Here is a 115,897-nt window from a genome sequence, read left to right on the forward strand (position 1 = left end):
TGTTAGACAGGTGACATTAATAGACCCTATTATTGAAGTGAACGAGTGTTTTTCAGGGTGATCGTAGATATCTATAAAAACCTAATAAAATCCAGCAGTTTAATCAAATGTAACAACAAAGGTATTTCCTGAGACAAAATAGTCAGCATGAAAAAAGTATTTACACTATTGCGAAATAAGTTCAAGATCAGTCGGAAAGGTCTTTCTCCAATCATGAAGTAGAGAGCAATCTGAATGAATGCCAGAGTAGTACCGATATAAGTCTTAGGTTCTATTTAATAATGGTCAAAATCCAATACAAAATCCAATATTAGCACACATAAGACGAGCAGGAATTATTCAGCATAAGGTATGAAACCATGGAGTGGTTTTCCGCAGTACTCATTTGAGCTTAATCGTGGAAAAGTAAATAAATCGTTCTAGGGTCCTCCCTGCCAGTTTGTTTGAAGAGGCGTCTGCCAAATACATGTGAAAACTAAAGTACAATTTCATCGTCTACAGCCCTTGCCGACTAGAATGCTTTTAGAAAGTAGTTCGTGCTATTAGCCAAGGAAGGATAACATTAATCGTCTAAATTGCATGTCTCGATTAAAATGCAACTTTGTAGTATGATTCAAGTGTAGGATAGATGAAGAATACTATTGTTTGGTAACATTTAATCTGTTAAACCATTACATTTCAGATATCAATGAATGTTTAAATTCTCCCTGTGAACATGGAGGCGTCTGTATAAATTCCAATGGCAACTACTCATGCAATTGTTCATCAGGCTGGCAAGGAAAGAACTGTTCTGAAGGTAAAGGCGAAAGACATTGGTGATATCTAACAATGCAAATTTCTACAGAGTATTTTATCAAGATTCATTTTGCTGGATTTGCCATTATTCTGAATAAATCTGCTGTTTTCCTCTAAAATTCATTGAAATGGATATCGAAAGATAATAGGTTTATTCCTTCTAAGGGTACAATACAAATATCGCCATCCAAAACAAACGATTCTAATAGTTAATGACGCTTTCCCGGTAACATTCATTGGATTAATAGTCCATGAAGAGACAAACTATTAATCTACATCGTCACACAAAGATAGAATGCAAGTAATGTTTAGAAAATTGATAGTTTAACGGAGAAAACAAAACATCAACGAGGAGCTTGAACTCGCTGAATAAAATCGGGTGATCACAAATTTATTTTTTGTTACGAGTACGGCGCAATACACAAGCACAGAGATGTACCGAATCAGACACCTGCACAAGTGGCTGATTTGACCTCAAGAACCATGCCCATTTTACAATTAATAATTGTCATTAATGCTCAAAGGTGTAAAAGAGGATACGGACGACGAAGCTTTCTTCATTTCGTATACCTTAGCCTTTCAGATATGTTTCTAAGATATTGTGAAGGCCTCAAAGAATGATTATCCTTTTTAAAAGCCACGAGCCATTTGACCAAAACAAATGCTAGAAATCATCTTTGAACCTAGTATATAATACTTCAAAAGTTAAGCATTTCAACTTAATCACCAAAATCAATACAAAAGTCTTGATCCCTTTCGTAAATCTTAATTACTGTTTGCGATTGTAATACTCTATTTTCTCATTTTCACTAATTTAACATCCGATGCTAATATGGATGGTGTTTGTTTGTATCCAAAGAAAGTGTTTGACGATTTATGTCCACTACGCCAAACATCTGGTTATAAGAAAGACCTATTAACCTTCCAAAGAGGGATTATTTACTAGATTTAAATTAAACATAATCCATGAAACAGCTGTGAGGGATAGGTGTTGAAAATCACCTCGAACAAAGAATGTTTTTTCTAATAAAATATTACAGAATATTGATGTTTATATATCAAAGAATGATCGACATCTCTGTGATAATCAGGAGGTAACTCTACACAAACTAACGTTGCTTACACTTGCAGTTATCTGGCCGATTGGTAATGAAACAATTATTTCTACGTGTAACATTCATGGCTCTTATTCTTGGAATTGCCGATTGTTTTGAAACATGATTTAAATTGAGTAATAGAAAAGAGCAGAAACCATCTCTTTTAGTGAAAACTAACAATAATTTAATTCCTTTGAACTCAGCGGGAATATTAATCAAAAAGACTTACACTTCTGTGAACTATGTCCAAGATTTCCTATAAAAAGAAATCATAGGTCCAAATTTATTGAGTATTCTGGACATATTACGGTTGTGTTCCCAATAAATTCCAATCATCCACTTTATGATGGACAAAATCCTGGGCTGAATATAAATTAAATATGCATAACAATATCAGGTATTATTCAGAATACTTTCTGAACTGATGAAATATTTACTTATAGAAGGCATTTAAGCTGATCAGAGAAGACACTTAATACATCCTTACACTTTCATCCTTGCAATTTATTTTAAAACTGCATTTCAAATCAGTGTCAAGATTCCAGTCCTATTGCATTGTACATAGTCCTATTCGATGGGACTCACGTGATGATGCAGTGTGCTAATTATATTTAAAAGAATAATTTTTATCATCTAAACTGCAGGTCTCGATTAGAGCACGTCTGCCAGTAATATATGAAATACTATGATGATGAAGGATAATACTTTGTTTCGAAAGTTTAATTTGTTGGAGTAAAAAGTTTCAGATATCAATGAATGTTTAAATTTCCCGTGTGAACATGGTGGCACCTGTACAAATTACAATGGAAGCTACTCATGCAACTGTACAACAGGCTGGCAAGGGAAGAACTGTTCTGACGATAAATGTTATGACTTGTATTGGTATCGATATTGCACAATATTTCAATTCAATATCAAGTGAAGATATGATTCTCTAGAATTATTATTAATGTGACAAAGTGTACCTTCGATCGTCTAAATTTGACTGAAGTATAGTGCAATGAATGATTTCATTTTCTCTCCTTTTAACTTGTGATACAGCTTTTGTCATCCAACACAAACTATTCCAATATGTAATAAAGCCACCCACCTATGTATTCGAATAATAGCTGACGACGAAACAAGCTTTGAATCACTATGATGTTATGATAATAACTTTCAACAATGATTTTACAAATAGGTCGCATTTAGTCGAGAAACATGATACTTTGAAATCACTGCTGATGATAAAGAATGCGGTTTTCATTCAGGCAATGGAGCAATGTACAGTCGCAGTGATAGCCTGTCACGAAAGAATGAACACGTGGCTAACTTTATTTGAATAATAAAAGTCACTTTACCGATGATACTTCAAAAAAAAAAATAATCATCGTGGATTCTCAAACGTGTTAAAAACGGAACGGATGACGAAGCTTTCTTCAATTATTCTACCTTTCATGAATATCTTCCTAAGAGAATGTGTAGGCCTTATACAGTTATTATCCTAATGCAAAAAAGATACATGTGAGCAAATAAATGTTTCCATGCATTTTTGAACCTTGTGTATGACACATTATAATTTAAACATTGCACTATAAGGCCTAAATGCTAAAGGAAAGTCAAGATTCCTTTCGTATTCTTAAAGGTGTTTTCCTTTTGTAATGCTTAACATTGTGACATGTGAAATCAATTCCAAATACGGTCTACAACGCAATGTGTATACGATGAACACGGATCGCGATGTCTTACAACTGCGTCAAACATCTGCCTACTGTAAAGACATGTTATCCTCACAGGGATGAATTATTTACTTGACTTGCAGATGATACTAATCAAGCGAAGCAACTGTGATCGATAGGCGAAAGCTATCTTTTGGAACAAAGAATATGGATTCTCCTCAAAGATCTTGGTGTATTAAATGTTTGAAAGTAAATAAATGATCGAGGTCTCTGTGATCACATGGAAGAAAGTGTTCAAACACCAAAAGTACTTACTCATGCAAATGTCCGATCGAATGACAATGAAAAATTGTTAGACAGGTGACATTAATAGACCCTATTATTGAAGTGAACGAGTGTTTTTCAGGGTGATCGTAGATATCTATAAAAACCTAATAAAATCCAGCAGTTTAATCAAATGTAACAACAAAGGTATTTCCTGAGACAAAATAGTCAGCATGAAAAAAGTATTTACACTATTGCGAAATAAGTTCAAGATCAGTTGGAAAGGTCTTTCTCAAATCATGAAGTAGAGAGCAATCTGAATGAATGCCAGAGTAGTGCCGATATAAGTCTTAGCTTCTATTTAATAATGGTCAAAATCCAATAGAAATTCGAATATTAACACATATAAGACGAGCAGGAATTATTCAGCATAAGGTATGAAACCATGGAGTTGATTTCCACAGTACCCATTTAAGCTTAATCGTGGAAAAGTAAATAAATCTTTCTACTGTCATCCATGCCAGTTTGTTTGAAGAAGCGTCTTCCAAATACATGTGAAAACTAAAGTACAATTTCATCGTCTATAGCCCTTGCCGACTAGAATGCTTTTAGAAAGTAGTTCGTGCTATTAGCCAAGGACGGAAAACAATAATCGTCTAAATTGCATGTCTCGATTAAAATGCAACTTTGTAGTATGATTCAAGTGTATGATAGATGAAGAATAGTATGTGTTGGAAAATATAATCTGTTAAACCATTACATTTCAGATATCAATGAATGTTTAAATTCTCCCTGTGAACATGGAGGCGTCTGTATAAATTCCAATGGCAACTACTCATGCAATTGTTCATCAGGCTGGCAAGGAAAGAACTGTTCTGAAGGTAAACGCCAAAGACATTGGTGATATCTAACAATGCAAATTTCTACAAAGTATTTCATCAAGATACATTTTGCTGGATTTGCCATTATTGAGTACAAATCTGCTGTTTTCCTCTAAATTCATGGAAATGGAATTCAAAAGATAAGATATGTCTTCCTTCAAAGATACAATGCAAATATCGCCATCCAAAACAAACGATTATAATATTTATTGACTCTTTCCCTAAGACCTTGATTGTACTCCATGAAGAGACAAACTATTAATCTACACGGTCACACAAAGATAGAATGCAACTAATGTTTAGAAAATAGATCGTTTAACGGACGAAATGAAACATCAACGAAGAGGTTGAACTCGCTGAATAAAATAAAATCGGATGATAACACATTTAGTTTTTTTTATACTAATACGGCGCATTACGCAAGCACAGAGATGGACCGGATCAGACACCTGTACAAGTGGCTGATTTGACCTCAAGAACCATGCACATTTTACAATTAATAATAGTCATTCATCCTCAAAGGTGTAAAAGAGGATACGGAATACGAACCTTTCTTCATTTCGTATACCTTAGCCTTTATGATATGTTTCTAAGATATCGTGAAGGCCTCAAAGAATGATTATCCTTTTTAAATCCACGAGTCATTTGACCAAACAAATGCTAGAAATCATCTTCGTACCAAGTATATAATACTTCAAAAGTTAAGCATTTCAACTTAGCGTCCAAAATCAATACAAAAGTCTTGATCCCTTTCATAAATCTGAAATACTGTCTGCGATTGTAATACTCTATTTTCTCATTTTTACTAATTTATCATCCGCTTCTAATATGGATGGTATTTTGTTTGTATCCAAAGAAAGTGTTTGACGATTTATGTCCACTACGCCAAACATCTGGTTATAAGAAGGACCTGATAACCTCGCGAAGAGGAATTATTTACTATATTTTTTATTAAACATTTTCCATGAAACAGCTGTGAGGGATAGGTGTTGAAAATCGCCTCGAACAAAGAATGTTGTTTCTCCTTAAATATTACAGAATATTGATGTTTATATATCAAAGAATGATCTACATCTCTGTGGTTCCCCGGAAGTAACTGTACACAAACTAACGTTGCTCCCTTTTGCTGGATTTGCCATTAACAAATTTAGTTTTTGTCACGAATATGGCCCAGTATTTCACAGTATTTGATAAAGATTCATTTTGCTGGATTTGCCATTAACAAATTTAGTTCAAGTGGCTGATTTGACCTCAAGAACCATGTACATGTTACTATTAATCATTGTCATTCATGCTCAATAAAACGGTTGCGTTCCCAATAAATTCCAATCATCCGCCTTATGATGGACAAAATCTTCCGCTGAATAAAAATTGAAACATGATTTAAATTAAGTTATAGAAAAGAGTTGAATCTATCTCTTTTTGTGGTCATAGTGCTATTCGAATGGACTCACGTGATGATGCACTCTGCTAATTATCTGGGAAAGAATACTTTTTAGCATCTAAATTGCAAGTCTCGATTAATAGATGAAATATTATGATGATGAAGGATAATACTTTGTTTCGAAAGCTTAATTTGTGGGCATATTAAATTTCAGATATCAATGCATGTTTCCTTCTACTTGTGATGCAACTGTCTTCATCCAACACAAACTATTCCTATATGCAATGAAGCCGCTCACAAATGTATGCGGATAATAGGTGACGAAGAACCACGGTATGAATCACTATGTTGCTATAATGATACAATTCAACAAGATGTTAAACATATGTCGCTTTTTGTCAAGTTACCTGATACTTTTGAATCACTGATGATGCTAGAGAATGTGGTTTTTAATCTGACAACTGCTCAACGTACAAACACAGTGATAGCTTGTCACGAATGGCTAAACAAGTGGCTAATATGACCTGAAGAACCACAACCACTTTACCAATGATACTTCAAGCAAGAAACGATTGTCGTGAATTGCCAATCGTGTTAAAATGGGAACGGATAACGAATCTTTCTTCAATTAATCTACCTTTCATGAATATGTTCCTAAGAGACTGTATAGGCCTCATAAAGTGTGTATCGTTATTCAAACAAGATGCACGTGAGCAAATACATTCTTGCATGCATTTTCGAACATTTTGCATGACACTTTAGAATAAAACACTGCAATATAAGGCCTAAATGCTAAACAAAAGTACAGATTCCTTTCGTATGTATACGGCTGTAATTCTTTCCATAACCTTGTCACCTATGTGAGATCAATTCCATATACGGTTTACATTTGGACCTATCTATTCTTATGGCGACTTCCTTTTGCTGCATCAAAGAGATGTCAACTGAAAGAACCTATTATCCTCGCAAGGATAAATTATTTATTTGACTTGCAGTTGATACTAATCTTGCGAAGCAACTGTGCTCGATAGTCGATATTTTGGAATAAAGAATATGGTTTCTCCTCAAAGATCTAGGAGTGTTAAAAATTTGAACGTAAATAAACGATGTTATAATATGGAAGCAATTATTGAAACACCAAAGGTACTTATTCATTCAGATGTCAAGGAGACTGACATGTACTATTAATAGACTGTAATGTTGACTTGAGCGAGTGTTTTTCACAATGATCAAGTGATCCATAACAGACGTGTAAGTTATTCCATAAAAGTATATTGAATTGCATATGTGAATGAATGCTAAAATCTGCGAATACTAATCAACTTTCAATCGCCATAGGTATTTATTCATCCCAATGTCCGATCGGTAGGGTGCGATAGAATCGCTTAGTATGTAAAATTGATATATTTTGTAATGATTGTTTCGAGTAATGTTAATCAATTATTCACGTATAAACCGTGCGTAATTTCTCAGTATTTTTTGTAATTTTCTACCTTCTATATGTTCGCCTACTTAATATATTGGGTGATACATTTGTACAAATTGACGAAGCAGACAATGAATGGTTCTTTGAAAGATTTACAGGAAAACTACCTGGTTCACATTGTCATGGCGACAAAGTTTTATTAGATTTAACTTCTGTCATATTTTGAAAATAAATTGTTTGTCAACGGCAAGTTTCATAAATACGAAACGTATATATTATGTAATGATAAATTATATTCCACGTTGTAAAAACTCTGTATCTGCAACGAGTAACCAGTTCGTTTGGCAAACGTACATTGAAGACATTAAACAATGTTATATTTAAGTATTCTTTTACCTCTTCATCTATTTGAAATAATAATTATGTGTCCTCAAATGACTCTAAAATTCACTTTCCAATGAGATGTGTTTTCCATCTATTTTCAGTTATCTTGCAAGAAGGTATTATTATTTATGCCCATCGAAATGTCTAGTTATTAGAAGAAACGTCTTTAAACCAAAAGTAAAAATAAATTTCTTTCTCCTTGATTCCAGCCAGCGCTATTTGATTGGTATCCGCTGCTAATGGACCTCTCTGTTTCTTTTACATGCGCAAAGTAATTTGTATTCTATATAAAGTATGTCTTATTCAAATGCATCTGCATAAATATTCCTTAGATGAAGGAAGATGTTTTATTTCAGAGTTTAGTTTCTTGAAGCGATACATTCTCGATACCCATGGATACTTTAATTATCCATTCAAACATCGAGGAAACTGTAAAAATACGCTAAAGTTTATGGATATTGATCTTAGAATATATTTGTGCAAAGATGCTACTCTCTTTGACATAAACATGATCTTTCTGTATGGATCTTGTTGTTCCTCGAGTTTTCTCCTATTGTCCACTAACATGCATAAACATTTTATAGGAATAATACTAATATATTTATTCTTTCTGAAGACGATATTTAAAGTATAGTGTGCATCGTAGCTGTTTCTAATATTTAAAGATAAAAATTGAACCAATTTTTTTGGTGCCCTTTTCTAATTCTTATAGAATTGTATTTATTATAGGCGCTATTATCAAGAATTTGATGTCGTTCTATGGTTTAGATAGGTCTCAGTCTGATCTGTCAAAATACGCATGATAATAAAATGTACCGGCAATAGTGTAAATATTCTCTATAAAAGATAAAAGGCTTATTTGGAAGAAGAGTTAGTTGAAACGTTTTATTTCAGATGTTATCGGCTGTTTGAGTTTTCCGTGCGAACATGATGGCAGCTGTACAGTAAGCAATGGCACATACATGTGTAACTGTCCAATTGGTTGGCAAGGGAGAAACTGTTCTGAAGGTAAACTTTAAATATGCTTCTCCATCATATCGAAATTAATGTTCTACTGTAAGGTCACAATATTTCATAAGTACTCTAGACGCGGATACCGATGACGAAAAACAGGAAAGGTTGGATAAACTTAAAGAAACGGTCTTTTATCTACCGGAATACCCCAGCTAGGTAACCCGAACCAACTAAATTGGTAGGGAGTGAAAACAAAGAAGGAAGCGGAGAAATACAGTTGACTATTGAAGATATCTATCTAAGCATCTTAATATTATACCATGCATAATGCATCCAATACACCGATAAACCTTTATACCCGTGTATTATAGATTGCATATGATGTTAAATTGTGTCGTGAGGATGATGGAAAAGACGATACTGAGTTGGTGCCATGGTGCTGAGTTCGAACTGATTCAGTTATAACATTCAAGTAGTCAGCGGGTACGGATATTATCTTAGCATACTGACTCCTTGTTTAGCTTAAACGACCCCAATGCTTGCAAGTTTTTCGCTTAGCTTAGGTACTCCAATTGGGTAAATGCGACCATTAAAGTTGTGTTTTAACGGGATGTAAATGACTTATTGGATGAAGAAAGTATAGAGCATTTGTCAGATCTTTATGATTCAAGTGCATCTGTTGTGGAAAGATTTAGCCAGACTTAGAATATTAGAGTGTAGAAATATTCCAACCCAAATGATATTAGACAATCAGTGGATATATTACCTATATTATTGAATGGATTTGTCAACTGACTATTGTTATACCTCTCTCATCATGGCTGGCAGGTGAGCAAGAAGAGAGAAGAAAAACAGCAGACGCATGGTTATGTCAACTAAACATTTATTTGACAATCAAATTTAAATTATGTCCAAGTGTCCAAATATTAAAATCAATTTGTCTTTGCTAAAGCGTTTTGATATGAATTAATGTCGATCGTAAATATATTGTATGCTTGCAGCGATATTAAAATTGATATTCTGCCAAGGAAACATATAGATAGGGCTATACCACTGAAAGGTATAAGCTGCAAACACAGAAGATTACACTTTGGTACCAAAGATTATATGCAATATTTCAACTGCTTACAATTGTGCGTTGACTCGAGCCGCTTTAGCATACAGTTTCCATGTTTTGATATTAATGACTGCATATAGTACAACTGTCCAATAAAGCTCATACCTACATGTGCACGTACAATATTGCGTATAAAAAAACTTTGCTTCACACATATCTGGTTCATATATATTATCTCGTTTATCCAAATCGTAATCTTAGATAAATTACGAAATTATTAGGTTGTAGTTTTTCTGTTTAAAGTTGAAATTGCTTCTGAAGTGAGCGATTCAATTTGTAAGAAAATAAGTTGTTCCTTAAGTACGCATTCAAAACAAATGTTCATCTGCAAAGAAATTGTTTCAATCCAAGAAGTCTTTTAATTTCATACTTGATTTGAAATAATTATGTACACACATAGCAACGGTTGTAACGCAATGGAACGGTTACCATGCAAAGGCCTGCAAAGTTTGTATCTAATGGTTGTAATTTTTCACAGGGCCGCCACGTTACAATCATCGTCACATTATCTTAATTGTAATGCAACGCAATTCTAACGCAACCATTTGCACGTTCAAATAACGGAGACTATTGTATGTGTATTTAGCATTTAGTATACATAAATCGTTGCAAAATGTAATGACCATTTACTATAAAATATTCAGGCATCATGTACTTGATCCTTTACAAGTATTTTCATTTCCTTTCTCTGCTATAATTAGCAACAAGGTATTATCACGTGAATACTGCTAGTGGTGAACGTTGTTATTTTACTACCACTTCAATTACAACTGTAATTACTTCTGATCACGTGTTTAGTGATAATGCACAAGCATCATTATATAACAGCGGCATAAAAAGTTTTAATTTCATTCATTACTCTGCTCCAACAGTTCCAACTCCCCTAAAGCTGCCCTCGTGAATAAATCAGAATGATATACCTATATTACATATTTTGCAAAATATTTTTTTTCGTATTCAACTTTCAGTCATCCATTCTTCATGTAAGTACACATAATTGCAAGTAAACATAATCATATACTCATAGACAGTTATTATCTGATAAACCCACCCTCTGTTGATGATGATTATAACGATGTTGATCGTTGTGGGTGTGATGGCCATAATAGTGTGATGGTCATAATAGTGATGACGACAAAGAAAATAGTGATGATATGGATAATGTTCATAATAAATACAGTCTTCATACCGGAGCGATTAAAGACTAAAGCCGTGAAGAGTCAACTATTAGTTGTAAAGAAAGATTTGCATCACCTTTTATTACGTAACAGATCAGCAACGTTTCTATTATACCCAGAGAGACTGTGGATGAATTTGGTTGAATATGGTTGAATATGGAAGCGTGGCGGTCACATTGGGGGTAGTACAAATGTTTAATTTGGGATGTGGGGGTGGGTTATAATGGAGTGCCGGTCACGGACGTGGGTAGCCAACCAATACTAACCCAGTTTGAGACGGTGTGTGATTACAGGACACCATCGTAAACCATGAGCTCTAGCAGTTTGTATAGATTGGATTGGGGTTAAAGCGCAATTTGGAGGAGGAGAGATGGATGATGATGAATGTATGACATTTCACTGCGATGTAACAGATGAAGAGATCGATGATTGCGTCAGTCCTTAAAAGTCTTTCGAATCTATGTTTCCGGTCGCCGTCAACATCTATCTGGCTTGCCTAGTCCAAACGGATCTCACCAATTAAAACTGGACTCGAGGTCCTTACCCAACGCGACGAAGATTTTCCTCCTCCCCATTAGTGTCAGACATCTTCGTGAATAATTGTTGAGCGTTAAAGAAGATAACTTTATGAAGCGTGTTGATGTGCTCGAAGACAATCATGAAACTGAACAGGTTAAGATGCCACATACGTCTCTTATTACAAGTGCAGCGTCACGCAGATAATAACAAAACCCATCCTTTTATACGAGAGCGTCGCTGCTCGTTCGCCGCTATCCGCTGAAGTTCGGTATCATCAATCTTTTTTCTGGTGGTAGTCATAAGGGTTCTTCTAGAGGGTTACAACCAGAGGAAAAGGAGAAATTGGTAAATTATGACTTGAAATTGGGTAAACTTTTAAATCGTCAAGGCGCCAACTTCGATAAGCTGTTAGCTTATATTGATTCAATATTGTTGTCGTACTAAAGTAGATTGTATGACTGTTGCTCTCTTTGCGCTGCATAAAGGAGATGTCAAAATGATTACCAGGAGATCCCTGATCCTGAATAAAAGGCACACACGACCTCAGCCCAACTTTCTACACGCGAAATAAAACATCAAGTTAACAATACCAGTTGCCGTATTGACGTTTCGCCATGAGTAATTAATATTAGGTCTAATACTTTCTGACGTCAATGGAAATCTAGCAACGGATGTTATAAAGACGGCGAAGTTGGCAGAGAGCACAAACGAATCGAAGTAATCCCCTATAATCACGATTAATGTTTCGTTCATGTTCATGGATTCAGCAGGGTATGGCAAGTTTTGTCATACTAAAATGTGCCAGTTTGTAGGCAAAGGGTCTTACACAAAACATTTATATCCCTCGCTGATCACAACGTCTTGAGGATGAGTAGGCCTTCCAATACCTCAACTTTATTTTGTTTTCATGTTAAAGGGACCCCATATGGTGCACTTAATTCAACGCTGCTTTTATTAGAAGAATAGTCATCGTATGATATGGTAGTCCCATCTTGTAAGCAAGGAAGCCTGCGTGGATTTAATTTGATTTTCACCCATGTCCATGGGTCTATTCATGTAACCGTGGGACTTATTGTTAATGGTTGGATTACATCATCTGCGTGCTGATTTCTCACCCCGTCATGGTCTATAGGTGACCAAGCATTTGTCTCATTTTGCCGTCATGATTAGCTGAATGGTCATCATTGTCCACCAGGAGAGCGACTTGCTAGTCAAAACAATATTGTTTCTGGCGTTTAGTTCAATGAAGCGATTGTGGCCTCGATATATTGCTTTATTATCACGACCGTGTCTTTAGCGTATCAGTGTGCAGTCGCATTCTGATTGTCCATATGCATTTCACCACTGAAACATTATCATCGGCTTATTTCCTTTCATCCAAGTCTTGGCGGTAGGCGTATAGTTTTATCGACCACTCACGGACTCGTCGGCCTGAGTCCTGTCCAACGATTTTCCGCCGTCGCGTGGCCTGACACGGGATGGGACAGTTGCCTGACGTCCACAACGGAGACCTTACAATGTTTGATGTCAAAGCAAATACAACTAGATTTTATGGGGTGGAATTGTAGGCGGAGTTATTCTAGGCTTCACGAATGGCATGCACAACCAGTACAGTTCAGACGTGGATCTGGTACACAGCCTAAGAGCCATTAAAGGATCAGTCCTCGGCAATGTGTTTGATGTCATACTCGGCGGGATAAAGGCCAAGCTTGCAGATGAGGGGCGCCTTGCCATGGGAAATTCGGGAGTCAGAGATGGCTTAAAGTATGGCGGCGGCTGCGATAGCCCAGTAAGACACTGCCAAGGTAGCTACACACAGCCTCTGTGACACGTTTACGTACAAAGTCGTCCATCCAAAAAGTAGCCTCTAGACCCTCAGCAAGATGCACCAGGCAAACGTCTTGTTCCTGCCACAAAATAAGATTGGACGATGTGTGTACAAGCACTCGACGACCATGGCAGACATGATCAGCCACTTCAAGAGCGGTCAAGCCCTAAACCGGAAAAAAGGATATCGAGGTTGCAGAAGCACTTACTCGGATTTACAAGCTGGGTAACACCGTTAGTAAAGCTGCTGCAGATCGACATAGGTTGATCTGGAAGAGGCTTTTAGTCCACATGCGGAGTTGCGAGGTTGGAATCCATAGTGGTAAGAGCTTTGTGTAGCTGTTCAACAGAATTATGGTTGAGCGGCTATTGGGGCACCACTATGACTATAAACTGATGTTATGCGAATGCGATAGTAGCACGTAATGTTGAGCGGGTGCGGAGACTGCCGGCCGAGGTGTCTACCCTGAATGAAGAGTTGACCAAGCTTACTGAAGCTATGCCGGTGGATGCCAGCCACGCGCCGACCGTAGGATATTTGGTCTTTGAACTTTACTTGCGATCTGTAGCGTAGAACCTCCCCCCGTGGCACCTATCTGGTTTAATCGCTGACAATGGACTTAATACTTGCGACATCTCCGCCCAACCCTTCATATATTAAGTTGACATGCCCACCCCACGGGGTGGGTGATTGACCGACTTTCATTGAGTTCGTGCGAGATGAATCACATGGTCGCACAAATAACCTCCGAATGTCTTCGGACATCAAGCAGATAAGGTAGATGAGTCAAATGGAAGTAGCTTGTTCCCAAGCTATAATTCAATTCTTCCGAGTGTCTGTCGAACAAGCAGTTACCGGAAGAAGTGGCTTCGACCATAGGCTCATATTGCTCATATGTCTGTGGATCTCACTTCCCTCGATCACTGTGACTCTGTGGTATCTGCTCACATGATATAGTATATCTTCAGACGAAGACCCAAGCACTCAGCATTTGAGGGCTCCGTTATATAGGTCTTTAAACTTTCCTACGACTATTTTACTCATTGTGTGACCTTCCAGAACGTTGTTCGTGTCGTAGAGGGGGCGATCGTTGACCATATAGGAGTAGATGTCCTCTATTTTCGCCTCCAACAGCACACTGCTCTATTGTTGAAAGGTAGATTGGCCTTGCACCATAACGCGCCTTTTATATGCTTGTAATAAAAGCTGTATATCAAAATGTTTAAGTGGACAAGAACAACTTGATCGGCATATACGAGCCGGTTGATACTGACTCTAGATTTTGCAGATTTACCACGGTGAAGACAAAGATGGGATTATTTAACAACATAAATTACCCTTTGTCGAATCCCTTTGTGATCTTAGACCGTATGTTCGTATTCTTTTGGATATGTTTGGATATAGGGCGACATCTAAGGGCTCTGGTCACACTCTATTGCTCGATGTAGTTTGGTAATGCGCATCCCAAGGGCGGTGTCGAGATGTTGATTCCAACAATGAACGAAGTATCGCTCCATCTTTAGCAAAATGATTCACATAATTGTATGTACTTAAAATCATTGCATAATGTATGAACAAAAATGTACACAGGTTTCGTTACCGTATGCAGCCTTACTTCGTTGCCCAGTGATGGTTGCTGCCTTTAGTAGTGTTTTTTTCAGTTCACTAACTGCCTTTAGTGATAAAAACAAAAACAATCACTTCAATTTTCTGGCAGTTAATTTGACCCTAACCAGGGTACATAAAGAGTCAATTATCAATATCTTATCACAATGCTGACGAGCCTTGTCAGAAAGCTGCCAAATTAACGGAAGCAACCTCCAGCTCTAGAATCTGTCGTGGAGAGATGTAAGACTTTGGGGTTTGCATATCTGGGAGCTGTTGTTCGTGAACACTCTGGCTCAGAAGACAGTTTTGGCATACTCAGAGTGATTGGCAGGACATGGCCCTGCCAGGTAGCTGTTTGACTATTTGACGAACGCTTTGGTATTGTTCGATGATGTGGCTCCTTGGTATTGCTCGTGATGTGGCAAGCAGCTCTAGCCAAGACGATTAAAACTGCTTCTCATACGCAAGCGTTTCTAACCACCCTGGTGCTTGCTTGCGTAATAAGAAGGGGACGTGGGTTGGCCTATTCCTCGCGGATGTCTACTTGTTTCTAGACTTTTGATAAACTTGAGCATAACATCATTTCCTATGTATATAAAGGTTTGCAGTTACATGGTTTGACTATGTGGTAGACGTCGCATGGAGGTTGACTGGCAGTTATATAGGTGTCGCGGTAAGTAGGATCAAAATCATCCCTTTTCATGGGCACGTTAAGTGCCTCGAGGACAGTATAGATGATGTAGCATACGACCATTTCGATAAAGGGATGCTTAAAGTATTGGTTTATTTCCGGGTTCTGGTAGGATGATTTTTTGTGCTTCTGAAGCTCAAACTAGCCAGTCTCTTGCGTGGTCCTTGAGAAGTTCAGATCCAGATAAAGAATGGGTGCATCAAAAGATGAAAACGGTACTCGCATTTGCTAATGCTACACCATCATTCGGGAAAAAGTCATTGATCCATACGTCGTTCTGCCTTTTGACTTCGGTAAGTAGCAATAGTGTCACGGTCTGATCCAATCCATCCAAGGAGAGGCATACAGATTAAAGCGCGTGGTACTGTCCGTAATGTGGATAGTGTGATTAAGGTTCTCAAAATTTAGGATTTCTGACACTTTCATCGAAAACTTTAGCTTGTCGAAACGTATTGTTCCCTGATGATGAATACAGTACTTGTGCGCATTCCTAGAAATGGGCATTACAGAAAAATGTATAGCTTAATCTCTTCAAAACTTACAATCAGATCAGACAGTTTGAGCCTTTGTTCATAAACGACTACAATCACTCCCCCTTTACGCCTTTGAAGACTACATCATCGTGGTCATCGGCCAACAGTGCTACTCTTGTTTATCTAGCAGATAAGGAGGTGGGCATGGAAATAAGTCCTTCCTTTGTGATATTTTCTATCATGAATTTTACTCTAAGTTTAATTTTGAAACCATTCTTTCAGATCACCTTTTTAGGATGTTTATCACGCTCGCTGGGGTCGTAGCTTGAGAAGCTTATATAGATGTTCTGGAGGAATAATCGCTTTTTAGTCGACCATTAACTTGTCCTTTCCGTTATGACTCTCTTTTTGCACGTGAGTGGGTGGCATGGCTGTATTCACAAGGATCGTCTTCCTGGAAATTGTGAAAGGATGACTCCTCTGTTCTGGCATCATTCCGACTGGCTCTTGCTGTTTTAATTGGTAGAGCATGCTACTGTAGGACCAGCATGGGTAGTTGGGTAGTTGCCTTGGAGCAGTGGTGAGTGTTTTATTCCTGGGGACCGGTGTTGGCACCCAAGTAGATATAGTTGTCTTCTTTACTCGGGCGATCAGTACTGCCTGCAGCATATCATCGAATTCTCATCACTGAGATATGTACAATCCTTAGTAGGGCGATCATTCTCTGCATGCAATGCATGTTGATCGCTAGCATGTACGTGGGCATTGCTATCTATGATACAAAGCTTTTGTCTAAATGGAAAATTGTACCTCGTTGTTGTTGATAGTCAGACCGCTATAACGCTCCTGTTGCCATGGTGTGTTGCTGTGTATGATGGGGTTCATAGTCTTTCTCTAATTGTAAGTTTACTATCGTCACTGGAATATAATCTTGCTCGAGCGTTACTTTAACAGTGACATTCGACACTGTGCATGACCTGGGGCTAGGATGAGTTTTAATGTGCAGCTGGGTAAGAACATTCCTTCCTAAGGTGTAGTCTAAGCTTCAGTTCGATCCGTCAGAGCTATTACATTTGATTCATTTGCAGACAGTGTCGATGGTATATGTCTATCATTTCCACCATATCGGTACCCTTATCACATCTCTTTATCGCTGGGAGTGTGTAAGCATTTTCATGTACACGGTGCTCCTGTCTATAATGTATGCCCGACTACTGATGGTACATTATAAAAACACCGCGTTTCTAATTGGATGTTTTGGTGTTGGTCGTTTAATACTTACTTCGCTAAGCACCCCGCTATGGTCACTCCCATGGTTCTTTATGGAATCTAGTTGGGTTGGTATTGATGACTCACCTCTGTCTTTGTAAATGATAATGCAATGTGGAGAAAACTGCTACTTTTAAACTTCTGACCTTGTTGCAAATGAAATGCAAAAAATATTCCATTTCATAAATGAATTTACACTAAGATCCATGGTCAGGAAACTCCATTTTCAGCTATTTTATTTATTACAAAGTTATTTCCAATAGTTAATCTAAGAAACGTCTCGGGTTAAATTTAGCACAAATGTTGCCTCTGCTTTGGGTTATGTATCCTTTTACTGAAAGTATAATACAAGCAAAGTTATCTAAATGGAGGTCGAGATAAATTTGCCAAAATGGATTTATGATGCATTGAAAAAAGGTCACTTAAAGGGAACAATGTTGGTGCAATGAGAATGAACTTAGATCAACAAGCGATTTACGAGTGTGAAGTTCTGTAAAATTGTAAATCAGTAATCCCTCACAGATCACAAGTACTCCCAATTCTCTTTTAAACATCTCACATATATTAAGAAATTCATTTTACGGAGTTGCATCGTATTGATACATGATCTACCTTGTGGCATGTTGTAAGCTAACAAATATCATATTCTGTCAAATCTATTACACAGTGACATTTGTCTATTTTGTAATTAGCTGTTTTCATTTCTCTCATCATTAGTGAAAGTTATAATTGCAGTGACAATCATCATCATTTCTCCAACGTCAGACTTAACAACTATAAAATGATCAAATGTTTCATGCAAAAGTGAACTTCACAGGAGCTTTGGGGGAAATCTCTTCATGACGTTGCAGGTATCCATGGCAAGTGTAGCCATGTCGCTGTTTTGCACTGTATACTGTTTGCATCATCTGAAGGAATAAAATAACAAGATAAACGATACATTAAACTTCCTAGCACGACGCAGTTTACACTTCTGCTGCGTTCTAACTATACAAGCATTGGCACAGAATATTCATTTTGCATTGACCGACACACGAGTCTACACAACAAAATCAAACATATTCTGGCGCATTATATTCATTCTTTTAACTTACCCACTGTCGTAGGATACAACAAAGCAAAACGAACTGTATGGAACTTTATATGCTTTGGTACAATCCATCGCTTGTACGGGCACGTAACAATTAAAGCAAAGCATAAGTTATTTAGCTCAACGAACTTGCTTCGCATCGAATTAAATATCTTGAACAGAGGTGATATAACATTTTGATGACTTTAGCATGATGGCATCAATCTTTGTATCAAGACATAATGCAAATTTATGAATGTAAATATACTCAAAGCGAGTTGTTATACATGCACGTTCATTATATAATAGCATATATGGTCTTTAATGGCAGATAAACATTCATTATTGTAATTTGTGGATTTGAAGTTATATTAAAAACAGCAGATTAAAATTGCGACAAAATAATAAGAAACGGAACACCTTAAAATAAACATTAACGTATGCTTTTATACTTTTGTTTATAAACCTTACATACTTTAAAATTCTAAGAAATGTATAAAAATAAAATATAGAAGGAGATATGTATAAAATCGTTAAAATATAAACCGCATTCTTTAAAAAGGTTCAAATTTTTTTCTCCCCAGATATATCATCAAAATTATTCTTACTTAAATTTACACCGACATCTTTTGTCTGATTGATTCTAAGTTGATCCATTGAACAAGAAGGTATTACTCAGTCTGTGGACACTAGCAACGTGAGCACTCTGGTCAATGTTCGTCTATTATTAGATATACCTGGGCCAGGTGTGTGTGTGTGTGTGTGTGTGTGTGTGTGTGTGTTCACTACATGGGTGGCAAACGTCAAAGTCATCTTGGCGATATGGTTTGCATATCAGGGATAATAATCACCGACGATGTATTTAATGTTCCGAAACATTTTTGTGGCGATTCCAATTAACATGTTTTCCCAAGGAATACAAAACATAATGATTTTAATAATATCTGAAGTCATTATTCGGAATTTTAAGTTTTCAATAAGAGTTACTGCATTACAGCTATCGATGCTTCTTCTCTTACATCGTTGTAACTAATGAACTAACCGGCATCAACATTGCTCCACAATGTATGAGAAAAGTATGCATTTATATGATCTAAGATACAAGCATGTTGTAAAATGTAAGTATTTTGAATGCGTTTCACTTGGAAAAATGACCCGAAAGTTTGTTTTGATTGATTTCAAAAGAACTCACAGATTTGGATGCGGTTGTAATTTCTGCTATATAAATGAATGCCTTACTCAACGTTCAAGAGTTTCAGTTTATTGCCACCTTTTACAAGGACCTCAAGGAATATCATGTACAAATACAGCAACTGTTTATTACATTTTGCGTCTTAATTCTTAGCGCGTGTGTGAATATTCATGTGGGGTTATAGAGAATAATAGCCTTCCAAAATTAATTATATTTTGGTGATATAACGACGTAGACTAGGCTATACACCTGCATGGGAACTATAGAAACATAAATACTATGTACTTTTAGTGAATATACAAATTATTGCAAACAATTATTAAAGCTTATTTTGATGATCATCTAGTGAGACGCAATTCAAAGAGGATCTAATTTCATCTTCCTTTTTTGCTTAATACATCACAAGGAAATGCTTTAACACACCTCTTGCTGCATTCTTCAGGTTACATATTTTCTTATGGAGAAGATGTTGGCGATAAAGTTCTATTGGCCAAAGATGACGCCTGCGGGGAACCACTTACCATTTTACCAATGCCAATATTTGGAAGAAAATATGACACACTTTACGTAAATATTTATATATATAAAGCTGATAATATTAATGATACAGACATTGTTTCCACGGTATTGAAACAATAATATATCAACATCTGGAATAAACGTTTCTACTTGTGCCGACTAGCAGAATCTTTTTTACTAGATGGTTTCCTTTACTCCCATTTATATGCCATAAAGGAAATCATAAATACATCTCTTAAATTATCCTTAACATGTGTTATTCCCATTTAACTATCATTTTGTCAATAGAGAACATTTTGTAATTTGAACATAATCAATCAAAAGATTTATTCGATTTTCCTTTTGTTTCTCGAACATAGTTTTGTATATTTTCGTATCTATTAATACTTTATAAGTGTGATGTAATTAACTGTTCCCAATATCTTTATATTTTACAGGTTTGTTCAAATGGTTTGGTTTCGTTCCAAAGCGAATATGCAAACCCAAATCCGTCTTATGATAAAAAATCATATTTGGGATACTCTTTCCTGGCTCCTTACTACACAGATCTTGATACCAGCAAGATCGATGCTAAAGGGAACGTCTTTTACCAGCTATATGATGTTATAAGAGACAAGCGTTTAGTGAACAACTCAAACGTACGTTACGTACAAAGGATCCTTGACGAGTTAGAAGGGGAAAAAGAATTTAATGCAACCTTGGTTTTTATTGTAACCTGGTACAGCATTTCTCCATATCCAGCTGATAAAAGAGGAGATGAGGTAATGTATGGATAATCTCGACTTATTTAAACTCTTAATAATTGATGTATCCGTCGACGCTGGAACAAATCTGATGTTATTTGATACAACATTATTTACATGTATTCATGAGCCTTCACGGGTCATAGAAGGTAAGCAGGTGTACTTTTGTGATTGTAAAAGTCTTATGCGATTTTAACCTTTGCATTTCATAATGTTAGAATTAAAACATTATTATTGTTATTATTATTATTATTATTATTATTATTATTATTATTATTATTTAAATATATTCGATAAATAAAGAAACAGGGTTGATAATTTGTGCAAGACATTGTCAACTCTTCATTTTCATGCAAATTACATCATATTTCAATGGACAGCATACAAGAATGTGCCATTATATTGTTCAATGTTACATTACGATTGTGTGCTAATTACTAAATGTTTAACTAACTATGATATACAAATATTTGACAAAAGTATCAAAACTCCTTGACTCAATAATTAGAAGCATATCTAATAGTGTCGCAGATATCATGTTATGTTTGTTTTAAAATTGAAAATATTTTAAAGCAGTTTAAATGGTTAAAATGTCTTTTATTTATACGAAGTTGTCAACAAACAGACTTTTTAAGTTTTATTTTTTTTAAAGAGAATAAGCGAATATGATGACCACGATCACGAAATGATTTTGTACGGAATTAAGTTTATTCGTACTTCGTGAATATCATGAAAGCAGTTACAGTTATCAGTTTTCTTTCATATTGAAGGCATCCAACCGGATTATGACACTAATAATAATAATAATAATAATAATAATAATAATAATAATAATAATAATTTGTAATAATAACAATAATATAATATTAATAAAAATAAATAATGATAATGATGATGATGATAATAATAACAATAATAATAATAATAATAATAATAATAATAATAATAATAATAACAATAAAACTAGTTAATAGTAGTAGTAGTTGAAGAAGAAGGAATTATAGTTTTACCTAAAAGAAATCCATGAAAAACTAATGCTAACCTTCTTTTGGCCCAAGCATACCCAAAGTATGGTGGTTACTCTATGAATATTCTTTATCCCTAGGACTTGGATGTGCATCCATATATATATATATATATATATATATATATATATATATATATATATATATATATATATATATATATATATATATATATATATATATATATATATATATATATATATATATATAATTTGGAGGTTGATACCGTATTGGTTAATTAGACCACAACCGAATACCAGCTGCTCTGCCTTTTACTTAAATCACATAATAACTGTCTCTATTCCTTTTAAAGTCAAATGTATCTAGCTTAAATTAATTCCTACTTGTCAAGTTAAAGACACTGGTTGCTCAAAAATAGTATGTACGGAGTCAACACTGTGGTCACTGCAGAAGACGAATCTGATAACAAAAATCGGGCGACATCAACACTGAGATTTCAGGAATTACGTTGTTTTAATTTGGTTTTCTTTTTAACATCAAAACGGCGATACTAAACAAAGCTTTATTTCAAGTAATGAATATTGTGAAGTGCAATTTTTTAAACTAGTTCATACCCTTCTTTATCACTTAATTCAATGGGTTAAATGTACACGGATGAGAAAATGTGCTCTCATGCTCGATTGATCTATCTTGAGCTAATTGTATTTGAATCAATCTGTGTATCTATCATATCATTATACACATTCATTAGCGATATAACATAATGTTATCTTTTGCAGAGTGTTTCTTTCCAATTGGTTTTAACATCTGATGGAACTAACACCTTTGTGATATACAGATACTTTCCTGGTGAAATGAAATTACGACATAACGAAGTGTTTATTGGCTACCATTTTAGCACTGGGGAGTTTAAAGTTCACTTGACTTCATTTAAATTGGAAGCGTTAGGCATAGACCAGAACACGGATACAAACGGTAACTGAGACCTTTTGTTTTAATTAATAATATCATATGAACATTAAGATGCATGTTTCTTTATTCATGTGTTACGAATCCCAATACAAAAAATTAGAAAGAAGCATAAACCTAGGGTGGAATGTAAAAGTCTGCACAATGTTATCTCGTTTTAAGTAGAAAGTATAACAAAGTTTAACTATCTTTCTGTATCTCCACGCGTAAGTTGTTTTCCTCTTAGAATAATGATAACGTTATAGCCTTCAACACGTGAATGAGTATACACGTTATATGCCACTTTCCGATAAAGCAAAATAACATTTTCCAAATTTAATGAATGAGACTGACACTGAATAACTCAAACCATTCTGTATTGCAAAGCGTAAATACTGTATATAGACGAATATATGTTCACTACAAGATAAATGTGTAAGTAGAAACATATTTAAAAACTGATTAAGAAATAAACTAATAGTTGAATATATCAAACGGCATCCTTTACCACTAAGGTATTTGTAGTGTTGCGAATCGTGTCACATCCAAATATGCAGACATCAATTAAATGGTATATGACATGTATGATATTAGTATATCTTCATCGAGAACAAAATAATTATTTAAAATTATAAGCATTATACCAAACTCTTTCTTCATTTCATGCTTGTTGATGTATTTTCTATGTGTTGTTAGGTGTCGTGGGATTACTTCTGTATCGCCTTACACCCTTTGGGTCATCTTTATCAAACTTTGATCTGCAGTGTTTGAAATGGCATGAATCAAATCAGCCCTACCAACTAGAATATGAAAGAAAATCCAATGAAATGCCAAAATGTCCATGCAGCAGCAGATGGATCGCATTTGACCCATGGCTTAGAGCTTCACAACAGCTTGCAGTCAGTACAGTCAACACTAGTTGTACAATTGTTGCACCATGCTCTAAATTTCGCCCTCATGGAAAGGTTAGTGGATCTAGGCATAACCACGTATCAGTTCACATAAATTCGGTGTAACTTTAAACAAATGCATGTATGAAGTTATTCATAAAATTGATAAGTATAAGTCAACAGTGTTCTTTTGTATTTCTTTCTTTGATTTATCTGTAGGTTAATAGCAGGTTTAATAATACTGCTGCCGTAAGTATCTGAACAGTATATTGTGTAAGATACAGTTTGAAGTTTGGCAACGCAGCATTCATAAATCTCCCTGACAGATTACGAATTTCTTTACTTACGTCGGTCTAATAGGAGCAACTGATAATTCATTTTAATGTCATCACATTGAAAATCGAAAGTGGTTCTTAATCATCTTCGTTCTTTTTTGTTTTAACTTTCAGCAAATTGTTTGAAAACTTTGATTCAGCACTACGACCTATATTTTCCAAAAGCTAAAGCATTCTTTACTTTTTCTTTCCCTTTTATCTGTTCTCTTTAAATTGTTAAATCGAGATTGAAGATGAAGTCGTTAACGTATATGAAGCACCTCATTCAAGGAGTTGATGCAACGACCTTTATGTACCTTGTTTTCTGTAAAATATTTTTTCTGATTTTATCGTGCAGATAAACTTGTATGATGAGGCAATCCATCAATGTAAAAGACTGTGTGTCAAAGGCAAAAATGTTTAATGAAGTATAGTTTATAATCCGCTTTTTTGTTACTTAAATATGTGAAAGAAATTAAAATTTATATTATACGGTCAATCGGTAAACCTATTATTTATCACCTCAATAAATTCCAAACCATGTTCAAAAGTTGTGCACATACTATGGACGCAAAATATGCTATGTAATTGCACTTGTCCGCAAGTTTAAAACCATAAACATAAAAGCAACGAAAAACCCTATGGATAAAATAATCATTGTGCTTAGATATGTTCACACGGTAAGTCCAAATATAGTTCAAAAGATTATATTTGCAGCTTGCAAGTATTTAGGCTAGATGTTCTATTGGATACGTTCGAGTTTGGTATTCTCTGCAGATACTTTTCATCAGAATGTTAGAGTAATACTGCTAAGATTCATCTCGACCCGTTTCCTAATAAAACAATATTTCATATATCGTATGATGCATTGACTAGGCAACGTTATATCTGAAAATATCAAAGCCTCAAATCTTAATCTTCAAGTTGATCGATCACTCATCAAATCGACAATAATTAAAGGTCAGTGACATACCATATATCAGGGACCAATTATTACGGCGAGAAAATTCTAATTCTAAGAGTATTAATTATTCTATTTCAGATCTGCTGTTTTGACACATCCACAGGAGAATGGTTGTCTTACGCACCAAGGGCTGGGGGTTTCCTAAAGTTCCATCCGATTACACGGAAGAAAGATTTTGAATCTGAAGACGTACAAATGAAAAAAATATGTTGTGAGCTAAGCGACTATTGTCATCTGTATTATGCTCTCAGGCCAGTTGGAGAGTGTTATTCAAAGTTTCCTTACAATTCAGGTACATGTTTACTTTATATTTAAATTTATACTTAGATTGTATATAGTCTATCCGGACTTGAATTATCATGTATTTGTGTGCAGTCTATTAGATAGCAAAGCTTTTTGTTCTGTCCAATTTTTGGAAACTAATTTTACCACCAACTAATGTTAAGTTTTCAAATTTCACGTATCGTAATTTTGTATTCGCTAACTCATACAAAACAATCTTAATTGTTCTCTGCACAATTTAAACACCTGCGCAAACAATTGATAAGTGCAATCGTTTTCGTATATATCATTCATTCTTATTTAAATTTTCCTAAACCAACCATCGTTATGATTATCTTTTATACAGCTGGAAGATTTCCATTGATTTTCCTTCTTCACGTACAAAATGATAAACATGCGTTTGACAAATTCTGTGATCTGTAAGTTAGTATATTGCTTATTTGCAAATGCAGATGAAAACATTCGAATATAAAGAAACTATTGTACAGAAAAATCAACACAACGAATGATTTCGCAATTTTGTATTATCTATCGTTAGTTGATTGTTTCAGCTTTGTCATGGGGTGATCCTCACATTGAGACACTGGATGTAAAGCAGTACACCTTTAATGGATGGGGTGAATTCACGTTGCTTTCGCTTGCAACAGAAAATATTTCTTTTGTTCTCCAAGGGCGAACAGATAAGGCAACATCCAGTGAAGGAGTGGCTGTGGAAGCCACAAGTTTTACAGCTTTTGCAGCAAGATACAATAATGAATCCAGCATCCATGTTGAAATGAATGCTGAACGAAATGGTAAAATAAAAAAAACATTGTGCTCATTCGATTTCTGCGTTGTTATACTAGTGTAAATATAAATGCAATGTCAATGTACTCCAATACAATAGCTTGTTCGTATATACACACACACACATACACACACACACACACACACACACACATATATATATATATATATATATATATATATATATATATATATATATATATATATATATATATATATATATATATATATATATATATATATATATATATCCCACATACACTATTTTTGTCACCCTAAATATCAGCAATGGAGTTTGAAACATTTTATTTAACTCTATTCGTAGAATAAGAATTGACAGAACGAGGTCATTATTGAACACAATCATGTATTACACCAACTATGTAGAGTACTGAATTATTAATTTTCATAATTCCATAATTTATTGTCTAATTGTAATCATTATATATGTTCACACATATTATTATTAAATAGTCCAATACCTATTACGAAAACCCTAATTTATTGCAGGAACCTATGTCTACGGAAATGGTATTGACTATTCACTGGACTTTGCAAATTTGAACAAGGACTTTAACGTTTCTACAGATACATTGATACTAAGTCGATCAAAAGATGCGAACGCCATACAGATTATATTTACTTCAACAGGTATGCGCACACAAGGTTTGCGAAATATTTTGCTAGCAATTAGAGATGTAAAGTCAGATGTAAGGCGCACTGTTTCTTTTCTCGCCGTGATTATGGGATTGCAAAATAACGACTTTTCATAGTGAAGACACCAGCGTATAAATCATTTCTTGAACAATTACGCACTCTTTAGCCACCATTCATCCACAGGTATATGTTTCTGTTTTTGCTGTGTTTAGTATGGGTTAATCCTCGAGAGCAACTTGATATTTTTGCTTAGGTATGGCTGATTTCAACAGTCAATTACTCTTTATCAAGTCTGTGCAGGCACATTATAATGATCAATACATACATTGTGCAATTGTGCATGTAATGACTGTCTTCTCTTTCATTTTATTTTCTATGACATATCTTTTAATATTTAAAATTAGATACAGTAACGTATATGATTCATGCATACACAGCAGTTAGGGGGATTCGCAATATGAAATGAAAGTAAATGGAATGAAAGAGATATACAATAGATACTTATGAAATGAACAAAAATAAACTTTTTATTGTGCACATCGATGAAGCATTTTTGGTATAAGCTTCTTATTTATATTAATAAAAGCACTTGCAAACCTTACAAACTAATAAATATTCTGAACCCGTTAATTATAATGCTGATTTAATGCATTATACAAGGACAGTTTTGAAAACAACAATTGCAAAATGTTACATTTTCAGGAGAAATTGTAATCCATTGACGTCCAAAATGGTATATGATTTTGGAGCTCACTCGTGCTTAATAGCATATACTAATATATATTGATCTCGAACATTGATATTATGTTATTGATTAAATAATACAGCTTGGCGTAATGTATTGTGAAATCGTTTTAATCATATCGAGACAATCGCTGCAAAAACAAGATGTACTCTTATGGATCATTTTTATTGGAAATGTTTCGAAAACTCTTGTATCTCTCTCTCTCGTCTGTCTAATATATATTTCGTTCTATCTCTCTATTTATCATGTGTGTTTACATGACAATTTATACGAAAGTAGCCTGTGGTTTGCTCTAATAACATATATTTTTAAAGTTTATACCGAAGAAGAACCTCAAAACATTCTATCAGAGATTCTAATGTATTTCCTGCTAATTTTTATGACGTATTTGGGAATGAAACATCTATTGTTCATAGTTCGTGATAAATATCACCTACTTTTACTTTATGGGTTTTGTCTACAAGACTGCGAATCGAAAACTCAATAAATGTATTTCAAATTCTTGCATTAGATGTGTTATTTCCAGATTCTGGTTACCGTTATTTTGTTTTCGCAGGAGAACCCATAGCATTAAACATATCAATTGGAGCTGAAATGCTTGCTCTAGGAATAACTTTGCCGGCAATATTCAAAAATAAAACTAAAGGTCTCCTTGGCAATTACGATGGTATTCCGAGCAACGACTTTGTTTATCCCAATGGAACAAGACTTGCGGAAAATGCAACAGAAAGAGAAATATTTTACTACGGATTAAGTTGTAAGTTGGATAGTTCTTTCACTTGAGGAAGATATGAAAAGAATAAGTTTACCTATTTCAGCTGTCGTGATATATGGACCTTGAAATGAACGCTAGTATATATTTTCCGGCAATATAATAGTCTGTATGAAAATAATAATAATAATAATAATAATAATAATAATAATAATAATAATAATAATAAAAATAATAATAATGATATAATAATATAAAATAATAATGATTTTTAAAATAAAACCTGACAATACTAATAATGTATTTTGAAACGTAACTTGTTTATCATCTCTTTGTTGAATAGATTAGATTTAGAATCTGATAGCTCCCGCTACAAAAAAGACCCAACATTTATTGGATATTTTGTAATTTTACTTTAGTATTCATCCTTTAATTTAGTGTTCTTCCATTAAGGATATATTAATTTCCAGATATGCGAAAACATAGCTTGTTTTATAATACCTGCATTTTTATACCTTGGTAACTCATGGGTATCGTATTTTATATGATATTAACGTCATGATAGCAAATCGATAGACAGAGAGAATAATTTGATTAGATCCCATGTGTAGCACGGAGATAAAGGGCTACAGAAGTCCACATCATAAGCCTACCTCTCGAAGTCACAACTGAAGAAGTAGTGAGGAAATTAGAGGAAATATTCCACGCCAAGGTTATCACCCATAAAATGGCTACCATATGGGGTTTCTCACCAATAAAGTCTGGAATCAGGGTGATCTATGTAGATAGATAAGTTGCAAAGAAAATTCCCATGTGTTTCCTGCATAAATACTATGTCATAATTTAAGTCTTTTCTGAATTTTGAGAGTTTCTCCTTGTTTACTCCGTTTACATTTATTGACAATACTTGGAAGTTTTTTCCTTCCATTTTTGTCTCCACCAGGTTGTCGCATTAATGGTTCTTAATAAGCTCTTTTAGATACTAGTTTCCCTTAAGTGGGTTTAGGATTTATTTAGAATTTTCTTTTCTTCAATGGGGGCACTGGTCTCAAACCCCTTCCCCCAGTGGTGTTGTTGGCAGAGGTCTCTTCCCCTGTGGTAGTATTTTCTGTCTTATTTGTTTGGTCAGGTGTGATTTCCGTTGTGTCGTTATTTGTTTCCATGTCTTGTGTGTCTTGTGTGTCGCTATCGTATTCGTTTCCTGTTTCACAATGTTCATCATCTTCTTCTTCGCCAGTTTTGTCATCATTTTCCTGTTCACTTCCTGTTTCGTTATCTATTTCTCCTTCCTCATTTCCTTCCGCTCTTGTCTTTTTGGGTTTTGTGTTTATCTTCATGGTCACGCTTTTTCTCTTGATCTGCATTTGGTGTATTATTTCTGGCCCACTCCTCCTCTTTCTCTTGGGGAGATTCAAGGCCTGTGTCCGCTTTCCTCTTACTCCTAATCCTTTTGGGCATTGGAGTAGACGCTAATGGTTTAATCCCTATCAGGGCATTTTCTGTTTGTTTGTTTTTTTCTGTTGGGTTCTCCTCTTGTATTTCTTCCTCTCTTAAACCTTCGAATCTGTTTCGTAGTGTCACAGTCTCTTCCTTGCCTGGAGTCGTTAACTTTCCCGTTTTATTTGGGCTCAGATAGTTTCCCCATTCTGGTGTTTTTTGTTCATCTCCGTGTATCTCCGTCAAGTCAATGCTTGGTAAGGAGTTAACTATGTCAGTTTCATCATTTTTGTTGAGTTCTCCATTATTTTCTTCCTTTTCTTCTCTGCTCTGATATTTTGTATCAAGGTTAGTATCTATTCTTGTGCGTCTATCATCTGCCAATTTGCCGATGCAGAAGCTTTACTCGCATACGTGGCTGTATTGGATGTTACAGGCTGTGACTCTGGGCCGGCGCAGGGGCACTCTCTAGCTCCATGCCCTGTTTGGAAACATCGTAAGCATTTCCGGTCGTGCTCTGACCCCTTATACCAACTCTTAAGTCTAAATCCAAAAACATAGAAGAACATAATGGGTTTACAAATGATTTAAAAGCTTATTTTGAGGACCACCTAAATGGTATACTAATAACAAACGATTATGAAGGAGAAGATACAAGATAGGGGGTGGCAACCATTAAAAAAATAACGGGGGATTAACAGAGAAAGGATAGAAGAGGGAAAAGATTTTAAAGGTAGACTAATTCATAGTGTAACTGGAAAAATACATTTTATAAACCTGCATATGACTGCAAATAAGTACCACAGGCACGAATTCCTGAGGAAACTATCAAAATACTTAGAAAATGTTATACTAGGAGGGGACTTGAACTGGGTATGGGACAATGGGGATTTAACAACCAACGATATGAGGTTCAAACTAGAAATGGAGGATTTTATAGAAAAACATAAATTTACTGACGTTTATAGACGATTAAATATGTCTCGGAAGGAATACACATTTGACTATAAACTTAACAAAGGCAGTAGACTAGACAAGTTTGTAGGTACTAACTATGATGTAAAAACACATAGAGCAGCAGATTAGAATGGTTGTGCAAAATATACTACTTAGAGATGATACCATGACATAAAGTATGAGGGAAGGGGTTATAACTTTAATTTGTAAACGGAATGAAGATAATAATAATAATAATAATAATAATAATAATAATAATAATAATAATAATAATAATAATAATGAGGTTTTTGTATAGCGCCTAATCTTTAGAAGCTCTAAGCGCTTTACAACATTAAGCAACACATATAAGATAAAAAACATGGGTGAGGTCGGATAGGTATGTTTGACTAGAGTCCGACAGTGAAACGTAGCACAGAGAACACATTTTTTATTTGATTCTGGATCGAATGGATAGCAAGTGTAGGGTACAGAGCAGCGGGGAAGTGTGCTCTGATCGTGGTACTCTAAGTATGATCCGAGGAGCTGTGTTTTGAACTTTTTCTGGAGTAGAGATGAACCAGACATCATTGAGTTACAATAGTCCAGTCTTGAAAGTACTAATGAACACACAAGTGTTTTAGTGGCATCAACTGAAAGATATTTGCGAACTGAGCTGATGCGTCTCAGCTCAAGTTATGCAGCCATGCATATGTTCATGACATGTTGGTGCAATGTGAGAGTACTGCCCAGAGTAACACCTAGGTTTCGTACTGATTGTGTGAATTTAATGTTGGCATTGCCGATAGTTATTGTTTGAGGTAAAGGATGTGAATGAGAAAGTCTTTGTGTTGTGATCAGAATGGCCTCAGTTTTATCATCATTCATCTGCAGCTTGTTACATGCCATCCATGATTTCACATCAGAAATGCACCTATCTATACCTTGGATGGTAGCATCAACTTCAGTTGGGTGGCTAGATTTGTATATTTGGGTGTCATCAGCGTACAAATGGTTAGACACTGGATGATGATCTGTTACACTTGAGAGCGACTGAATGTACAGAATAAAGAGAACAGGTCCAAGAACAGACCCCTGTAGAACACCACAACATAGGTCAACTGGGCTGGAGTGTATTCAATTTGCAGATACAGTTTGTGTCATGTTGACCAAGTAGGACTTGAACCACAGTAAGGCTGTATCATGAATGCCAAATACATGCTGGAGACGGTGAAGTAATATATCATGGTCTATTGTGTCAAATGCTGCAGACAAATCAAGGAGGGTGCGGACTGTAATCTTTCCGCTATCCAACGCAGAGAGAATGTCATTAACTACTTTTAGAAGAGTAGTTTCAGTAATGTGGCAAGGGCGATATGCAGATTGTACATTGCTAAAAAGACTGTTCGAATTTAGATTAGATAAAAGCTGGGATACAACAAACATTTCTGAGCATTTTGATATGAATGGGAGATTCGAAACTGGGCGGTAGTTCTTTAAATCGTTATGGTTTAGTGTTGGTTTCTTCAGCAGAGGCTTTACAATGGCAGTTTTGAAAATGATGGGAATTTCCCAGATGAGAGAGAGGTATTAATGACATCAGTTAGAGAAGGCAATAATGGATCTAAGCATTCAAGCAGCAGTGATGTTGGAATTGGAGCAAGTTCACATGACTTTGGTGCACTCTTCATCAGGATTGTACGTACGAAATCCATAGAGACCGGTTCAAATGCTGCTAATGGTTGCCACTCAAATTCTGTATCCCAACTGTATGATGAGGACGAGTCAATTGAAATTGTGGTATCAAGCTTATCTCTAATGGTTTGTACTTTGTCATGGAAGAATTTGCAAACATGTCCGGAAGGTCGACTGGAGAGAAGGTAGTTGGAAGTGGTGTTGATTTGTTCCTTGATATTAGCTTGTTAGTAATCTCGAAGAGCTCTTTGCAGCTGCAACTTTCCATGATCTTAGTAGTGTAGTGGGCTGATTTCGCTGCATGGACTATATTTGTGACATTCTTCTTAGCGACTTCATAGATTTGCTTATGAATAATGAGTCTGGTGGAAAGCCAAAGCCTCTCAGCTTTAGGGCGGTCTCTTTTAGCAGTGCGAAGCTGGTCCCTAACACTGCTATATATAGATAGCAACGCTCTTAAAAACTGGAGGCCCATCTCCCTCCTAAATAAGGATTATAAAATATTAAGTGAAGTACTAGCGGTGAGAATAGAGAACGGAATGTGAAAAATTATAAAACAAAACCCAGACATGTTGACCGAAGAGCAGAGACATCCAAAACAATATTTTAAGCATTAAAACAATTATAGAATATATAAATGAAAGCGGACAAAAAGCTGCTATGGTACTTTTTTGGAACACAACTATATACAGAAAGTGCTAGAAAAATTTGGTTTTGGAAACAATTTCCTGAAATAGACTAAAATCCTGTACAATAAAATAACCTCAAGAGTGCAGGTAAATGGAGCAAAGACAGGTAAATTTGATATTAAAAGATCAGTGAGGCAACGCTGCCCTCTATCTATGCTATTATACGTAATAGCAAGTGTAGTTTTAACTAAACAAAGACATTGAAGGTATAAACGTTCCCAATGTAATAGAAGAAGTAAAAATGCTGCAACGTGCTGTTGATCGCACTAACTTTATAAAGGATCAAAATTCCTTTAAACACCTAATCAAGGAATTTGAAAACTGTGGAAAAGCATCAGGATTCCAAATCAATGATGACAAAACTGAGGTCCTAAAAATAGGAAACTGGAGTGGAAATCAGTCAGGATTACCCCACACCTAATCAGAGATAAGGTGTAGGCATTAGGAATCTATATTTGGAGCAGGCGATGAGAAGGAAAACTGTAAAGAATGAAAGAGGCAATTGATAAAAATTTGAAAATCTGGGAACAAACACCATTATCTCTTATGGAACGGGCCCTAGTGGCAAAATCATATATGTACGCTAATACTAACTTTCTCGTAAAATTTACAGATATAAGCAACGCGACACTAAATACAATCGACAATAAAATAATCGACTTTATTTGGGATTTTAAAATGCATTATATAAATAAAGAAACATTATATAGGGACCAGAGAAAGGCGGGGGGGGGGGGGTCTAGCATTGCCTAGCCTCATAGTACTGAAAGTTATGAATATTTTAAACAGATTTAAAAGGATAAAAGTAGAACCCCAGTCGCTAAGGGATGAAATTTACATATACTGGTATGGATTTACATTAAGAAACAGAATGGATGTATATAAAGAAACAGAATGGATGTATATAAAAATAATAAACATACCAAGAACTAGAAATACCCAGAAAATTTAGAAATATCAAAGAGCTATTTCTTTAATATAGGGTCAAAAAGAGATCTTTGGGAAATAGAGGAGAAATTAACGTACAATTGGGTAAGAGAAGACATTACAAAGAATCTAAAAAGTACTAAATACTACATTCTCCAGGCCTTTAACCCCTTCTATAGGATTTTATTATCTTCCTCACAAATCTCACTTATATATATATATATATATATATATATATATATATATATATATATATATATATATATATATATATATATATATATGAAGCAGAAAAAATTTGGCAACTAAATAAATTAATGATAAAAAATCGAGAGCGAACACATAATAGCACACATATAAACCACTAGGTTTTTAATTGATATAATAGTACATCACTGACTCGCCAAAATTGCCACAAATCTCCTATTGAGATCATTACTCATAGGAAAAGATAGGATAGCTGGGTACTGTAATTTGATCAATAATTTGCTGTCCCAACATAAACACATATGTAGCAATCATACCATATAACATACACATATAGCACACATGGGACATAGGGCGACTCCTAGCAAAGGTCAACTTGTAAGAAGTATTGAAGGAACTCCGAGGAGGTGATAGAAACCATTCTCGGATGAACTTCCCTATAGATACACTACGGACTTTTTAGAAATACCCCAACAAATTTCAAAATTTAACAAATATTTAATTTCAACATTCTTTTTATAAAAATAATACATACAACACACCTCTCGGGGAAACAACACCACATAAACAATTTCCACTTCTTTGGCTAGGTGAGTGCGGAGGCATCTGTCTGGTGCCCGCCCCCCCCCCCCCAAAAAAAAAAGGAGATAAAGGGTAAGATATTGGATCAAATACTTTAATACATTGGAATATATTTGATTTTTAATATTTTTTACATTTTCGTTAGGGGGCATACAAGACTCTGAATCTGTGTTCAGGTACCCAAAAGAAAAAAGTCATGCAGATTTTCATCATGGAAATTTCACCCCAAAATATCTAGTCGAGGCTAATGAGACTGAGCTTCGTGAGGCATCAATAAAGTGTGGGAACAGCACTGCATGTGTATTTGATTTCATACTGACAAAAAATCAGCGAGTGGCAGAAACTACAAAAGAGGCTGGAGAGCAAGCACTCAAGGAAAAAGAAGTGACGTGTATGTTCAATTGAAAAGATTACTTATGCATGTTTAGAATCAGCTCCAAGGTCCATCTTGATATGATCTTTATATTTAGATAAAAAATTAGATTGTGTGGTTATGTCTATCGTAACCACAGTTTTCGGACCATTAAGTATTTTTCCTTTCATAATCCCATAATGATTTAATTTAGTACGAATATGTTGTATTTATTCTGAATAATATTTATACAACAAGGTGCATACATTTAACATTAAATGGAAACGGTTCACCAGGTTTTCTTTAAATATAAATTTATACAAGGAGTGGTGTATCAAAGATGGAATGGGCATACTAAACACATTTTATTAATATCACATGCAAATACAAATACGTGCATTTCCAGCAGATTTTGGATCGACTACCGGAATCTGTGTATCCTACATAGTATGTCTTCTACGAAATCTAGCTCTCTACATAATATTACTATGCATACTCATATTGCAAATTGATGAGATGCTTATTGTCGTTATTTTGAGACTCAAATTTCATTTATTTTGATTACATAACTGTAAGACAGACCCAAGAGATGTGTGGGGGATGTGATACTTTGTTATCGTCCATCTCTATGTTTATCTGCTGATCGATTATTATCGTACCTGACCAATCAACAGTTTGAGAGAGAACGAGAGAGTGAACAGCAGCAGCCTTTGGACATTAGAAGACGTTTAATTTGTTAGAAAATACAATAAGAACATCACAAACAAAGGAATTAAGTAAATGACACAATGTGATTGCCTTCTAGCCAAGAAAGTGACCGTACAATCTTTGTATCGTTGCTGTTAAAAACGCTGCAGATAAATCACACGTAAAGTGTACATATATCACTACTACCACTCGTGTACTTCCAATTTTAAGAATAATATCCCTCTCATATTGTTTACTCTCTTTTAACTCCAGGTATTTCTACAGAGTTGGCCACATATGTATGAGAGCGAAATAAATGGATAATTCGACTGGACTTTTATGAAAGTGAAGAACACCTTTCATTAGCTAAGAACATAGGGATTATTAAACTTGTCCTCATTATTTGTTTGTTTGAATAACCTATTTTGTTTTTGTATATACATAGGCACTGAAACATTTTTCAAAGAGTGTGGAAATAATTTAAATATAATATTAAAATTACATTTGAGAATGCATGCATCTCTTACTCATAAAATCAGAGAGAGTACCTCTCCAACTTGCAGCTTAAGCAATCTTGTTGTATTCTTCTCCTGTATTCGAAGTCGGCCTTATTCAATTATTCTGCATGAAGTAATTAAGCCCTGCATCATATCACATATATTTAATTTCTTTACTTGTACGTATTTGTCTTCTTTACCCATTTGTTGACCATGATTGTCTTTTACTGACATAAAGCATTTTTCTCTTTAGTCCTTCAGATCGATAAGTCTTGCATGCAAGACCTTTCAATAATGACAGTTTCTGCCGAAAAAAGTTTTGTTTAATTTTTTTCTGCGTGAGTTTTTTGCTTGTTTAATTGTTTGTTTCCTTCTCTCTTCCATTCATTCTGAAGTTATCATTTATTTCTTAGTTTGCGGCGTTCAAACCGTAATAATTTCGGAACATATTTCACTCATAGGCTGTCTTTCTTGAAGACCAACTCGTTTTTTATTTCAACATACATAGTTAAGTGTTTATGAAAAGATCTTTTCTCCAATTATTATATACGCATTAGGTCGCAAATGCATTGTACCAATAGTTGATATTTCTTGTGTCTGTATTATTACCATTTCAGACATTTTTGTGATTAATTGTAATATTGATGACAACGACGATTTAAATCATCGTGGAAATCTGGCTTGCTATTCATTTAATCCTCATATTGGACTATTTCCGAAATTCTCAGCATCGTCGTTTGCTTGTTATCTGCTCTTTTGAATATTGCCTTTCTTGGTACGTTAGGCATCATTAAATTGCCTATTTTGTTTACAGCGTTTTCTTGTGTCTGTAATGCCTATATACACACTACGGTCGAAATATTTGCGTCCATTTGAAGACCAACCAGTGGTCTCTGATTACGTAAATCATCTCAAACAGAAGTTGCCATCCTTTAGTTTCCTCTCAAGGTTGATTTCTGTCTGCGCACAAAAATGTCCACTGCTTGCTCTCTCTCTCTCTCTTTCTAAGGATATACTTCATAAGGTCTACGCCTTAAATAGCTTATTTGTATTTGAGCTTCTACTACTGCTTATTCTAGTGTTGCTAGAAATTATTTATTGTTTTTTTAATATTTTGTTAGGTTTCGTTTCAATGCATCATTATAGTCTTCCACATTATTCCTAATACATTTCACCAAACAATACAGTTTGTCCATATTTTAGTTGTCATTAATAAGTCAGTCGATAACGACGATGACATTTTACTAGAGACCCAGCTTTCAATCGTAAATTAATTGTCTTAAAGGAAAGCAGTTAGTCTGTTGCAAAAGATTGTATATCTGTGTTCTTCAATGTTTGCTATTGGCTTGCTACAGAAAAATATGTTTACGGCTGCAATTGCTGTTGATACTGGGTCCAGGTATGTTTTAAAGGTGAATATCTACCATAATACATTTCTGAATGCAAATAATTCAATGTGTATACGTCTTTATTTGTATGTTCAGCCTTGTAAATATGTTGACGTTATTCAAAATAATACCCGCGGACTTAAGATTTTCTGGGGACATTCCAGCTTGGTTTGTTGATGCTAGGTTAAACTTGATTACGTTCTTAACTCAATTTACTATATTTTAAACGTCCTATGGTCTCATAGCTTGCACGGCAATTTATAATGACGTTTAAATGACAGGTATGATACAAACACTTTATTGTATCCGTCGTTATAAGAAATAGTAGCAGCAGGAAAATGTAGTGGTTGTAGTTATTTTTTAGCAGAAATACATGTAATGGTATAAACAGTACAGGTAGTTGGAGTAACATAAATATATTAGTAGTAGAAGTAGTAGTAGGAGTAATAACACCCGAAGTAGTAATGCTAATAAGAGTACCAATAGTAGCAATAATACATATGCTAGTAATTCTTAAACAGATCTTATTTGTCTAACTAGCCACTTCGATAAACTATGCTATTAATGTCCTGATTTATCTCATTATTCCTATACTATGAATATATTGCATTGCCATATTATATTTCAGCAAATACGATTCCATCTATAGAATCCAATGCTACAAGCACATTATATGTTACGATGAATAGTACGATCAACTTGAAATTTCACGCCAGAGACGACGGACCCGTAACCTTTCTATTCGAGAGAACCACGGTAGATGCTGAGTTCACGTACAGAGATACAAAATCAGCGGAGGCGAATGTTACAATTTATAGGGATGATCAGTGTGATTTGAGGTAATATTCAAATTTTACGAGTTTTCATAAAGTAATGTTCTTTTGTTAATGAGACAAGGAGAGAGGGACTTGACGAAATGTCACTGCATCTCTCCATCAATACATGTATTAATATATGTTCCTGCATTCTAAAACACTTATTGGGCTGATAAACATAGAACGATTGAACAAATTTAGAAAATGAGGAACAAATCGATACTCTTGTACACATTTGGAAGGCATTCCAGGAAAGAGAACTTGAAGCAATAAACATTCCGGTCCATCACTTATATGTAGATAATGAAATATTTTCTTGTCAGTGTCTTTGAGTATTTCTTAATCGTAAGGCGAGATACGAATAACGTAGTAGATGGTTGCAGGGCATATCTGGTGTTTTTTTTTTATTTTATCGTGCCGTTAGTTTTCTTGTCACAGATTTGCATAAATTTAAATAACTTTGAAGACGGAAAGATTCATTACAATATTGATTTTATATTATCCTCAGAATTTCTTTTTCTTTTTCTTGGTAATTCATTTGTAATCAGACTATTATAGCACTTTTCAGTTCGTTGCATCATAGTGGCGATGCAGATGATAACTGCACAGTTCCTATTTGCTTTGTACTTGTTTTTTGCTTTTTTTATTTTTCTTATTTTCTGTGGCTTTATTGTTTATAAATTTCACATACAATTATAGAGGGATTTAACTTGCTTTTCATACAGCAATATATAAACAATACATATTGCATATCAGACTAAATTTGTTGAAACATTTCTATACTTGCAGTGTTACAGCACAGGATAAACAAGGTTATTTTGCACCAGCCATCAAATTTGATTTCGTTCTATGCGATGGGTGTAGTGGCCATGGAAGCTGTGATTACGATTCTTTTCAAACAAATAACAAGCCGTGCTCTCTTAAGAAAGCCAAATGTATATGCGAACAATACTGGGAGGGTAATATCTCTTTCATTTCCATTTCATGTCACCAGTATCATCCTCTCTCTCTCTCTCTCTCTCTCTCTCTCTCTCTCTCTCTCTCTCTCACGTCAAACACACACATACACATACACAGACACACGTACACACATTACGAACATTGATATGGTCGCTCCATTTAACCACCTAATTTGCTTTATTTCTGTATGGATATGCCTCACCAATATGCCTCACCAATATTCTTAAGATAAGATGCAAAATCTACGGCTCTGTCTACGTTGCCAACTTTACAATGAAAGATAACATATGTAAGGAGGCAAAAATGCAGCAAGTCATAAAGATGAGAAAGCAGTTTTCTGAATCTGAGCTCAGTGCTTCTACTGGGCAGAATAATGCTCAATAATAATAATAATAATAATAATAATAATAATAATAATAATAATAATAATAATAATAATAATTTAAAATTAGGCCAGAGAGAAAGGAAAGGAGCAGTGATAGCGTGGATTGTTCGAAGAATATCCTTCTGATTAAGAATTCTTGAAGTAAAATATATTAATCATGCACTCCCATTTTACAATTGTTTTCTGCAGTCAGTTATATATCTCACACACTGAACATCAACCTGTACCATCTGTCACAAAACCTAATTTATTGTTTTACAGGAACGAGTTGCCAATTAGATTTCGATGGATGCAAAGGAAGACCGTGTTCATTAAATCGTAATTGTTCTGACGTCGAGGCATCCATCCACAAGCAAAGTGGTGTAGCATTTCGATGTTCTTCATGTCCTGATGGCTATTTAGAAAATGGCGACAAGTGTTTGGGTATTTCGAATTTTCAATAGTAATGCTATCTTTTCTTCTCTAGTGAATATTATATTACTTGGAACTTCCTTGTTGTTGCTTGTCATCGAGTTCAATTGAATGAATATTTTAATAACATGGAAGCAATATTTTGCACCAACATAAAAAAGATTAAAATAAATAAACAAATAAATAAATAACGCCATCATGCATGAATTTGCCCTGCACCTGTGGTACAGGTCGATATATACAAAATTAATTGTATTTTGAAATATGACAACAATGCATTATAAATCTTGCAAAAGTATCATAGGTGTCATCTGTACTCTTTATTATTTAATTTATAGTCCTTTAATCATCCAGTTTTGATTTGTGCATTTCCACTGAAAATAATGTGGATAAATACATTTTATATATGATTACAAACCTTACTGAAAATATATGTGGACTCGCACAGTGCTCTTACAACAGCTATTTTCAGAATATGTTATACCTTTATATTTACACGGGTCGCATTGTTACAATACATCGAGATTGCCTGATAATGTTAAAAAAATATTACTAATCGTTTAAAAATAGATTCACTAACCTACACCACCATGTAGAAAACCTAATAATTAGAACGACAATTACAGTTCACAAACACACAAGGGAACATACAATCAAATAAGGATTTATATACGATTATCATCTAATGATTTAAACTGATATTTGCATGTCTTCAATTTGGAATACATGCTTCGTTTCAGATATTGACGAATGCAATTCATCGTCAAAGATGTGTAACCATATATGCATGAATACAGATGGAAGTTTCTTGTGCAAATGTCAGAATGGCTACCGACTCGGCATAGATCAGCGAACTTGCGAAGGTAATGTCTAAAATCGTTTCATTTCATTTAGCGGAATAATACACAAATGATATAAAATAAATTTAACAATAAATATGTAAGAAAAATGTTACAAAGTCATCATAAATAAATAACGGTGGCTAAGATACAATTAGTAGTTGGTTCGTTTGTCCCACACTAGAGGCGTTCCACGCAAAAGTATTCAGGATTAACCGGCAATGTATTCTGCAATATTATTGTTTGTGACATGTGGAGTGTGAAAATACGCTGAGTTCCTAGCAGTTATCCAACATTGAATTAATTTATCTAATAGTAAGAAACTCGATCGCAACCATACGACGACAACCTCTTATTTAAATGAGAAGACATCTTAATGCAAAATAAAACCAAAGATAGAATATAGCATCTGATCAAATCATGTGTTCTACAATTTTTGTATAATCTAATTCAAGTAATATACTCTTATGTACAAAATCATTGGATGTATTTTGTATATGCAAAATGATCGGATGTAGTATACATATACAAACGCATAGGGTGTATTGTACTAGGTGAGTATGAACATATTTTCTTATTTAGACATTGACGAATGCGAGGAAGGTGAGAACAATTGTGATCAAAATTGCACGAATGATTTCGGCAATTATACTTGCGGATGTTTTGATGGTTTTGAATACAATGCCACGCTGAAAACCTGCATACAGACAGGTAAACATCTAAACTTAATCTTATTATCAGCATTATTTTATTGTTGCTATTATTATTGTTCTTAGTTGTGATGTTCTTGTTGTTTTCGTCTACTTGCTGCCAATGCTATTTATTGTAAATGTTCTAGTCCAATACATTTGTTAAGAAATATAAGTTGGTAACAATAATGAATAGATCTCAGCTCTTACTACATACACATATTCGTCTCAAGATTTTTTCAATGAAAATATTTGTTTTAACCATACGTAGTGCACAATAGTTTCTTATCATGTGAGATTTTCAATGTGATGGCCAATATCGGTACAAAAAGCTGAAGAAAATATGCACCAGGTCCTTCCTTTCCAAAGGTACTTGGACCGTTAAAGAAAAATATATCTTTATCCAAAAGAGATTTTAAAAATAGTGCAATGATTCATTATTCCTCTTCAGAAAAGCTGGATGTTTGCGAGAAATCGTCAATAAATTGTAGTCAAACTGCGGGATGCTCATCCTTTAATAGAACAGCTAAATGTTTCTGTGAAAAGGGTTTCCAACTTATATCGGAAGGTACTAAATGTGAAGGTACGTCCAAAGGATCAACGGTTAATACTTAAATGAATAAAACGCCAATAAAAGCGTAAAGTTATCCAGGCCCTTAAGCAAGACATTTACAGTTCACGAATGTGCCATTATAACTCATTGTAAATCAGTTTTCAATTCGTGAACGCTCTAATTGACTTTCATAGTTTTATACAATTATGCGTACATAAGTTCAGAATAAAAATCTAAGATGGAACATAACAGTCATCGTTTGAACATAGTAGACGTCGTTTCATGAACTTGACATATAAGAGAAGGCAGCTTGAAATTATGATATTTTCTATTTGTTCCCATTCTACTATTTTACTTCCTTAAATCTTACAGATATCAACGAATGCATCTCGAATCAGTGCTCACAGCAATGTAGCAATTTTAACGGAGGATTCAGCTGTCATTGTTATCAAGGATATGCATTAGAAAAGGATAAGCGCACTTGTGTAGGTCCGTATATAAACATTCTGTCGTAGTTTCCTATGCTGACAAGCTCTTGAAGAACATATTATATTGCACAAATACATGGCATTGATGTTAATATCCATACAGTTTTCGCAATAGCTACAACTCATTAAATGCACACTGCAGGTAAATATTTTCATCTAAGCGATAATGTAAGAAAACTGTTTTCCGTTTGCACACTGTTGTTATTAAATACCTTATAAGCCTATAACCGTACGTTTGAAATAATATTAACTACTAGGGGTTAATTCTCTTGCAAATTATGAATGGAAAAATATATAGTTTGTCAAGGGCACTTACGGACTAAAATGTAAGCTTAACTGACTTAGCTCGCAGAAGATGCTTCCTAACATGAGTCCTTGAAAATTTACTTTAGTATGGCAAATCTAAAGCATTGAAAGCGTCACACTTATCGTACTTAATCGTCACTGCTGGATTCTGTCGAACAATTTCACCAAACACCATTTACAAAATGTGGTTATAAAGTTTCACCTAAATGAGTGTATGTACAATGTGTAACAAAAATGTACAAAGGAAGCAGTACGAGTCGTCAGGTTTCAGTTGATGTTTCCAAAAGCTTCACTAATCAGAGAAACAAACCATACAAATATTAATAATCCGTTCCCTGTATATGTTCATAATAAAAACAAGCAATACGCAAGCACAATAAGTGTATATGTTTTTAAAACATACAAGTAACTACTATCAGGCAAAACTAATACAACAATTCAGTTGAAGCTAGTGATACTTCAGTTGAAGCTAGTGACCTGTGCACAGATTACAAGGCTACTTACCTCATTTTTTCTCCTGAATATTCTGCACAATGACCACAATTCTTGAATGTGTTCAATTTGTTTCTATTTAGATAAACGAGCTGGCCATCTAATGCGAAACCATATTAACCCTTTGTTTCAGTATTTTGTTAAGTCTTGTATAGAGTGTCAACATTAAGTGTTTTTATATATGTATTGATGTGTACGAGATCTTTTTTAATGTGATCCCAGTCTTTGGCGACGACTGAAAATCTATTTCAGTAACTGATGATAACGGCTGTGATATTACTATAGTTCCTGTTTTGGATGCATAACGCCCTTTTTCATCACATGATATGCTATAGATGGCCGCCAATATATCTGGCGGAGGAAAAAAATGCTGAAAAAAGAACCAATGGCCACGGGAAGCTACTGGCAAAAGTTTCCATACCCTTCCGGCATAACCGAAGTCTCAGACCCACGCGAACAGTAGCGAGATGCCATTGATCTTTAAAGGCAAGCCCCATAAACCACTCGGCCCCCCCCCCCTCGGGACAACTGGATATGATATTTGCATCTACATGTATTATCTTCTTTCACCTTAAGATATGCTACACATCATTACATCATGCATTATCTTAAAAATCATTTAAGATCTTTGAATCTTCCATACTAAAGTCCGTTGTTTTAATTCTTTCTGTTAGATGGTTCAATACATTTTGCTTTCGTAAGGTTGTCATACGTTATGTAGAGAGATTGCCCTTGTACCATTCCTAATTCCATATGTACGCTCTTTGGACTCGCCCTCACAAAAACATCTGTCATCTAGATTAAAAAGTGTATTGAAGAATCTTTTCGTCCAAAGGTTTTATAACGTGGCAACAATGGGGGCTTATCTGTATACGGTTACTCGTGGTCGGAATTTTGCCCTATGCAAAATCAATGTTGTTGGAAGCATTTGGCTAATACGAGCAACAGTGGTTATTCTCTACACCATGTGTTACGATGCTTGGTCTTAAACTGTGTTACTAAAAGGACGATAACTCAATATATTAAATAAAATTCAACAAAATATGTTTGTACTAAGTTTCAAAGGGAACATTTAATAGATACAATATTGTAAATTAAATCCTAAATAATCCTAAATGTCCTATCACAAGTCGAAAAGGTTAGAATGTTTTAAATTAATTACAATAATCTTGGCAATCTTGATGTTAAACGATTACGCAATCCAGATTGTTTTTGAATGAATTCTCAAAAATCCAATGTTGTCTTTTAGTCCAACAGGTCAATGAGCACATTGTGATGCCAATGAATAATTTAAATTAATAATTTATATTGATCTAAATCTTAAAAAGATATAAATATAGATTTATAACGATTGATATGAAACGAGAATGGATAACGTGTTTATCAGGTTCCCAATATGTGCAAATACCCCATGATGTACAACGCAATAAATTGTTCTGGAAAATAAACATTTTCGATGTTAAATTCCGCTAACGCTTTAATTCAAATTCTAGAAAACATCTTGTTAAGACTTTAACACGACAAAACGTCCGATAGGCAAAACTGTTTTCATAACTTTCAATCATGATCATGACAAACGGCAAATTCACTTCATTAAAAATATACATGACAAAATACACTATGGATGTTCCATGAATGTTCAACTACATTACCCAACACACCATAACTTTACAATTAGCATGTATTTCTATGTCTCATATTATCAAACAAAGATCGAAATATTATAGAATAAACATACGTTAGAACTTGTTTATTATGACTATATGTTAATAACAACCACTGACAAGAACTGATGTTTCACTGCAAGTTACTTTCTTTTTCCGAATTTGTTCACGCCCCTCTTGACTTACTTGCGACACTTAGTGGCCTAATACTAGTGACATATCATTTATAATTTACGTACGTTTTATTTTTACTGGCATAGTTTGAACTTATTCATTTATGAGTTAAAACATATTTATTTATTTATTTAATCCTATGCACTGTGCACATCGTTGGAATTTCAGAATGCAAATATCCACAATACGGCAAGAACTGTACACAAACCTGTCAATGTGGTAAACATGGTCTAGAATGCAATCATATAAAGGGTTGTATTTGTGATTATGGCTGGAGAGGAATAAATTGCGACACAGATATCGATGAATGTTCTGAAAATCCTGACCGTTGTGGCAACCCGTACGAAGTTTGTGAAAATTTCCCGGGATCGTTCACTTGCCAATGCAAGGCTGGTTTTGGAAGGAGTGATGACGGAAAATGTCACGGTTGGTTTTAGACTGATACGTAAAAACAAGAAATTGAAAACACTACAAACAAAAGATCATCTATTATTTTTGCTATCACCCTTAGCAGTATGAATTTAACAAATCTCAGGATAAGTATAGTAGTAGCAGTAGGAATGTTGTTGCATTAGCTTTCTGCTGCATTTCTTGATACTGGTGTGACCGTAAAATGTTTTCAAACTGGTATATTTGTGTAATATAAGCTGCCATAGCATATAGCATCAGTTAAAAATGTTTAATAGTTCTCATAACATTTCAATAAATGACTTTACTCTATCATATTTTACCGTTATGTAATAAGATGAACTATCTTTCAAGTAACTGGATTACGCTTATTTTCGATTTCTCACTTTGGTTCTTTTCAGATCAAGTTTCTAGTTTTTTTAGTTTTTAAAAAAATAACAATTTGCTCAATACTATCTAGAACAACTTACAAGCTGTCTATGCATTTAAAAAAAAACAAAGAGAAAAATAACTAGGCGTTAATACCTCTACATTTGTAAAGATATGCGTTACATATAGCAAACATTCCTGAGTGAGAATTCGTGTTTTATTGTTAGAGATATACATAATTTCATACATTCCAGATATCGACGAGTGTTCCAGCCCACAGCTTAATAAATGTTCACAACTTTGTGTCAACAATCCAGGTGGTTTCACGTGCAACTGTCAGGGAGGATACATAATAAATCCCAACAATGCGTACGAATGCATTGGTAATGTTTGTTTCGGTTTTTAAACTTTACATACTCTGTAAGACGCTTTACAAATACCATTTATGTCATGCTAACCTGACTAAAAAATTGTTATGTTACGTGTTCAGGCTCGAATAAACAGTAACAGAGAAAGAGTGGAAACAACACGATTTTTAAAATTTAACAAATACTTATTTTTCCTGGACAATTCTGTAAGAATGAAAAAAGGAGAAGAACTTACGGTTTCATGAATCAAATCGAAAGATAATCTAAGCAATATCCACGAATTAAATTAAAAATGTCCTAGTAATACATGTTCCAATAATTTCAAGTTAAAATCCTGATGGAAAATCCAGGATGGATGACGATGACGTATGCTGTAGTCAGAACTGTGCTTTTCTTAAGTTCCTTGTAGAAATACAAACAATGGCACTCCGTTATTGGAAATCCAAATTAAACTTGTTAACAATGTCTTACTAAAATATGTGTGAATACTCTTCAAATATTTCCAGCGACTAAAGAATTAATCCTTTCGAAATCCAAATGATCTGAAGATAATTAACTCAAAATCTAGCAACAACAAAGAAACACAACTTGATACCAAGTGTAAAAGCAACAAAACTGAGATCCTCTCTCGAGAAAACAAAGGTTATATTGTATCATATGACGCAGTTTCGAAATTTCCCCTTGTTGCGAAATCAGAATGGGGTCGTCAAGTGATCGTGTTTATATAACGTACACATAATATGGCCTAGATTATAAAAATTGATTGTATTTCCAGAATTAAAAAAAGTGTTTACATTTTAACCCACGTAGTCCCATCATACTTTGACAACAACCAAACGTTTCAAAATGAAATAGAACTTTGTTTACTAATTTTGAATCAATGTAAGCTTCCATGCAGACATCTGGTGTTTATGAAAAGAATGATTCACCTCAACCAATTTTCTGATAAAATATGTTCTCCAGTAAATAAAATTACATTACAATAGCATGTAAGAAAAAAATTAAAAATAAAACTAACAAACAAACAATTAAATTTAAAATAAATATATACTAAATCAGATATACGTAACACCTTCCCCTATAAAAACAAAGATTTTTATTGATAAAGCTTTCCTTTTACCATAGATTAATTATACACGAGTTTTAAGAAAACAATAATAAGTACTTTTATGAATTATAAATAGCGTACATGAAATAATATATTTCCATACACGGGAAATTCTGAGATAGCTTCGACCATAACATCTATATGTTTAACCTGTCCATGTACCACAATAAATGAATTGTCCTAACATGTATCTGTGAGTATGTCAAAGAATTTCCGAATCGTTGCTAAAAAAATTTCCAGATGTCGTTGTAGATGATGACATCACCAATATAAGTATCACAATTGTCTAGACCAGAGGTAATCATATTCATGAGGCGTTGAAATGTACTTGGCAACCCTTTCATCCCAAGCGGCGTTACTTTATATTGGTCGAGTCCATCTGGGATTACGAATGCCGAAAATTAATTTGCTCTTTCCGGTAGTGAAATCTGCCAAAATGGTTTCATAAGGTCAAATTTGGTGACATACTTGGCATTCCCAATCTTATCAATACAGTCATCGATTTTTGGTAGTGGGAATGAATCTGTTTTGTTACACTATTCACCTTCCTATAATCAGTACAAGGAAAGTTTATCTGGTCTTGGAACAAGTATGCATGCTGAACTCCAGTCAATTTTACTGGGCTCTATAAAATCATACTCCAGTAATTACTGAATTTCCTTTTTCAAGTATTCCTGTTTGAAATGTTTCATCCTGTACGGTTGTTGTTTGACAGGTTTGGAATTTACAATTTCAACGTCATAGAAAATGTTGTTTGTCCTTGAAGGACCATCTGAAAATAAGTTCTCTGATTCAAATAATAACTGCTGAAGTTCATTTCTTTCTTGCTTTTGCAAATGTGAACGTTTCTGGTCCAGATCATTCATAATTTCTGAATTCCGAAGATTTGTCAATTCAATGTCAGTAAAATCGGATGATATTTCGTCACTTAAATCTTCACTGAGTGGGACAGGTACAACTAAATTAATTGCATGTTTAACTTGGCTATCTCTTTCAATATAATGGTAATCCTATACTTAATTTAGATCTCAGAATCACTAATATTATAACTTAACTTATTCATTTAATTTTTAAATTTGTAAGATCCGTAATATCTAATCTGAAGAAAAATCTGAAGAATGAGAAGAGAAATAACAGAACTCCGTTATTACAAAACTCAAACGTTCTCTCTATTTTAGTCTGTCAAACCATAAATGCACTTCTGACGTAAATTGCTGAATGCCAGATTCAAGAAATCTAGGCTGGAGAGTTCCAGATCTAACATTTGACTTTGAACTAGATTGGTTAGAGTTAGAAAGGCTAAATTGAGTAAAAGACTATGTGAAAGCTTTTACTACTATTTTAGATTTCATATTCCTTAAGGGAATTGCCTCTGGAAACCTTGTTGACGCACACATAATGGTTAACATGTATTGGTTACCTGACTTGGGACCAACGCAATCTTCTATAATTCTATTGAGTGGTTTGTCAAAGGCAGAAATAGGTTGCAGATGAGCTGTGGGAATTTTCTCTGATTTGGTTTTCCTACCATTTTACAAGTATGACCAGATCTTCAGTATTTGGAAACACCACTTTTGATTTGTGGCCAAAAGAAGTGAGTTAAGATCTTGTGATAAGTTGTATTGATACCTAAATGACAAGCCAATGGAGCTTCATAGGCCGAACTAAGTATTACTTGTCTGTAAGGTTTCGGAACTACAATTTGATAGTTCATTGAACATTCGTCATCAGCAGGTACATCGGGAGGTCACCTTTTCTCATAAGTATTCCATTTTGAATGAAATAACAGACTTCAGTAGCTTCAAGTTCACTAATGGCCTTCTGAAACAAACAGGAGATCTCATGATCTTTTTCCTGTTCGACGACAAGTGATTGTCGTGTATCACCCTGATTAGAATAAAGAGAATGAGTCGTTAAAAGAGTATCACTGTGATCAATACCTTCTGATTGATCCAAACAAGGAGTGAAAGTGACCTCATAAAAAACCTGACCAGTACATGTGTCAGCTAAATGAATGATTTCATTGTCAACATCATTGTCAAGAGCTTTCTTTACCATAGCTCTGGTAACTGCACAAACTGTAAATACATCATGGGATTCTTTTTCAATTCGATCGACTTTCTGATCCAAGCAAGGCTTGTCAGTTCCAAGTGGATTAACCACAACCTTGTCTCCAGCTAGGTCATTACCTAGTAATAAATGAATGCCCTCAACGGGTAAAACAGATACCATTTCGACTGTCAATGGTCCTGAAACTAAGTCTGATGACAAAATTATACAATGGAGAGGAACATCAACAAAGCCGCACTCTAATCCCTGAATAAGAACACTCTCACTAGAAGAAGACTTCTCAGAAAAAGGCAAAGTACCCGACAAAAAAAGACTCTGAGAAGCTCCTCTGTCCCTTACAATTTAATAGGGATAGCATTGGTCGAATCAACCAAGAGTGATATAGAACCTTTCGATATGAATGGATCATATTTCTCCATATTGAAATCAGACTGGGGTTTGTTAGACCCAACAAATGTATTGCTTTCAATACATGACTGTGACCTTGACGTTTAGAAATAACAGCATTTGGAATATATCTGTCTTGATTCTAATGCCTATTTTTCAATTTGTAGCAGTCAGAAATAACGTGTCCTTTTTTCTTGCAATAGCTACACGTAGGAAGATGATTTTCAATCAAGCTTCTCTGAAGTTCGATTTTTATATGTTGTGCTAGTTTGGGTTTTAGATGGGCTTGTATTAGGCTGAAATACTTTTTTTTGCCAAAAGACTGTTGAATAGAAGTCTTATTTACAAAAGGAACATTACGAGTTAAAGAATACTCATTGGCAACACGAGTAGCTTTTTCCATGGTTTCAAACTGATGCTCATCAAGATAATACTTAGAGTCACTACGGACACAGTTTTGGAAATCTTGAAGTCATACAAGTTGTTTGAGACTCTCATAATCTCACTCAACATTCTTGGCTAAGCACCATCTATTAAATAATTGCTCTTTTTCTCTAGCAAATTCGACATGAGTTTGTCCAGCTTCCTGTCTATAGTTTCTGAATTTTTGCCGATAAGCTTCAGGGACTAACTCATAACCCCTTAGGATGCATTCTTTAACCACATCATAGTCACCACTTTGGTGAACGAACAGTTAATTATATATGTCACTAGCCTTACCAGTGAGTACACATTGTAAAAACTGAATCCAATGCTCCCTTGGCCATTTTAAATTTTCAGCAACATTTTAAAAACGAATACGATATTTGTCTACTTTCCTTTTCTGAAAGGGGGCACTAACCTAATGTTCTTTGCAAGATCAAAACTTAAATTTGAAATTGAAGTATGAATGTGTTTTTCACATGCCAGTTCCATTTCATTCATTTTACATTCATATTCCCTTTCTTTCTTTCTTTCTTCCTTATCTAATTGCATTTGGTTGTCGGGTAACTGCAATTGTTTTTCTTGTAGCTGCATTTGTCTTTCTTTCTCTTTTTCTTCTGCTTCCAAATGCATTTTTTCTTTCTCTCTTTCCCGTCTCTCTCTCTCACCTCTTTCTCATATTGTAATTACATTTTTTTTTCTTGTAATTGCGATTGTTCTTTTTCTTGCTCCAATTTTGTTTGTTTTTTATATTTCTCTAATTGTAACTGCATTTGTTTTTCTCATTCTCCTTTCTTAAGCTCCAGCTTCCTCAACTCCAATTCCAGCTTGTCTTTTGATTCTAATTAAACTTGTAAAAAATGTATTTCCAAAATCTGTGTGAGTACTCTTCAAATATTTCCAGAGAATAAAGAATTAGTCCTTTTGAAATCCAATTGATCTGAAGATAATTAACTCAAAATCTGGCAAAGACAAAGAAAAACAACTTGATACCAAGTGTAAAAGCCCGAAAACTGAGATCTCTCTCTCTCTCTCGAAAACAAAGGTTATATTGTATAATGAGACCTAGTTTCGAAATTCTCCCAAGTAGCAAAATCAGAAGTAGGGTTCGTCACGTGATCGTGTTTATATCACGTACACAGAATATGGCCTTGATTAGACCAATGATTGTATTCCCAGAATAACAAAAAGTGTTTACTTCTTAACCCATGTAGTCCAATCATGACCTTGACAACAACCAATCATTTTAAAATAAAATAGAACTTTGTTTACTAATTTTGAATTAAGGTCATCCTCTAGGCCAACACGTGATATTTATGAAAAGAATGGTTCAGGTCAACCGATTGTCTGAAAAATTATCTTCTCCAGTGAATAAATTTACATTACAATAGCATGTAAGAAAAATATAAAATATTGAAACTGACAAACAACCAATTAAAATAAAAATAAATATACATTAAATCATATATATGTAACAATTATAACAACTATATAGGCCTGAAAAGTTTCATTAAAAGGAGCAATGTCCGTATATTACACCGATGTTTTTGAAGTAAACAAAAACTAAGCTAGTAATTCTAAATATTTATATCAGGTCCTTTTTGCTGTATGAATGCTAATAATATCAATCATGTATTATAGAGGTCTGATTGTTTTAAACGTTTTAAGGCTCGCGAATGCAATATCACAGTCAACAAATTTAGAGGACTTGTACGCAACCTTAGTATATTTTGAGAGCAAAATTTCACTTGAGATTGTTTCCTGTGCTTACAAATAATACATATTATTTTGGTTTCCCTAACCTTCAATCCAGTCGTATATCACTTTCAGCGAATATGTCCTTTTTGTGATTCTTTTTTTAAGAGTCTTTGCAAAGAAGACATCATTAAAATATAGATACACTTCTTTCTGAAATGCCTTAATATTTATTCGTTGATCAAAATGAAATAATGTTGTCAAGATTTATGTAGTATTAACCTTTATTTGATTAATAGTAAGCCATCTTTCTTGTACACCATTTGATACGCGAATTTCTGTTCATGTGCCAAGAAGGTCCTAATAGGCTTCATTTTTACAACTGATGAGACAGATTAGCAAAATTAATTATGATAAATTAGTTACATATGTGATTTCGCTTCATATGAGATTATCATAAGATAATAAAAAGGAATTTGCTACTGTGGTTGTTGTTTTGGACTTACATTTCGTATTATACTGTATTGCATATTGACACAACATGCTTGAAAAGATCGGAAATAGTATGGTGCGATTCCAACGTAACAGGAAATATGATAAAATGCAATAACAAATAATCTTATGCGATACGATGCAATTTAATTTCTAATATGAAAATATCAGATTTTTAAATCTCCTTATTCACAACAGATGTGAATGAATGTGAAATGGGCACGTCAGGATGTAAACATATATGTGAAAATGTTCCTGGACAATTTAATTGTTACTGCCATTACGGATACAGGCTACTAACGGACAGAAGGACATGCGTCAAAGGTAAATCTTCGCACAAGCTCAAGCTCTCTCTGCCTCTGTCCTCTTCCTCCTCCTCCTCTCTCTCTCTCTCTCATTTGTGTATTATATGACAGATACATATGAACCTTTATTCTAATATATTCATCATATTAATGTTACGGTAAGGTGTGTCTCATGATGCTAGTGACGATAATGATATAGTCAGCACGGACACCTGATGATATTACATTTCGCTGTATATCATGGTTGTTATTAATATCAAGATTACAATACAATAAAAAACACAATCATACCATATGCATTTGATGGCCAATAAAAAATGAACCAATATATTGTCCCAAAAGAAGTTTATATATGCTTCATTTCCAAAGATAAAGTTAACTTGCTCTCATAATTAAAGATGAAATTAATTATAGATAAAACAAACATAACATGACATATGCTTATGTTTTTAACTTATTTTGTCAAACCACCGATAAACGTAATTCGAACAGAAAATATATTAGGTTAGGCAGCTTATGTACGTAAGTTCAGTACTAGATTCTGTGTTTGGGATACATGGTAGCAAAACGGCATTCAAAATATATACTTTATTTACGTTTTCGAGTTACGTTGTCATTTGGTTGCGTTGTCTGCCTTGAGAAAGGGATTTGTAGATATCGTAAGTGATACTGGCTCATTTTCTTGTGACGTTCTGCAGCGTGTCATTTATTTTACAAATATTTTTTTATTCTCATTCGTATTAGGTATATATCTTAGTCGATATATGAAATTTTCCCGGCAAATGGAACTCCTGAAAATACCACATTTTGTATATCACATTATACAAAACACCAGTGTCACTACACTCCAGCTTCACCTTCATAGGCATGGGTCAAAATGACGAAACATGTCTGTATATCTTACTAACCATCTATAATCATATCACAGGCTTTCAGTCCTTTTGGAATGGAGTGTGTGTTGTGTTCCCCGAGTGTACGCACGCACATACGGATTATCTGGACACACAGATGCAATTAAGGTCATATAGTTTGTAATGCTAACGTTTCGTCAAATGACTGTTTTCTCTTGCTAAGACCGGCAAATTATGTTTAAATCATTCTCTGAACGACATAAACAAAGTGTTTTAAAGGAAACACATATATTTTATGTAGCACTGCTTGTGTTTTGAGAATGGTTTTCTTGTAGATACTCACAGTGAAATATGGCAGGGTGAAATATCCCGTATAACATCCAGTAGTACCTGGTCAGAGACAGAGATAAGAAACGAATGGTATTAGGTTAAAACTTTCTATTGAGTACAATTTGCCAATATGTTCGCTTCCTGAAAAGAGTTATTTTTCCATGTGGTTAATATGATCCAATCAGTGATCTTCATTTATTTAATGTGGTTACTTAAAATACAGCACAAAAGCGCAGCTCATAAAAAATAATTAAGCGACGCCTATGTCCGTGAGATAATGCTTCGAGAAACTATGAATATTCATGGATTAATTTTGATAATGCATATTGTGTCCTAGATTGCTTTGTTAAGCAAACACATCTGAAATATTAAAAAATCCACAAGTAAAGGCTGTAGCCATATGTACGTGGAACATATGGAGTGGAATATTAATCGATGATCAATACCATGAACTATAATCTATTAGGTAAAAGTAACCTGAAAGTTGGCATATTCAGAACAGAAGACAATAATACCTACGTCACACTAATGCATTTACGTTCTTTTATTATAGACCGAAATATATGTTCCGTGTTGGGGAATGTTACATGTAGCCACATCTGCTTAGTCGAAAATAAGAAGCTAAAATGTGAATGCGAGAATGGATATACTCTAGACGCAGATAACCGAACATGCAAAGGTACATAAATTAAATATGGTCGGAATATATTTTCGCCATAAAAACTCATTATATCTATCTATCTATCTATCTGTATATCTATCTATCTATCTATCTATCTATCTATCTATCTATCTATCTATCTATATATATATATATATATATATATATATATATATATATATATATATATATATATATATATATATATATATATATATATATATCTATATCTATCTATCTATCTATCTATCTATATATATATATATATATATATATATATATATATATATATATATATATATATATATATATATATATATATATATATATATATATATATATATCTATCTATCTATATATATATATATATATTTACCACATCCATTAACAAGAACATGGCATTTAAAGTGTTGGAATAAAGCAGATTGATATACCAATACTATTGTTATATCAAATCGTGATCCTTCCATAGCGCAATAATACGAATATATAAACATTCTTTCAATTGCAGGCTTATAGATTAATGATGAATTTCTACACATACATTAATCATAAATGGCAAATGCAAAAAGTGATAAAAAGTATTAATAGTCCTTGTTTTCTAAATTAAAAAAGGTACACAATTTCATCGGATACCTTTCCCTTTTATATCCCTTCTCCGCTCTCGTGCGTAAGGGACAAAATAAGCAAACATCTGGAGTGGGAGATAAAAACATATTGCGCTGGACGAAAACATTAAAATCAAAGTTGTACCAAGTAACCTACAGTAATCGGCTTCATCCTAACGGTACGTCTATGCTTTCCTCGGGATCTATCTACCGTGTTCATACTATTAATAACAAATAGTTCCAAAAGCCAGTCGACACTAAGTCTATATGTTAAATGTGTCGGTTACGAGGCAAACATACTGACAAAGTTGTGTACTTAAGGCTTTCTTGTTGTTGTTTCTTAAAACTATTTTAATGATCTAAACATCGATTATTACTTATTAAATAATGTCCAATTTGGTCGCACCTCACCCCCCCCCCCGGAGATTTTTGCCTGTGTTATACGAGGATGTCTCTGGACCTATGAATGAGGGTAAAGTTTTGTCAAACCGTCCAAATGAGAGAGAGAGAGATAATTTATATTCATTTAAAAATGTTAATTAAAGCAGAATAATGACTTAGATTAAATATCAACATATTAAAATGTTTTAATAACCTCTTGTTGGCTCGTCATTTCGCTTTGTTTCTTTTCCACGCGAATTTCAATACGCCAGTAAGCGAATGTCTGGCTGTTCAGGTTTAGTGTACAAGAGGCTAACGATGTTTTAATTCGCTACATTCTTCATAAAAAAACATATTTCATGTTTAAATCATGCGTGTGTCTTATATTGATTTGATAAATGTGAATAAAAATAGAAACTAAAAAAGAAAAAGTCAATTTATGAATTTGCAAATGTAATTGTGAACAACAAGAAACATCGTAGAACTACATTTTGTTGCTGACACACTCGCATGGATGTGAGGAGTTCATTCACTCGGTCAATACACAGTTGTCCGAAGCATATCGTAACTCCATTCGAAGTGCAAATATATGTATTTGTATGAGATATAAAGAAAATATATATATAGCATATACGCTGTATCAGTAATATAACAATCGCTGTATAAATTGTTAATTAAAGGGAAACTCGGCGAGCCTCATTTCTTTTCATTGAACAATTTATCTATCTATCTATCTATCTATCTATATATATATATATATATATATATATATATATATATATATATATATATATATATATATATATATATATATATATATATATATATATATTGGTTAAACATTCAAAGTTGTCAACATATTGAGGAATTTCTAGGCATAAGACTAATATTCTACATTCAGATAGACGTACACGTGTTTATTTTCATTGACAATGATCTGAATATTTATTTTATAATCATAGTTATGAATTATATTGTTTACAAGTTGAATGACACTGTTCACGTACTCCATTAGCTTGTAGACAATGATCAAATACAAAATGCACATAGTCATTGAAAACAGCCAACAAATAATACAAATTAAATATTCATTCGACCTTCCAATAATATAGATTTAATGCCATCATGATTTGACCAGTGTGTACAAATGCAGCAAATATTCACATAACTACCTGACCGGCCGATTATATATATATATATATATATATATATATATATATATATATATATATATATATATATATATATATATATATATATATATAGCATTCATTCTTATTTTTATTTTCTGTTTCGTTAAATAGTAAATTTTACTTTTTTCTATATTTTATAAACCAAGACATAAATGAATGCTTGCCGAGTATTAACAAATGCAGTCAGCCACAAAATTGTTTGAACTTGAATGGCAGTTTCTCGTGCTTTTGTGATGAGGGATACTGGCTTGACAACGATGGAATCACGTGTCAAGGTAAACTAATACCTAGTGACTTTCCAGTTATTAGAGGTGCGTGTTTCAAATCTGATTGATACAATAAACAATTGTTTCAAAGACCGTTTATTTACTAATATGTTACCTCCAGTAGTGTAAAGTGCACGGATTAGGACAAAAGGAACGCACACATTTCAGGCATCGAAAAGTACGTTAGACGAAGCTTATCACATTCCTAACAAAATATGTATAATATGTATCAATAAACGTATAGACCCTTTGGCAATTAGGAACCTTACAAGCTTAGCAATTTAAATTTACCATATCGTTTCTGCGCTTAAGCACACGGTTTGTGCTAAAATAATGAGAACATGTTGTGGTAACGAATATTAGTAGCAAGACCAAATTTAGACGGTTTCATGAATAAATTTATACAATTCATTTTAGGCATCATTTCAATAAAACACATTCTGAATTTTTTTTTAAAAAAAGTATATTGTTTTATGGGTAAGACAATATTCCCGTATTTCCGTAAAGTATTATTGCCCGTGTTTTAATGTTATAATATTTACCGATGCATCTGGCCGACATCCACATATGTTGGAAGTTGTTTCTGCAAACGAGAGTCAAACATGCTCACACACTAAGTTTTCAAGGTCTCTCAACCTTTCTCCTGTTTGGTCAAACATGTATAACTGGAAACGTATTCTCGGTAAAGACATATTCTCTTGTCTGCAATCCTGAAGGGATATGTTCAGCTAATGCGAATGTTTATCATCATAATGTTTAAGTCGGTAATATTTTCTTGTTTTCCTCTTAGAATGTGACGGGTTTCACTTCGGCAAAAACTGCGTTAACGAATGCAACTGTGGAATAGGCGTGGACAAATGTGATAAAAGGGAAGGTTGCATTTGTAAATCCGGATGGAAAGGATCCCAATGTGACATCGATATCAACGAATGCAAAGAAACCAATAGCCCATGTTCGGGAAATAAAAATGTATGCATTAATACGCCTGGTTCACATGTATGCTTATGCGAGGAAGGATATATACGTGAAAACACCAGTGTTCATTGCACGGGTATGTTTTACTGACTATATCAATGTTGGTATCGATTCGAAAGTTACAAATAATGATGCGTTAGTTAGGTTAAACAGCTCAAACTATTTTGAATCAATATGACTTTTTAAATAAACATTATAATTATCCATGATCCAGGAAGCTTTGTTGGTATTTGATATATATATATATATATATATATATATATATATATATATATATATATATATATATATATATATATATATATATATATATATATTGATATACAATTACCTTAGCTTATCAGATACCTATTCATATATGACCGACTCATGAAAAAGTATAGCTAGATAGAGAGGAATGTATAAATGATGAGGAAGACCAAATATGGCATGCTCTGGAAACAGTAAGACATCGATGCCATGAGTGTAATATTGTCAGGTAACGTTTATGTTTGTACCCAAGAACATCTGTGAAAAGGTAAGTATTCCTTAAATGCATCAGAAATATAAGTCAAATTTTCGGCAGCAAATCAATATTTTTAATTAATAAATGAAGGACATGATTAACATAATCTGAACCATTTGCTTAAATCGTATATCAAGCATTCAAATGAAAACTAAAGATTTATATTTCTGAAAGTCGTTTATACTTGATAGATATGTATCTTCAATGTAAGGACATGTTATGTAATTATAGGTTACTGCATTTGTATGGGAAAATATGAATAAGTTTTCGGATGGATACTGGACGAACTTGTGAGTGCAGTATATCCTTCCGACAAAACGAGTAATGCAGTAACCTTTTTATTATATGTTCATTTTGTTATTCTGCCTAAGGTTTAATTATATAAACAAAACACACTACAAGAAACGACGTAAATGAATGAATGTCGTATTCCAAACTAAATACACAAGCGCAGATTTGACATTACAAAATGGCATCATTATTAATGCGCACATATCTCCGCCCAGTTAAATTTGAATTTAGTCGCGCGATCGACATCACTTTCGAAAGAAAATAGCGTGCCGAGTTAAAATTGAAACAACCACAACGTAAAGAGCCTCTTACGCGAGTGTACATGATTTGTTTACAAATCAAAAGTGCCGGTATCTGAATCCATTGTTTATTTACAAAATAAAGTAGTTCCTTTATTCACGTGAATGCTATATGTGTATTGTCGCGCGCGTTCAGTATCGGGGAATATTGAACGATTCTGACAATGTAAAGGTAACTGGGGAAAAAATGAGCATATAATAATATATAATGTTTAATGATGTAAAATAATCAGATTAGTCAAGCTGAATCTGATAAGCAGATTATAAATGATATTCACAATAAAATTATGCTGGTAAGAGCGTAAGATAATTAACATGTACTTAATGCCTCTTCTTTATGTAGTTAACTTTAGCTTTTCATTTCAATTCTTTTTACCCTTTTACTATTTGCCTGTTTAATTGTATGTCCGTTTTTTTTACGTGCAAGAGTAACATGAACTTTAAACGAAACATTTCGCTTTTCAATATATCTACCACACCTCGATCCCCGTTTTGTATTACAAATTTAGCATAAACTCTTTTGTGTGAAATATCCATTGTATTGTTCTTGTACAATAGTTATAGCTAAGTGTGTATTAATAACATTGTAGGTTAAATCAAATATGATTATGATATAATTTTGAGCTATTCAAATACAGTTACAAATGCAACTGTTTGATTAAAAATAACTACAATATTAATGGAATAATAAATTGTTTAAATATTAATACGACGATGTCCTTCAGAATACATAAGAAAATTTATTCACTTATATGAAACCAAAATCAATATTAAATTTTGATTTAATCTTGTTTTGATTAATGGCAAATTTCGGAAAATTATGACTTAATGATGATTATAATAATAATAATAATGATGATAATAATAATGAAAAAATAATAATAGTATTGATAATAATAATAATAATAATAATAATGATATCAATGGTGATAATAATAATAATAATAATAATAATAATAATAATAATAATAATAATAATAAGTATTATTATTATTATTATTATTATTATTATTATTATTATAAAATAGTAATAAGAAATAGTCGATGTGTAATATTCTTCAATTAATGCCAGACGTGCTCGATATATATTGTACCCTATTAGCGACTGATCAGATTATATAAGAATCTATATATTTGTTTCTGTACGGAAACATGGTAACTTTATTAAAATTAAAGGAAAGTTGAGATGCCACTTCATATGTGAAAAGATAGTATCTATTTGACTTTAAAGACTGCAGTTTAAATTAAACTGTACCAGTTGGATTCGAAAGTCTCTAATTTAGATTAGCAAAAGAAAGAATGTAGAGATAGAAGTACATGTGCTCTTTTATTTCTCAATGCAGTAACATACTACCACCACTACTACTACAACAATTTTCTTTTTTGGCAGTATCAGCCAGTATATTCTTTTTCTACCATTATATAGCAAGTCATTAGCAAAGTGTCTCAAGAAAAAGAAATTGAAAAGTCCATTGAAAAATATGGCTGACAATTGAAAGTGCTTAAAATATTAATACAACTTCACCATTGTTTCCATGATTGACATATGTTCGAGATTTCGGAAATGGATTTAATATGTGCAACTTAAAGCATTTTCACTCTCCTGTACTAGTAAAAATTCAAGAATCAAATTTCCTTCTCATCCTCTTAAAACTCTATATATCATACAATACAATTGGAAAAGTATTTGAGCGACGTAATTTGTAACATATTGCTCATGGTGGAAATCCTCAACAGATTTTGACACTCTGAACACATATGACAAAAATGATAAGATAAAGATTCAACGAAACTAATGCGTGACTGCTATTTTATTCGTTTAAAAGTAGAATAAATAAAAATGTCACTGAATGATCTTTCTAATCATGTTCCAACCAAATGCTTAAACTATATTAGAATTAACCGAGCACAAAATATATTATGACTGGAATAATGTAAATATAATTGAAAATATTAGATAACTCATCCATTGATATAAAGTGAAAAATATGAGAAAATATTCCGCCTGTACTTATTTATGCATGCTACACGTTATTAGAGCGAGGCATCAAGACGATTTTGCATCGTCTACATATTTTAGGGCTAGGGTCTATGATCTTTTTAGATGAGAGTAAGCGGTGAAACGTTTTAGTTACGAAAGTAACTGTACTAGGGGTTGTGATTAATCGCAGACAAAATGGTGGAAATTTATCAAACTCAAGTCATCTACGCTATAATATTTTTTATCGTAACAAATCTTTCTTCTAACTCTTTTCAAGCACTATTGAAAATATATAAATAAAAGTTATTCGCAATTGCGTTAGACAGAACATTGTAGTTGAATATGTAAATACCTTTAGCATTATCATGAAGTTGTTACCACAATACGATGCCATGTGATGTCGTCTTACCTTTCCTAGTTATCTTATAGTCTGTGAAATGCAACGAAATGGACTAATTGCAAACTCTCTCCGCTGCCCTGGGAGTCCGAGTTATCTAAAGCTCTCGACTAAAAGTAACTTTAAACAATAACTTTAAGCTTAAAAGGAAAATAATTGTGGGTAACCCAGGGAAACACTGGGTTAGTGGTTCTTCGCGGGATTTACACAGGTGAACCATCTACTAGTTATACTGGCCGCCATGAACAGCCTATTATGTACTGCAAAATGGCGTTAACCAAAAAGCAACACACAACTACAACTCGCTCCCCCACCTCTCTCTCTCTCTCTCTCTCTCTCTCTCTCTACATACACACACTGTTGTTTATACAAATAATTGGCTAACAGTGTTTATCTGCTTCAGATTTAAATGAATGCCAAGATCCAACTGTCAATGATTGTGACCAAATATGCAACAATACGGATGGATCTTACATGTGTTCCTGTAACAAGGGTTTTGTTTTGCAAGGAACGCGTTGTATAGGTACTGCATTAATATTTATTTTTAATAGTTGCATTCTCTTTTACTTTTGACTTACTTCAGGAATGTTATTTCTGCTCAAATGATCATATATATATATATATATATATATATATATATATATATATATATATATATATATATATATATATATATATATATATACGCAGACATATTGAAACAAAACTCTATAGATGAGAAGAGGTGAATGAAGGTAGTAATTACGCAGTGGAAAATAATTTGGAATTGGTTATATGAGTTTATGTCGCAAAAAGAATGTTCCACGAAATGCTTATAAATAGATCTAAAGATGTATAGGAGAGACTGATCGGTAGCGGGCGACAAATTTGTAGTTTGTTTAAAACTGATTATAATTAAGAGCCGATGATTTAAAACTCAATTTTATTTTGAAAATAGATCTATATTGTTCTATAAATATTTCACAGAATGTGTTCAGTGATATATAAATTTGATTTTCTATGCCAATCGCCCTCATTTCGCATATGTCCCGCACAGCCTTATAACTGCCGATGGACCGAAAGATTTTTGAGCAAAGACCGCGGTGCATGTATGCAAATATAAAAGTATACAAACAAACTTAATCAGCAGCAGTGATGGTCATTTTTTTAGATTTTCAATACATTTTTTCACAAATATCAGTGGATAAATAAAAGTGGTTATATGTAAAGTCTTACATTTTTCACACATGTGTGTTAACTTGTAAAAGCGCTAGATATTCATTTCCTAATTAAACACAACCGTTAATTAAATAAATAGATCAAATAATGCATTAAATAAAAACACCTAAAATAATTGTTCAATTATTAATCAATCAGTTATGAGCGTAATTAGTTTTTCGATAATACGTAAATTAATTAGTTACTTTATTCTTATGTGAATTGTCCACTGTTTCAGATATCGATGAGTGCGGAAAACAAAACAATTGTCAGCATGTTTGTGAAAATACGCCAGGAAGTTATCGATGTTTGTGCCACGTTGGATTTAAAGTTGACGTCGACAACATAACACAGTGTAAACGTAAGAAGAAAATTTTGGTATTTATTATGAGACGGAAACTGAAATACTGAATTATTTTATCATGATATATAGCTATATGATGTATTAATTAAAGCTGAAGATGTGTGTGTGTGTGTGTGTGTGTGTGTGTGTAGCACGCACGCTGCATCAATGATATACCACGAGATGAATAAATAGTTCATTAAAAGAAAACGGGGCTTGCGTATACACATATTTTATTTAATCACATATACACACAGATATTTGTCTTTTGAACAGAGTTAGAATTGACTACAGGGAAAGGTGTTCTGACGGCATGAACTAAACGTTTCACATCCCTGCCTAGTGTCTCCGCTCAGTAACGCCAAGGCCGAATTTGTTCATTTCGGCAGGGCCCCTGTATCAACGCGCAGGGCCCTGTTTGAGCGCGGCATTTGGAAATAAACTTTGAATAAAGTTTTATATTATATTGAACTTACATTTTTCTTTAATCGCTTAAACTTACGTTCTGTCTTTAGATATATGTTTTTAAAATTACTATTGCGCCGTGACCTTGTGAGCGCGGGCCACTGTGAGCGCGGAGGCAAATCTATCCAATCGGCCTTAGGCCTGCCCTCTGAAGGAGAAAGGAGGTTTAGTATTTTGGAACAATTGTTGCCGGACTTTTAACCTTTATTTACCTAAAGCTGAAGGCAAGATAGAAACGCTTCGAATATTTTATACCAGAATATTACGATGATTGCCGTTTAACTTGAAAGATATCAAGAGCACTATGAGAAGATTGCAAACTACCAAATTAGTTTACACTCTCAAGTTTTCTTAAGACTTGCAGTTGTGATTTACATTTTTCAAATTAAAGATGAAAATATTATATGATACATTCATGTTACTGCGATCAATATTGTGGTTGCTGATGGATTAATGTGGCAGTTTGCATAAGTCATGGAAATATATACCAACCAGTGATAGTTTTTCCCTGGGTTAGCCACAATTATTGTCATTTTAAACTTAAAGTTATTGTCTAAAGTTACTTTCAGTGGAGACACTACTATAGACTCGTATCTCCAGTTTGGGCGTAGGCGGAGAATTTGATATAAACGAGACCACTCAGGTGGCCCAGTGGTTAGAGCGTCCGCCTCTGATACGTGAGGTAGTGGGTTCGATCCCCGGCCGAACATACCAGAGACTTACAAAAATTGTACTAATAGCTGGCTCACTTGGCGCTCAGCATTAATTCAATAGTGTTAGGAGTGGTCGGCCTGGTGTCCGGATAATGTGACTGGTTGGGACATCATGCTACATGTCTGCGACAAGATGCCCCAGTGCTAGACATCACTGTAAACTGCCGCACTGCAAACATTGTAGTGATATGACTGAAAAATTTTGAAAAACTACGTTAACAATCCAAATCACACACACACACACACACACACACACACACACACACACACACACTGAGATATACGGAGGCAGCATTACCCGAATTAATTGCTCAATATTCATCTATTTGTTTCAAGAACATATTACACAAATTAAGAGAAATATGTGTACGATAAGAAAAGTCCTTCAAATTGCATGCGTATTTGTTTCATCTATGGATTAGATCTTCATATCTATATCATCACCATTATCATCTTCTTTCTTGTTTTTCTTCCTTCTTCTTGTTCTTATTACTATTGCAATTATTACAATTATTATTATTATTATTATTATTATTATTATTACAATTATTGTTATTATTATTATTATTGATACTGCAGCGAGAGTTGAATGTCACCAAAATGAAACCGAATTTTGTGAATCTAAAGGCGCCCAATGTACCTTCAGCAACGGAATAGCGTTATGTCAGTGCAGCAGGGGTCTACAATGGAACAATGAATCAAAGGATTGCATAGGTAACATTTAGATCTTTAAACGCAGACATTTCTTTTTTTCACATGCTGAATGTACGTGTAGCAGTGGAATTTCAATATGTCAAATATAGCAATGGTCGCCAGTAGAGAAATGATAAAACATATTGCATAAGTAAGATATATGACTTACATTATTGTGCTTAAATCATGCACAGTATAAACGAAAAGAGACTTCAATTGTGTATTAAAATAAGGGTCAGAAGGTATAAAAGGGACTTCTTATCTGATTGACGTTTAGAAAAAACAATCCCTTCCGTACATAAATATAAAATGTACATCATGTCCTGGCGAGCCATAAACTCACCTCGTACAATGTACTTTCTTTTTGCTTAATTATATTATATAGGAATAATGCATTATTTAGCTTATCGTATGCATAACATTAAATGCGGGTATTTAGAGCTTCTTGTACGAACATAGTCGATTGCTACACAAAAAGTAATATATTGGCTCACAATTGTCAGACGCCTTCGACTTGAATGTGAACTCAGTTCATTTGGAGATATGATATGATGATGATACAAAATAATATATAAAAAACACCAAAAAATACATTTAACACAAATTAAGGCATTGTGTCAATATACGAATAGGATCATATGACAAGGCCCTCCAACTAAAACATGTTGTGATTATATGATTAAAATCATATGTAACTTTGAGATTTAAACTCAACTTAGCAAAGTTTGTTTCAATTAGAACAAAAACTGTCAATATTTTTACATTTGAGCTTACATTAACCTCTGATTCTGTTCTTTGAGCATTGTGACCTGACCTGGTGTATCGGGCATAACCTCAAATCGCTTTACAACCTGATCTTTATATATATTTAATTACATAAATATATTAAACATATGCTTACACACTCGTGTACACGAAGAGACGTACATTCTCGATGTGGCGTGAGGGATTTGTTATGCCATCACTGTAGTAGGTATGGGGTGGCGTGATTCCCATTTTTTATTTTAATTTTTATAGAAGTCTCACCCAGGCTCGATTTTGGTTGGAAATTAAATTAGTGAAAGATAGATGTAAAGCCCCGATACTAGTAACAATCTAAAGACGATTAAATAATCAAGTGATTACAATTTCCCAAGTACTCTCCTTCCGCTCGACCCTGTGATAGCCTATTGCATCATTGCTTTTAGTGTGAGATAGCTTTCCACCTGCCATTTTTTTCTCATCTGCGTATTCTTCTCTCCTATTCCTCCAATTCCTTCTCCTCTTTCTCCCGACTTTCCTCAAAATTCTTTGTCCTCCTCGACTTCTCTCTACTTCTTTCACACCTTGTCCTCCTCTACTCGTTTTGCCCCTCAACCTCGACTCTATACCGACTAGATTTGTCGACTGCGGCATGTTCAGACATCAAATATGGCTTGTAATAATAATCCCTTACTTTATACACGACTTACGAACTGTGGTTGAGCGAACGTAACACTCGGATATTTTATTGTATTGTATTGTTTATGGGTTTTTTTTCCTTTTAAATGCAATGTTGTTTTATTTAGCACTAAAGGTATTGATAATGTAAAAGGACTTGGAAAACATATGCATAACTAATGAAATTTTACAACAACAAAAAAGAAAACCAGTTCCACTTAAAACAAACCGCTATAGTTTGTATTATTCGTTTCGCTGATATAATGAAGGTCAGAGTAGAGTAATGTATTAAATGAGCTTCCTTGTGCAGCAAATAATTTGGAATATCTACAATGTGACTTGCCCTATATCTAGCTTTTGATTTGAAATTATTTGTATTAACTAAAGTTCTACCGCCTAAAAACTTAATTGGACCAATAATTTGTTCAGTTTATTTTTTTACATTGGATGGAGGATATGGTATTGCTGAAAAAGCAATGGTTTTCTGTGACCTCAATTCAGAAAGATTTTCACATATGGCTTTTGTCAAATAGATTCAAACTGGGAATAGTTAATATTTCATCTTGTTTCAGCGCTAAGCATTTTTTGTCAAACTTGTTTCTTTTAGGATCTGAAATATTTTGTTATCATATTTGTAAAATGGTTTTTAAAATTAGTTTTCCTTTTGCTTTATCTACAGAGTTTTACAACGACTTTTTCTATCTCTTATTCTTCTTCCATCTTCCGTATTAAATTATTGTATTGGTTTTGTTTTTTGTGGTCTCTAATTTCAGGATCAAGAAAATAATTTGAATTTTTACATCAAGTTCACAATACCATGTTTTTGATCTTAACATTAACATTCGAACATCGTTTTACTTTTCTCTTCTTAGTTCAGTCCTATCATAATAATAAGTAATTAATTTGATTCCCTAAAACATAAAAGGTGTGTATTTCGGTTTAAAATTTCCTGAGATGTTTCTTTTTTCAGCTTTATTTTAGATTGTGTGTATCTAATTGATTTTGATCATATAATCATTTTAAAAATTAAAAGAACACAAACTATATCATTACAAGTTAGTTTCACATGCAGTGCTTAGTCTTTAATTTTTTTACTAACCGATATAACATTACTCGTCTTCTGTGTTTAAACACATTTGTGTCCCCAAAAGATATGTTTCATTTGCTTTAAAAACATGAAATAAAAGCTCCAGTACTCAGATCAGTAGGTTGTCCATATTTAAGCAGTTTCTGTATTGTTCACAAATGATCTGTGTTATAGCTAGGAATAATAGTTAAGTCTATACAAATTAAAAACATACCAGAGATCTAAGAATAATCCAGTCTACTCAGCTTCAAAGGGTTTGTCACGAGCCAAGTAACTTATCCACTCTCTAGATTGGCTGTTCTCCATAAATCTAGTTACTCAAGTTGATACGTGATGTACTGAAGTACCGTTTGGGCCAATGAGCGTTTACCATATATACGTGTGTGTGCGTGTGTTATTCACGCCAATATTATAAAATAATAATGTCAATATCCTGACTTCACCTTTTGCCTACACGAACCCAACCTTTATACGACAGACTTGTAGAATCGCTAAACCTATTTCACTTAAAAAGATAATGTCAACATTTGTCAGAGATATGAATCAGGGCAATTGTTATAGCATACTAAATAAGAGGCATCTATCCAAATCACCTGCGGTGCATCAGGTTCTCTGACTGATATAGGGGTGTCTAATTAATATGGGGCCTGATATGACAATTAATACATAATAACTTCTTAGGTGCCCCCCCCCCAACTGAACTACTACTAACCGCGAAAAGGACTTACAACTTAAATAGTAAAAAGCTCTGAGTCCCCAGTCAGCAAAGCCGACTGTCTAAGTGTTAAAATATTAAATTAATAAGGTGATAGATATCATAATTGAATAAACAATATCAAGGTATTCCACAATTATAGGACAATTGTTCATTACAATTACATCCAATCAATACACGACCTATCCTTCTATGTCACTCATGTGTAACTTCCGCCTTGTATTCCTTTCGGTACTTCCGGTACCCTTGCTTCTGTTTCCCAACTCCCCTTGACTGTACATCCGGGACACACGCTTCCGTTCTCTTTGCCTCCTTGTGGTACTTCCGGTACCCTCGTTTTCGTCTCCGGCTTTCCTTCTTCGCACAACGGCCTATCTCTACTTGCTATCCACGTTTTCTCCTCACTAATCTTCGGGTGGCATTTTCTCCACCAGGAAAGCTTCATGTGGATTAGCAGGGACGTTCAATTTTGCCTTCTTGTTCAATCACAGGAGAATTAATACACTGTCACAGCATAATGGCAACTAAATCACATCTAAATATTCCCCCATGCTTGTTCTATAATAAAGGCTATAACAAGAACAATAATATCATGACTTTTGATACAAATATACATATCCTTAATTCTCTATATAGTACACAATCAACTTCAACAATATTCCTACGTATTTCCTGTCTTACAAATTATAAAAGACACATAGAAATATAAATGCCTAATTAAACATGCGCAATGTCAATAAAGCCTAACCCTGCACAATCCACAACTATATATTCAAATACAAAAAATTACAAGGTCTAAATACTCCCTATTAAATTTAGTTTTGCATTACGATGCTACATCGTAGAAGATTATACCACCCAATTTGATTTTATCCTAACAACTACATTAATCTTGAATATTACTAATTCTCTATATAGTATATTACGACATGTCAATAACACTGGTCAACAGTGAAATCATTACTGACTTGAAAAGGCCCTAATCTGTAGTATTTTGGTGTGCCGAACACGAATATAACCGTGAAAAATTTGTATTGGCTCTCGTTTTGAAGATATTCATATACCTCATTTTCTATGTTTCACTGTGTAAATTTCTCCAGTAGGACTGCAGCAACATCCGGAATAATGATGTAACATTGCATAATACCATCATGCTCACATCATCCACAGTTGATTGCATCATTTTCTGATGCAATGCAATACTAATGCCATGCGGCTGCTGAAGTAAGTTGACGTCAGCAGTGTACTATACATGTGTAGGCCTATTATACTAATGCCAGGCGGCTGCTGAAGCTGACGTAAGCAGTGTACTATATAAAGCCCAATCAGATAGGTTCAGCATTTAAAATATTTTAGACGTTGTGCGAGACAGTTCAAGCTACTGTTACATAAAACTTATTATTTTATCCATTTACGTATAATAAAGAACAGTAATGCCTCGAAAGTGTGTTAATACCGCGGACAATTTTTGCTATATTTGTGGGGAAGTGACATTTGCCAACCAGAAGAAAAGTATCAATTCTCAAGTGAAGAAGGAATATCATCTTTACTTCGGATGCAAGGTTGGTGACCAAGACAAGCCTTGGGCTCCGCATATATGCTGTGCTACATGTACAACACAGCTTTCACAGTGGTTGAATTGCAAAAGGTCATCAATGCCGTTTGCAGTCCCAATGGTGTGGAGAGAGCCAAGCAACCACCTAAATGACTGTTACTTCTGCTTGGTTCCTCCTCTTTCCGGCGGAATAACGAAGCGAAAGAAGTCGAGAATAGTCTACCCAAACATTCCGTCTGCATTGAGACCAGTTCCACATGGTGAGGGACTTCCTATTCCAGAACCTCCAGCAGAATATTCTCTTGATTCATCTGACGAAGACAAAGGTGAGTCGACCTGTTCTTCTCCTGGTCCATCAGCATGCAGTGATCCAGATTTTCACTGTGGTGCATCATCAACCCCACACAGAATAACACAGGAAGAACTAAATGACCTGATTCGTGATTTGGACTTATCAAAGAACAAGGCAGAATTGCTAGGATCAAGACTCCAACAATGGAATCTTCTAGAAGAAGATGTCACAATTACTGCATATCGAAAGCGCCACCAGCAATTGGAGCCTTTCTTCAGAAAGGAAAGTAATCTGATATTCTGTTCCGATATTGAGGGCCTCATGAATGCTTTAAAAATCACTCATGACCCACAAGAATGGAGACTATTTGTGGACTCTTCGAAACTGAGTCTCAAGGCTGTGCTTTTGCACAATGGAAACATTCTTCCATCTATTCCAGTAGCGTATGCTGTCCACATGAAAGAGACATACGATAACTTAAGGCAGTTACTGAATTCCATTGAGTATAACAAGTACAGCTGGCACCTCTGTGGTGATTTGAAGGTAGTTGCCCTTTTAATGGGACTGCAGCAAGGATATACAAAATACATGTGTTTCTTATGCGAGTGGGATAGGCGAGCAAGGGAAATGCACTACATGAGGAAGGAATGGACTCACAGGCAGAATGTAGCCATTGGAGAGAAGAATATCCAACACCCAGCTCTGGTTGAGGCTCAGAAAATCTTGCTACCACCCCTTCACATCAAACTAGGTTTGATGAAGAACTTCATGAAAGCCATTGACCGGACTTTGCCAGCATTCCGATACCTGCATGAAAAATTCCCTCGACTCAGCGAAGCAAAGATTAAAGAGGGAGTTTTTGTGGGTCCTCAGATTCGAGAGCTTTTCAAAGATGACCGGTTCAACAACTTGCTGGAAGGTGACGCGAAACAAGCATGGAATGCTTTTCGCCTAGTTTCTACAAACTTCCTCGGAAATGTTAGGGCAGAAAACTATAAGGAACTAGTAGAAGACATGTTGATGAAGTATAAGAAACTTGGCTGCAATATGTCTCTAAAGATTCACTTCCTTCATTCCCATTTGGATTTCTTTCCTAGCAACTGTGGTATTGTTAGTGATGAACACGGCGAACGTTTTCATCAAGATATCGCAACAATGGAACAAAGATACCAGGGAAAATGGTCCACTACAATGCTGGCTGACTACTGCTGGACACTCCTCAGAGATGCTCCCGAACAGCTGTACAAGAGACAGGCGAAGAAATCTAAGATGTAGTCAATGACTTGATTTTTTATAGGTAGGCTATTACAGTTGACCTTTTACTACTGGAATGCATTTCGTTATGTAAACATTAATTTCTTGCAGATTACAAAAAAACTAGAGCCAATTTTGCAATTTGACTGTCATATTCGTGTTCAGCACATAAAAATTGATAAGAATTGACTAATTTTATTTCAGTAACATGACTTTTGTAAAAATTTGTTGTCCAGTTTTGTTGTTCATCTATACATGAAAGATTAAGTTTCTACTAAATTAAATGCACATAATAACGTATAAATCATACGATACCTAGGTAGGAAGTGAGACAAATTCGGTCGAAGACATTTTACCTCAGAGGCATTTGTTCCAATCTCGTCCGAGGTTCCTAGACTAACTATCCATCCCCTTTAGCCAACGCGCAACTTCGGCACTCGGAGCGCAGTCTAGTGTCTCCAACTTCCTAGGATCTGCTCTTGCCAATGTCCAAAATTGCACTGATACTTTCAAATTGGATTGGGCTGAGTAGAAACCCGCCAACAATTTCCCTATTTTAGTTCGGATTTGATAATGGTGGTCTCTTTGAAAACGTTTTCTGGTGGTATCACTGAGGTGTTATAATGTCGGGTTTCCAGCCTCCAAGCCTACGCCTACCGGTGACAGCACTGCTAATGGCAAACAAACATAGGTTCTCGCCCCGCGGCAAGTTTATTTCAAAGGAAGTTACCGATAATTTTAAGTTAACGCAATGGATAATTCATGGACAGGTATTTTCTTTGTTTCAAAATGTAAAGTCGTAATATTATATTACAAGTATTGACATTATCCAAAGTACTTTGAATTGTGAATTCTATCGGAAGACGTTTATAAACATGAGCAAGAATTCTTAACAAATTTTCTCACACAACGTGACACCTCTCAATATTGTTTTTTGAATATTGTTAATCCGTCAGTTATATGTTATTTGTGTATTTTATATACATGTTTCAGATATTAAAGATTGTGATTCGAAAGCTCGGTGTTCTCAGATATGCATAGAAGAAATAGGAAGATATTCCTGTAAGTGTTCAGATGGCTTTTTGTTGCGGGAAGATACTTACACATGTATGGGTAAGCACTCGCAATCCAGTTATACTTAGTACATGCACACAATACTATTACGCTCGAGAAGTCCATTAATTGAACGATAATAGTCCACATTTTTCAAATGCTGGTGCAGTTTCAGTATATATGCAATTACATTCATGATAAATGGCTTTGTTCTAAACGTGAAATATATTTAGGTCTGACATTTATTATAGTCTGAAATTAGACTGATTTAACATTAAAAATAACTGGTTCTGTTAAATTCAACACATGTAACTTCACCGATTCTAAGAGGCTTTTTTGCTGCTAAGATGCATATAACATTTTAAGTTGATTGTGTCCAAGTATGATCAGAATAAACTAGTTTTGAATTACTGCTGACAGTTCATTTATAGACAGTTCCTTTACTATAGAATATCGAGAAAGCTTTCTTTTGAAATAAACAATAATAACGGAAAGGGAATTTTAGATGAACACATTGTATTACATTTCAAATACTATCTTCTAACTTAACTATGGCATTCTGCCATTTACGCCTGCAGCATACAAATACTTTGTAAAACATATCCTGCGATAATTCGTTATTGCTAGGACTAACGAATCAAAGGAACCAATCAGCATCTTCGACCACTGACACACAACAATCAAGTTCAAATGTGATGTATTATTCAATATTTAATCTTTCTAATTAGAATGTTACAATAATACGTACGGGCCTGGATGCAATAAAACATGCCAATGTATGGTCGAGAATGCAGCAAATCAACGTCAGACTTGTAACCATTTAAATGGGACATGCATCTGTAAACCTGGTTGGACGGACAAGTGCGACAGGGACATTGACGAGTGCACGCTAAACACACATACTTGTTGGAAGATTCCAAACACTGGCTGCCTTAACAACGTCGGAGGTTATGAATGTTCATGCTTACGGGGCCACATATTACAGAACGCGTTGTGTGTTCCAGGTATGATAAAGCTTTGTCTACTAACCATTTCAGTATGCCGAGAGCAATAGTTCTGAATTCTAATCGCAAACATCATATGTATAATATCTTACAATACTTGAACTAAATTGTAATCATAATAAATGGCTAGCATATTTTGAAGCAAATAAAGAAAGATTAATAATGCTGTATATGTATAAAACATGATTAAATATCAATTAGTGGTGCTTATTTATTGTAATTACATTGCTAATTCATTTTGCATAAAGAGGATTTAGAATACATAATTTTATAACTTGATGGTACGGGTGGTTTATTTAAATGTTTCCCATAAAATGGGATATCACTCATAACTTTATTCTTATGAGTGAGCAATGTAAATCACACTGTAAGGTGCAGAAAGAGAATTCAATAGTACTATTTTCATGCGTTTCATAATCAGTGATGCCAATTCCTGAAATAATGCGTTTCTGTATATAGCGCAAACTACTGCCTGCGTCAAATGTTATACTCCGTACATAGTTATATAATCATTTTGAATGTCTACATTGACACTTTAGATATTAATGTCAGTGATATAAAAGATAAATCGATAAAAACATATTGTACGTGTTTGACATTATCCTGTTTATTTTTGTAGATAAGACTACACTACCACCAAATAGTAAGTATATGATGTATATCCTCCATGTATATGTATGGATGGCACTCTCCTATATCACTAACGTCTTTGTTTAGTTATGTTTCTCGTCATAACATATAATAATGTACATAAAGAGTCAAGTATGATTTATAAGTCACTTATCTGCCAGTACTGAATATGAATGTGCATATATACAAATCATTGTTTAAATATGACTCTGTAAAATTATTGCCACTGTATAGAGAGTAATCCCTAGATAGATAAAAGATTTGTTAGAAATAAATTTTAAAACTTACACGAATGTATAACAAATCTTTTTTAGGGAATAAAAACCTGCAATTCAGATTAACTGATGATAACATACATCATAATTACTATAATCGTGAAATTATATTAGAAATGATATCCAATAATTATATTTTATCTTGTATGAAACTCTGCATGTGAAACATTAGTCATGAATTTGCTAGTTATCACGCATTGTCATTTTAGATTAAGTTGACTAAGTAATGACGTCATATTTTCCACCAGATATAATGTTTAACGCATTTAAAACTCGCACTAAGGTATATGCACTGAAAATAGTACAATAATATAATAGTACCTTAAGTTGTAGAAGTTTTACAGATAAAGTGAAATAGTATAAAACATATACATGTTATAGTCACATTAAATATGTATGTAACCTAATACATCTACGAAATATTCTGACAATAAGCGTGATATTTGATAATGGTTCTGCTCTATGCCTCACGTATTTATAATGCTCCATTAATAATTTATTTTACCTAAATGTATGTATATTCGACAATACAGATGGCGATATTCCGGTTCCCATGACCGTAACACTGAATGTTTATGTAGCGTACAGCCTGAATCTTGATGTCATGGTAACATATCAGTATTTATCAAACGAAGCACAAATTACGGTAAGTTCTCTTGAATTTTCTCTTACCATGCAATATATCTATACAATATTATAATTTAAACAATGGCAAATATCAATGGTACACATTCTAAATTCTTTGACGTGTTTGAAAAGTTGTCCACGCCGATCATTTCTGTTTAAGCTTTTAACAGTATATGAAAAAACATGCTAACAAGTTCAATTTACATTTGTGTTTAGCTGGAAACTTTTTATCGCAAGAGGATGGGAGATCATCTCGGAAGGGTCATAATAACATCACTTGGGTATGTATCACAGTTTTCAAATTTACATGATTTATGATTTAACGTTAATATTTATAAACACCTTTTATTGGAAAATGAAACTAATAATGCATTTTTTCTCTGGACCTACAAGTCAATATTATGTTATTAATTGTGATAACGTTACATTAAAAACTTGATATCATCTAGAGCTTGAAAGTCAAAGATACTTGTAAAGTGACTTTTGATGTCAAAGTTAGTGCTGTTACTTCCTGTCTTGCATTATAGTTGTTATCTAACATACTGCAGATAACGCATACTTTTTTAAATGATAATTATTTCTGCCAGTAAAACTTTAATACATCAATTATAAAAACGATCATACCAACTAAAGATATAATGTTGTGTCGCTTGACACCCTCGCCTTTTTTCTTGTATCTCTTCTCTCTCTTTATCCCATACATGCGATTCTTGTTTATGCTTCTTCATTTTAATCTGTTATCATTATGTTTATATGTATGATGTTATTGGAACTGTTAAGTTCATCTTACTATATTGTACATTTCATCCATTTAGGCGTGGAAGTTTAATCGTCGCTTACAACATTTATGTCCGTAATACTCCAGATGTTATTGCCAATCTTACAATGGTTAATGTTGAATTAGCCTCTGGTGCTTCCCTAACGTTTGAAAACTCGTCCGTCTCAGTAGCCAGTGTAACAGTTAACGGACTAGAAGGTATGGCTTGATTTTCATGTCAAGGATCACGGATGCTGACATAATACATTTTTCCCATGGCCATGATAGTCCTCTCTAAATAAAAGAAAACTTAATATGATTCTGTTTCCAAATATTTGCGTGATGCAACAGTTCGGTTTTTCATGGTATTTGTGCACTAGGGATATAGCATTATTTTTCAGAAGGCTGTAATGGACGAAATATATCATGAAGTTTTGAATGTTCGATCCGCCGGATGCAAAGTATTAAGAAGGATAAATATGTAAAACAAAGTGGCACACAAACCCGTTTCTGAATATATTACTTTTCACCATTGTACAGTTGCAGATCAAACAGTGTCGATCTGTAATGTACAAATAAAGAAATTAAATCATTGTCACGTTTCTTTATTTTATTAATACTTTCCAAACTAAATCAAATGTTTTTATATCAACAAAGCTAGAAAATATTTATTATTAGTCGGATCTTGCTGTTATTTAATGCAGCCGATTCTATTGTTACAGACTTACGTTCCAAATGTAACTGATATTTCAAACTTAATCAATTTGGACGATAGTATTGATATATACGAATACAAAATCATGCAACGGAAGTCAAATTGTTTGTTCATCTTCAAAATAAGCATTTTGTTTCAAACTTCAGCATTCATATTTTATATTATATAATTCAATTTTAAGTGCCTTCACAACCTTCTGATGATGACCTGTGCAGACTATATCAACGTTCGTTTGTTGGTTGTTCATATGGTTACGAATGTAAGGTTATGTCTGGAATCCCCTTGTGCAAGTAAGTATGTACCATGTCATCAATCATGTTGCATAAGCTCCAGTACTCTAGAGTACACTTTGGATATATGCGTATATTATTTCCGTACAATTAATATCGTACTTAATGTTATATGGCATAATAAGTCCTTAACGTGTGAGGATATATGATTAAAGTTCTGATCGAACATGATGAAGACACGAGAAACAAATCTGAAATATCCTAAAGATTTAAGCCAATCTTATGGATGTGGCCAAATGAGATGAGAGTAATGCAACTTTTAGTGTATTTAATGATAACGATCTATACTATAATTGAGGCCATGTACGTTTGTTTTAAGACTCATCTCAACCATAATTATTGTATATACAAGAAATATTCCATAAGGAATCATTATGAATGAAATCATTATCATTTTTATGTCGATGACCTGATCCAGTTTTATCCAGTGATATCACTGACGAGGATCTAATTGCAGCTTAGGGAATAACGAATATTTCAGTTTTTTCTTTATACAATTTATGTAAAATGTATAAGCTTACCCCGTTTTTTTAATTAAATATCAAGTTGTCATATCAAAATTGATTAAAAAATAAAATGTTCTGTCTCTGTCAAATTATATGTTGCCCCACGAAAATTGTGAGACTTCACGCAAAGAATCCTTTATCTCTACAATTCTCAAATAATCTCAAGTTATTGTAACAGTTACCGTTCACATCTTCATAGCCATCATCCACAGTATTGTCATCACAGATGCCCCACTGCAGCCATCACAACATCATAATAAAGGAGAATAATATCTGTATTGTCCAGTAATTTCATAAAAATGGAAAAAGAGTTTCAAAGTAAATTTTCAACAAAAATGTAGATGATGCAGTAAATAATGGAAGCATTTCTCGGCGTCAGTTAAATAAGTACATTTAGTTTCATTGCTATTCTGTCTTCATTTTGCTCTTAACGGTGACTGATGTTGATCTTGAGTTTTTATATTGGTCCTCATTTCACGTTTGCCTTCAGAACGCAAATGTTAAACATGGCACAATGACTCCCATTCACTTATTAATAGGTGGAGTAATAACATAATGGTTCTGGATACTAATACATCATATTTTATCTGTTTTCTTATTCACCATACAATACCTTTTACCAATCTCGAAAACCAAAAACATTAATTCCATTGACACCGTTACGGATCACTGCCATCTCACCTCTATCTGCGTCGGTTCGAGTCTCGGATTCGGCTAATGTGGTTATGTGAGAAAGCTTGCCAGTAGCTTCTCGTGGGTCGGTGGTTCTTTCCGGGGGTTTTCTGGGTTCTTCCTCCACCATTAATACTGGCCGCCATGTATAGCCTATCTTGTGCTGAAAAATGGCGTTAAGCCCTACAACAACAACAACAACAACAATTCCATTGACAAACATAATGTGTAGTTTTCTTAACCTTTATTATGCTTAGCCGGGACAATATAACAAAGCACAGTTAGCGACAAATTAATTTAGCGGTTGAGCGTAATGTAATCTTTGTAATGTTGCGATTCAAAATTCATTGTAATGTTAGCATATGTAGAATTGATCAAGTTTTAAGGCCTTTGTATTAAAATAGATAAAATTAACTTTGCTTAAGTTCATTTAACACATTGTTAAAATTCGTATAATCCAGAAAAATACCTTCCATTCCAACGCTAAACTGCAGCTTTCGCCTTAAAAAAAAACATATTTCTTTAATAATTTGATATCCAATAAATATACCATTTCTCTTATAGGAAACTTCCTATAGTTCCCACAGGTAAGAATTAGTTTTCCATTTTAGAACAAACGTTGTCCTACGTAACCATATTGCAGGAAGTTCTTTCTGACAAACAGTTAAACGCTCTGCCAGTACAAGTCATACATTAAAGGTATTTTCTATAATAGTAAAACAATATAAACACACACACACACACACACACACACACACATACACACACACACACACATATATATATATATATATATATATATATATATATATATATATATATATATATATATATATATATATATATATATATATATATATATATATATATATATATATATATCTGTGTGTGTGTATAACGTATCTATTGATGTAAAAGTGAAATCAAATAATAAAATTATCATTAAGAGCTCATATCAAAGAGAATGGATCTATGTTTTTGCTTCTGAAACCATAGACAGGAATAAAAAATTATTAGATCTCGACAAACAGTAAAAACATAGTAGAAAAATCAGTATATATCATGTAAGGTAATTTAGTTGTATGTGTCTCGTTAAAGAAGGTAAAATAAAATGCTTTCCACATTTGATAAAATGAATGCTAAGTAGCAACTTCAGATCAATTATTGACCATTGCTATCTTTTATTTCAGATGATTATTATAAAACAATTGCTATAGCAACCAGTGTACCTATTGGCGTTCTGATCATTAGTGCAGTTATTGTCATCGCCTGCCTTACGAGACAACGACATAAGAAGGCAAAGGGCGATTATGAAGATATTGCTAGGTAATACGTGTTTATTTATTTTTATTTTTATTTTTTTTATTTATCTCACTTTGAGCCATAAGCTATCTCAGCATTATCTATTGATATTAAGCTGGTCAAAGAAGACAACATGTCATCAAACGACACTGCACAGATCTCTCACCAACCCTCATACCAGTCATGCACTTCTAATCTTCGAGAATGAGTGTTGTAAAAAACTATTCCAGCCCAACCGAATGACATATTTTGTTTGTTTGTCAAATTATGCAGGTTCAATCTAGCATTTGTATATCAGATCTAAGTTAACAATATGTATTTATAGATAAATGTAATATGGAAGCTAATAATTACATCTAACTTTTATTTTGCCAGTTCTGTGATTACATCTAGACTTGCTTCTACCAATATTCCGATTTCCCTAACGGATAGCAATTTTCAGCAGTATTAACAAATACGCTTTAGAAAGTGAAAAATACCATTTACAGACGGCTTCACACTTCTATATAATGTAAGAGAAGTGTTGCGAAGATACTTTCCGGTATTACTGCATTGCATAAAATATACGAAATGATAAAAAAGTAACGAAACATCTTTGTTTTTGTTACAGAACACGGTATCCTTCCACGGGAAGCAACTTGCAGACGGGAATGTCCCCTCAGAGCTCGGTATTAACCAGATCAAAGTCACCTAGCCGGAGCGGGCCGATGAGAAATGTGCATCCCGGGCTGTCTGTGTCCAGCAAATATTACTTTGAGGGTACTTTATTATTACATCCATCATAATATATTGATAGGTGTTTACATTTATGTATATATGCAGACAGGTAGGAAGAAATTTAGATTAATAGGTAGGACTGAATTATCTCCCTTTCGGGCGCGAGAAGGACTTTGTACCTCAAGCACACACCTCATCAAGAACTGGTCTGCAGTTTTCCAAGAATGACGTTCAGGTGACGAATCTTAATCCATGCTAGGACCTTGTACAGATTTATAAATAAAATGTCCATAAGTAAGTAAGGGCGTTGGCACCCATAGACCATTTGAAAAATCTTTACAAAATTTCAAATGAAACTTTCGTTTTCAAAAACATGAACATTCCACTCAATCTTTCTTACGACAAATCTACCCGTAGGCGTCTAAAATATAAGGATGATATTTTCCAACTGGATCACACTTTTGCGCAATTTGTAATTTGTACGTTTTACGTCTGGAATCTCTCGAGATCATTTCTGCTCGAGTCATATATTTAACATCCAAGATATAGCAGCGAACTGGATCATATGATTTTATTTTTAATACATTATATTTACTACACTGTGCACTGAGCAGGACGAATAATAACCTAACTATGATTGCAGACCATACACAAATAGCAAACAGCTTAATTGTTATAGACTAAACATTTGTTAGAGATGTGAGATCAATGCTTCATATGAGGCTCACATGAAATCTCCAACTTCAGTATAAGAAACAATGTCTACTTGTTTACGAGTTTGGCTGAGATCAAAGCATGCTCAGATATACGCTGTTGCAACTTAACATATACGAAGCTAAATATTTTAATTAATACAAATTAGTGTTGTCCGGAAAGGCGATCATGTTCAGATAAGATTCCGAGATTACATTATTGAGATAACCTCATTGCTCATAATAGCAAAACAGTTACAAAATACAAACATTTGTTTGAAGCTAAATTTACAGCTCAAGTCAAACATCGCCTAAATTGTATAATTTCTATCTAGACCAATTCAACAAACTCTGAGATATAATTTATGGAAAACAAAGTTTTCTTTATGAAAGCATATGTTGATTCATTGTTTAAGTGGTTGCAAATTGGCAAAGAATAAAACATCTAAACGAAATTTTGCAAGAGTAACTGATTTTTATTTCGTAAAATGGGTGAAAATCTAAAGTATTTACGACATATCTTCTACGGCCCTAAAAGCACAGCTGACTAGATACATACCAGTCAGTTCTGAACACTAAATTGACGGACACACAAAAATAAGAACAAAAAAGAATGAATGCAAAAAGTGACAAGAATTGCTGACTAAACAGTCTAACTACACGCTACACAATCAATCGAGAAAACAGATTTTATCACATAAGGTTTTGGGTTAGCCTCGCACATGACCAGAGTATGGCAGACATTTGTTTTGTTTCTTTCAAATTACGACTGCAGCCTAAGTGGTTAGAGCGTCTGCTCCGGATGCATAAGGTTGCTTGTTCGAATCCAGGCAGAGTCATATTAAAGACTTACAAAAATGGTACTAGCCGCTGCCTCGCTTGGCGCTCAGCATTAAGCGGCTGGTGCAAATCCTGGTCAGTCTGGTGTTAGGATAATGTGATTGATGGGATATGATGCAAAATTTCTGCGGCATGATGCCCCAGTGAAAGACATTACTTTAAACTGCTTCACTGCAGACATCATAGCGATATGACTGATATTTTTTTAAAGCTTAGTTAAAAATCAAAATCACACACACTCAAATTATGGCTAACGATGCACATGCATCTGCAAAGTGATTGATATATTCCCTAGATTTACATGGCTTAGAAAGTTAGCCAAAAAGGAATATGACCGACGCAATGCTTTTGGTTTATTTAATTAAAATATTTCGCAACAGGAAGTTAAGGATTTTAGAACAAAGGAAATCATTGCGTAACGAAACCTTACCGAGACCACAAGAGGCATATGCAGTTGATTTGTTTAACATAAAGACTCAAAAATGGCATTATTTAGCTCGAAACAAAACGATCCTTGCGCTGATGTATGATCGAAGGTATTGTATGGATATAATGGAAATCGGCACGCATCATTACACTTGACATCAGTTGAAGAAGAAAAGGAAGAAAACAAATGCAATTTAAACTGTTAAATTATAGCCATATTAAACTGTCAAAATTTCAAAACATGAAACAATATATTTGCAAAGAGCTACCATTATAACTCTCACTAGTAAATATTTGAAGGTGATCAATTTAGTTACAAAATGGAAGGTTGGAACTGAAGAAATCTTGACGACAGACATGAGGAGCAAGGTTTTTTCACTATATGATAAACATGAATCAAACGTCAAAATAAAAACAAAGTTAAAGGCCAATTCAAGCAATGTAGAGAATCGTACGTACCTGCAAGTCAGAGAGTACAAAATAAGGGATTGAAGTACAGTTCATATATAGCAGCATCACACAGTATTGGGAGTGCGTTTCTGAAAGTTAAAAAAAAGTATTTGAAAAAGTTAGCGCACCAAATCTAAAGCTGTTCATATGCAAGTCGTTTTTATATTAATAGCAAAACCAGGCAGGCAATTGTTTCTGAAGAAGATGATGTTGCTGGGCAGCAACTCTTCACCAAATACAACAACGTGGTATTCCGAAGGCAAGAAAACATCAAATGTTGCTAAACTGCTGAAGTGCTTTAGTTATTGTCAAAAGTTCCAAATGTAACAGATGCAAAATAACACAGGAAATCGAACAATAAAATCCAAATTATAGATATACCAATAGTGTGTAAAAAGATCTGATACTCAAATGAAGAATGTGAAAGAGAAATATCAATAGATAAATGTGTGTCGATGTGTAGATAAACGGTTGATATTTCATTCTTCAATAAAACGGTTTCCATCCCCGAAGTAAAGGAGTACGTGTTACAATCAGCTCATGTCAAAGTGAAAAAATCTAAAAACTAAACTACCTCTCCTTTAACAAGCAACTTCGGTGAACGCATTCAAACCTTTAACAAGATGATATTAAACGTGTCATAAATATGCTGAAACCCAAATTTTGGAATTCAAACCAGTAAACGTCTCAATAACTACATCTTCAACTATGTTAGTAATTAATCACTGTAGGAAAAGATATAAATCTCTCTGTATCGTGACATTTTGGCGGAATCCAATAACCTTGGTAGTGCGAATCATATCATATGATTGTAAAATTGCCTTACTGCATTTAAACAAAGATTGTTATGCCATGATTAATCAAACCAGTATGCAAATAAACGGCAAATTCCCTATTGTTAAAACAGTCGTATGGATGTTCAACATATTAGCCCGATGACGATGGATTCAAATCGACTAAACGTATATAGATATCCAAAACGCCTTGATCTCAACAAATCTTAAAATACAAAGACAGCGTTATTGTATACACCCCAAAACACTTGATCAAAATAACCTAAAGCTTCACACATTTTCTTTTGAGTTGGGGGTGATGATGAATCGTCCTCTATGTTGATAAGTAAACTGACAGCATTCGTATACGTAACTATGCAGCAGGTGTTTTTAAATCATAGTGAACACGTTATTGGAGAAGACCAAAACAAAAAACAGACTGGATAGTACATTATATAACGAAGAGGTATTATAATTATAATTTACTTATAACTTGCCTGATTTATCGAGACGCTTACAAAGCGATTCAGATGAGTATTTGATTTGATTTTTCGATTTATCTCTGCTAATACTTCGTTTTGTTATTATTAAAATTCTAAATTGCCATCATTATGGTACATATTTTTCAAGTCCTCTTTGTAGTCTTTTGTTTTCTGTACCACCTTTAACTTTACACTTTACACTGTTTTTTGTTTCTATCATTCTATTATTTTACTTGATCTTTGCGATCCTATGTTTGAACAGGTTTGCTGTAATCGGGAACAAAATTTATTTAAAGGTCATCTAAGTTTCTATTATATTTTCTTATATTTCACATCTGGGACAAATATTGTGAAACTAATAATTAATTTTAGCAAATTACGTGTACGAATCAATCTATTTTTCTACTCGTAAATAAGGTTCACAAGCCATACTACAATTTAATCTGTATCCAGACCCAAATGTATTTTGGTCTATCTGCGTATACTTTTCTAACTTAAACAGAACGTTAGAAAGACTAATATACAGTTGTTAACAAGGTTAGCAAAGAACACGAAAATGTTTTCTTCACAAAAGTCAAAACATCCACTTAAACTTGGAAGGCAACTTGTAAATCGTTGTCTGAAATTCACAGAAACCAAAACACGAACGTTTCAAACAAGAAAACGAAGACTAATTAGTGTAGAAGACAGCGGAATCTGTGCCATCTATACATCCATACAGAATATTCGGCATAGCACAAAGACATTCTGTAACAAATTCTGAAAATGATAACTAACAATCAATAAAATCACAATAGAATCGAGCCATATCAGTATCATGCGTTCCAATTTACTGAATGCATTTGCAGAAAATGTATTATGAAAACTCGCTGGCTAATGTTTTAGCTAGATAAATAACAAGATATCGAGCAAAACAAAAAATCCATGTCAACACAATTTACAAACAATATAGTCTACTAAATTAGTTTACAATAAAAAGTGGATACTTGAAGTGGTTACAATGCTGATCAGTTTTATTATAAAAACTGTACAATCAAGGTATAATATGTTGTGAAATGATGTGAATACAGCATCGTTTACCATGCTAGTATAACCAATTTAACCTGTAGTAGTAAGGAGCATATGTTGTTTTGATAGATCTAATCGTGGTTTAATTTATAAAAATTATTTAAAACGTCATCATACATTGGTAGTATCATTTAAATCATTCATTGCATTCATCCATGTCACAATATCCCCATTTTATGGTTCAAGTCAGAAACGAGTCATCATGAGATACTTAGCCAGCAGAGCTATAGGCTGACTTATGAGTCAAAAGCTATATACAAATCTAATCGTTCTTTTCCTAATTAGTTCCTCATCTGAATCGCTTTGTAAGCGTCTCGATAAATCAGGCAAGTTATAAATAAATTATGGGGAATACCGGAAATTCATATCATATTCTTGTTTTTACAGGTTGTGATATAAAAATCACGAAACTTGCTTCTAAATAAACGTTTATACAAATATATAACATATACGTGTAAAGTTAAAATCTTCTTTTATTTATATGTGCTAGTTATGCTAGTTATTGAATAAGTGTAATTAAAATTCAGTAACGCACCACTTTTCGGAGAAAATAAATAAATTTCTTTTATTTATTCGTACATACACTGTGCATGTATATACGTATCGTAACATAGACACATGTAGCTATATATTAAAGATCAGCATATATAACCAAATCAGCAAGAATGTTTACTTCTTGACCTTTAAATACAGAAAACATGAATGGTCGAATTAAATCAATTCGTCTTTAAGGCCCGTGCTAGGTCTTATATGTCTCATTTATAAGGTTTTGTTTAAGAAGCAATAACATAATTTCAGAAGAAACAAGCGCCTCGAACGTTGGGGAATCGTGGCAAATGGCTGCTGCAAGCATGAATCAGGGTCAAAAGGTACTAAAATGGAAGCACGAAACAGTAAAATAAATCATACAATTTTCCAGTTTTTTTTCTTTTCTGCTTTCTTTAAATAATAATAATAATAATAATAATAATAATAATAATAATAATAATAATAATAATAATAACAATAATAATAACATACGTTAACAGGCAATATTTTGCCATGTGAAAAATAAACCTCTAAAGTAATGTTATCAATAATTTTTGTTTCGAACGTTACAATATTATTAACATGCTTGATATATAACAAGCTGTCCTCCTTTATGCTACGATTAAATAAGGGCGGCGCTTTTGAATGATTTTATAGTCCTGGATGAGAAGGTTTAAATAGTAAGTTTCAGGTATTCTACATGTAGCACTGAACATCAAATTCAAAATTATGTTCTTATTTTCAATTTCAGTTTCATATTAAAAGGCCCAAAGTGACAGAAGAACACAACCAGATTCGTGTGGTAAGATAACTTTCAAATTCAATTTCTTTCTCTCTCATCAAATTACTTCAAGTATTTCAAAAAGCTCTTGACCTTCTATTTTCGGAAATGTAGATACAACATTTAAACTATCAAAATGTGTAGTTGTCTTCTCTTGAATTTTGAATATTGAATAATATATAATAATAAAAAGCTAATGTATGAAATATATTTCGATGAATATTAAAATGTATTACAGTAATTTTCTACCAATCTGTTTTCTTCACATGATACAAGTCATTTTGGCCATTTGCACTGATAATGTACACTTTCCTTTACAGTCAGAGATAGCCTGATTTATACCTGAGATGAGTCAACTGATGCATGAATTATGTAGATGGAAGAAGCCAATGCTCAAGCACCTGATAAACCGAGACAGTTTAGAAACATCAAAACGGAATCAATACCCTGCACCAAAATAATATTCATATATCAATAGCTAAAATATCTTTCATATACTCTGACGTGTAGAAAGTTTCTTCTTTTATGAACCTTTTCTTGTTATCCGTTTAGAGCAGTGTAGCCACATTAGGTCTCTTTGATAATTGTATATATCTTTCTTGTACGATAAACGTAACTACATTTTAGGAATGATTACCCAACTATTTTGCCAGCACGGATTCAACTTGACACTAATTATTCAGGTAAATAGTTTTTCACTAGCGGATCCATATCACTTTTTGTTACGTATTCTAGTTAATTGACATTTTTATTAGCTTATGTTCCGTTAGCATTTTAAAATTGATTTTTACTGACTTGCTAGCATATTTGTATAATTAATCGAGTAGTTAAAATTGCAGCATAAATATATTTGTGTCGGATGTTATAGTTATGTGATCGATTGTCAATTATGGAAAACATATAGTATACATGTTAGGTTCATTGTGCATCTCTGTCTGCGATAACAATATTAAAATTCTAATCACTCTGTAGCCTTTGCGAAAATGTACATATGTGGTACCTTTCATGTGTTGTTTCCTTTGAAGCATGTATATCAGTTGTACATTACGCTCTATGCTACGACGTATATATCATATACAGTTTACTTTTAATCCCATAATATGTATTAGTTTCGTTCATGTTAATTGTAACGATGCAGATGTTGCCGGAATGCATTCGTCCTTGTCATATATACATTTGCATGGTTGATCGAAATACAGTTTGAAATTTGACAAGATTGTATAAGTTATAATAATCTTGGAGCTTGCTAGTACTGATTTGCATACTACTTGTTACAGTTCCATACATATAAATACATAGCTTATGTATTGCGTATTCAAATATTGTTATCACTTGTTTATAGTCTTATCAAACCCCCACAAGCAGCTGAATATACCCTATTAACAAAATTATATAGGATATAATTATGAATCGCAAAGAGCGGGACAGAGGAAACAAAGACAACGGAAAATCATATATTGATATGCCTGTGTACACTATGAGAATGCATACTTAATATGATTCAATTATTATACAATTTTAAAGATAACGGGCATATATTCAAAGAACGTGGACATATGCATCTATCATGTGAAGTAAAATATAAAAAGCGTAGACTGGTAGATATGTCACATTTAACACCCTTTTTATTCACACATCGACACAGTTTGAGAATATAAAAATGTTCAACCCATTTTTTGTATAATAAACAGTTACTATACATCCTTTCCAATCACAACATGTCTATGCATTGTACTTTTAGCACCTAAATGGAATTGATGTAGAAATATGACAATTTATGCATGTCTTTCTAATTACTACTTACATCAATAATTTTGTATGCTAGGAAAATAACTATGTACATCTAACACATTTTTATCCCTTAGTGGCTGGCCTTAGTGAAAAACTGGCCTCGATGAACCTATCATTTTACAAATCTAATCTAAACACAGGAAAATATACGAGCTGTTCAGATTACTTGAAATATACGACTAATGAGCCGAACAATTACAACTCAGATCTCGCTGCAGTATACACATCATATCAAATATTATTTCAACATTATTGATGCCCTCTGTTGCATTTATCGCCAGTTTCATCAGTAGAAATTGCTTAAAAGTAGAAAATGGCTGAATAAAGGGATGTGGTCTTTTAGAAATTGTATTCAACCTGTACAACGAAACCTATCGCAAACCAGCGACGGTACACTCTCTTCTTCTTCCATGTATATATTAATGCGAATATGACATTATTTTGCTTTATTCCCTGTCTCTAATACGTTACAGCATGACTATGATCCTGACAATTTCGGTGGTCATGGTGAACCCCTTTAAGCACTGAAAAGTATGTATAAATTTATAAGTCATATAAAACATTCGATAGTGAAGCTATATTACTTTGTGATCAATATAAATTTTCATTTGTTCAGATGTAATAGTCTCTTAATCAAAACTAACTCTTAAAATATTGTCTGCTTTCATGATTGTCCACACCATTAAAATTTATTAATTTTAAATGATAGCTATATCATTATTTTAAACCAATGGAATCGTTGCATACAATTTGATTTTCCAGTACTTACTTTTGTCGTTTCTCCAACAGTATATGATCAAACAAAACGCATCAATGTCTGTAGATATATCCACTGAACTTATTTTTTCACGTACGTGCATCTCAAAATTAAAGTGAAATTTGGTTCCTAGCGGAGAAACTACTCAGGCTGACTGCGTTCAAAAGATTAGTACTAACCTATACTCAGGCTGCTTCGCACAATTAAATCTAATCTAACATATCCAAATAAGTGGAACGTTCAGGAAAACTTGCTTCATGTCAAAGAAACGAAAATTGTGTATTTAAGCATATTATCAGGAGTTTTTATACATGTTTTCCTAAAGTTTATATATTGTAGTAGTAGTAGCAGTATATAAGATATACAGTCAGTAAGTAAACGTTTGGCGAGATGCCGCATTGGTGATTGGTCATTGGTAAGCCCAAGCTTTTGCAATGTAATGTGTGTGTGTGTGTGTGTGTGTGTGTGTGTGTGTGTGTTGCATTGCTCAATGGTACCAGACAACCAAAATCAAAACTGCAACGATATTGGTTAAGTGCAAGGGAATCAGTCTGCAAAATGAATATACCGGATCCCTACGTACAATACAGCTTAATATTAGGGGCTTTTTGACTTTGCAATTAAATAATTTGCAAAGAACTAACAATATATTTAGAATAATGGATGCATCACTGTTTCTGTATGTATGTATGTATGTATGTATCAATGTATGTATATATGTATGCATGTATATATGTATGTATGTATGCAAGATATTCCAAACCGTCATTTATCGTACAAGTCTGGTGCCAATCTCCGTAACTGTGCCCGTTTAGATTGGACTGAAGCAAGACCATATCAATAATGCATTCAATACTAGAGAAACGTATAGTTAATTCAGCTGACGCGATTTACACAGTATATTCAAGATAATGATAAATTAAAACTTTTTTGGGAGAGAACCACTGACAAAACCCCGTTGTAAAGATAAACTGTTCCCATGTAAGTTTCCTCTAGCCAGCTCCTTTCAGCATAAACAGATCAATTCATAGGATCCCCATTGCAGAACAATCACGCGAGTCCTTATTAATTTCTGTTTACCACGAAATTAAATATTCCAACAATAATTATCGCACACTTTTGATCTAAACATTAAATAGCAATAACACAGAAAAGCGGAAGAAGTAAAGCTAATACATATAACGGTCGCTGTATTTTACTATTTTAAGCATGTTTGTCAATCGTGATGAGAAACGAGAGATACAATCTTGATACACTCATTTAATACACAGGGCCTTATTAGGAATTTCTGTGCCCAGAGCATTTACTATAGGGTTCACAAATAAATCCCGAAAGCAGCTCTGAAATATTAGCTTTATAATTTGAAATATTACAGCTATAATAGGCTAAGTATTAGACGGTTTATACTTTTAGTTTAGTTCATTTCATTTTATCCAAAGCAACCAAAAGAGGGGGCAGGAGCCCCAAGTGCACCAACACTTAATCAGGCTGAGCCAATACAAGAACATACATTCGCGAAAGACGTATCTGAAATTGCTATTCAAAAGGAGTTTCAATTTATTGTTTAGTTGTACCAAAGTTGTGTACGTATCCTTGCTGAATGTAAGGTAAAATTGTCCTGTGTGGAGTGAGATTTCACACACCTGTAAAGCTATTTAAGACAAACAACAACATGATTTGCAACATTTGCATTATTCATTGAATTATGCCGGCCCCTTTTATGTCCGACTTAGTGATCAAATCTGGGTATAATGATTTGGCAACTCATCATTTCAAAAGATCGATCAATAGGAGCCAAATATATGTTATCAAGATGATCAGTCCCAACTAAAATAAATGTAATATTACAGCAATATTGGTCATGCATTGTCGCAGTAGCAAGACTTGTGAAACTTTGTGTCAGAAAATCATAAACTGATATATGCATTTCATTTACACGTATGCACACATTTCCAAAAATGATAATTTACTGATCATGCATTATTCTTGAATTGATGTCCTTGTCCTACTTTCTATACGATTTTATCCATGGTTATTGAACTGACACATCATGTAACCTACGTGGTTAGATTGCCCGTCTTGGACGCGGGAGATCGCTGGTTGGAGCCCCGCACGAGTCATACCAAAGGCGTATAAAAATAGTGTTAGAGGCTACCACGCTTGGCTCTCAGAATTTAAAGATTAGTGTTAGGACTTGTTTTGGGATAATGTCACTGCTTGGGATATGTTGCTATGTGTCTGCGGCATGGTGCCTCGGTGTTAGACATCACTATAAGTTGTCACACTGCAGACATCTAACGATATGACTAAAAAAATATGAAAATTACGTTATGATCCAAATTGCCCCACATACATACACTATATTAAGAAATGATAGTGCACCTTAACAGACAAAAGACAGTCAGAAATGTGTGTTTTAAACTCTTTCATCCAAAAACTGAATGGTTGATGGTACAACAATGTGGGGATGGCGGGCACGAAATAAAAAATGCGTTCTATTTTAAGCAATATTTTTAATAATTGCTGTATTACAAAACTAGCAATGCTTGTGGTGGGCAATAAAAAAGTAAAAGTGCTATGTATTATAATTTCAAGACATTATACATTCATAGATCTTCAATGTTTAATAACAGGGCATTTTTTTGTTCTCTAAAGCATGATACATTTATGAAGTTTTTAAGTGAGTATTCATTCTGAATCCTAAGTAACAGAAGCATTCTTTGTTATGGATTTTAATATTCTGTTTTCCTTTCGCTCAAAACTAATTAATTTATGTGCATGTTTATTGATTTCGATGACCAATTGCAAGACACAGGGCGTATCGAGTCAATGTCATTACAAATGCTTCTTCAGGAACATTTCTTTCAATGCACTTCCAACCCATCCTATTCAAACAAATGCATGGCTAATACGTTGCCTGTTAAATTCTTAAGTCGTGTAAAGTTATTAAGAGGAACTATAAGAAATATAAACTTGGGTCGCTCTCTTTGATCCATTTCCTGTGTGTGTGTGTGTGTGTGTCTGTGTGTGTCTGTGATCTATATATCATTGCCACAGGAGACTGAAAGCTGAACACGAAATAATGGGTGGTGAAGGAAAGAAGTCGTTCAAATGAAAAAGAAAAACAATAGTAAATGAGGATGATGTTGTCTTTTCACACAAATGGAACACATATAATATCGTGTCAATATGTAGGAAGAGAAAGTAGGAGATTTGTACTTGTTACATCGAGAACTTGGGAAAATTAAGGAACAAATAAAGGATGTCAAACAAGAAAAGCAGGGACAAAATACTATGAAACATAAATAAAGTTTCCAAGTGTAAAAGTTAGCTTAATCCTCTATTATCATATCTTTAAGATTACACCCGGATAGTTTGTGTACGGAACTGGATGAGGAATATAATACTTAGACCATTAGAAGGACAACGTATGACAACCAGTTCATGCCATAGTATTTGGTGGCATTACAAGAAGTATGACAAAAATTAGTATAAATTCGACACAAGAAAGCTTACACGTACCCAGCCAGTCATTACCGTATGATAATCAAAACTATACAAATCGATTAGAAACATGATACCAAAATAGCATGGAATATAGCCAACCAATGGCTTGTATTTTAGTCTGGCTATAAGTCGGACCTATTGACCTAAATGCCACTATTTCCTCTAATATCGTTTCAGTAAAAAGTGTTTCTAGCGGGATAATAATAGAGAATGAGAAAATTAGTTACATATGATATACATACGTTAAATGTTAACGTGGTAAAAGCTCTACATCAATGAAATTACATATATGGCCACTAAAATAATACAACTCATGCCGAGCGATGTCGAAACTGATTTCAATATAGGATTTTTGTGTAAAAAAAGTAGAATCTTTACTGGCTATCTTTATCGCGTATTAATTATGGATGTAAGTAAAACGATCCACACTAAAATCTCACCTCTGTCTGCGTGGGTTCGAGTCTCGGATTCGGCCAATCTGGGTATGGGAGAAAGCTTGCCAGTGTCTTCTCGTGGGTCGGTGGTTCTTTCTGGGGGTTTTCCGGGTTCTTCATCCACCATTAATACTGGCCGCCATTTATAACCTATCGTGTGCTGAAAAATGGCGTAAAACCCTACAGCACCAACAACAACAACATAAAATGATCCAAACGATTTGTTTTGTAAATCTTGACACTCGTTACACTTTTTAATTTGAATAAAATAAAAAACATTGAGAAACGTGTCCGTTTATAATACACTCTTCAATTTGAATAAAGTGAAAAACCTTCTGACACGTGTTTGTTTAAATCATGTCCGTTTATTTATTTTTTTACTGAAAAGTACACAACGGCTGTCTTTACATATATGCATGCATACATACAAGAATACATACATACACTTGTGTGTGTGTGTGTGTGTCTGTGTGTTTCTGTCTAATGTGGGTGGATGTCCAACGAGTTCAAATTAGAAAGGCATGATATCCACAATTATTTTTCCTAATACATCCTTTAGAGCTGTAATTGTGCAACATTTTTTAATCTTAAAATTGTCTTTTGTAGGTATTGTGTGTCGCTGCTTGTAAATCCCTTTGACATTGAATCACTGGGAGTCTAAAGCGCATAGGCTAATCAAAGACTAGTTTTATACTGTTCTCAGATTTCTGTACATAACTACTGGAACTACGTGGAAGTTTTAATACTTCGTCACTTATTGATTATTTAATCACGAGTGCGAACAAACTAAGTCCTAGTCATTTGGATATATTCTTGATTTTAAAGCAAGTCAGTACAATAATATCCCAAAAGATTTAAACTATAACTGTGGTTTTGTTGACGTCCTTGTTGCAGTAGTGTTAGTTGTAATTGTTGTTGTAGTTGCAGTGTCATTACGGGTGGGATTAGGATTACTATAATAACTCTTGTAGCATCTGCTGCATTAATTGACATATTCTATGTTTAACATGTGCATTTTAGAGTTTTTGTATGTGCTGCTAATAATCAAATCATTTTACAATAAAGCTGGGGGATTTTATAATCTTTTATAATAGTGTTTATTAGAATCTAATGTGCATGCAAGCGTATAGTTACACAAATTTTCGGTTGAAAAGAAGGGGCTGTCGGCATGATAGTATTGATCATACAAAAATCAAACACACTGCTGTGTCTTTCTTCCTCAGATGGACATGCTCAGATTTCCTGTCTACTTTGTCTATACCGCTGTTCGTCCAGGTTGCAAATCCTATACGATGTCACACAAGTATCGGCGGCAAGTGTATCATAAGATGAAAATGTGCTATGCACCAAACTTAGTCGCATCGATCTACTTTCAAGGATCTCTTCAAAATAGAAAACTTACTCATTTCGGCCAATAGCAAGCGTGTAGATTCATCTACATTTCAAGATTTATTGAACACTTATTAACAATCATATTAGTTTTGCTTCAGTTCGTGAAATTCATATATTGCTACAATATTTATGTCATAACTGAACTGTGTTTGCATCCTGGTATAAACATGTGATATTTTGAAAATAAACGAGTTGCTTTGGCCTAACTTTCAGAAATATGATACAGGTGGGTGTTTACATATATAGTATCATTATATTTCTTTGCTTTATATATGTATTTATATATCAACACCCACATTTGTCTCTCTATCTTTATTTCTTGTTGTCCCGCTTGCCAAATAAGATGTCGCAATGTCAAATCTCGAGGCGGCATCACAATTGTTTGTATTTACCTTTTCGTATTTGTATTTGCAAACTTTTGTTTAAACTCGCTCATCAATTTGTTGGTCTTCTAAGTTTTTATTACTCCCGCGTCAGGACGGGCAATTAACCTACTAGATTATGTGATAATAAACACTGATAAATGTAACAACTTGGATCAATTGTTGTCTAATTGTCTAACAGCAGTGTATGCAGTTGTTTTATTGATGATCAGCACATATTTGCAATTTGTTATTTTAAAGAAATCTTTAAAGTAAAAACTGCAACTTTTCATGGTTAATACTACAAACATTTCCATATTTTTCTTTTGATGGCTCATTTAGTTTTAAGTACCTTGGTTAAATTACGAGGACATATACACTTTGAGCAAATGGTAACAGTGTGCCATTTGTTACTCTCATTTTGTCACTCTACCTTAATTAAAAAATAATGCAAAAATGTGGACATATGTGAAAGAAATGAATCAATAAATGTAACCCGTTTCAAAGTAGATTTTTTACTATAATTCCAATTTGTATAAGTGAAACGGATTTTCCGCAATACAATTGGCCGTAAACGGTCATGTGATACTGATCTGGAATATTTTACACATCGATAAATTCTGTGACTACTATCGATTTTTGTATTGTTTGAAATATATAAAAATATTGCCGACACGTCATTGTGCAACGATTGTTTCATCTTTTAAATTATACGGTTTTTATACTTTTTTAAAAAATATTCTTCGATCAAAATGCATAGTTTACAATTTGGCGTTCGTCTGTTACATAGTCGCGCAAAATGGCCGATTACTGTGTTTTTTCACTGCAATTGTCTGCAGAGTTTTTTGAATATAAACCACGATTCGAGAAGTTATCTGAGGAGGACGTTAAAGCTATTGAAATAAATCAATGATCAGAGGCTACTTAACGAAACACCAAATGGGGCATTGGCGGTTTCAACAGTGGTAATTTATTTAAATGTTGTTTTTTTTAAATAAATTGTTTATTTAAAAACACGTGTTGGTGTTGGTGGTTTAGTGAATATGACCACTTACACAAAAATAAAAACAAAGATTTATGAGACTATTATTCAAAGACTGAATAAACATTTTAATTGGTAAAACTACCATCTCCACCAATGTGAATTAACACCATTAAAAATATGTATAATAATCCATAAAGGCGATTGTTTTGCTAATTTAAATTATTTTGGATGTGTAGTTATTAATTCCTTCCAGCACTCCAACGCTCAACTATGCAACCAAACAAAACATATTTGTGAGTAACTCTACATTTAACAATTTCACATATATAACTGAAAGGGTGTTGTTACGTATTAACGCTGGTGAAAAAGATATAAAATTTTATTCCTGTATAGGACTTACTAAAATTAAAACAATGTTATTTATTATATGAAAAGAAATGTGCCGACACCACGGATAGCCATTTACTAAGATGTAAAGTATGAAGTTGCCGAATTAACGTAACTGTGACAATAGTTACACTTCTTTTGACATTAGATCACTGAACGGGTCTTCACAAGTATTAACGCTGTTAAGAATGCTATAAAATGTTATTCTTGTATACAATTTATTTAATTGTTACCTTTATGTCAGTGAGGGATAGCATCATATTGTTCATATTTCCATGTTAGTCATTGATAAAATCCATTATGACTTAAGGTTTGATTGGAAATTTAATCTAGGACACTTGTCCATTCCGTAGCAGCTGTTATTGTGCAAGGTCATGGTCATCTGACTTATCAGATGGAACTGAACAAAATTGAATGTTGCAAATGAATCAGTTGTGTTGACATCATCGGTAGCCATTGCTTAAGACGTAAATTACAAACGTAACTGTGGCAGTAGTCAATATGTTCGTGTGATTCTGTACAAGTTATGCATTATGGGGCGATGTGAAGCAGCGAATGAAAGGAAAGTACGAGCTACTTAAATTGGAATGCATTGTCGATGGAATAAGCTGATTTTACGAAAGAATGGACGAAATTGGAATTTTAAGGATTAAATGATCTTCGTTGGGTATTTATCGATGTGTAAATTGTACCTAATCACTCACAAAGTTAACATAAATACCCAACCATGTTCATTTAACATAAAGTCCTTCTAACTTTATTTACTTTATTTGCTATGTGAGTGTTTAGGTAAAATTTGCACATCGATAAATACCCAACCATGATCATTTAATATATACTCCTTCGGACTGTATTTACTTCGTGAGTGATTAGGTAAAATTTACACATGGATAAATACCCAACCATGCTCATTTATTCGTATAATATTCAAAAGCCGACGCTCTTAATTCAAACCTCAACTATATTTGCAAGTTCATATATAGAACGCACTCCATATTTATTTCCACGATGAAATTATAAGTGTAGCCATAAAAGTTGTTTTACATAGGTCCACAAACGTCTTTTACGTTTCTATACCTTCTATTTATACTCATACGTTCTATTCGATCTTCTTGTGTCAATCCATTGAACTGATTGGGGAAACAAGTCCAATTACGATGGCACCAAACTATAGGGTCGTGTTGCCGAATGTTCTTGCTGAAGACATTATAAGTATTTAAATTGTACTGTCTCTTCTTATCTGTGAAATAAAGTTTATAATTAACTTTAGATATTATCGAAAACTTTTTAATATTTACAAATATTCCGTATATATATATATATATATATATATATATATATATATATATATATATATATATATATATATATATATATATATATATATATATATATATATATATATTATGAAACATGCCTATTGTTATATATATAATTTCTGTTGTGTGCTTAACGTTTGTCCATCTGACTCTTGTCATGTTTGCTTTCCTGATTTTTGCCATGGTTATAAGTGTTAAACAATACGTGTGTCAATTAGGGATCCATCAGTTAATATTTTCTGCCTATCACCGTGAAAGTCAAAGGGATTTGGAAATATTTCTTGAAACTCATAACATGATTAGATCACAATATGGAAGGGTGTTTGATGCTGGCATTCATTTGCTGTTGTTTACAGTTAACGAATAAGATGGAACATCATTAGTTATTTGCATTTTTGAACTAGTGATTGGACACACTCTCCGTGTCAAGGTTGTTTTAGTACCATCCAGCAGAGACTGGAAAACGTAAAAGTCAGTGTTAGCACGTATATGCGGATTTTCCTTCAGATGAATGTATATTGATTTCCCTCCTCTGTTCAGCTCAAATCTTAATACATCTGATAGACCAACGTCTTCTGCGTCATTGTTCAGATCTTTCAAGCAAACAAACTCAGGAGTAGCAGCAACACAATAAGTAAATAGTATAAAACCTTTTATCTTGAATAATTCAAAAATGTATAGCCGCAAAGATGTATATTTTTAAAAACATCAAACAAAACAAAATCGGCAGCGTCAGCGATGAAGAAGTGAACAAAGAATAAATCAGTCCATGGATCAATTAGTCCGCGAACAAATGAAGAAAACGATCAACCACATTTCTACAAAACTTCATTTTATGCGTTAATAAAGGAATATTTAATAGAAAATAATTGTTTCTAATTTAAATGAATCAAGATGCTAGGTTTAATTTCCAGGGCAAGCTCACTTGCATTTACAGAGTTTCTTTATCTGGACTTTAGGAATCATTAAACTGAAACCTTTAATTGGTTGCAATATTATGATGTAGTGTATAAAAATTCGTCTGATATCAGACCAAGTCCCCGTAGAAATTATGGTTTGTTACTTTAGCAACTTATTTGTGAAATAAGTATTATCTAAGTGTATAACAGAATTTCTGAGTGGGAAAAATAAAGGATTAAACTAGTCTTCAAATGTTGATAAATAACTATAAAAGAATTTACATATTATCTATTTATGTTCTACCTATTTCATTACATGTAATTATAACCAACAGTCACACCAGTTTGTACTGAATAACGCTATTGATCACATAGAATGTACTAGTAAGATTTAAGAATATTCGTAGGAGTAATGTTCATATCCCAATAACATCGAATTCAAATAAATCAAATTAACATGCGAAATGGATGACAATTTCTGTTACAATAAAAATATAGAGTCAATCAGATGTAGTGAAAAGCGTATATCCCTATGTATACGTGCTCGGCGCAATATCTTTGCATTTTTGTTTCTTTAGTATCGAAATTTACTAAATGTTTAGATTGCAGATAAGAATGTATATTCTAATCTGATCACTTTGAATTAATTTCTTTCTAGAGAATGATAACATTCCTTATCGTTTTCGAGTCCGATTTATAAAATAGGAAACCGTATACATTGCATTTGCAAAAGATCCAGATGCCGGTAGAAGGAAAACGTACTGGTGTAAAAGACACCAGTATTTGTGACCTTCGGTTCCGCTAAACCAGGTAACTCTCTGCGAAAATAGTGCACATATATTTAAGACACAAAAAATATTAACTATCATTGTGATTCAAGACAAATATTGGATGATAATGATATTATTAGACTTGTAATAGTAAATGCATGATCAAACACTAAAAGCAATGTGTCAGACGAACAACAATAAACATTGGCCTTTCATCTGTGTTGGTTGTGGGGATAAATTAGAACAAGCAAAATCCGGATATGTCATCTGTGCAGGAGGCAGTATTTTATTGGCAAGCATAACCTATTCTACGTAAAACCTTTTTATACAAAATGTTTATCATCTTCATTTTACTTGTACTTACGCATCGTCAAAATTGGACGTGCTTCCAATACATGAATTGTTTCCTAAACAAAGATGGCGGAAATAGTTAAATACATTGAACATTGTACATATCAATCACACAGAACATTCTTTGGAAAAATATCGTACTTAATATAGTCCTCTAAATACCTATCTGTACATGAAATTATACTATTTGTAATTTCCTTCATTCAAACAATGTAAACAAATGTTGTAAATAAAATGCTTTAGACATATTCATGCGAAAAAAAGTATGGCACTTATTAATAAATCGCAGTAAACCTGTTCCAAAAACCAGATATATAATCTAAATTCATGCAAATTTGTAGCTATATAGCTTTGTCATTTCTTATCGCTGGTACTAATATTATTCGTGTAAGAAGAATAAAACTTTGCTTTGAATATTTTGTTTTATATATCCTATAAGAAATATTTACGTGCATGGCGATACATATTTTCCCCCATGTAAACCGTATATTCTGCAACAGTAACTTAAATTTCATTTGTATTTTACTTTTTTCTGACGCGATATTACTTGAAAATAAAGAGATGGAAAAAGGTCTTTGTATGTGGCCTTTTTTTCCCACCATACAAAAGACAGGTGGCACTACGAAAGACCATTGTTAACCAGAAAAAATATTTAACTATATTGCACAGGTTTCCTTCCTAAAAGTAGTCTTTCATAGGATGAAATATCTCTAGAACTTTAAAATATCTTTCATTTTGATTGGATAACGTTGGCTAACCTAGAAAAATAAATATACACAAATAGCAATTCACAAATGTAATGTCATCAGTCAAATAATTTTAAATATCCTTATTACTAACGAAGCAATTGTTTCTTGGCTGAATTATTTTCGAATACTATTATAAGATATGTAACATCATCTAATGCCCATTTTAACGCAGGCTGTGGATGTTAAATTGTCAGATTCCATACAATTGAGTTCAGAAATATTGTACGTATTCGACTGAGACAAAATGAAGATAGTAGACACAAAGTGGACGAAAGCAGTTGAAATAAGAAAATAAAAATAGAGATCACAAAAGAAAAGTAACAAAATAAAAAAATGAAACACAGACCATTGTAGAAAGAAGAGGATATCTTACCTGCGTCCAGCACAGCGACAGTAGAAACAAGAAATATGAGGTGACAATTATTCATTGTGAGACTGCGTTACTGTTACTTTTCCTTCTACCTCAAAATTGATTATTTCTTTATTCGCGACAATTGGCTAAGAAATACCAGGATCAAAGCAAATCCTATAAACAACATCTTAGGAAATGGCACAGAAGAATATATTTGCTGCAACAAAAATGTTAGAAATTCACTTTCTTCAAGTGGATGTGGATATGAACGCAGATAAATACGGATGAAAATTGAGTAGTATAAACGACATCGTGCCCTATACTTGTCGTAACACGCTAGATATATACGGTCTTTATTCTGGTTCATATCTTTGCTAAGAGAATCTATAATCGTTTAAACTGTGTTAATTTTCTCTGGTAGATTACACTATTATCTAAAATTCTGGGTATTTGTGAACAATACTGTATTAGGTTGTTCATCTGAATTCTATAACAATGATTTTGCGTGTTGTCTATTTTAAAGTAAACTATATTCGATGTAGTTGTGTATTATACAGCCGGTGCAATTCACATGCAGCTCAAGATTTTCACGCATTTAAAAGAAAACATGAAAACGTCAATGTTATGCAGCTTAATTCTAGGATGGACGTAAACGCTGTGCCGATGGTGTTGACATCAGTTTTATTTCTGAGTCAGATTCTGTCAAAAAAGTACATACTTTTACTACGAAAAGTTGTGAATATTAGCTTTTTTGATCACTGACTTTAGCTAGTATTCTACAAGGAGTTTGGATAACAGTTAACAAGACCATAAACAATTCGATCAGGAACACAGATGATATTATTGGCAATGTCAAAAATAATTTTGTCCTTTTTCGCCGTGACGTCGTTTTTATTATTATTATTATTATTATAGTTCATACATTTGCAAATGAAGTGCCCTGTATAATTCATTTAGTCGTTTGTAAACCGAATTTATCTTCTACACAGTTTGTTTTTCAAGGTATTTATATCTGAACCTGGGAATGGGTACGGTGCTTAAGAATAAATAACTTTAACATAACTTGAAATTAGAAGAAGAAAAAAATTTACGTAAGATAAGATCTCAAACAGTATAGATCAGTATCCTATATTAATATCATGAAACATATTTCATACAAAATTTAAAGAAAAAACATTCAGAAATAGGCCTAACGCTGACTTTGACTCTAACATTTATTTTATGCAATACTAGGCAAGTATATGCATAGAGTAAGACTTTACAAAGTGTATTGAAATTAACAAAAGGGGATGCTTTGATTAAATGTATTTGGAAATAAATTATGTTTGATATATTTCTCTAATGATATCAAATTGCAACTTTTGCTATCCCCAATTCTATCACTCAAAACATCATACAATATTACATGCAACCTTAAGCAAATATAAATTCTATAATTCATGTTATATTTAGAAATATCTTGAACGCTCCACCTGACTGTATTTACATAATTTACATATTTGTCTATAAACGTTCCGTTTGTTTTCAAATTATACATGAGAGAGAAAGATAGAAGAACTTACATTTGTTAAGAAGTGAAAGAAACAGAAGTATTATCTTGAGTACTCTTTTTCTAACAGAACATGGTCTTGTAACATAAGACATTGAACATCGAATTTGCCATAGTAGTTATATGTGTATACAACTAGATGACATTCAAACAAATGTGAAACATAGAAACAGGCAGAAAAAGAGTAGTTTGCATCAATACATGTTTAATTACATACATACGTGTGTAATAACCAAATACTTGCACACACACACAACACACACACATTGACATTGATGTATCTCCTCCTTCGTATGTGATTTGTTAAAATGTGATGTTCTGTCATTGATAAAAAGATGCTTGATTCACATTCAGAGTACATAGCACAACATGAATACACTTAATCCCTTGATGAATAACTGTCAAAAGGTTACTTCCGGATTGCAAACATGGGAACAATTATTGAACTTGTTTGCAAAAAGTTATAATAAAGCACTGGCTAGTGTTACAGACATTTACAATTATAGTTTTAAGTATTTTATTTAGTTGCTAGTATTATAGTGAAGTACATGGAAACATCGTCGTAAGAATTTCATTTATAACAAGGCTGATCCTTAATATCAATTACATCCCGCAAGCCCTATCAATTGATTGGTTCACTATGATTTGAACTTCTGAAAAGGATTGTTTGTTCATAAATATTATTTAATTATAGTCTAAAAAAATTAAATTGTTGAGAATTAATATTGATTCCAAATTTATTTATTTTTAACAAAATGGACACTATATAATTATCATACGCTCCACTTATTCTCTTTTTATGCAGTTATGCTAGCTATGTTAGAGTCAGAAAGTGGAACGGGTGAATTATTTATAATATAGCAGAGTATGTAATCTTTAATTTAAACTGTCACTACTTTAGGATTGTGCGAATATATTCAATAACTTTAATATTTTATTAATTCCATCAGATTATGTGAAAGTTTCAAGTTCTTAGGTGATATTTTGCGTGATTTAATTGAAACAAAAAACATTTTGATTACTAACGGTTAAATTCAGTGGTGTTAGAACTTTAGTATCTGCAATCGGAATACCTTGTCATTTTTCAGGATTTGTGATCAATTGATAGTACAATTTAGGATTGCATTCTAGGAATTCATGCACTCTAAGTCATCATAATTCTTTCACTTTGTTTGATTTTATTTTCATTTAAATAAATTTCTATTTTGCAATAACATGAATGCATATTTGGTTTTATCTGGTATTGTTACGCAGGTTTAAGCCCATTGAAGTAAAACGTTGTAGTCTACTTTCTCAACGATCACAGTATGGAATTTTTTGTTTATATAGATAATCTCACCAAGAAAACGACATCCTTGACTTTATGAGAAGAAATTATGTCTCTCCTCATTTCCTCTGTGTCCGATTTTAAAAACTAGATTCAATTTTGTATGGAAAATTTCTGTTTTCTTCATTTGTGAACATTATGACCATCTATTTTCTTTCACACATGAACCTTGTGGAACAATTACACTCTTTGAGATCATTGGAAGTCTAGTCTGCCTGCAAAACTTTGTCAACCTTGTAAATACGTGCATGTTTATTATCTTTTGTATTTGTAAATTAAGATAAAGGGACGAACCGCACCCCCATATCTAACATGATTGGATACTCTTTCGTTCATGAAGAAAGTAAGTGTGTCTACGTCATACTCTGTAAAATTAGACCCGTTAAGTGTTAGGGATTAATAAATAAAATAAGAGGTTTCAGTTGGTTTGCAATATGAGGGATGGCTTCTTGAAATATAGTTGCCTTTGACAATGGATGATTTTACTTTGTTCCGACATGAATGGTAATTTTTGAAATCTCTATATTTTTTAATTAGTTTCGTTTTCATTGCGCCTTAGATATTTTATCTGTAAACCATGCTGGTTGTTTTGGTCAATATTAGAGAAACTTTTTGAGTTAATATTTTGTGATAATTTGGAGAGGAATTCATTTTCAGCAATGTAGTTAAGCATCTGTATTGTATATAGGAGTGTAAATTGTTTTTCTTTGCGTTATGTTGCTTACGAGTTGCACACGTGTGATTGCGATACTTTTTGGGAAACATGGTACGTTTAGCTCGTATAGATTGCCAGGGTCGGTACCGTAGATGTGGCCAATCGTATTAAAAAGGATATCAATATTAAAGTCTCCTATGATAATTACTTAATTGTTAATACCAAAAACCACCTCTAGCTCGTATTCAAACTGGTCACTCCATGATGAGAGAGAGTTTGAAGAATGTCTGTGAGCAGAGGAGATATGAATATATTTACTACTGAGAAAACGTTTCTTTCAATTCCTAAACTCCTTTGGGTATTCGTAAGTAAGTGTGAGGTGTTGGTCACTCAAAATATCCTGAAGTATATGTGTATTAATATCTGATACGTATCTTTAAAATAATTATCACACTTTAAAAGATTGGTTTTACAATGTTTTAAAAAATATTTGAAATTTTTAATTTGTCGAATTTTGTTTGTGCTCCCGCTAAATTCAGTATAATTTTTGGATTGCTTAGTTTGTTAAAATAAAGTTGTGCATTGTTTACTATTAAGAGTAACCTTGAAAATTCTGTATATATTCTTTGAGTAAATTATTTCAGTTTGGGGAATTTTCATTTAAATCGACAATTAAGCATTTCTGCCTGTGTTTGGAAAACGTTTCGAAAATACTACAGTGATTGAACATGCATCATCCTTGATTGCCAAGTTAGTTCATGTTCAGATTTGAAACAAATGTAGCGTTCACTTTCGGCTAAAACATTTGCATGTTCATTTTCCAAGGATGAAATCAATCTCGAATATTATACTTCTAAACGTGTGCAGTGGTATCTTAATGCATTTAATTTGAATCACATATAGATAATTTCATGCTGTTTCCTTGATGTTTAAGTTACATCAACGACTCAAATATTTCCGAGATGATATTTAGCAGCAAATTTCCTATCGATATGAATAACATGAATACGTGAACTTGGACAAACATAATACGTCTTCAGTTTAATTTCAATGTGCTTTTAAAATTATTTCACATTTTGAGTTTTCTAAAGCAGGTGACAATTAAATAGAAGTGTATCTCTTCATTATTACCTGGGGCCCCGAGTGACCGAGTGATCTAAAGTGCTCAACGTTCCGGATCACTGCCATCTCACCTCTGTCTGCGTAGGTTCGAGTCCAAGGCTCGGCTAGCGTGGGTACGTGGGAAAACCTGCCAGTAGCTTCTCGTGGGTCGGTGGTTCTTCCATGGGTTTTCCAGGGTTCTTCCTCCACCAGTTATACTGGCCGCCATGTATAGCCTATCTTGTGCTGAAAAATGGCGTTAAAACCTAGAGTAACAAAAAAATCATTATTACCTTGTGAGTGCATGTGATATATACACACGAGGAAATAAACATAACTATACGAGTCCGACAAATTGGATATTAGGTGGTCGTTTCGATTATATCTGTGCAAATGTTGCTTTGATGGTGCCGCGTTAACTTGAAATTTGTAGCTTGTAGTATAATTATTACCAAGGAATTGTGGCCCATTTGTCTACATTTACCCGCTAGTAAGAATATAAATTTATATGGGAATCGCTAGTGTGTCATTACAAGTACAGGATCAACAGTGTTATTTAGAGTTGATCAAAAGTACACAGCATAAGTAAAAGAGCGGCTGTTAATTGATGTTATATATCATATAAAAGTCTCTCTCTCTCTCTCGCGTACTAGCAGCAGTGATCACTGGCAGTATATAGTCAATACTTTCATAAATAATTTTTATAGCTCGGTGCACGTTAAGTCTTTGGATATATCCAGCTATTCTTAAGGTAATTAGCATGAAAAATACTTTCTTTGAATGAGAGCAGGATATATCGTATATAAAGAGCATCCGATGCATACCACGGGTAGTCATTCTCAGACAGTTGATTCTCCGGCAACGGTATTAGGTAAATAATTTGTATCATATTAACACTTTTAACGCATAGGAAACAGAAACGTCCGTTTTATTGATCGATAAGAGACTGTGTATGAAAGAGAAAATTTGGCAAATTCAAAACGTTTGAAAGTTATGATTGGTCTCAATGTCGGGAGAAATTTATTTTATAAGCGAGCAAATCTCTGTCCAGGCCGACGTGGTAATAAAGGGGCTCAGCTGATTATCTCATGTGGTTTGATACAATGATTGATTGTAGAAAACTACCTCAGCTATACAATTACGTTACCTCGTTATGTTGAACTTTGTTGTCTTTCCATTCTATTCATATCAATGCCTTCTACTACAGACGTAAAGACATGCTATTCTTCTTTTGCATTTATGATATAATAATAATAATAATAATAATAATAATAATAATAATGACGAATTTGTAAAGCGTCTAATCTTTAGAAGCTCTAAGCGCTTTACAACATTAGACAACACCTATACTTTAAAAAACATAGAATGATATGATTACAAAAACAAACACCATGAAATTAGAAAACATAAAAAACATGCTGAGAATATTTAAGGTAGGAAACATTATCAGGTCTTTAAGTTTGTTCTTGCAGTCGAAATAAGTGAGTTTTGAGCGCGCTCTTGAATGTGATCACTGTCTTTGTGTCTACGTTCAGTGGGCAATTCATTCCACGTTGCTGGGCCCTGGTATGCAAAAGAACGCTGTCCATATGACTTTGTTTTCATAGTGGGAATAATGAGTATGCGATTGTCAGAAGAGGAGCGTAAGTATCTTGCTGGTGTGTAAACATAGGTGCGGTCAGATAGGTATGTTGGACTAGAGTCCGACAGGGAAACTTAGCACAGAGAACAAAGTTTGTGTTTGATTCTGGATCGAATGGATAGCCAGTGTAGGGTGCAGAGCAGCGTGGAGGTGTGCTCTGATTGTGGTACTCTAAGTATGATCCGAACAGCTGTGTTTTGAACATTTTGAAGTTTCTGGAGCAGATATCGAGATGAACCAGACAGAATTGAATTACAATGGTCCAGTCTTGAAAGTACTAATGAACACACAAGTGTTTTAGTGGCATCAACTGAAATATATTTGCGAATTGAGCTGATGTGTCTCAGCTCAAGATATCCAGCCTTGCATACGTTCATGACATGTTGGTGCAATGTGAGCGTTCTGTCCAGAGTGAATTAAATGTTGGTGTTGCTGATATTTGTTGTTTGAGGTAAAGAATGCGAATGAGAAAGTCTTTGCGTTTTGATCAGAATAGTCTCAGCTTTATCATCATTCATCTGCAGCTTGTTACATGTCATCCATGATTTCACATCAGAAACGCACCTCTCTACATCTTGGATGGTAGCATCAACTTCAGTTGGGTGGCTAGATTTGTATATTTGTGTATCATCAGCATACAAATTGTAAAGCACTGGATGATGATCTATGACACTTGAGAGCGACTGAGTGTACATAATGAAGAGAACAGGTCCAAGAACAGACCCCTGTGAAACACCACAACATAGATCAACTGGGCTGGAGTGTATTCCATTTGCAGATACAATTTGTGTCCTGTAGACCAAGTAGGACTTGAAACACAGTAAGGCTGTATCATGAATGTGAAATACATGCTGGAGACGGTGAAGTAATATATCATGGTCTATTGTGTCAAATGCTGCAGACAAATCAAGGACTGCGAGCACTGTAATCTTTCCGCTATCCAACGCCGAGAGAATGTCATTAACTACTTTCAGAAGAGTAGTTTCAGTACTGTGGCAAGGGCGATATGCAGATTGTACATTGCTAAAAGGACTGCTTGAATTTAGATGAGACTAAAGCTGGGATAGAACAACCTTTTCTAAGATTTTAGATATGGATGGGATATTAGAAACTGGACGGTAATTCTTTAAATCTTTATAGTCAAGTGTTGGTTTCTTCAGCAGAGGCTTTACAATGGCAGTTTTAAAAAATGATGGAAATTCGCCGGATGAGAGAGAGGTATTAATAACATCAGTTAGTGAAGGCAATACTGGATCTAAGCACTCAAGCAGCAGTGATGATGGAATTGGATCAAGTTCACATGACTTTGGTGCACTTTCCATCAGGATTGTACTTACGAAATCCATAGAGACAGGTTCAAATGTTGCTAATGGTTACCGCTTACATTATGTATCCCAAATGTATGGTGACTACGAGTCAATTGAAATTGTGGTGTCAAGCTTATCTTTAATGGTTTGTACTTTGTCACGGAAGAAAATTGCAAACATGTCCGGAAGGGCGACTGGAGAGAAGGTAATTGGAAATGATGTAGATTTGTTCCTTGATATTACCTTGTTAGTAATCTCTAAGAGTTCTTTGCAGCTGGGACTTTCCATGATCTTAGTAGTGTAGTGGGCTGATTTCTCTGCATGGACTATATTTGTTACATTCTTCTTAGTGGCTTCATAGATTTGCTTATGAATAGTGAGTCTTGTGGAAAGCCAAAGCCTTTCACCTTTACGGCGCTCTCTTTTAGCAGTGCGAAGCTGGTCCCTAACACTGCTATACCATGGAGAACACTTCCGAATTGATACTCTGCACTTGGTAGCTGGGGCATGTTTGTCAAGCAATGAACGCAGGCAGTTATCGAGTTGTTCTGCGGTAGGAGGTAAGCAAGTTGTAAGGTTAGCTTGGATGTCGTGCATTAGTTTGGTTCTGTTTATCATATGGAGGTTTCTCTTAGTGGTAGATAATGTGGAGGGTTAGGGACTGATACGTCAAGATGGCATATAATGCAGAGATGATCTGATGCAATGTCATCATGGGATACCAGGGAGGACCGTAGAATGTTATCATCAGGTCTATGAAGAATCCAGTCTAAAATGTGACCATGTTTATGGGTAGGTTGTTTAACTGACTGTTTGAGGTTGAAAACATTAATGGAATCTATGAGTTTTGATGTATTTTGGTTTCCGGGACAGTCAAAGTGAAAGTTGAAATCTCCAAGAATAATCAGGTTGCCGCCTATCAAATTTTCATAGTCCAGGAGATTCGGAAACTGCTCCAAAAAAGAGAGAGTCAGCCAGCTTGTTTTTTTCTACTAGCAGGAGGGCGGTATATGCAGAAAAAATGGACTGACCTTTGCTCCAGTGTGAATGTGGTTTGGACTAGTTCAAACGATTTGTGGTCGAAATTGAATGTTGTGGTGTGGTTAAGACGTTTGATCATGGCTTTGTTTGTTATAATAACAATTCCACCTCCGCGAGAATTACGGGGGAACGACTTGATGGACTAACCGGTGGGTGTTAAATCCGCACACTTGGGCTCATCGCCTGATGTTTTTAGCTATGTTTATGTCAGGAAAAAGACGTCAATATTCTGGTCGTTGATAAAATTAACTATTTCTGTGCGCTTTTCTGGTGGTCCTACTGACTTGGAATTGAATAGTGCAATACGTAGAGGTATATCTTGGATATTTGACACAAAGGCTGACGGTTTATTAGGGATTTGAATTAGGTTATCTAAATTAACGGTCGAATTTTGTTTTTAAATTGTTGAGCCGAAATAAAAGATATAACTAGAATTCTTCTTATTGTTCTACGCCGGCCAGCTTTGAAACAACGTTTTTGTTTTTCGCTTCTGTTTACATTTAGGTAATGAAGAATGTAGTCCCAGTTCGTTTAGTCTAGAGCACAGTGTAGTGTGGAGAGTCAAGGAGTGATCATTTAAAGCAATTAATGAGGGTCCATCGTAGCATAAACGGGTTGACTGGCGAGTATCACGTGATGGCGGTTCGTTCAAAAACAGTGGAGCAAAACTGCAAAGAAAAAGTCTAATTGTTCACATTTCCAAAACAAGGAGATGAAGAAACACATACGAATTTAAAAGACGTAGATGAAGACATGCAACAAGCACAAATGTCATGAAAACGGCATTAAAAAACGGAACAGCTGCTTCATGCCGATTAAGCGGTTGCGGCCATCTTGTTAATTCATCAGACAAAATATTTTAAAAGCCAAAAATTCCCAATGCGAACAAAAAGTAAAAATTCAAATCGGGAACAAGTAAGCAGAAGTATATCAGTTTCACATTCAAAAGAAATATTTTTAAAACATCTAATACCCCAACACTTGCAAACTAATACATACCTTTTTCTTCTTTATTATGTCCATCTTGTATTATCCAAAAAGGACAATAGAGGGGCAGAATTTGGACGAACACATGATATTTCATTGATAACATTTACCTATGACTGAAAAGCACTTACCAGTAAAGACAAACACGTTGCAAAAATCTAATATTCCATACTAACGAATGTATCTAAGAGGAAGAAGTAATCAAATTTATATGCAGCTTGCTGACTTTTATACATTTTAATGTTTTACCCTTTTTGGTTAATTTGACGAAAACATTTAGATGCAGAGTATGAGATAGGAAACAAAATTAATTGACATTTTGTACCTAATATGTACCTAATACTTGCATAAGCACTTTTCAATTTCATTTTACCACATGTTTTCCTTTCATTGGTTATTATATACTGTAGCTTAGGTACGGTATGGTTGTGATGCATATGATATCTAAAACAATGTCATCTAATATAAAACATTCTGTAAAGGCTATTTTTATTAAGTTAGAAACCAAAATATTTGTTTCATACATACGAGCTGTCTATACATATTAAATCTTCGATACCATTTTGAACTGAATGCCGCTTGTAATGTCTTAATCTTCTTAGTATATATGGATACAAATTTAATTTCAGGCTTGATCATAAACTGAAGACAGTACCTATATTTACGATGTTATAATCAGCAGAAGGTGGATGTTAAACATAATCCCATGGCCTACCTACCAACGCTCTCAAAACAATCTGTGTTTAGCTAGTAATCTTCAAGAAAAATCAAATCAAATATATGTAAACTCACATTAGTGGCGTAGAAAGAGTTCAGAATATAAGCGAATACGTTCACTCTTCCTCAATACCCAAGAAGCTGCACATACTATCCGAAGCTTTCGTTGTGACCCACGCATCCATGCGTAGATATTTTGTCGTTGTTACCCATGTTATGCAATATTTAGAACATATACCATCAACACCACGCTCCAACCTATCATAATTTTATGGATTGTGGTATACAATTAGTGGTTTCAGGTTCATACATTTTACCTTAATAATGTTCATTTCATAACTTACATGAAGTTACATACATTATACTCTCCATTTTATCGAGGTCGTCCGTTCATACATCACTTACACATTCATACCATCTCTGTGAAACAGAATATCAAATATCATCTCAGTCTCACGTTTGTAGACGGAGTTAAAATTATTGTTAAAATATTCTCATTCTTAGACGAAGAACTCAAACATTGATACAATGTCGCATATATACTTGCTTGGTCAATTACTTTGACGTTTCCTGTCCGGTTTACTGGGATGGTGCAGTATATTCGTCTTTCTTCATTTGACGAAGCTAAAGTTTCGTTCTATTTTCCCTGCATGACTTTTTTGTCATTGAGCTTTTAGTTCAATATAGGTTTACCATACTCTTTCATTTATCTCACGTTTGATTGTGCATTCTGCACTGCATGTAGGATCGAATGGATATCAGGCCCCTTTATAGCCTGATTTAGCGTATAGTACAATTTTCTATAGAGGTCTATCATTTTCGCATTTTCCTAGCTTCAATGTGTGTCATAAATTGATATTGTTGACGTGTAAGCATATACAAAATAAAACGTAAAATTAAAAGTAATCTTAGTAATAATATATACCTTTTGTAAATACGCATGGGCTACACAATTACAATAAAAATGGTGATTAAAGGTTTTCCAACTCGCATACAACAAACTTTCTTACTTCATCTCTTTGTCAATTCCTTCATGTAACTACTCTAATCACTAGATATGACATGAGATTAATGGTGTATTATATTGTTTTCACACAGCATTAAACACGTGCAATATGGGATGTTGCACTGTTCTTTCTAAATTTCTTATTTTCGAATCTAATTTTTTTCCCCCTGTGCCCCGGCTTGAGGTTCAATGGGGAGGTTACTTTTCCTGGACCATCTGTCTGAGTTTTAATATGGTACATATATTTTGCAATATCTACATTGCAAAAAAGAACTTTGTAGAATGCACAGTCTATCTATAAGAATATTAGTTTTGTGATATATCTTTTCAGCTGTATTTCCGATAAATGTTTTCTTATTACTCATAGTTTTTGTTAGTTTGATTTTCTTTTTTCGGTCTTGTCTTGCATTACAATGTTTAGTAAATCAGTACATGCCAGCTGAATGTTAAAAGTTTTTCTAACATCAAATAATGATGAATTGTTATTTATTTCCTATGTCTCCCCAGCATGCAACTCAGCTTATTAATCCTTGAAGTTAGACTTCCTTGAAACAGCATTGCACCAAACTCGTTCTTAGTACCATAACTGAACCTGTTTGAATTCTTTCTTAACAACATGTACTTTCCCTCGAAAAGTCCTTTTCATACTATCTTTGGTCACATAGTTATCTGCACCGTTTTCATTTGTTATATCTTGAGTGTATGATATATATCCTGGATTTAAATGAAAGTGTCTTCCGTTTATACATCATTGAGCTCTACCTTTAAAAATGTCCTTTAGATAGCAATATGTTTGATGTTTATGATTTGACAGCCTGGCCACATCTATGTTTGGCCTATCGTTATAGACCATTGCATGCATAATTATTTTATGTGACAAGCGTTGAAAGCTAACCAATCCTATCAACAGCCACACACACTTCTTCAAAAAAACATAATGTCTACTTAAGAAGGTTTTAAACATTCAAAATATCATCTGTACACCAGAAATAGATATAAACAGGTCGTTGTGTAATTTGATACCTCATTTAACGTAATGGCAAGAGGGAAAAGTTCATGCATGCCTTAGAGTATGGCAGACACATATGAAATTATTAGGGACATGACAAAACTATTAAAATGACTGCGTTTATTCAATTATCTACGTGTATAATGTATGAAAATTATAAATATTTATTGCAATGCAACGTTCTTTACGACCATATCTCTGTATTACATAAAATGCCAATTATCGTTATTGCGTTCGCTTGCAATACCGTCTACGTTTAGTGCATACCTGTCTAAAGTTTTCAATATACAAAAGTGAACAAATTTGACTTTCTGTAGAGGAAGGAATAGTTAGCGAGAGGATCAGTCTACAGGTGGGGTTACCAAAACAGTGTAATATATATTTTACAAATTTTGCAAAGCTTGTTGTCCTCACTATTTATTTGTTGCGTTTTGTAAGAGCATAAACGCTACATTAAAGGTAAACAAATGCACAAACTCACGTGACTAGTACAAATGTATATTATAAATGCATTTCTAGCAAACCTCCTGGAGCATGTTTTATTAGCATGCGTCACTGCACAGATCATCAGATTCAATTCAATGTAGTGTGTTTAAGGTGCGTCTAGTTTACCTTAGGTCAGCTGTCTCGATGTTTAATTCGGTAAGGCACTGGGCTCCCATTTCCTTGATATGATAGAGTCGTGCATTGTCATTAAATGCAAACAACTGGCCTTTATTAGTCTCACTATTATCTTAATAGTCATCCGAAAGATATAGTTTTCATTGTTGGAACTCCTTTGCTCTCTTTTTCTCTTTCTCGTTCAATCTTTGAGTTGGCAAAATAAGTTTCATTCAGTTTTCTCACTAAACAAACTTTGCTAATATTACGTCTGCATTTTAAAGTCTATAGCATACAAATATTTACAGCTTTACGGGAAATCTAAGTTCATACAAGCCAACTTCTGTAATAGGTTTAACAGTGTAACCAAATACAGACAAAAATTGGTCACGAAAATAGTTAATGGGCAAAATTTACACTTGTCGCCTTAAATTTAGACCAAAACACGATTTCTGTCACATTGAGAGAATATCTGAGGCCTGGTTGGAATAGGTTTTGCAATTATCGGGGCGCTATGGGAATGAAGAAACTTTATCATGTGGAGATATGGGAAATTAAGATTGGTTTGGGGCAGTATAATGATGTATTAGAATCAATATTAGTAGGGTATCCTTAGGATGTAGCATTACGCTTGGAAGCAATATGAGAATGTATGGGAATTAACCTTACGGCTAAGAGGAATTAATATTACTGTGCACAAAGTGGATTAGGATTAACATTATGGGTCAATGTGGGTATATACGGGAATTTCACACAAGTTGCTTTGGAACTGTATGAATAAGAATGTCCCCATTCACCCTGTGTGAATAGAACACGTGGTAGTTCAAGTATGTAACTTTACTATCCTTACAATGGGAACCAGCTAGCGTTGCCTATGTACTTAATTATTATCTAATTTACCATCATATATACAAACGGGAATAAAGGGAGTAGCTCATATACTCAAGCTTAGTAAGCAATATGTCATAAATACACAACGGGATTAGTTCATTTTTGCTTTTCATACATGCACATACACAATCACACATATTATCATAAATAGCACGGAATAGAGTCGGGTCAATATCATTGTTACCTAAAAGCTTTTTTTGCAAAACATTCAATCAATCGCAAACGGATGGATGATGGTCTCGTCTTTTGTTTAATACATACGTACAGTTAATATCGAATTTAAAATTTGGGCGCGGTATAGGTATGTAACGAAGCTTTAAAAGGGGTGCATATCTAGAATGAAGAGACGGACCAATACACACTTACAGACAATGACCATAAAGCTTTCTATACAAAAAGGTTGCTTCAGCCACCACCACCCCCGCCCCGCACCCCCATCCCAGATAAATGAAGGTAGGAGACAGAGAATACTCACTAACATCATTTATTAAAGATAAACATTCACAGAATCAAAAGAATTCAGGAACATATAGATATATAATGGTTGTTATCACACTCCCTAAAAGATATACAAGCACACATGTAAACAGACAGACGAATAAAAGGAGTATTATATGTAGGTCGCTGTCTCCGACATTTAAAATTCAAAACCCGCCCTTGGAAGTGAAAAGAACAACGGCAAGAGACCTATCGCAGTGGTCACTATGCAACGTATTTGCCATCCAATATCCAAACACATTAGGCAACAATGTGAGGGCGAAGTGAGCATGTAAACATAAAATCAGAAGGTGCGTGAGGAAGTGAAGGCAATGTTTTTGGTTGTTGTTTATTTTGGAAAATGTGGTGTCAGCTAATAAAAACTAGTTCACAACCAAGGAACACGTCTTGAATTTTGTTTGACGTAAACTTCATTTTACCGTTGGCTCATATACCAACATTTTTTTCAAACATCATTGTATGTCAATATAAATTTTTTTAATAAACAAGGCCCTCGATGTTTGTATTTTTTGACCACTTTGCCTTCAGATGGCTCAAGAACTTCTTAATATAAGCTGTATGTTTCTTCTTCGAGAATAGATGATACCTACACTAAAGGACAAACTGTAAAACGGGGATTGAAAACTATAAGCCTTCTGCATATTACTCGTCCCTAGTGGTCTGATAAGATGTAAGGTCAAATACACGGTTGATTGAATTTGCCTTTGCGATAGAAACCTAATTATGCTTGTACAACTCCGTGTGTTTGTGTATGTGTGTGTGTGTGTGTGTGTGTGTGATTTGGATTTTTAACGTAGCTTCAAGAATGTCTCCGTCATGCCGCTACGACATCTGCCGTGTGGCAGTATATAGTGATTATCAATGGAACATCATGCCAAACACATGTAGTATGATGTCCCATCCACTCACATTATCCTGACATCAGTACCAACACTAACCTCTTCATGATGATCGCGTAGCTAGGCAGCTGTTAGTACCATTTTTCTAAGTGTTTGGTATGTCGCGGCCGGGGTTCGAACCCGCGACCTCCCGCAACCAAGGCTGACGCTTTAACTATAGAGCTACAAAGTGTTAATTTCGAAAGAACTTTATTTGTTCTAATTTTGCAAACTGAAACATTAAAAGATCATGCCAAAGAAAAGGTTTCCATTTATTTGATTCGGTAACTTTGTTTTATAATTGTAAAGTATAACACTGGGTTAAAGAGAGAAAAAACATTTTCGTTAAAGTATGCATCAAGGCATATTTTAGTAAACTGAAAGCTAATAAGATACATTTTAATAACGTTTCTTGTTTGCAACTTCCTAATAAGGTTAAAGAAA

The 115,897-nt window shown here is 33.9% G+C and overlaps 1 protein-coding gene across 1 annotated transcript; it reads left to right on the forward strand.

Moving 5' to 3' along the window:
- The first annotated feature begins 4,599 nt into the window (after window positions 1-4,599).
- Window positions 4,600-87,907, forward strand: LOC149791741 (uncharacterized). The gene is made up of 40 exons (XM_089970241.1): window positions 4,600-4,695; window positions 8,784-8,897; window positions 20,230-20,354; window positions 20,744-21,067; window positions 22,815-23,010; window positions 23,680-23,948; window positions 25,230-25,443; window positions 25,985-26,227; window positions 26,730-26,870; window positions 28,178-28,378; window positions 34,952-35,197; window positions 38,359-38,569; window positions 39,335-39,504; window positions 40,152-40,313; window positions 41,042-41,164; window positions 41,723-41,851; window positions 42,281-42,412; window positions 42,755-42,871; window positions 45,675-45,932; window positions 46,538-46,666; window positions 53,025-53,150; window positions 54,866-54,991; window positions 57,302-57,430; window positions 58,212-58,472; window positions 62,273-62,392; window positions 63,305-63,427; window positions 65,167-65,301; window positions 72,596-72,715; window positions 73,384-73,659; window positions 74,279-74,302; window positions 75,098-75,210; window positions 75,408-75,472; window positions 76,007-76,167; window positions 76,845-76,953; window positions 78,696-78,718; window positions 79,322-79,457; window positions 80,044-80,192; window positions 85,680-85,750; window positions 86,161-86,211; window positions 86,511-87,907. The coding sequence occupies exons 2-40, from the start codon at window positions 8,852-8,854 to the stop codon at window positions 86,523-86,525; spliced, it is 5,769 nt and encodes a 1,922-aa protein (XP_089826367.1). The 5' UTR covers window positions 4,600-4,695; window positions 8,784-8,851; the 3' UTR covers window positions 86,526-87,907.
- The last annotated feature ends 27,990 nt before the right edge of the window (window positions 87,908-115,897 follow it).

This window comes from Sinohyriopsis cumingii, chromosome 9 (assembly GCF_028554795.1).
Source record: "Sinohyriopsis cumingii isolate HCF-2022 chromosome 9, ASM2855479v2, whole genome shotgun sequence".
NCBI lineage: Eukaryota > Metazoa > Mollusca > Bivalvia > Unionida > Unionidae > Sinohyriopsis > Sinohyriopsis cumingii.

Coding starts and splice junctions, on each gene's coding strand:
- LOC149791741 (XM_089970241.1), top strand. CDS start 8,852: ATGTGTAACTGTCCAATTGGTTGGCAAGGGAGAAACTGTTCTGAAG. Junction 46,667..53,024: donor CAATGCGTACGAATGCATTG/GTAATGTTTGTT, acceptor TATTCACAACAG/ATGTGAATGAATGTGAAATG. Junction 63,428..65,166: donor CAACATAACACAGTGTAAAC/GTAAGAAGAAAA, acceptor TTGATACTGCAG/CGAGAGTTGAATGTCACCAA.